Here is a 144179-nt window from a genome sequence, read left to right as displayed (position 1 = left end):
GTGGCGCAGAGGTTAAGTGCGCATGCTCCGCTTTGGCAGCCCAGGGTTCACAGGTTCGGATCCTGGGGCGCACTGATGCACTGCTTGTCAAGCCGTGCTGTGGCGGCGTCCCATATAAAGTAGAGAAAGATGGGCATGGATATTAGCCCAGGGCCAGTCTTCGTCAGCAAAAAGAGGAGGATTGGCAACAGATGTCAGCTTAGGGTTCGTCTTCCTCACAAAAAAAAAAAAAAAAAGATTTGCATCTTTTTCTAACTGCTAACCACTTTTCTAATATCATTTATGTGCAAATAAATATCTATGTGACTGAAGAGCTTATTTTAATGCATTTTCTAACTTACATATACTACGTCTGAAAATATTATTTCTTTTTTGAATAACTCTTTTGAAATAATTCTTAAAGCAAATATCTCCTGAATTCTATTTGGGGACCTAGTACCGATTTTTCAATCATTGGTCACAAAATTAGCATGTTTGCCATGATTTTACATCTAGTTGTTCTCAGATTTTTTTTTTTTTTTTTTACTGCCATTCTCATCATCACACACATTAAAAGTTACAGAACTAATGACTCAAAAAAATGTTGGGCTCATGGCATAGGTCCAAAAAAGGGACCATTTCATTATTTTTCACTACCTTGACTCATTTTGAGATATTTAGAAAGCCAACGTACCTATTTAAAATTCTTACCTGTAAAATAAGAACATTTTCGCAGTTAAGAAGGAAGGTAATAAAGACACACTTTTGAGTATCCAATGATTTTCCAATGTATTTCAATATTCTCAATGCTTACAATATATCACAGCATTGTCTCAACATCCAACTGATACCTCTATTATAAATAGTGGTGTTTACAAATACGAAAATTGAAAGTAGCGTGATCGAACAACTTTTCCAGATTTACACAGTTGTCGGTTGACCCACACTTTGGGTACTGAACGTGGCCCCGTGTGCCGTGCTGTTCCCTCTTCTCCATGCTGCAACGCCACCTAACTTACAGTCTCTGTAATATTTACCATGGCGTCTTCTCTAAAGTGAGTCATAAAGTTGAGTTAGAATTGGCGTAAAAACGTCATGAGTATCTGCTACATGATAGAAACTTCACTTTCCTCACCTTTAACATCTTTGTTGTTTTCAAGATACAACAGACTATTATCACATGAAACTTTGCAAAAACACTAATCCGTTAAACTACAGTTTATATATGACAAACGTCTTTATAGGTAATACAGAAAATTATTGCTTAATATTGCCATAAAATTCTGAAATTATTTTAAGCATAAAAATTAAGCGAATGAGACAATTTCTTACTTTATTTCTATCATTTCTGACAGATGATATTCCACAACACTTAAAATATCTCTTTTATAGCACTTATCACATTGGAAAACAATTCCTTTTGCTTGTCTTCTCTCTTCCAGGGGAAAGGAAAATGTCAGAAGCCAGAAATATATTGATTTTATTTTTTATGTCCAACATTTGGCAGTTTGCATACAGCACAGAAGCCCACTGAGGTATTCAAAGAAAATCCTCAAATGAAGACATCATTAGCTTCCACCAGGAAAAGATTATGACATTATTTCTTTTCATAAATGTATAATGAGAAGTCTTCCCCATTTCTCTTTAAACATGAACAATTTATCTTCTTTCTGCTTATGAAAAAATGATAAAAGAAAACTATTATAACTAAGAGGGCTCCTGAAGTTTTTCCATCTAATCAGCCCTAATTTCAATTTGAGGAAAGAGAAGTCCAATGATTTTAAGAGACCTTTTCAAGTATCAGATCAGTGACACAAAAGGGAAAATCGACTGTGTCTTTGCTCTGTATTTTTTATCTCCTTATAATCTACCAAACTATTTTCTATTTCATGATATGACCTCATCTAAAAAGGTTTATTTATATTTATAATATTAATTTTGTGTCTACTGGCATACTGGACCTTGATGAGGGGTTAAGAATACAAAGGAGATAATAAATTTTAAATTACAGTAAAGGTAATGACTTTTAGTTGGGAGAAGTTTATTCATGCACTGCAGAAACGATATCTTTTTTACAACTATTGCTTCCATAAATAGTATATTAGTCCATCAAAAATATGATAATATACTGTATCAAGTAAATCTATGATGTTTGGTAAATTATTTTCAAATGTTCGTGGTTATGGTCTTCTCATATCACTCGATGATTAACAAGATTGTTTAAATAGCAGTCATATGTCCAGCAGAAGAAAAAGGATAAAATACATTGAATGAGCAATTGAAAAATGTAACATTGTATACACAGAAATTCAAGTTGTAATGATACCTTTTTTTACAAAAATATATATGATCCAATATTATCAGAAAAGTTTTTTCGTAGGGTCACTCTATGTCTTCATATTTATTAATCCCAACCTTTATATTGTCTTTTTTTATTTTGGCTTATTTTCAGAGTCTAGTAGAAATGTTATTTGAATTTCAGAGCAAATATTTTAACTTGGAAAATCATTTAAAATATATTGACATTTATACATTGGAAGAGTAGTTAACATTTTTCCTAGAAAACATTGCATTACCAGAATTGTTTATTAATAACATTTTATTAGGTTTTAATTTAGTGGAAACTGATAGGTATTAAGAACAGGAAATAAAGTAAAACATCTCAAGAGAATATAGATTATATGAAGGGTACTCTATAAAGTCAGAGTTGCAAAGAGCTATTTCTAGAAATAACTAGATAATAAGACCTATCCTTCTGTCTCAAATGGATAAACATTTTCAAATTGTAGTGAAGATTTGTAAAAAGGATGTGCTTGTAACTATTGTAATTATATATGTTAACAGACCCAAAGAGGAGCTAATTTAATTAATTTTCTCCTAATACTACAAACTGTACCTTGATGAAATGAAAGTAATTCTTGCAATGCCCAAAACGTTATATGTAGAAACAGCACAAGCTTCAACTTGATGATTGAATTTAAATCCTATATTTCCATGTTGTAGAAAATTGAGCAAGAAATGCAGTCTTTCTTTTCCTTGGGTCTCACATGTAAAACAAGTGATTAATATTTCCAAACTTGCTTGAGTACTGAGATTATTGAACAATAAACTATATAATGAATGTTTGTCACAGAGGAAGAACTCAACAAATGATATCCATTGTTGAATTAGTAGTAATTTTTAAGTCTAATTTTACAATTATGAGAAAATGTACAAAAAATAATACGCCAGTCACCATGTTATGCCATCCTGAGTTTGAGATGTTCAGTTTTTTGCTCCGTATTTGTTTCAGATGACATTTTTCTTAGAAAATGACAGATACTTTTAGTCACCTCACATTCTTTCTTGATTTCGTGTACTCAGTAGGTGACCATTCTTCTAGGGAGTCATTTATCATTCTGATGTGTATTTTTAAGTTTTATTTTGTATATATCATAAAGAGTTAACCCTATCTTTATTGAGTTAAAACTTTTTTTAAAAAAGTATCTTATTAAACCCACGATCTTTGTAACCACTTTATGGTTAGATTCTTTCTCACAGATATGCATAGATGACACTCACGCATTTGAAGAGTGTGCCTTTGAAGTATATGTCAACACAATCCATGAATAACCATACTGAGGAAGAGGCAGATTGTTTCCTTTCTTTGTTATTAAAAATAATTCAACCATAAAAACATTAGAGCATGTCTTGAGCACATTTGTGAAAATGTGCCCAAATAGAAGCAAATAAATGGGCATAAGGGGACATAGGATTTGGAAATATTTATATTGACTACATATTTTTTGATTACTCTTTCTTCAATGTGATTGTAACAAATTGGTTTTACCTTTTAGCAATTGATATTTCCCACAATCCAAGTCAAAGTATGTTGTAATGACTCCACTTCCTCCCAAAATGGTGAGTTTGAACTCTATTTCAATATTTACTTTTGCATGTTTCTAATTACTGGAGTGTTTGAGCACATTTAAGTATAGGTATTGTATACTTTAGTCTAGATTCCTGGAAATTTCCTTGAGTTTTTCCTCAATTTCAGTTGGGGTGTTTGGCTAACTCACTTTTGTTGTTGTTACATGCCCTCAAGTCAGCTCCAACTCCTGGCGGCCCTATGAAGGAGTGATGTCCACGATGTCCTGTCCTCAACAGCCCTACTCAGCTCCTGTAGACTCATGCCTATGGCTTCCTTTATGCAGTCAATCCATCTCATATTTGGTCTTCCTCTTTTCCTGCTGCCTTCTACTTTTTTCAGCAATTTTATCTTTTCCAAAGAATCCTGCCTTCTCATCATGTTCCCAACATAGGACAGCCTCAGTTTTATCATCTTTGCCTTCAGTGATAGTTCAGGCTTAATTTGCTCTAGGACCCACTTATTTGTCTTTCTGGCAGTCCAGGGTATCCACAGAGCTCTTCTCCCACACCATATTTCAAATAAATCAATTTTTTCCTGTCATCCTTTTTCACTGTCCAGCTGTTGCACCTGTACATAGTAATTGGGAATACGAGGGTGTGGATAATATTGGCTTTAGCCTCTAATGACACTTCCTTACACTTGATCATTTTTCCTAATTCTTTCACTGCTACCCTTCCAAGTCTCAGTCTTCTCTTGGTTTCTTGGCTGCAGTCTCCATTTAAATTGGTGACTGAACCAAGGTAAACAAAATCTTTAACAATTTCAATGTCTTCATTGTCTACGTCAAAGTTGTATAGTTCTCCCTTAGTCAAGATTTTTGTCTTCTTGATGTTCAAATGCAGTCCTGCTTTGGCATTTTCTTCTTTCGTTTACATCGGAAATTGTTTCAAGTCATTGCTGCTTTCTGCCAGTAGGATGGCGTCATCTGCATATCCTAGATTGTTGATGTTTCTTCCACCAATTTTCACTCCTCCTTTATCTGAGTCTAGCCTAGCTTTTTTTTTTTTTTAATTTTATTTATTCATTTATTTTTTCCCCCAAAGCCCCAGTAGATAGTTGTATGTCATAGCTGCACATCCTTCTAGTTGCTGTATGTGGGACGCGGCCTCAGCATGGCCGGAGAAGCGGTGCGTCGGTACGCGCCAGGGATCCGAACCCGGGCCACCAGCAGTGGAGCGCGCGCACTTAACCACTAAGCCACGGGGCCAGCCCTAGCCTAGCTTTTTGTATAATATCTTCTGCCTACAGATTAAATAAATAGGGAGATAAAATGGACCCTTGTCTGACACTTCTGCCTATAGGAAAACATCCTGCCTCTCCATATTCTTCCTGACAGTGTCTTCTTGTCCGTAATATAGGCTACACATCAGGACAATCAAGTGCTAAGGCACCCTCATTTCTTTCAGAGCAGCCCATAGCTTTTCATGATCCACCAGTCAAAGGCTTTACCGTAGTCTATAAAACACAGACTAACCTGAAATTCTTTGAAGCATTGCAGTAGCCAGCAAATAATTACAAGTAGATCTCATGTGCCTCTCCCTTTTCAAAATCCAGCTTGGACATCAGGCATTTCTTGCTCCATATGAGGTAAAAGCCTTTATTGCAGCACCTTGAGCATCATCTTAATGAGTATTAAATTTGGAGTATTAAATATTCTTGGACATATGCATTGCAAGTAAACTTCCTCAATCTGTAGCTTGTCATTTCCATTTTATAAGTAGTATCTTTTGACATATTTAAGTTTTACATTTTAATTTAATCAAATGTATAAACTGCTTACTTTTGTTTTATGCTTTTTTGTTTCCTGTTAATGAAAGCCTTTCCTAGTCTAATGTCTTGAATATATTTACTAACACTTTATTCTAATATATTTGTTTTGCTTTTTTTAATTAACAATTTGAACGCACTTGGATTTTATGCTGATGAAGAGTGAGAGATAAGGAGGCAATTGCAAATTTTATAAAATATAGACTGCCCACTATAGCAGCATTAGTTATCAAATGGTTACATCTTTCCCTACCAATATGTTATCCTACTATGATCACTCCAATAACGGTTAGGGTCTCTTGCAGTTCTGTGTTCTCTTCATTGCTTATCTACAGTTGGACAAATGCTGCACTGTTTTGGTGAGTGTAGCTTTACAAACTTTGACTCTTAGTTTGGTCAAACCCACTCTTTTATCATCTCGCGCTTCTCTCTTTTTTTTTTTTTTTTTTATTTTTTGCTTTTTATCTTTCCAGAAGAAACTTAAATCAACTTCTCAAGATCTACAAAAATCCTTATGAGGTTATGGCTGAAATGTCATTGATTTACCCATGAATCTGAAGAGAGCGCCCCTATGTAGAGTCTTTTATCCATGCCCATGGCATTGATTTGTGGCTTTTTAAATAATTTCATAAAGTTACATTCTTACATTTCATCAATTTCATGCATAATTTATTAAATTTTTGTTGCAAGCCTTAAGTTTTTGTTTCCATTAAAATTTGTATTTTGATTTCTTTACAAAGACTGTTTTCTGTCTGTATATATTCTAAGCAGAAAACTTACTGGATCTATTAATAGTGCTCAGTTTGTTAATGGTAGAAAACTCGGAGAAAGAAAAAGACCAACAAAGCAGAATAATTAAAACAACAAATATTTGTGAAGAAAACAATGAAATAAAAAGTATACAAGCAAATAAAAAATTCAATGACACCCAAAATGAGTTATGGGAAAAGAGCCATGAAAGTTACAAACCTTAGCTAAATCTCCAAGAAAAAAGAGAGAGAGAGAGAGAAGGCAAATTACCAAAGCAAAAATGAAAGAGTAGACATTCCCACCACCCCTCCAGAAATCAAAACAATTATGAGGGACAATTATGCCAGTTTTATGCCAAAAAATAATACCACGTAGATAATGCAAATTGCTGAAATTGACTCAAGAAGAATTAGACAATCTAAACAGGACCGTAGTGAGGAAAGAAATTGAATGAAAAAGAAAAATGATAAATTGCACCTTATTAAAATTACACTATACACTCCTAAGAATCTACCTTAGGCATGTTACATTTGCCCACAGAACCATTTGTATACAAAGCAGCTTTATTCATAATAGTCCAAAATTAGAATAAACTCACATTCCACCTACAAGTGAATGGATAAACAAAATATAATGAAGCAATATAATGGAATTATATTCAGCTATAAAGAGGAATAAACTACTGAATGTTCAATGTGGATGACCCTAAAAATCATCCCTCTAAGTAATAGAAGGTGAATGCAAGAGACTACGTAGTAAATGATTCTATTTAAATGGAATCTCCAGAAAAGGCAAGTTTATAAAGTCATAAAGCGGGTCAGCAGTTGCCTAGTAATGGAGCTGGAAGCAGGAATTACTTCTAAATGGGAATGAAAGACATTTTTGGGGTGAAGGAAATGTTTAAACAAAATTTTTATGGTGATTATACACCGCTATTCATTTACTAAAAATCATTGAATTTTAAATTTACAATGGGGAACGTTACATTCTGTTAAATATAACTCAACCTAGCTGTTTTGAAAAAGCAACAAAACTAACGCTGCTCCTTATTTTCTCCAAGACCTATCCCTCCCTGTCCACTCCCCCTAAAATATATAAAGTCTTAAACATTCAAACTTGAACAAAAGTTTGAATACTAAATGTTTCCGTTACTGATGTAGAATGAGTAAATATTTTTCAGTCATCAGCAAATACAAGATTACTAAAATAGGAAAAAAAACAATTGTAGACATATGATTCTTTGGTTTAAAGGCAATCAGTTTGTCTAGTCACAGATTGACCATTCTCTATGATATTATGAGTTTTTCATTGGAAAGGAAAATTATTAAGGGCCCAAATGTCTTAGAGTTGGAAATCTTATACGTGTCCTTTCATTTGTCTTTTTCTTTTCAGATAAAAATATCTTCAGAAATTCTTGTGTTTTAATTTTGCTGCTAACTTGAAATGTTACCAATATGTAATGATATTCTTTAGGAGATAATAATATGTAATTTTGTGCAGTATTGTCAAATCTGGAAGTTTTAGAAACACATTAATTTATTTCAAATTTAATCATGTGCTTAATTTTATTTTCTATAAAGTATTATTTCAAATAAATAATATTTTAGTATTTAGTTCATGGGGTCTAAACAGTTAATTAAATATATCTGATTCTTCACCTCATATAACCATCTTATCCATCTGTTGACGCTACTTGAAAATTATAAATGATTTATTTGACCAGTGAGAAAATAATAGATATATACATATCATAATTGTCTGAAACTTTGGCTCCACATAGCATCCTATGTGCTTTCACACTCATGTGAAGAGGCCGTCTGGAAATGATAAATGGTGCTCGAAGTCAGAAGGGCAGAATTACCAGCTCTGTACTTAATCGCTACGTGCTGGTAGACTAATCCCTTCACCTCCGTTGCTTCAGGATCAAGTGGAGAGCTTAGACAAAGTGACCTCCTTTTAAAAAGCCAGCAAGCACAACATGTCATCTTAATATGATCTCCTATCAGTTCTTTAAGTCGGTGACAGGAAGGGCCAGTGAAGAGGTTTCTTTTAAAATGAAGATACTGCATTATTGTGAACTCCTAATGTGTTCTCTGCAGGTCCAGCATCCAGCCAAAGAACGTTCTGTAGGACAAATATGCTTTTTAAAAAGCATTTTAAATTTCTTCCTTTTACCCTGGGGTAAATAAGGACTATGGTGTTTTAGAAATTAATCAGAAGAATCCCAGAGTTTTCTAAATGAATTTTTTATATTAGAAAAGGTGTGATTTTCAAAGCAACTTGTATAAAACGTTTTTTTTTTTTTTCCTTCCCCTGGGGAGGGAAAAAAAAGAGAGAAAAGAAGACTTTCCCTAGACCCACAAAACTCGTAATGAAAGAGTGTCCTCATCATCGTTTCAATAGGAGAATCAGCAGGCTGCTGCTCCGCTTCCTGACGGCAAAGAAAACGCTGAGCCAAGAGACCTAGATTGGTGCTTCCTCTGTCTTTTGATTTTATGCATTTTTCCTCTTCCACATTGTAGGATGCTCTCTTTTGTGGTGTATCTCTTTTAACTTCGGGGCTGAGCCAGGGGGAAGTAGGTAAGTCCCCCAAGTTTAATTACTTCTTTTAACTGTTTCACTGATAAATTATGAATTTCTCCAAGGATGCCAGGACCTTCAATTCTCCAAGGTCAGACTGCTGGTTTAGCCCATCCCCGCTTCCTTCTGCCGGCCTCACTTTTTTATGGTCCTCCTTGGAGTGCTGATTCAGCAGAGGAGTCAAGGAGGACATACAGCTATGAGATTCAACCAGGTGTTGGCTCCAGGATATTTTTCAGGTGAGTCAATTATTAATCTCCTGTTGGATGACCTGGTTTTTATATGGCTCTCAGAGCCAAGCCTTCAGTCTTTCCTAACACAGTATGTTGCATGTAGAGAAGCCAAATGGTCCTGAATGTACAAAATTTACCAATTGCTGTATACGAGGAAAAGCTCGGCTTTTTTTGGTATCTATGATTCTTATGTCTAATTCGTGACATTCTTAATGTTGTATTTAATTTTAAATAATTACTATTGTCACTTGATGTCATGAACCACTTGATGCATGTAGATCTTAAAACATAATGAATAATGTCTTGCTTTTACATTTTAGGATTTAAATTCCCTAACTCCTCCACTTCAATACCCCAATTATCAAATGAATTTTGAGTCCGGGCTCTTATTAAATTACCAGCTGGTTTCACATTAAAAGGAAGATTAAATAACATTTTTCCTTATGGTTCACAATTTATTTTACATACAACTTCCCCTACTTCTTCCTTCACATTTTAATTTACACGATCTTTTTCATCAATAGTCACTAGAGCACAGAGCTAAAAAGTACGGATTTCATAGAATCACTGTTTTACCTTGAGCAACTAGTTCAACTTTTCGTGCCTCTATTTCTTCCTGTGCAAAACTATAAGAGGTAATATGAGTGCCTACCTCAGTGGCTGCTATGAAGATTAAATGAGATTGCCCCACTCTAATGCAATATATGGGATGGGGTGACATTATTACGAGGTTCCTGAAAGCACTAGGCAGGATCTGTGCAACCAGCTGCCCATAGACAGCTTGAGCTGAACTCCGAATCTGTCACTGTCCCAGGAAGACTTGCTGCATTCTTGCGGCCATGGTCAAGTCTGGGATAATATATCCCTGGGGAGGACTCTGGGTCCTGTGGCTGCTTTGGAATTCTGGCCACTCAAGTTCCCACTCAATACCTCTGTTTCCCATGCCCTCATCCCCATGTCTCACTTACACACTCTCATTACAAGATAAGAACTTTAGTCTGTTACTTATGACAAAGCAGAGGAAGAGAGAATGGCTTGGGATTTGCAGTGGTGATGGTTTCAAGGTAAAGGTCAAGACCAAGCACGTATCACATCTCACCCACATTGGAGCCATCATGGCGTTTTACTGCGTATGTGTAAAGAGATTAGATAGCCAGACATATTTGTAAGCATTAGACAAAGATTAGCCGTTATTAGTACTACCATTATCATCACTAGCATCTTCATTCTTTCCTGCCAGGATTCCCTGGCACATGGTCACCCCGAATGAGTCACTCTCTCTTCTAAGCTCAATAACACATATTTTATTTTTATCTTATAAAACTTACTTCATTATAAATAGTTACAAAATTATCCATTTCATGCATTTAAGGGTTAGATCCTGGAGGTCAGTGTCCAAGTTATCTCTATAAAACCTTTATATCGTTATACAGCTGGTGACACATTATTACTCAAAAATGCTTAACAAGCAAACGAAATATATCTGTTTTTAATCATTTTGGGAAATGTTGCTATGAAATTAGGTAATAAATTAATAAAATGTGTCAAAATGAAAAATAAAATGAGATCTATTGAATATCATCCTTAAATACACCAACATTCTTAAGAAAAATGAAGAGTTGGGAAATAAAGAGTATGTGTGCCTCGGTGGGAGTGGTGACTGATGAGAGAGAGAAGAATGAGAGAGAAAAGTTATGGGGAAAATGATTCAAAGGTATTGCATATACATAAGATTAAAGCTTAGAACTTGATTTACTTTAGTTCAGGAATTAGATTTCAGCCTTTGCTCCTTTGGCTCATGGATCCAATCCCTCTCAGAGACTAGTGCCAGATTCCTCAACCACAACAATGAGAACAGCAATGGTGGAGAAAGGCAAGTAAAAGAAGCTCAAGATCAGTCAATAAATAGTAATTTGCTTTTTTTTTCCCTCTCCAAACAGTGATAAGAGTCTAGATATTATAATTTAATCCTCTAATCAAATCTTTACTTGTAGTGGTCAAGTCTAAGGAATATTTAGTAAAAATATTGAACACCATGACCTTCATCCCTTAGCTAAATAAATACCTACTTGCAAAAATTCATATTTTGAAAGATGTATTCAGTAAGAATTTGGGCATTTATTGAGAAATAATGATTTTGATCAAGTGTAGAAAAAGACAGCTCTGTCTTCCATTTCAAGGCTTCCTAGGTGGTATAGATCCATAGGCACTTCTCTTTCATCTACAGAATCCCTAAACAGAAAGTCTTTCTATAAAACTGGTCTTAATGAAAGTCAAAGAAATCTCCAAAGAGCTCCATTTTTGCTAGTCAAAAGCGGAAGAAAGAAGTTTATTTTATAATATCCTACTGAGAGCTGAGGGAAAGGAAAAGATCTAAAATTAGAGAAAATATTTGTACAAGTAGATAATTATATATAACCACAAAAATTCCAAGGATTTCAAAAATACATAAACATTTCAAAAGAGGATTCCAGGAAGATGACAGAGTGGGAAGCACCAGGAATCTGTCTCCCACCTACACCACAATTGAACTGGCAGAATCTGTCTCATGTAACTATTTTGAACTCTGGAGTCTGTTGAATGCTTGCAACTTCCAGGAGAAGGCTTGCATGGTAAATTATGATTAATTATAGTCAATTTCAGCTGTTAGCTCAGTAGTGGCTATCCATGGCTTTTCACAGTCAACCTTTACAATACAAGTACTTATGGGCCAGTTTACCCCACTGATGGTTAAAAGAAGAACAATCATCCTGTCCGTTCGTCTAATCCTGTTACATGTGATGAAATACTTGAGCTGAGAGAGTGTGACACAGTGTCTGACTACATCCTGAGAATTCTATGAAATGTGCACTTGAATCAATTGTAAAATTTCCCAGTAATTGATGGACTCATTAACAACCATCACTAAGTCGTTTTCTTTCATTGTAGTATTCTAACACCAGGAATGTAGTTCCAAGAAAATATATCGATTTGATTATAACGATTGATACTGTGCCTGTGGATAGAGTTCTAGGTTGGAAAAAGGTCCCCTTGAGGATTTTAAAGACATAGTTACATTGTATTATAGCTTCCACGATGTTATAGAGAAATCTGCTGACTCTCTGATTACTTTGTATGTGGTCTGGTAACTTGAATCCTTTCTATGTCTGGCAACATTATTTAAAAACAAAAACTTGTCTCTAGAATCCCTGTATTATTCACATCATTATATACAGCATTACATGATAGATTGAATAGATACTAAATTTAAAACAACATATTTATTAAAATATTAGAAAATTATTTTTATTCTATAGCCAAAAATTTAAAAATAATAAAACATTTAATTTCTTAATCAACAGTGAGTTAAAGTAATAATTGGCATGATATGTAAAAGAAAGCAAATATTTCTATTTAGAGTAATTTGCTAAATGCATTGTAGAAATTAACAAGAAATTTAATCACTATGGTAGGAAGACCTAGGGAATTTTTACTGGGATAGTTAGTTTAAATTTTTGTTTGCTTTGTTATCTCAAGGTTTATTTTACAGAGAGACTTACCTTAACAAAGATTTAACATTATATTTAATAAGTTTGATTATAGAACATAATTAGGTTTCTGTTTTTCATATAATATTACTACTTAAGAGAAACTGTGCTCAGCCATTTTATCAAGATAAGAAAGGCATTACCTGAGTTCCTGTAATTACCTGAGTGTTTGTTCTCAGCAAAGTGTTGGAGTAGAAGACTGTATCTGGAAAAAAATAAAACACAAATTCAGGTGTTAGAGCACTTTGACATATTAATTTTGACTATGTATGAAAATACATTCTGAAATTAATATTTATCATTCTTAATGTATAGTCAATTTACATGACCCAAATATCTATTTTCCTCTCAAAATATTTTGCCCTGTGAAGAAGATGGTGCATTATTATGTCAATTAATTTTATATATCCATCAAATGCTATTTTAAGCTTTAAAAAGGATTAACATATGTAAATTCATAAGCCAACTTATTATTACTTCTATTCAAACAACAAATTTGGAGAAAGCAAAAGAGAATAAGTGAGACAGAGTGCTTTGTGTCTCCATTCTTGTTAAATAAAAATATTTGTGTAGTGTTTTAAGCATATTTGCATTTACTGAAGGCCGTATTTTGGTCAGAAAATATTAATTTTCCATAGTCTTATGTATGTTAATTTCCATTCTGTTTCTGAAGCATTTCTCAATGAAGTTTGCTTGAATGACACCAAAAAAGAACTAATCAGAATATTTTATTTTATTTATTTATTTTTTGTGTGAGAAAGATCAGCCCTGAGCTAACATACCTGCCAATCTTCCTCTTTTTGTTGAGGAAGACCGGCTCTGAGCTAACATCTATTGCCAATCCTCCTCCTTTTTTTCCCCAAAGCCCCAGCAGATAGTTGTGTCATAGTTGCACATCCTTCTAGTTGCTGTATGTGGGACACCGCCTCAGCATGGCAGGAGAAGCGTTACGTCAGTGCGGACCTGGGATCCAAACCCGGGCCCCCAGTAGCGCAGCGCGTGCACTTAACCGCTAAGCCACGGGGCCAGCCCCCTAATCAGAATATTTTTAAAAATATATAAGAGTTTTTTTCCAATTAGATTTGACTAAAAGGACAAGACAATTTAATAAAATTGTGCAGAGCGTTTCCTCCTGACAGATCTCATATAACAAGACAGTGCTTAGAAAAGTGACTGTCACATAAGAGACAACCCATAAATACAGGCTCATTCCTTATTCTTTTCTTTACTCATAAAGAACACATTGGAAATATTTCTCCCAAAGTGGCGTAATTATTATGGAGATTTGTAAATTTTACCTACCTCAATACAGTGAATAGGGCTAGTGTTTGGATTAATATTTGCCTGAAAAATGGCAGTTGACGGGAAAATAACTATCATTACATTGAAAAGTGGTCCATCCTAAATAGCATGTATAGCTATCAAGACGTTTTGCTTCCCTCCAAAATATAACTCTATTTAACTATATTTTAATGTAGATTTTCAAAAATATAATTTAACTACAAAAATATATATATATGCACAAAATGAACTGCAAGCTTTGCCATGAGGCTTCCTCAGGCTATTTTAAATTGCATAACACCGCATCATCAATGGGCTCAGTCCCAGACAGCAGGAAGACAGTAGGGCACATTCTTGAAGCTATAATAAATAACAGGTTCCCAATGTTGGTATCAAAATTGGTGTCAAGTTTAAAAACAGCAAGGAATAGAAATGTAGCATGCAAGTTTTCCCCCTCTTTTCTTTTAGAAGGTTAGAAATTGGATTGGCTTCATAATCTTCCACAAAATACATTTCGTGCAAATGGAATATATTCTAATATTCTATTTAGCTTAGCACAGTTACCCACAATATTAAGAGAGAGAGTTTGATCTCTTCTTAAGAATGTTGGCTTCCTCAAAAGATTCTAATCAAATTTCCACTTCTTATATGACATATGGGGACCTGAGTTTGTCATAAATTTTACAAATATGGTATCCTTATTTAGTATGATGCTCTTTCCTCTATTCCTGAGTGTATTTGTCTTTTTATAAAAATGACTTGGAAATAAATTCCTGAGATCATTAAATGCAACTGATACCGGTAAACTAAAGGAAAGTGCTTTGTTTCTTTGACCCTCTTACAACATACAAATCCCACTGATATTTAAGAACTTGCTTTTCAATATAAGCTAGAAATTCATCCCAGGATGTATATCAAAGTTGTATATTCACTATTAACACTTACAAAGGAATTTTAAAATAGTGGTAACTCTCCTCAACCCTAAAATTCTCAATGTTTTAGGGAAAATGTTAGACATTAAGAAAATGCCCATTTTATAATGTGCTGGCCACTGGAATTTACAGGTTATAACTCAAATGGCATCTCTGTACATTGTCTTGCTCATCTGTGAAATGGGCTGGATATACAAGGCAACATAGAAATATATAATTATTGTGTCAGACCCATCTAGTTCCAAAGGAATTTTGTCACAAATTGTGGTGATCATCATAAACAATATTAATGAAAGGAACCAGGGAAGAGACACTCTAACTTGTTCTCAAGTCTAACAGGGGAATAGGAGACCTTTAGTTTTTGGGTCTTCAGTAAACCTCTAACGCGGCACGTTGGCATTTGGAACAGAGAGTTCAAATACAGCTTTGCGAGCACCACATCTGGCGTGTGTGCGCGTGTGATTCCCACTGTCAGTTCCACGGTGACATCGAGGCCACATCCATCCCTTTATGTCTGAGGCATAAGTGTTTGATCAGGCATCCTTTGCTTTCCCCTTTCACAGAGGAGAAACCTAGGGCCGTTAATTGAGGTGAAGTGACATCTAGTCATTTGAGTTTCTCAGATGTGGCATCACGTGTTCTGTAGGGCAGAGTGGAAATTGAGCTGAAGCGGAGGTGCTGTGGCTGACTGACAGGGAAGGGAGTAAATTAAGGGGAAGCAGGAATTCAATACTTGTGAGATATGAATAAGGCCAAAAAAATATCGTAGTCATAATCTGGAGCCAGAATTCATTCAGCAAGAATTTTAATGAAATAATTTTAAAAGAGAAGATTAGAGTAACACCATCCAAAAATACATTTTCAAAGGAAATGGCTATAATTCAAATGTACAAAGAAAAGAGAAGGAGAAAAGTTAAATGAGGGCATTTCTCTATGTTTGCCTTTCTGTAAAAGTAGATTTTATAACTCATGAATATACGAGGTTTCTAGTATCTCACAGTATTTCATAAACTAGGCTAAATTCTAGTACCAATTCAAATGTTTTAAATGTTTATAACTTACTTTCAGTCATGTTCTTTTCATGTGGTTTCAAGTATTTTTATATGTGTATATTCCTGACTATCTGCATGTATTTCTACAATAATTCAGTTGTATTATTATAATTAACATTGTGTCTTATGATGAATTATTAAAAGCGAGCACTTGGAAGACACAGAGGACTTTATCCTGCTAAGGGCAGAGAACTGAAGATAAGTTCTATGAGACAGGAGAATCCAGGACCTGGCCGTCAGTGACAAGAAATGAGATGGCTTAAGATCCTAGAAGGAAGTGCATTTTAGAGGTAAAGGACATGGGAAGGCCACCGCCAAAATTGGCAAATGACAAGATAATTTGCAAACATTATTAGTAAGGTCTACGGAATAACAATTGGCGGCCATAGTGCCTGGCCATAGTCTCTTTGAAATGTTCCAGGAGAAAACTACTGTAATTTGTGTACTCTATAGTTTGCTTTGCCCTTGGCCTTTCAAGATCCAGCATGAAAACTATTCACCAAAGACCACGTTAGCAGATCTGCTGGCATTATAGAACAGACATGCCACACGTGTATTTGCATGAAGAGCCCAGGAAGGAATTTCCTATGGCAAGAAAGATGTAACTCATCTTAAATCAGTGGATCAGTATCAGAGAACCACTGGTTTTGATCAGAGTAGAATGAAAGTATGATATTAGTGTACAGCTCTCACCGCACTGCTCAGCAAGGGAATCTGTCAGAGCTCTGAGAAGAGAAAATGGAGAAAAAGCAAGCTGTTTTCATATTTTTATATACATATACAAGGCATTGAGAGCACAAAGAAATACTGATTTGTTGCCTAAGCCACAGAGTGGACAGCAAGAGCAGATGAGGGATACCTGTGTCCACCTGCGGATTCTCTAGAAATACGTTGGAATATGAAATGGAGAGTAAGGACATAGTGCATTCAATTGACAGTCTTGCAGGAGCCAAAGCCACACTGAATCAAACAATTAGCTAAAAGTGTCTCAATATAAAGCAGAAAAATCAATGTAAAACAGTATATATTAGAATTTCACAGTAAGGTTAAGAGAGAGACACTAAGAGAAGGGAGGGGGGCACGCACTATAGCTAGGAGCAACGGGTTCACATGTATATATTTGGAGAAGACTGAGATGGTGATTAAGATGCTGAAATATTTCTGGAACTATGATAATGAGAGACAAAACAAAAATAATCTGATATTTCCCTTTTGCTGTAGATTATTTTACCTCCTGCCTAGTGCATACTGTGAGCCAATAAATTATGCTTAAACCAATTTAGCCCACAGAAGGCTGTTTACTTGATCAACATTTTATTTTGTACTTTCACTTATGATCTTTGTAAGGAAATTACAAAATGGGCACTCAGACCCAGGATACCCAGCCTTCAGACACACAAGGGTCAATTTCTAATGGTTGATGGCAACGGAGGTTCTGTTTATAAGGAGGAGGACTGATATTTTTAAATCACAACTGAGGCACAGAATTCAAATCAGATAAGCAAAAAAGAAATATTTTGCTTAGGATCAAAATTTGGCCCAGAGTTCTTTGAAACTCTCCTAATTATAATCAGGAACAGTCCTTAATAGGATGTGAGGTTAAGAGCTTAAAAGTGACGTCAATTTTAAGAGGAACACAAAGATTGTATTCTAAGCAGAGGTTGACATAACTAGAAAATTACCCATTCAGTAGATGTTCTAGTTACCTGTTTCAGATGGTAATTAAAACATAAACTAAAATATAAATGGTATAATCTTAAAGAAATATTACCCATGCACCAAATGGTAGTTTACTTTTATATTTATCTGTTTATTATTGGTAAATTTTTGTTATTTGATTATTACAAATACACAGAGGATCCAAAGTTAGTAGTTCTTTTTTAATGAAATGAGCACATCTGTTTAACTACCATGAAGGTCAAATACAGAAAAAGAAAAATTACTTAATAATTTCCATTATGCTCTTCTCTTCGTTATAGCACTTAAGTTAAACAGTATTCTTTTTTTTTTTTTTAAAGATTTATTTATTTATTTTCACCCCAAAGCCCCAGTAGATAGTTGTATGTCATAGTTGCACAGCTTTCTAGTTGCCGTACGTGGGACGCGGCCCCAGCGTAGCCTGAGAAGCGGTGCGTCGGTGTGCGCCCGGGATCCGAACCCGGGCTGCCAGCATCAGAGAGCACGCACTTAACCGCTAAGCCACAGGGCCGGCCTAAACAGTATTCTAACTTCCATTCCATAGGTTAGTTTTACCTTTTCAGAAATTTATATAAATGGAATCGTGTAGTATGTATGCTTTTGTGTCTGGCTTCTTTCCTTCAAAATTTTGCTACTTGAATTCTTCCATGTTTTTTCAATTAACAAAACTAATTGTCTGTTGCTGACAAAACAAATGATCTCCCATATGTAGTGGCTTAAATCAACCATGCTCACCTTTATATCTCATAGCTTCTGTGGAGGTGGATGGGCAGAGCATCTCCTCTCTGTTCTACTCAGGATCAGCCAATTTGGGCTTGAAGCCTGAGGGCTGGGATCAAATGGAAACTTACTAAATCACATGTCTGACGCCTGGGATGGAAAGAGTCAAATAGCTGGCAGCTGGCATGGCTGATCTTGGGCATCACTTTCTATCTCTATTTCAGAGATTGGCAGAGTGGATTGAAAAAAATATATGATCCAACTATATCCTGTCTAGAAGAAACTCCCTTCAAATACAATAACATACGTAGACTGAAAGTAAAAGAATGGAAAAAGATATACCATGCGAACATCAATTTAAAAAAAGCTACAAAACTGGAGTGGCTATATTAATATCAGATAAAGTAGACTCAGAGCAAGAAAAATTACTAGAGACAAAGAGGAACGTTGAATAATGACAAAAAGATCAATCCAACACATATAATAATCCTTAATGTATACACATCAAACAGTAGCGTCATAATAGATGAAGCAAAGACTGTTAGGGCTAAAATAAGGAATAGACAAGTCCACAATTATGGATTTGGGGAATTTCTACAACCCCTTCTCAAAATCAAAAAGAATATAGAACACCTGAATGACACAGTCAGCCAAAAGGCTCCAATTAATATATATAGAATCCTTTATCTAACAAGAGCATAATACACATTTTTTTCAAGAGCCCATAGATCATTCAACCTTATAGACCATACCCTGGGCCAATAAACACACTTAAGAAAATTTAAAAGAATTGAAATAATGCAGAACATTCTCTAACCGTAATGGGATCAAACTAGGGATCAATAACAGAAAAACAACAGGAATATCTCTAAACACTTGAATATTAAAAAACAAACTAAACAATCCATGGATGAAATGAAATCTAAAGTAAAATAAATATATATACATAGAACTGAATGAAAATGAAAACACAATATATCAAAATATACAGATGCAGTTACATGTCAGTGAAAACGGCAAAACCAGTAGATTGTGACAACTAAGTTTGTGTATTGTAACAACTAGATAAGAAACTTATACAAATGGATATTCTAAAACAAAAAAATGAGAGAGATAGTTATAACACTAAATACTTAGAATAAAACTATAGACCTGTTAAAAATGAAAACATAGAAGAAATTCTTTGGTTTTAGAACCAGGCAAAGAGTTATTAGACTTGACATCGAAAGTGTGATCTGTAAATGAAAAAATGATAAACTGAAACTCATTAAATTAAAAAAATACTCCCCTGTTAAGAGGATGAAAAGAAACTACAGACTAGGAGTAATACTTGGCTAACCACGTATCGGGCAAAGATGTATTATCTAGAATATATGAAGAACTCTTGAAACTCAAGCATAAAAATCCAATTAGAAATGAGCAAAAGATATGAAAAGACATTTCATTAGGAGAATGTACAGATGGCAAATAAACACAGGAAGAGATGTTCAGCATTGTTAGTCCTTAGGGGAATGCAAAATAAAAGCACAATGAGGTATCATGCCTATTGGAATAGCTAAAATTAAAAAAAAAATAGTGTCAATATCAAACGCTGGAGAAGATGTGAAGAAACTGCATCACGTTGCCGCTGGGACTATGAAATGGTACAGTCATTCTGGAATGTATAAGGCAGTCTCTTAGAAAATTAAACCTTCACTTACCGCATGATAAAGCAATTTAATTTTTGAATATTTATCCCACAGAAATGAAATCTGACATAACAAAAAACTTATTTTTGTAAACATTTAATATTAAATAGTTAATGTTAATTAATATTTATTATATAATAATTATGGTAAAAAGCAATTATTTTTAATAACTCCAAACTGGAAACAACTCAGATATCCTTCAACTGTAGAATGCTTGAATAAACTGAGGTATATCCACACCATGTAATACTACTCAGTGAAAAAAAAAATGGACTATTGACACACTCAAGAACTTACATAGATCTCAAGGGCATTATACTAAATGAAAAAAGCCAAGCTCAAAAAGTTACATTCTGGTGATTCCACTTATGTAACTTTCTTAAAATGGCAAAAGGAGAGATGGAGATCATATTAGTGGTTGCCAGGGAGGGAAGTGGGAGGAAGGTAACTGGCTGTAAAGTGAGGTCATGTGAAACTGGTGAAATCTGAATCAGACTGGTGGGTTGTATCCAATGTCATGTTCCTGGCTGTGACATTGCACTCTAGTTAGCAAGACGTCACAATTGGGGGAATCTGGGTGAACAGTATAGAGGATCTCCCTGTATTCTCTCTTGCAACTTCAGGGGAATCTATAAATACACTAAAATTAAGAGATTTAAAAAAATAGAACGATGACAACATACTGAGCAGGACACGTCAAGGTGATGCAATTGAGTGTGAACACAGAAGAAATGTCATTAACAAAAAACATTTAGTCTATGAATAAGGAAAGTAATGTTATCAGAACCAACCAGTAGAAATATTGTTTTTAACCTGAATCGTGATGACAATTCTGATCAAATTTAAGATCCTTCAAAAATTATAAATTAAGGCTTAAATTTGAAAAAAAAAGCACACACGAAGTTATTTGAATTCAGAGAAAATTGCATATGAACTTAATTATACATTTATGCATTTATTTTCCATTGAGGTTTCCCTAATGTCCTTGATATATCAGTATATTTTTTCTAAATTTTGGAAAGCAATTCCAATATTGAGAGACATTCATTTGAGAGGACAGGGAATGTTAAAACCTAACGGCAACCTGATTTATACATTTTTGGAAGTTTGTTTATTGGCTTTTAGAAAATTTCTCATATGTGATTACTCTACCATAGTTAAGAACAAAAACTTGTTTCATGAGTATTGAAAAACATATACAGTGTATATTATTATTATAATAGTTGGCCGTAATAGCTATTGTATTTTTAGACTGCAATTTAAAATGGTGTGAATGATGTTTGTATTTTCACAAGTGTGCAAATAAAAATTAATGTTGATGTTTTTATTTTAACAAGTGTATTATAATTATCCTATCTGTCAGATAAAATCTGCTACCCTAGCATATTTAAAGATTCATTTAGATAATAGGACTGACTGAAGTAATTCCTGCACATTCCACACAAGTATGTTTGTTCTTTCAAAATGTATGATCTTGGTGAAGCCCCCTGAATTAACACTTGTTCCTCTTCCAATTTCCATATGGTATTTGTGTGAATGTTCTATTATTATCTGTCTTTTGTCTGTTCTAGCAAGTGCAGAGCAATTCATTGCATTTCCAATAGAATCTTCACTCTATATAGATCTATATAACTCTATAATATTTACCACACACACACTGCGACTTGATATCTTTCTATTGCAGTTGTGATGTATTAATGCATAAAATAAAGTTGGAGGGTTTCTGAATCTGACTGATATAGAATTCTGTTGTTCTTTTAAAGATCAGTTGCTTGTACAGCTGTACAGAACTGGGCACACAGGTTCTTAGTTTGTAAAAAGGAACAACCACGAATCCATAGCAGATATAATAGAGATGACGTATTGCAATAAAAACTCTATAATTTGACAAGAGGGTGTTACCAAAAGAAGCTTAAATTCATGTTCCTTTTTCTCATCTCTGTATTTCTTATGCTACTTTAAGCTCTACATACATACATACATACATACATACAGTAGATGAATCCTTAAGATTTTTCTAGGCATAAAACACAATTTATAATTACAAATGGTATCAGTTCTTATGGAATATTTTAAATTATTTCTGATCTTCAAGAGGGCAATGATGTTATCAAATTTCTATTATTACTTCAATGTTCAAGTAGAGGATCAAGCCATTTCCATGAAATACAGTAGATGCAGTAAATTAGCAGCTGATATTTTAAGACTTGACTGCTCAAGGTTTCAAGAAATCCATCTTATTTAAAAAAATCACATGTTGAATGTTAAAATTTGGAAAGCATAAAATATTCAGTTAATGACTATGGATTAGATGGTTTAATTTTTATTTTGTAGTAAACATACTATAAAATATCCATATTTAATGAATAATGTCATAACAAACTTCACGGGCATGATAATTTTCCTGAAGGTATTAAACAAGGCATATTAAAATAGCTTTGAATTAAGATTGAGGCATTTTTACAAAAATGTTGTTTATAAACCTTAGTGAGAGTCAGTGAACCCATCAATATCAACCATATAGTTGAAATGTATGAATCGAAAATCAACAAATTCATAATTATAGCATCAACTATAAATATCCTATACTTTAGATCAATGCTACTGTAGATCATGCCCTTTGAATACTCTTTGATATTGTTTTCCACAAATTAGAAATACGTGCTGAAAATGTGTTATAATAAAACCCAATAAAATAATTGGGTGTTAGTGTTGACAAAATATGAAGCACTTCCACACAAGAAGTGAGTATACTTTCACCTTCATGTCAAGTAATGCATTTTTTGCAGGCAAGTTGTCAAAAAATGTGCAGCCAAATTTTCATATCAATTTTGCATCTGAGTTTTTATAGCAATAGCAATTCCCATAGCAAAGTGTAATAAACAGTAATAGTCTAAGGATGACAGAGATGAAATATTCTGCCTTGTAATTGCTCAAAATGCAAAAATTACCTTTAATATAATTTGGGATTTCACTCTCTACCCTTACCATTCACCCTTCCTGAAGTAAATCCCAAACATTCTGATGGATATTTCCAGATTAGAATGCACTAAGGCAGTTATACATTCAAATCGAGTCTGCTTGCCCTTTTGCTGGGAAGGTGAGACTATTTAATAAAAAGGGAAGTAAACATTCAAAGAACAGTCTAGAAAATCAAAGTATTTAATCCATCACACCATTTCCTGGATATTATTACAACAAAATAAATCCATCTTCTATCAAATATTCTCTTTGGGAAAAAAAATGAATATACTCTCCATTTAATTTAAGTGAAATCAAAAGTGTAATCATATAATTTAGGATGTGCTTTGCCACAGGCACTCTAGTTATGAATTCAAGTGTTGGTTAATGAGATCTTTTTAGGCCAACTCTGCCAAATGTGACATTGTGCATTATACTTGCTGAACACATGCTAGCAAATTATAAGAAGAACAAAAAGTAGAGGATGCAGGTGCCTGGCTCTGTGAGGAGTCCCAGCTGGCTTTGCCCTTTGTAGAACATCTACATGACATAATACCCCCATTTATTTAGGCAGAGAGTTGCAGCTACAGGATTTTTGATAATGTAAACTGAATGTACGTGCCTGCCAAATGTGGATATGTTCTCATGGCTATTTTACTTGAAATGTTTTAGGATAAGGAAAAGAAAAAGATTTGTTATACTCTGCCTTTAGGGAAGAGAACCTACAGTAGTCACCAAGGGATTAACTTTACTGTCCCAAATATGCTACCTGAAATACCATCTGAAACTCCATTTCCAAAGTACGTGGCAAGAATTACAAACTATGTCAGACACTGACAGTAAAGATGAGGAGAGAAAATCATAAGTAGATTTGTCTGAATCCAAATGTAACATAAGCTTCATACTTTTATATATATGCATGTATGTATAATTATTATATTATATTTATTATAAAACTATTATGCACAGAGTTGACAGAGCATTAGTACTTCAAAAAAATCACTTGAGTTCATAAAGACAAATTCACTTAATGACTTTAATTTATAAATAACCAACACGCCTAATCTGATTTCTAAAAAAGTAAAATTCAATTGGTGTACAGATAACCCCTCCCCCCCTTTTTTTTTGTACCCAGAACTCGACCCTCCAGCTTTCTTCAAGTGTTTCACTGCGCTGGCATTACCCCTTCTGAAAATAATAAAATAAGATTGGCTGGAACAACATCTTTCTTTCTCTAGTAAAACTCGTTGTTATCTGTCACAGTATCTCTGGGGATAACTGGGAGAAAGACATGGGGCTGGTAAGAACCTTATACATCTCCTCATCATTTCTCTCTTAGTTTCCTTGTTCCTCTGAATTGTGTATCTGTTATCTGTTATGCTCTCAAGCACTGCTGAAAAATACTTCAGATATCTGCATAGCTGAAAGAACCACCTAAACAATTAGATGCGTGAAGCTCATAATTACTGAATCAAAAGACAATGACAGGGCCGGAAGCACCACGGTCCAGGTATTAACATTGGATATCAGACCTGTCTATTTCTAAAATTCCTGTGCCATTCTGCCTTTAAACTTTTAATTTACTGTCATTTTCCCTGTGTAGCTGCCTCTCCCTCTCCTCCTCACCACCTCATCGCTCATCATCAGGCTGCCCTTAGAAACACCAAAGGTTCTCTTAATTGTTTTACATGGTAATTTCCTCCCCCCTGCCCCTCCCACACACACACCTCTAGTCCAACCAAGCATCTCCAGTACTTAAGCAGAACAACTAATAATCTGACGTGGTCAAACGAGAAAATTTACTCCCAAAACATTTTTGCTGATAGGCTCCTTTTCCATCTGAGCTACAGGTAAGATCTTGACTCGTGTACAGGGCCTGTCAAAGTAATGAGAAGAAACGTGGGGGAAAAAAATTGAATAAGTAGAAAAAGGAAGCAAAGAAAATTGACTAGATAACTGAAATTAACCTGTTCCATAAAATTTTAGAGTTTTCACATTTCTCCTGGTCCCACTTTAATGCCCTCTCTTATCCTCTCAAAGTGTGTACAAATTCCGTCATCCTCCATCTTTCCCGCTATTATCCTTCAGAATCCTCCACTAAATTACATTTAATTATTAATCTTGGCTCAAAATTTGGCAGATTTGCTTTGCTCAATATTTTACAGAATATTTCTCTCCTCTTCTCATGTGCTCATAGGCAACGTCAATAATCTAGAGATTTAAAATCTCTGTTCCTCTGTCTGTTCTGCTTGGCAGTAATTTTTGGATGTCAGGAATGAATCTACAACACTGGAGAATTGCGGCATTCTTTATCATCAAGGGGGATGTTTCAAATCAACTTAAGTTATCTCTTGATTCATAAATATTTACAGAGTGTCTACTATGAGCCATTTTCACTTTGAAGTTCTCCAGATGAAAGAGTGAACAAAACACACAAAATCTGTACCCTCATGGAAGTTACACTCCAAAGCACAGAAAGATAAAAGGTAATAAGTACAATAAATATTTTGTTAAAAGATATGTTCTAGAGATAAAAACTAAGACAGGTACAGAAAAGGTGTGGGAGGTGCAATTATAAACAGTGTGACCAAGCAGGGTCTATGAGTTAGTGATATTTGAAAAAAGACCTGGAGGAGGGGGTGGGAAGCATAGCAACAGAGAGACCAGCAAGCACAAAGGTCTATTTTTAGCAAGAGCTGGGAGATCAATGCAGCGGGAGTGAAAGGAGTCAGAGAGCTGAGGGAGGGCAGATTATGTGGAGACTCTTAAGATCTGATAATACTTTGGCTTTAACTGTAAGGGAGATGAGAGGCCATCTGAAAGTATCTGAGCTGAAGAGTGTCTTGGTCTTTAATAAGATCATTCTGATGACTCGACTGAGGGCAAGGGCAGAAGTAGGGAGACAAGAAAGGAGATTATTTAAATTACCCAAGCAAAGATAACGGTGATGCTTCCCAGAGAGGCAGCAAAGAACATATATAAATGGTCGTGGAATCAGATTCTGTGTATATTTTGAAGTTAGAGTCAGCAGGATTTATTGATCAATGATGTGTGGGTTGTAGAGAGAGGAACTCAAGGGCTATTCTAAAAATGTGTGTGTGTGTGTGTGTGCACCCACGTGTGCTTGAGCAAATGTAAAAATGTGGATGCCATTTACTGAAACGGGGAAACTGACTGATGAGCAGATTTGGAGGTGAGTGGAGGAAATATCAGAACCACAGCGCTGGGAGGCGGAGTCAAGATGGCGGCGTAGGCAGACTCTGAACTCACCTCCTCCCGTGGACACAGCCAATTTACAACTACTCGTGGAAAAATTACCCCTGAGACAGAACTGAAAACTGGATGAGAGGAACTCCTGCAACAACGGACAATCCTAACTGGGGTGGAAGAGGCAGAGACTCCCTTCCGGAGAGGAAAAACGCCGCCTTCACAAGCCGCCAGCGTCACGGCCGCCGGGAGCAGCTCACAGGTACGCAGCCTCCCTGGAGGCGCGGGGTCCTGAGCCGGGGAGCGCCCCCGCTGTGGGCATTTTGTGGACCCAGCACAATCGACACCAGTGGCATAATATCTGACCTTGCCTGCTACTAAAGCATTGGGGAGCACCCCCAGAAAACCCGGTTCACAAAGAAACTAAAACTGGCTATTAAAGGGCCCGCGCACAAACTCACCCGTGCCAGAAAGCATCCTAAAATCACCAGAAAGAAAGGTGCACACTGCTTTGGTGACAAGAGACTCACCTAATAGGCCCTGAGTGCATCTCGGTGAGGGGTGAGACCTCTCCAGGGACTGGGACATTGGCGGCGGCCATTGTTGTGGCCTGGTGTGAACGTGCTGACACAGACACCATTGGAGTTCTCCCTGAGGCCTGCTAGCCCAGGGTCTGCTCCACCCGCTAGAGCACCGATTTAATCCAGCTCAGCCAAGGCAGGCAGCCCACCCTAGAGACTGGCCCCACCTAACAACAAGCCCTCAGGCAACGTGTGGGCCTGCATAGATTGGTGACTGGATTTTCTGCAGCCTGGCAACTGAGCTGACTTGAGCGGGGCAGGGTGTGCACAAGGAGCGGGTGGAGAGTGTGGGGTGGTGGCGGAGTGTGTGGGGCTCCCGCAGTGGAGAGACTGGGTCCGCTTGGGGAGGTCGGGGCGCTCACACGGGGCAAGACTGTGTTGACTGTGTGTGTGGACCTCTGGGCGGCAGGGCTTGTCAGCTGCAGAAGACTTGTGTTTCTCAAAGACCCACATAGGAGGTTTGCCCCACCTTCCAAAGCCTGAAACAATTGGGTGCTCCTGTGCCTGAGGCCAGCCCCACCCAGCTGCAATCCTCAGAGAGCTGACAAGAGACCTAATAGGCTAGAGGTTTACAGCAATTCTAAGGCCCTGAGCCTAACAACCTGCCACACTGGGGGCCTACTCACTTAAAAGAAATACTGCAACACAAATGTGGTATTAGAACTTACAGCCAACTGTGCTGGGGCTCCCCACACCTGATAAAGAGACTGAAGGGCCCACAACAACTACAAGCAGCTGAGCATTACAACAGCTGGCCAGGAGCATAACTCAGCCTCCCTGGGCACCTATAGGGAGAGCTAACAGGCCACAATAGAAGGACACACGTAGCCCACATAGGGGCCACCCTGGAACATTGAGAACTGAGGGAAGCACACTGGAAGCCTCCTAAGCCATCACTTACATAAGGTCACCTATCCAAGAGCAGGAGACGTAGCTGACCTACCTAATACGTAGACACAAGCACAGGGAAAGAGGCAAAATGAGGAGGCAAAAGAATACATTCCAAGTAAGGGAACAGGACAAAACCCCAGAAAAGGAACTAAGTGAAACAGAAATGAGCAACCTACCTGACAGAGAGTTCAAACTAAGAGTGTTAAGGATGCTCACTGATCTGGGGAGAAGAATAGATGAACTCAGTGAGAATGTCAACAAAGAAATGGAAGATATAAAAAGAACCAATCAGAAATGAAGAATACAATACTGGAAATGAAAAACTCATTAGAGGGACTCAAAAGCAGAGTAGAGGATACAGAAGAACGGATCAGTGAGCTGGAAGAAAGACTAGAAGAAATTACCCAAGGTGAACAGGTAAAAGAGAAAAGAATTAAAAAGAGTGAGGACAGTCTAAGGGACCTCTGGGACAACATCAAGCGCACTAACATCCGTGTTATAGGTGTCCCGGAAGGAGAAGAGCGAGACAAGGGGGCAGAGAATCTATTTCAAGAAATAATAGATGAAAACTTCCCTAACCTAAGGAAGGAAACAGACATCCAGGTACAGGAGGCACAGAGAGCCCCAAACAAGATAAACCCAAAGAGGCCCACACCAAGACACATCATAATCAAAATGTCCAGAATTAAAGATAAAGAGAGAATCCTAAAAGCCGCAAGAGAATGTCAAGTTACATACAAAGGAAACACCATAAGGCTATCAGCTGACTTCTCAGCAGAAACCTTACAGGCTAGAAGAGAATGGCACGATATATTTAAAGTGCTAAAAGGAAAAAACTTACAGCCAAGAATACTCTACCCAGCAAGGTTATCGTTCAAAATGGAAGGAGAGATCAAAATTTTCCCAGATAAGCAAAAATTAAAGGAGTTTGTCACCAAGAAACCAGTGTTACAAGAAATGTTAAAGGGACTGATTTAAGGGGAAAAGAGAAGACCACAAATAGGAAAAATTATCTATTTCCACGATTAGAACGTAATGGATACAAATTCACAAAAAAGAGGTTAGATATGATATCAAAAACATAAAAGGAGGGAGGAGGGTAGTTAAAGAGTACAGCTTTCAGACAGAGGTCAAACTAAAGTGACCATCAATTCTGCATAGAAGAAGTAAGGAACAGAGAAGGACTACTTAAACACTGAGGAAAAAAAAATAAAAAAGTTAAAAAATGGCAGTAAGTACATACTTATCAATAGCTACTTTAAACGTCAATGGACTAAATGCCCCAATTAAAAGGCATAGGGTGGCTGACTGGATAAAAAAACAAGACCCATATATATGCTGCATACAAGAGACACACTTCAGACCTAAAGACACTCACAAACTGAAAGTGAAGGGATGGAAAAAGATACTCCACGCAAATGGCAATGAAAAGAAAGCTGGGGTAGCAGTACTCATATCAGACAAAATAGACTTTAAAACAAAAACTGTAAAAAGAGACAAAGAAGGGCATTACATAATGATCAAGGGAACAATCCAACAAGAGGATATAACACTTGTAAATATCTACGCACCCAATGTAGGTGCACCTAAATATATAAAGCAATTATTAACAGACATAAAAACAGAAATAGACAGTAACACAATAATAGTAGGGGACTTTAACACTCCACTTACACCAACAGATAGATCATCCAAACAGAAGATCAATAAGGAAACATTGGCCTTAAACGACACCTTAGAACAGATGGACCTAGTAGATATATACAGAGCATTCCATCCAAAAACCGAAGAATACACGTTCTTTTCAAATGCACATGGAACATTCTCCAAGATTGATCACATATTAGGCCACAAAACAAGTCTCCATAAATTTAAGAAGATTGAAATAATACCAAGCATCTTTTCTGACCACAACAGTATGAAACTAGAAATCAACTATAGGAAGAAAATCAGAAAAGCCACAAATACATGGAGATTAAACAAAATGCTACTGAACAACGACTGGGTTAACGAAGAAATCAAAGAAGAAATCAAAAAATACCTGGAGACAAATGAAAATGAAAATACGACATGCCAGAATTTATGGGATACAGCAAAAGCGGTTCTAAGAGGGAAGTTTATAGCGATACAGGCCTATCTCAACAAACAAGAAAAATCTCAAATAAACAATCTAACAATGCACCTAAAGGAACTGGAAAAAGAAGAACAAACAAAGCCCAAAATCAGTAGAAGAAGGGAAATAATAAAAATCAGAGCAGAAATAAATGAAATAGAGACCAAAAAAACAATAGGAAAATTAATAAAACCAAGAGCTGGTTCTTTGAAAAGATCAACAAAATAGACAAACCTTTAGCTAGACTCACCAAGAAAAAAAGAGAGAAGGCACAAATAAGTAAAATCAGAAATGAAAGAGGAGAGGTTACAACAGACACCTCAGAAATACAAAAGATTATAAGAGAATACTATGAAAAACTATATGCCAACCAATTCGACAATCTGGAAGAAATGGATAAATTCTTAGAATCATACAACCTTCCAAAACTGGATCAAGAAGAAGTGGAGAATTTGAATAGACCAATCACCAGTAAGGAGATCGAAACAGTAATCAAAAACCTCCCCAAAAATAAAAGTCCAGGACCAGACGGCTTCCCTGGGAATTCTACCAAACATTCAAAGAAGACTTAATACCTATCCTTCTCAAACTCTTCCAAAAATTGAGGAGGGGGAAGCTCCTAACTCATTCTACGAAGCTGACATTACCCTGATACCAAAACCAGACAAGGACAACACAAAAAAGAAAATTACAGGCCAATATCACTGATGAACATCGATGCAAAAATCCTCAACAAAATACTAGCAAATCGCATACAACAATACGTTAAAAGATTATACACCATGATCAAGTGGGATTTATTCCAGGGATGCAGGGATGGTTTAACATTCGCAAATCAATCAACGTAATACACCACATTAATAAAATGAAGAACAAAAATCACATGATCATCTCAATAGATGCAGAGAAAGCAGTTGACAAGATCCAGCATCCATTTATGATAAAACTCTGAATAAAATGGGTATAGAAGGAAAGTACCTCAACATAATAAAGACCATATATGAGAAACCCACAGCTAATATCATCCTCAATGGTGAAAAACTGAAAGCTATCCCTCTAAGAACAGGAACCAGACAAGGATGCCCACTGTCACCACTCCTATTTAACATAGTATTGGAAGTCCTAGCCAGAGCAATCAGGCAAGAGAAAGAAATAAAAGGGATCCAAATTGGAAAGGAAGAAGTGAAACTGTCACTATTTGCAGATGACTTGATTTTATATATAGAAAACCCTAAAGAATCCACCAGAAAACTTTTAGAAGTAATAAACGAATATGGTAAAGTTGCAGGATACAAAATCAACATACAAAAATCAGTCGCATTTCTGTACACTAACAACGAAGTAGCAGAAAGAGAAATTAAGAATACCATCCCATTTACAATTGCAACAAAAAGAATAAAATACCTAGGAATAAATTTAACCAAAGAGGTGAAAGATCTGTACACCGAAAACTATAAAACATTTCTGAAAGAAATTGAAGAAGACACAAAGAAATGGAAAGATATTCCGTGCTCTTGGATTGGAAGAATTAACATAGTTAAGATGTCCATACTTCCTAAAGCCATCTATAGATTCAATGCAATCCCTATCAAAGTTCCAACAACATTTTTCACAGAAATAGAACAAAGAATCCTAAAATTCATATGGAACAACAAAAGACCCGAATAGCTAAAGGAATCCAGAGAAAACAGCACAAAGCCGGCGGTATCACACTCCCTGATATCAAAATATACTACAAAGCTATAGTAACCAAAACAGCATGGTACTGGCACAAAAACAGACACACAGATCAATGGAATAGAATCGAAAGCCCAGAAATAAACCCACACATCTATGGACAGCTAATCTTTGACAAAGGAGCCAAGAACATACAATGGGGAAAAGAAAGTCTCTTCAACAAATGGTGTTGGGAAAACTGGATAGTCATATGCAAAAATGAAAGTAGATCCTTACCTTACACCATACACAAAAATTAACTCCAAATGGATTAAAGACTTGAATGTAAGACCTGAAACTGTGAAAGTTCTAGAAGAAAACATAGGCAGTACGCTCTTCGACATCGGTCTTAGCAACATCTTTTCTAACACCACATCTGACCGGGCAAGAGAAACAATAGAAAAAATAAACAAATGGGACTACATCAAACTAAAAAGCTTCTGCACAGCAAAGGAAACCATCAACAAAACGAAAAGACAACCTAACAATTGGGAGAAGATATTTGCAAACCATACATCTGATAAGGGCTTAATCTCCAAAATATATAAAGAACTCATGCATCTCAACAACAAAAACTACCAACCCAATTAAAAATGGGCAAAAGACCTGAACAGACATTTCTCCAAAGAAGATATACAGATGGCCAACAGACACATGAAAAGATGTTCAAAATCACTAACTATCAGGGAAATGCAAATCAAAACTACAATGAGATATCACCTCACGCCCGTCAGAATGGCTATAATTAACAAGACAGGAAACAACATGTGTTGGAGAGGATGTGGAGAGAAGGGAACTCTCATACACTGCTGGTGGGAGTGCAAACTGGTGCAGCCACTATGGAAAACAGTATGGAGATTCCTCAAACTCAACGATAGAACTACCATATGATCCAGCTATTCCACTGTTGGGTATTTATCCAAAGAACTTGAAAACACCAATTTGCAAAGGTACATGCACCCCTGTGTTCATTGCAGCCTTATTCACAATAGCCAAGACTTGGAAGCAACCTAAGTGCCCATCAAGGGACGAATGGATAAAGAAGCTGTGGTATATATACACAATGGAATACTACTCAGCCATAAGAAACGACGAAATCCAGCCATTTGTGACAACATGGATGGACATTGAGGGTATAATGCAAAGTGAAATAAGTCAGAGGGAGAAGGCCAAATACCGTATGATTTCCTTCATTAAGTAGTAGATAATAACAACAATAAACAAACACATAGGGACAGAGATTGGATTGGTGGTTACCAGAGGGGAAGGGGGGAGGGTGGAGGGTGAAAGGGATAATTGGGTACATGTGTGTGGTGATGGGTTGTAATTAGTATTTTGGTGGTGAACATGATGTAGTCCATGCAGAAATAGAAGTACAATGATGTACACCTGAAATTTTTGCAATGTTATAAACCAATGTTACTGCAATAAATGTAATTTGGAGCTTTAACAATGCTGTCAATAAAAAAAAAAAAAAAAAAAAAGAACCACAGTGCTGGACATGTTCAATATGAGATGCCTGTTATGTATCCAAGTGCGGATATTGACTAGGAAGTTGGATACTTGAGTCTGGAGCACAGGGATGAATTCTAGACTTAAGACATAGATGCTCATTTAAAGCCAGCAGATTAAATGGGAGTAACCAAGGGAGCAAATATAAATTAAAAAAAAACATGCTCTGAGGTTCCTGGGGTATTCCAGCTCTTATTAGAGATAACGGAATACTAGCAATTGGGGCAACTTGATACTTGCAGTGCTTTCTTAGCCATTGCAACTACTAAGGAAACTAGTCCATCAAAAACACCAGCATAGGTAAAAGTTTCCTGTAAAATTCTCATGTCTCCCAAATCTTTTACATTATCCTTATGTCCTCAATCCCACTCATATCAACTTTATTGTCTATTGATGATATAAACTGGTCATGTACTCAGAGAATTGTGTTATTTCATCTGCGTTTACAAAAATTTGTCCTCTACATAATAACTTTCCAAAGTTCTTGACAGGTGTAACTGTTTAGAACACATCCACATGTCCTAATGGAAAAAAATTAGCAATAACATTTTTAAGAATTCTAAAATTATAAGGATTTTCTAAATAAAAAAAGAGATGGAGATAGTACAAAGAGATCATTGATATATTTTAGTAAATGCATATTAAACAGTAACAATGAACTTCCTTAAGTAAAAAAATGAGAATACAATATTTTATTATACAAATTTTAATTATTCAAAATAATTTATAGGATCATTTTGATACAAATTTAATAAAATATTGTTAGTTGATTTTAGATGATTGATCTCTAGAGAGTTACGTAGTTGATTAATACGCTTCTCTTTTATTTTTTGTATTAAAAACTCAAAACGAGCAAATATTATCTTCATACTAAAAGTACTTTTTACAGCTTTTTAAAAGGAACATGGTTCTTAAAATAGATATTCTGCAATTAAACATTGAGCATGTCTGTTTGCCAGACATTGTTCGTCTAGCACTGGAGTTGGAAATTAGCTCTCCTTTCTGCCATGTAGAAGCTCACGTCCTAAACAGGGAGACAAGGAACAGCAGCAGTGTCCGAGGCACTCATGGTAGTAGCCGCACACGGAGACCTCAGCGGAAGCCACGGGAGGGTTTGCCCCGATCTCCTCTTGCACAGCTCTTAGCTCCTCCACCCTGGTCTCCAGCCACACTCGCCTTCTTTCGCGTGGCCAGCCGAGCCATATTGTCACAGCTCACGCTTTTCCAGTCGCTTCCCTTTCTCAAATGCCCTTCGGCCGCTGCCTCTTTAGTCTAGCTGATGTTTCCACCTTCACATCTCCACCCAGAATCAATGCTGCTTTATTAAATCAATGAAACTCATTTAAATGCCACTGCATTCCCCAGAGCTTCCCTGCTCACCCTATGCCTCATTAGAAAAAAAAAATTATAAATAAAATATATTTTATATATACTACATATTTATATATAAATATATATTTATACTTTATATACGTATATAAAATACGTATATAATTTTTTAATGAAGCATAGAGTGAGCAGGGGTGCCTCTGAGGAATGTAGTGCCATTTAAATGAGATTCATTTTAGTAGTAGAGCCATTTTTTTCTATTTTTAAGCTAAATTATTTTAATCATGAAATGTAGTCTGCTGAATAGACTATCCTATTTATTTTGTCTTTCTAAAAGTGAAAGAATATGCATATTTCAAACAACAAAAAAGTACACCTTTAAATGAAGAAGCCTTTATAAATAATGTTTTTTAAAATTTTAATTCAAAATAAAATTATCCAAAAGTTATATCAAGCATTTACTTTGGAGTTCTTCCTAAGTTATTTCTCCAGATACATGTTGAATACTCTCAGCACAAGTGCATTTAAAGCAGTGAAATAAAGTTATGCTTTACTCAGTTGTGTCCTTTAAAACAAGAGAATCTTAACTGTAATAGGGAGAGAAGGGAGAGTTCATCCAACCCACAGCACCTATGCAGTACTGATTTTGGAGTGTTTAATAGAAGACTTTACTAAAAAACAAAAAGATTGGAATTCTTTGGGTATACTCTCTACTCAGGTGCAGTTGTTACTATTAGCGTAGACTTTCAGGTTGAAAGCTTGTACCCTTGCTGGACTTTTTTTCTCTCTCTCTGTCTTTATCTTCAACAATTTTCTTTTCATTTTATTGTCTATTTTTCTTTGTCTTGTTACTTTCTACTCCCTGCATCTAATGCCTTTGCTTATGCCATCATTTCCATTTTCCAGAATATTCTAGCCTTCTGCCCAATCTCCCACCCCCAATATTGCTCTTGTGCAATCCATCCTGCACATGTCATACAGCTCGTTGATCAGTGATGACCTCGCAATGGAAGCCACATTTTGGTGTGGTCCCTCCCAGCATCGACTCTAGTTTGGCTTTGTCTAACGGGTAGGATGTGGTGGATGTTATACTATGTGACTCACAAGGCTAGGTAGTATGAATCCTTACAGTTTCCAACTTAACGGCTTGGAACACCAGCTCCGGGAGCAACCAACCACCGTAGTAATGGATTGACTACCTCGAACTGCCCTGCTGTGAGAAAGCACACGTTTCCAAAAGAGATACATAGTAGGCTCCCCCACTCCCCAGTCATCTCAGCCAACGAGGCACAAATAAGAATAAAAGCCTCCTTTGGATGTCCAGACCAGTCAAGCCTTCCGATGACTCCAGCCCCAGACGCCGTCTAATGGCAATTCCGTGAGAGATATCGAATCAGAACCACTCACTCGAGCCTGTTCCACCCCTCGAGCTGTGAAAGAGAAATACACGTTGTTTAAGCCTCTAAGTTCTAGGGTGGTTTGTTACACAGCAATGGATAACTGAAAGAATGTTCAGTTTCAATCAAAGTATGACAGTTATTCTCTGTTTATACCTCTATCATTCCATGTAATTCTATAATTACATTACAACGTAATTACATGTTCTTATCGCCCTTCCACAGGGACAGTATATATACTATATAATATATAATACATATGTAATATATAATACATGCCAGTGCCAGTCATTTAGTAATTGTCACAAAACTGAAAATGCATCTCAATTTAAAATAATCTAGTTCAGATTAATACTACCTTAATTTCAGTACTCTATAGAAGCGTCCTATAATGTACATCCTGCTCCCCGCTTTGTATTATTATTGTTACACAAATTATACCCTTATGTGTTAGAAGCTGTTAACACAGTTTCATAATTATTAATAAGCAGTTAATAGAACATGAAGTCACAAACAAAAATACTTTTGTATTGTCTTCCGTAATCGCTCTGCAGTCCCTACACTTTATTCTTCACGTGGATTTAAGTTACCCTCTAGTGTCCTTTCATTTCAGGCTGAAGGACTCCCTTCGGTTTTCTTGTGAGACAAGTCGGCCTTACCCGCTAATGGAAATAGGTAAGACGTGCTGCAGTACCGTCTCTGTCTGCTTGAGAATGATCCCTGTCTGATTTTTGTATATTTTCTGTATCTGCTGATGTTCTCTCTTGAGAATAAAAAATTTTATATGCCTTTGGTATGATAAGATCACTTCAGGTATGAAGTATAAAATGAAAAGTCAGTCTCTTCTACTCCTGCTTCCAATAATTATAAAGTGCTGGCCAGAGATTGCATAGTTGAGAAGCATACTGTAGTCCTAGTTCTTTAAGTTAATTGTTCAGTGAGGCATTTGTTCACTTATGTTCTCACTCAATTCTTTGTTGATTCACCCATTCTCTAGGTTTTCCTTGGAACCCTTCTCAATGCATGGCTGATACTACAAAAATTATTAAAAGAACCAGATAGAAATTCTGGAGCTATAAAAGACAATAAATGAAATAAAATTCCATTAGAGACACTCAATAAAAATTTGAGCACGCAGAAGGGAAAAAATCAGTGAAACTAAAGATAATGCAACCGAAATTATTCAGTGAGTAGAAGAGAGAGGAAAAAAAGCCAACTAAAAAATGTTATTGAGATAAACTAAATAAGATATAAAGCAAGAAGATATTTTCCTTGCTATCTTCTAAAAGGTTTACTCTTTATTTTCCCATTTAGATTTGCAATCCACCTGTAGTTGGTTTGTAAGGCTTGAGGTAGGTGTCGAGATTTATTTTTTTGTCCATATGTGTAACCAATAGAACTAGTACCATTTGTAAAAATGGCTACATATTCTCCCCTCTACTGTGTTGTCATGACATCATGAGAGACATTTCTTTACCCACTCTTCAGTTTCATTGGGCTATTTTTTTAAACTGTGTCAATATTACATTGTATTAAATTGTATAGCTTTATAATAAATTATTATCTGATAGAGAAAGTTCTATATCATTTCCTTTTTCAAGATTGTCTGTTTTTACAATTTTCAGCTCTTTTATATGTCTACATATATTTTTCAACCATTTTATTATGTGCCTTCCAAAAAAACAAGGTAGGATTTTGATTGGGGAGAGTACACACACACACACATATATATATATATTATTTTATTTCTCCAATGTTGTATATCATTGTAATATTTATTTATAGTGTTTTATACTTTTATTTATTTGTTTTTGTTTATTGCTAGGTTGTTTATATTTTTAAATGGGAGAGTCATAATTTAAATTTCTATTTCTTTTTTTATGTAGACATTTATTTTTATATTGATTTGTATTTAGAAGTATGAGTAAATAAACTTACAAATTATTATATATGTAATTTTATTTTTACTTAAAAAATTATGCCATCTTCTAAAAATGACAATTCTATGTGCTTTCACAAATCTTTGTATGGTTAGTTATATTTTTTTCTTACTGTATTTTGTTAGGACATCTATAATATGACTAGAAGCCACAATCGTCACAATCTTTCCTTCTTCCCTATTGACATAAAGTTGCTACATTTATGTTATCTTTTTAATGTCTGTAGGATCTGTATTAATGTTACTGTTTTTATTCCTGAAATTTGCATCTTGAGTACAATTTTTTTTTCAGATTTCATGTAGATTATTCATATGGAAGTTACTTATCCTGTTAAAATATTTTATATATTTGTTGATTTCTTGTGGGTTTCTTTTTGGTTTGTTTTATTTAGTTATCTAGTTGCTTAGTTAGTTGATTTGTTAGTTTGCTACATCTTTCATTTACTGAGAATGTGTGTGTGTCCATTGTAGAAAGGTGGTATGCCATTGTGGTTAGGTATAAAGTCTTGAAATACACAATCTGATTTTGGAACCCGGCCCTAGCTGATATTAGGTGTTCCATCTTGAGCAAGCTACTCATGTTTCCTATGTCTCTATATCTTCATCAGTGAAAGGGGAGAAATAATGAAATGTCTAATAGAGTTGTATTCCATAAGTTATTTTGTGTAAGTTCTTATATCAGTGCCTAGTACATAATAAGCATTCAATGGGCAAGAATTATTAGTATTGCTATTGTTATAATGATCTCTCCAGGGCATGTGAAATGCTTTTAGTAAAATAACACCTCTCCCCATTTAGTTTGAGACATCATGCCACTCACACTGTCAGGCAGTGTGGACTGGATGTGAGGTACCCACTGAAGTTCCAGGGGTCAATCCTGATTGATCTAAATTATTCTCTGAATTCTGTATTCTTGGCCACTCTAAGAAGTTTAGGGGAGGGCAAGTGAGACCATGAGTCAGTAAGACATAACGCAGCTTCTCAAAGCAAAACCAGTGCTTTTCCCCACTAGACATGAATCTGTGATGATGTTACAAAGTATATCTGTTGCAACCATTTTGCCACTAAACACAGATTAGGAATGAAATCACACACACGGGTAAGTGAAGAGACAATTGACAGGAGAAGAACTTACTTTTCTTCATTATGCACTGTGAGGCCCAGTGCCCCTGTGCTAAACACCTTCCTACCCTTGAAATTTTCTTTTAACCTAAGTTAATAAATTATCCTTCTGCTTAGTGGTTTTAGGTAAGTCTTTGTCACTTTTATTCAAAAGAGTCGTAATCGTAACTGTAACATCCATCGCTGTGATTGACCGTTTTATCAGAAGCAGGTAGTATCAGAGAGAAATCCTCCCGAATGAATGAGAGGGTGGAGGGAAAATAGACTGGGCACTAAAAACCACACTGCAGCAACCGTGGTCGTCACTCTCGCAAACTTCAGCTGCGGAATTTGCCCCCACACTCTTCCAACACAGCCAATCCCAAGAGAGTTTGAAAAGAAAATAGGTTTGAATGCATGGTTTCTATTTCTCCAAACGTCATTGATTTATCCTTCCAATTTCAGGCGGTGAAGATAGACTAGTTTTTTAATAACTGCAATATTTTGTTACCTGTATAAGAAAATGGGATAAGAATATCAACCTAAAAGGTTGTCATCAGGATTAAAGGATGCATTAAATGCTTATTAAAATGCTTTTCAAAAGTAAGTGCAAAATAAATTTTAATTATTACTTCTAATAGTACTACTGTTACTAGTGATTTTTATTATTTATTTATATTGACAGAACTTGACACTTTTTATACATATAGTTTGAATTTTATATTCCATAGATTTATTGTTTCAAAAAAGTCGGAAGTTATGATTGAAAAGCCAGAGTAATAGAATAAAAAGCATCGTAGCTGATGGTGTCTTCCTAGCTCTGCTGTTAGTGCTGAGTAACTTCACAAAGGCATCTCTTCCCTTCTGGGTGTCAGTTCCCTCATCTGAGAAAGGAAGTTTTCAGTTTAGATAGCTGTATGGAGCTGTCAAGAATAAAGGTAACTTTCTGTTTTGTTTTGATTTTTTAAGGACAGGGTTTTTATCATTATTCAATGATGTGGAAATACTGGTGGGGGGAAAGAACTAGAAAAGTTTCAGAACCACAGTGATTGAATAAATTTGGTATTGTGAATTCTGAATTCACTCTAGGGATCGATACAACTCCAAGTTTGGATCTCATCCTGAAGTTCCTAGAATTATTGAGGTTGATTTGGGATGAGGCCTTGTTTTGGGCGAGTATTCCCTACCTGTGCTAAAACTCCACACTGTGAGTGCAGAGTGGCCTGGCTGAGTTATCACTGAGATGTTGTTATTCCACGGCTGGAAGATGAGTTTGGGGCCTTCCATAAATTTGAATTATTCCCACTTTGACTGTCTAATTGGAGTTTTGATGCAGCTGCTGTTCCTATTTGTTATTACACCCAGTAATTAATTATAAATGATGTTAAAACATTCAGGCATTCTGATTGCTAATTTGGCTAAATATTACCTGTCTTATAAATCTAAGTAATAGGTGTCATGTGGACTCAAATGGGTTCTAAAACAGATGGTTACACTAAAACATACATCGATGCAGTGTAGGAAAAGAGCAGGAAAGAAAATGAGCATTGTACTAAAATGCTCACCTTTCTCTTTAGTAGTAGCAAATGAATTGAGTAGTTGTTTTAGATTTGCTCTTTTACTGGGCCATCAATTACACTGCTCTCAATTAATACCTTTCACTTTTTATAAAATCAGCACAAACTAAAGTTAAAAATAGCTTATTCTTTTTTTGAAACCATAAGAAGACAATAATTAAACTATAAAAAAATCCACATTTGAATAAAATAGAATATAGATCCCAAGCACATATCAAGAAGATCGATTACTGAATATATTGCAGTGAAATTTGGATTAATTTGAGGGAGCATTCTGACTATGGATACACCTCTGTCCGGGTCTCTGGCACCAGGCCCTGTTTGAAGAGGTGACTGAAAGGCTTCTGAAGAACCCAACTAGTTATGTATCTTTATTCACCAAACAAGACAACTGGGTATGGAAGGAGGCCAAGGTAAAACAGCAAATATATCTAAAGGCCATTTACAAAACACGTAGCATCCAGTAAGAAACTGTTGAAGGAGGGAAAACATAGATACATCATCATGATCATTAGTTTATCTTTTCACAAACCCCTGAGGATCACTCATCTTTCTACTGTCTCCATACTTTGCCTTTTCCAGAATGTCATATAGTTGGAATCACATGGTATGTAGCCTTTTCAGATTGGCTTCTTTCAATTAGTAACATGCATTTAAGGTTCATCCATGTCTTTTCATGGCTTGATAGCTCATTTCTTTTTAGCACTGAATAATGGTCCATTGTCTGGATGAACCATAGTTTATTTATCCATTCACCTACTGAAGGACATCTTGCTTACTTCTAAGTTTTACAATTATGGATAAAGCTGCTATAAACGTCTGTGGGGAAGTTTCTGTGTAGACATAAGTTTTCAACTCCTTTGGATAATACCAAGGAGCACAATTGCAGGACTGTATGGTAAAAATATGTTTAGTTTTGTAAGAAACTACCAAACTGTCTTCCAAAGTGGCTGTACAGTTTGGCACCCCCACAGCAATGAATGAGAGTTCCTGTTGCTCCACAGCCTCACCAGCATTTAGCTTGGACAGTGTTCTGGATTTGGGCCATTCTAATAGATGTGAAGTGGTTTCTCATTGTTGTTTTGATTTGCATTTCCATGATAACATATGACATGGAACATCTTTTTATATGCTTATGTTGCCATCTGAATATCTTCTTTGGTGTGATGTCTGTTATAGTGTTTATTCCATTTTTTTAATTGGGCTATTTGTTTCATTATTGTTGAATTTTAAGGGTTCTTGTATACTTTGAATAACAGTCCTTTATCCGATATGTCTTTTACAAATATTTTCTCCCAGTCTGTGGCTTGTCTTTTATTCTCTTGACAGTATCTTTTGCAGAGCAGAAATTTTTTATTTTAATGGAGTCCAGCTTATCCATTATTTCTTTCATGGATCATGACTTTGGCGTTATATCTAAAAAGACATTGTCAAACTCAAGGTCATCAAGATTTTCTCCTATATTATCGTCTAGGTGTTTTATAGTTTTTATTTTACATTTAGGTCTGTGATCCATGGCTGTTTACTTTTTATGGTATCTGGTTGCTTGCATCTTTTGTTTTATATGTTATAATTTATGAGCATTTAATATATAATTACTTTTGGCATCTCTAATAAATATTTTAATTCTTGTTGAGGTGTGAAGGTGATATAACTGGATGTTTGTGTTTTTTGATCTTCAGTCCAGGTGTCTTTGTGTGTTTATTGATTTGTGATTATGAATTCATAGTATATGCAATAATGATATGAGAATATTAAGGTCCTAAACTATGCATGATTTCTTCCAAACACCCCCACTTGAACTTGGCCTGGAGTCAGGGTGCACTCCCAACCTGGACAACTTCTGCTCTCTTTTAGAGGCTTACCATAAGGTGAAGGTCTCAGTTTCAGATTCCCCAAGTTGTGGTTGGTTGGTTCAAAGAAATTTGATCCCATCACTCTGTGGACATCTGCCCTTGAATAAACTCAGGTTATTCAACTTTTAGATTTTAGCTCACTGTGTCAGTTCTTTTTTTTTTTCTCCTCTCTGAAGTTTCCTCAATTTATTCCCAGATCAAGATGTATGAACACGTATGTTTGTGATACTATTTGTTGCATAGACGAGGGTCTTTGAGAGTGTCTAGTCTGACAAAAATGCCAAAAATGGAAGTCTGGAAGATGCTGTCATGATGAAACTCTAAAATGCCATCAATAATTAGACTGGTTAATCTGTTATCAAGAAGTCATATGATAAAATTGTATACAGTTGAAAAAATGAATGCTATTATACAACATATTTTATAAATGCCATACATACTATTTTTGTTAATGTAAGATGCCCATGATGTACGTGTATTCAAATGCAAACATGCTCATACATAAGTGTGTATATGGGTGTGATTTTTAAAGAAAGCTGAAAACATTCATCAGATAATTTGTCATATTATCTCAATTGTGCAAATAAAAGTATATTCTCTCATTTAATTTAAAACAATATTTTGAGTGCCTACTCTGTATTAGTATAGAAAAGTTAACAAAGCTGGCAAAATCAAGCTTATTGATTGATTTTGCACTGAATAGTATTCAGTGCAAATATTGACATTAAATCAACATTAAATATAACGACATTAAATTGACGCTAAATATAAACTAATAAAAACTTATGATGTTTATAAGTATTATGGAGAAAAACAAAACATTATAATCGGAATAGGATGTATGGGATATGGTTTTAAAGTAAATATTAATATGATATTTTTAGGCATTCAAAATAAGTTATTTGAAATACTCTCTTACTATAAAGAAATCATTTAATCACACATTCTTCTCTTGGTGCTTGGAATTTTCTTAAACTCTATTTTATCATTCTGGCATTGCATTAAATTTGTTTTAACAGAATTTTAAGAGTATTGATAAATTTCCTGGTTGATATATAAATTTAGATCCAGAGTACGTTTTTTTTTTCACATTTTCATAGACTACTAAAGAGATGGAAATCACAGTCCTTACTCACTGTATATGGAATATATTAAGGAAATCTCATTTTTAATTAGTATTGAAATCTTAAAATTAATATTTAATTTTGTTTCATTTTCTCGATATCTATCTATTCACATAATAGTGGATATTGGGGAAAGTTCTAAATATTTTAATTCTAGATTGTACAGGCTTACAAATCATTTATTAAGAGTTGGAGGCTTGCTCAACTTATATTTTCCCTTTCTTTCCTTAAAAAAAAATCAAGTATTCATCTCACAGACTAATTTGACTCCAGGTATAAAATGGCAATTTTGGGAGCCGAAAGAGAGATCATGATTAATACAAAGTCAATTAAAGAAATTCCATCCTCCTGCCGGTAGGTGGTGTATGAAGGTTCACACATCTCAATTTTGGCCAAGGAGAGGAGAGTACGCCTGCACTTTAGATTCTAGAATTTTTTCCTTATGCTTTCAGCTTCTACGTCAGCACATGAGACTTTTTTCCCCTAATAACTTCATCCTGGAGACCCATATCACTGCCTTTTGTATGGAATTTGGGCTTAGGAATTAATACCTGGAAACATGCAGCCATCTTGTATCTGAGGACAAGCACCCACAAAATGCAATGCAGAGCTAAAGGGCAGAATAAAGGAATCACAAAGAAGCAGAAAGGGAATTGTGCAGTAATATACCTGGTCTCTCATTTTCCTGGACATGTTTTCATACGCGATGATAGATTTTCCTTACGCCATATTCCGTTTTCAGAAAGGGTTCTGTAACTTGCAGGTGGAAGCCTTCTAACCGATACAATTTGATTATATTTTCTCACCAAGAAATACTACATTTCCTTTATAGAAAAACACAATAAAATATTATTTCATCCTGCCTCCTCTAAGAGTGAAATTTAACAAAATGTTATAAGTATTCTTGAATTCGCTCAGAGATATTTGTCTCTTTATCAGTGTAATTACAATTAAATTAAAATAAAATAAGAGAAAAGGTAAGATATATTCCCTTGGTTGCTAAAACTTACCTATAAAATTTCTGTTTACCTGGAATCATCCCAAAATGTTTTCTTTGCTGTTGTTTTTTTTTTGTCTTTCATTTTTCATATGGCTGCCACAGAGCAATCGCAAGAATTTTCTGACTTTATCTTCTTCCTGGGAACAGTGTTTAGTGGAAGGGTCATGTGCTGGTCAAAGGAAAAGTTACTTTAGTTATAGTCTTTAAAAGCTGCCACTATCGTTGAAAGCTTCTCTGGTAGAGTTTAAATGGCCTCAGAACACCCAGTGATTCTACAGTACAAAAGAGAAAAGGTACTTCAAATATTGTGTGTGCTGTGGTATATTTGGTGAGAAATATTTCAGATATTAAACTAGTTTCATTCTTCTTGTAACATGAGATTTTCATTTTTTAAAGCAGTAAGTATTTGAACATTTGTAAAAAATGTTGTATCTTTGAGGTTCCAAAAGTGGTTAATTCTTTATTCAGAAAAAAAAAAGTATAATTATCATCTGGGAATCCATTCCCTGTCATATCTTACTGTTTAAATACAGTGAAAAGTCAATAATGTAGAAAAACAAAGCACAGTGAGGAAAAATAGTTTTACAGAGCACCCTCTTCATCAAGAAATGAAAAGCAATCTGAACTATGGTGTGTAGAATATGACTTACGTTGTGAATTCAGGGGAAATTTGCAATGTTTCATTAACTTTATTGAAGATCCTCTTTAAGAAAACTGAAAGCTTGTGGGAAAATACTTTTCTTGTTCAATTTAAACAGCTTATACTCAGAAACTTTATTTTGCCTTGTAGAATTCATTTCTCTCTGTAGAAGAGATTCTAGCATGGACCATTTTACCGCACAAATGTACTAATGTGGTCAGAGCATGCCTCCATAAGAAAGTGACATGTGAGCAAAAACCTGAAGAAGATGAGGGAGTTCATTTTGGGAATATTTGAAGAAGAACGTTCAAAGTCCTAGGAACACTAGGAACTATATGACAGCTCAAGTGTACTCCAGTAGCAGGAGGCTGCTTGAGTATAGAAGTAACAGAAAGGAGGCCAGCTTTGCTGGAATAGAGGACCAGGAAGGAGAATTATCTGGCTTGTTCTCATTATTCGGATTTGAGTAGTGTCCTCTTGCTACTGTCTACATCCTTTAAGATGTAAAGAATCTGCATTTGTATGCATAGTAAATATCCCATGTTATCCTTCTACTGGGATTCTTTTGCACTACATCAGTAAGGTGGGTAAATTCCTGCTTATGTCAGGCCTGACCAGCATAAAATGTACTCAACCTTTTGTATAGTATTTTCATGGAACTTTAAGTTGACTATTTCTGATTTAAATTAGCCTGAACACTTTTTGTGTGTTTAAGCAAAATTTGTGTGTGGGTGGTGTTGTGCGTTTTTTTGGCTGTAAAGAATTTGTCGATTTTTTCATTTTATTTTAGGTCTTCTTCTGATATTAATTTCAAGGAGCTTCTTACAAAGAAGAAATATCATTTGATATTTGTTGTAAATATTTTCCCAGATTTTGATTTTTACTTTCTCTTTGTTTATGGTTTTGTGTGTGTACTGAAAGCATTTTTCTTCTAATTTCTGTTAGACAAACTGGCAACACATTAGTGTTCTGTGACAATTAGAAAAGGCTTTGCTAAAACATATTTTTTTTCTGTTCTTTCACTTTTTAATTTTCTGTTAAAATGTCTGATTCGTTTGTAGTTGTTCTTGTTTTATGGTGTGAAGTAAGAATCGATATTTATTTTTATCAAAATTCTTACCCAGTTGTACTACCATCATATATTGAAGACGTACATTTTCCCCTTTAATTTGACATTTCACCTCAATCATATGTTGAATTGAAGGTTTGCTTCTATTTATGGACTCTATTCTGTTCCATATGTCTGCTAAACTGCTAAAACTATTCTAATTATTGAGCCTTTATAACCCTTTGTGGTATCTAATAAAATGCCTACAAATTTAGGTTCTCGTTTTAAGTTTATTTTCTAATAAGCTGAAAATTATTCTCAAATATTTTCTATTATATAGCCCATGTTGTCTTCACTGCTCATCTTCTCTCTCCAAATTTTTACCTGCCACATCTTCCCATCGTATGTCATCACTAAACCATTGAACTGTTCATGGGAAAGTTTAGCAAATGACTGAGTCCAGACAAGTTTCAAAGTCTCAATTTATTAATAGGCATTAACACTGTCTGTTGTTTCTGTTTTCTCCTGTATCTTAAGAGATTTCTGTGAAATTTTGTTTAATGTTGTTCCTCAAGTATACGGACCATATTTTTTCTATCATATTTGCTGGACTATTCTTTCTTTACTTATATCTTAAATATTTACATTCTTCTGGTTCTATTCTTATTCTTTTTCTTTCATTACTTAACACATTCTTTTTGTTTGACAGCATTCTAAATCATGACATGAGTTATTCAAATATATAGTTTTCAAGCCACTTTTGCCTTGAAAAAATTCATACGTATTTACATTCTTATTCCTACAATATTTCTAGTGGATCATTGAACATCTCCATTCATATGTTTTTCTGGAAAATGCCAACTTAATAGGTTTAAAGGAAATGTACCATATGTTGCCCACATCAATATTTCTGCTCCTCAACTTTTTTTGATTAACAGTTGCTAGTCCATTTCCTTGGGCCACAGAAATTTCAGACATCTTTTGACCACTGTATTTACTTCAGTCAACTCTTTCTATCATTGCAGAAAAAAACATTGACTTCTAACTTTCCTGTAGGGTTAGAAGGGATCTGTTAATGGTTCTCTCTAACCTTCTCCTCATATGGAATGATCATATGAATGATAATTTGATCACATAGATAGACGAGATTCTCCTATTTTAATCATGAACAAAATCATTTAATTAAGTACAAAATTGAAGTGCAAAATTTAGAGGTTTTCATTTTTTGTGCAAATATTTATCACATATACAGTAAATCATTTTACTATGTGTTATAATAAGAAACATAAATAAAACATGGCAAATCACCTCTAAGATAATAATTCATTTATACTTAACTACTAATATTAGTTATAACACAGGCACATATAAAGTTAAATAACATTTTTTCTGAGATTTGGAGGATGGCTTATGTATAGTTTATCAATAAGATAAGACGCTGGGAATATATTCTTACAAAATAGATGTATAGTAACTATGGTCTTGCTTTCTTTTTTTTTTATTAACAAGGAATCAAGGAGTGCATTATCACAGAGGGTTGACTTATCAAAGCAAACCAATATGACTCACAGATCTTACACATCACCAATCTTTACTAAGGATTAGCAAAGGATAAAAAATAAGTCAGACAGAGACACATCAGTTTCTCTAGAGGACCCTTGTATCCATCAGCCTTAGCTTCCTAATATTCTCCCAGGAACCGCCACCCCTGCAATGTGGCACATCATCCAGTCCTAAGTGCGTGTCAGTCATCTAGGACTATAAACGTCTCCAGTGAATTAATGTGTACTCAAATTCAACGAGAAGAGCTTGTATGTGATAGCACTTGCTGATTTTGTGATTTCCTCTTTCTAGTCTAAAATAATTTACTTAGACCACATGATTTATGTGCCCTTTTCAAATGTGTCCTCATTAGCCTTCTCATTTGACTTTTTGTGGCTACTCTTACACCATCAAAATATGTTGACCTAATTATTGAGGACCTTCTAAGACGTGTAAATGTTTGCTTACTTTTTCTATAAAATGTAGAGATTTTTAATATACATTACATATTATGTATATATTTATATTAAATGCTTTTCATCACATTTTCCTGATAAAGTAATTCAAATCAAACTTCTAAATTAAATATTTATTTCCAACATTCTAATGTTATTTTGGTTTGAATCTGTACATTTTCTCTAGCAATTAGCTGATGCACTTCTTAACTTAGCTTTCAGTCACAATTCAATGCATTCCTTTTCTTTACATTAATAAACCTTTCTTCCTTTCAATATTTCATTCTCACACTATTACAGTGAAACACTATTGCTTGAAAAATGCTTCTTTCTCTTTCTGTTATACAGCTAATGCCAAATCTTATATTGGAAGCACTTACTTCTATATCTCCTAAGTCCTACGTCATGATTAATAAATGAATATATATCTATATATATAGCCTATTATGATTTAATTATGAGGCCAGAGCTGAGATTCTCAGTGCCAAGCTTCTAAATTTAGACTTTGAAATTACCAAAAACTTATACATACTTCAGGAGACAGCATCTACCTTTGAGTTTTAAGTCTCATCATAAGCTCTTAGGATTTCCTCTTCTTAGTAGTTAATTGGCAGCTTCAGAGGAGGAAATGTATTTTCAACTCCTTTCTATTTCTTAAGTAAACGTAAATGACAAAAATGGTGGGAGTATTATGCTTCTTAACTTACTTAGTTTGTCTTGAAATCACTGTTAGGCTATGAATGAAGTATATGATGGCTATGAGCACAAACTCCAACTCTGAACCCCAGCTTTCACTCTTTCTGGAAAATAGCTGATTATAACCTTAGAGGTCTACATTTTTTCTTTATTTATTTTTACTCATGGTAAGAACACTTAACATGAGATCTGCCATCTTCACAAATTTTGAAGTGCACAGTACAGTATTGTTAGTTATAGTCACCATGTTGCACAGAAGATCTCTAGAACTTACTCAGTCCACATAATGGAAACTTTATACCTGTTAAACAGCAGCTTCCCATTTTCCCCTTCCTCCAGCCACTGGAGACCACCATTTTATTTTCTAGACACTTTTTTGCTGGTGTTTAAAAAGTATTTTGATGAACTCCTTCACCCAGGATATTGAGAGCTGAAAAATACATCGCCCTTACCTTGACTATAAAAAAGCCAGATAAACTACAAAATAACAACTTTTATTGAACCCGTTAGAGCACTGAGGTTGCAATGTAACCAATTAGCTGGTGATATAAAGAAAGACCGTCCACTCCAAGGAGCAATGGGACATGAACACTGGGGCAGACATCTGTGGCAGAGCAATGAAGGAGCAGCTGTCAAACACCAATCACAAAACCCCACCAGAACCTTCTCCCTAATAGAGCAAAACGCTTAAGCAACTGGGCTCCCCCAGAGGATAATCCTGTCATCCCCACAGGTGAAGACCCATTATGACCGGGAGAAAAAAAAAAAAGAAAAACACCCCCTACCACTGGAGGAGAAGATGAGAGGATGCTGAGTCCATACTGATCCTATACTGACGGTATTATAGTGCTCCCACCACTAGTAGATGGGCAGTGCATGGTCTCCCACACAAGATTCACCAAATGTATAAGACATAGCTTGGCTGTCATGGGGAGAAAGGGTAGGATAACCAAGAAAGCTGCATCACAGAGAAACAGGGACATATAAGCCCATGTAATATTGACATTAGACTACAACCATAAGACAAACTTGCTTTTCCCACCAGGTTTGCAAATACTGGGCAGTGAGCAATTGCAGTTTGTCACGAGGGGAATAAAAGAGTAGAAAGAAACCACATCTGGGTACCGGTACACAGGGAAGTCAGGAGAAGAAGTAGAGAACAATATCTTTTTCACATCAGTCTCTATTCCAGGTGTAAGATAAAACTAGAGGAATTTGAAACCAAGGTTTGCTGAGGTAACCATAGCAACAACAAACCCAAACACAGCCTAACTGATGCCTATATTGATTCAAACTCCCTCACCAGCCAAACAGAAGAAAAGGCACACCCATTCCACTCTCCACCTCAGTCATCACTGTTCTATACACAGTGCTCAGCATTCAATCAGAAATTATGAGTCACATAAAAATCAAGATATTAAAAAATCCCACTATCAAGAGTCAAAATAATCCACAGAACCAGATTATTGTATTGCTGCGTAACAAATTACCAGAAACTTGGCGGATTAAAACAACACACAGAGATAACCCAGTTGTTAGGACTACCAAACAAAGAGTTTAAAATACTTCAACTAATATGTTACAACCTCTTATTAGGAAAGAGGCAAATGTGTATGAAGAGATGAGAACACCCAGGAGATAGATGTAAAGTATAAAAAGAAAGTCAAATGCAAATACAAAGTCAGAATGAAAAATGCCTTGGACAGGCACATCAGCACCCAACAGTACCAAGAGTAATTCCTCAATGAAGAGCAAGAAATGTGAAACAGAGGGAAAAAAAAGAGTCAAAAAAACAACAACAAACAGAGCATCCATGAATTCTGGGACAATAAGAAATAATATGCGTAACTGGACCAAAATGAAAAGAGAAAGAAAAAGAGTGAAAAAGAAATATATGAAGAGTAAACAATTCTTCAAAATCAATTAATAATATCAAACAACAAATTCAAGAAACTCAGAGAAGTCCAAGAAAAATAAATATTCATTTAAAAAAAAAAACACACACAAGTATAGCCAAGACATGGAAGCAACCCAAGTGTCCCTTGACTGATGAGTGGATAAAGATGTGGTATAAAAATACACTGGAATATTACTCAGCTATAAAAAAGACAAAATTGTCCCATTTGCAACAACATGAATGGACCTGGAGGGTATTATGTTAAATGAAAAGAAAGAGAAAGACAAACACTGCATGATTTCACTCCTAGGTGGAAGATAAACCAACACATGGACAGAGAGAACTGTTGGGTGGTTACTAGGGGGAAAGGGCCTGGGGGGTGCACCCAAAGGGTGAAGGGATGGATTTATATGCAGACTGACATTCAAAAATGTACAACAGGAATTTCACAATAAAGAAAAAAAAAACACACAGGGACAAACATAATTAAATGGCTGAAAACCAAGGAAAAAGAGAAAATCTCATAGGTAAGCAGAGAGAAAAGACACAGTAGAATTCTCATCAGGAAGTAAGCAAGCCGGAAAACAATGAAGTGATGGTTTAAAGTACTGGGGAGTGAGATGATGGCAAGATAGAATTCTAGACCCAGTGAGAATGTCTTTTGAAAATGAAGAATAAAGACTTTTTTCCAGACAAATTAGTGTTAGTACTATTACAAATTTTAAAGGAAATCTTATTACCAAAGAATATCACAGCAGATAGAAATTCAGATCTACATAAAGAAATTAAAAGATTGAGAAATGGTTAAAATGAAAGCAAATTTAAAAAAGCAGTATTCTTATTTTTTTCTTAGTTTTTAGTCTCTGAAAGATAATTGACTATCTGAAGGAGTAACAATGTGTGGAGGCTTTATAGTATATAGAGAAGGAAAATAGCACAAGGGATCAGAGGAAAAAATTGGAAGCATACTGCTATAAGATTTGCCCTAAACGTAAATCCTTGAAGGTTAAGTGTCATAAATTAAACATGTATGTTATAAAGCCTAGGGCAACCATGGTGTTTTAATAGATATAATCACAAGCCAATAAAATAGATAATGAGAATAATTAAAAAAATTTTAATTATTTCAAACAAAGGAGAAAGAAATAAAGAACAGATTGAATAAATCGAAAACAACCGGAAAGATGGTAGATATATGTAGTTACCAACCATATCGGTAACTACATTAAAACTAAATGGTCTAAACATATCCATTACAAGATACAAGATATAGATTGTTAGAATGGATGGAAAAAAAGACTCAATTTTATGCTCTACAATAAATCAATTTTATATCTTAAGACATAAATATGTTAAAAACAGCAGACTGAAAATGATTTACCATACATACACTATTCTAAAGAAAACTGCACTGTCTGTATTAATGTCAGACAAGGCAGGTTTCAGAACAAGTAATATTACCAGGGACGTAGACATTCTGTAACACTAAAGAGGTCAATTTACCAGGAAGACAAAACAAAGTAAATGTATACCTGAGTAACCACAGAGCTTCAATATACCTGAAATAAAAATGGATAAAACAGAAAGGAGAAATCGACACTTTCACATTTATAATTGGTGACTTCGGCCTTCCTCCTCCAGTAAATCATAGAACAAGTAGACAGAAAATCAGTTAACACTATCAACCAACTTGAACTTTGGATCTTTCAAAATCATTGAGCACAAAACAAAACTCTTGCTCCTCCTACCATCTTCCCGATGTATTTAATGGCAACGCTATTCACTATTCAGTGGTGAGTAATGGTGCTATTCACCATTTGATCAGGCCAAAACCCTAGGAGTTAGAGTTTATTGTTTCTTTTCACACACATTCTACAACCAACCAATCAGTAAGTACCGCCTGCTCTACTTTTAAAACACACCCCAAATCTGGCAACATTCCAACTCTGGTACCACCACTAGCCTGCTCTCTTGCATTGATTAATGCAATAACCTCCCAGCTGACATTGCTGCTTCCTTACCATAGGCTGTTCACAAAACAGCAGACAAAGTGATCTGCGTAAACACAAATCAGATAATTTAACGTTTCTGCTGGAACTCTCCAAGTGCTGCCTGAGGTCCATGTGATCTGGATTCTAAATCTCCAGATCCTACTGCTCTACCACTTGTTTTCCTGTTCAAGCTGTCGAAACTTTGCTGTTTTCTTCAACAAACCACCTTTATTTTTTTCTTTATTAGGCATCCACAGCTAAGATTTCCTCTGATTTGAATATTCTATCCATCAATTTTTGTAGGTCTCTGACCCTTTCACCCCTACCCTGTCACTCTTTATCATGTATCCTGATATGTTTCCTTCATGGCACTCTTATTAGCATCTAAAATTGTAGTATTTTTCAATTGTCCATGTATTGAGTTTCAGTCTCCCTCATTGCCATATAAGACACATGACTCTACCTAGAACAATGTCAGTTTTCTTCAAGAACATCCTCAGACCTGCAGCAAACAGAGAAAGGATTTCATAAATGTTATTGCAAGAATTGATTGCAAAATACATGAAAGTGGATATTTTCCAATGTTTCTCTATTGTTGTTGTAAGTTTCAAAAATAAAATGAGATATAATGAATCATAAAAATACTAAAATCACTTTTACTATTAAAAGTTCTTAAATTTAATAGCATTTTTTCTTTAAAAAACTATGAGCTTTACACGATAAAATAAATGAAATGCATCCTTTTATTAAAAATGAGGGTATGTAACTCATTATTTCCATTTTATTACCTTGACTATCGTGGAGTTCAAATTACATATTCTCATTTGCAATAATTATCTTTAGCCTGGGTTTTCAAAATGACTGTGGAGTTCTTATCTTATTTCTGTTTTTTAATAACACTATGGAATTGGTATTTTTTATTAAAAAGCCTCCCATAGTGTCTTTGTAACTATGGAGTACACTTAATATTTCTGTCACATAGATAGATGCTTTTATACACTTAATATCCAATAGGTCAGAAGATTTGACTTACAAAGAGTGTCTAGGGAAATGTTCCAAGAAACCTAAAGTCACACAATGTCAGAAATGTATATGGCAGCCTAGGAAAAACTCACCACTGTTACAATGCATGGATGCCTACAAATATTGTGTTGTTATCAACGCAATGATGCTGCACGCCAATGCAACAAATGTTGCATAGTTGTCATTGATAGCTTTCAAGATCGATTAAAAACAAAAACAGAATAAAATGCAAAGTCTTCTCTCAAATATTCTTCCATCTCCAAAATTTAACTTGGTTGTCATTGCCTGAAGCAGAAGAGCAATTTAGATGTCTAAAATTGCAGCACAACTGTTTGAAAAATTCAGTCAGCTTTTCTTTTCATTCCTGCAAAAGAAATAAAAAGTAAATTATTTTTGACAAACACTACCTTACATATCCTTTGACCTAATCTGATCTCAAAGAAACGTACATATAACCATAGAGGAATACAAAGTAGGTCAAATACACAGTTGTCGTGAATTTGCACAAATGCCTCTAGCTACACTGTGATCTAATTTTTAATCCAACAGAAAAATCTTATTCCTTCTCCAGTTGCTTCTCAAATGGTTCCTCAGAGGCCTTGACATTTCTGAGCAATAATTTTACAATCAAGATCATATTGTTTGAATTTTTTTTCTTATTTTTCTGTTTTAATTTTTTTCATTATAAGATACTTATCAACATTGGTATATTTGTTTTATAGTACTATGTAACAATCACAAACTTAGTGGCTTAAAACAACACACATTTATTATCTTAGAGGTCCCGTAGGTCAGATGACTGGCCATGACTCAGCTGCATCCGTTATGCAAGATCTCACAGGCTTTAAGCAAGCTCTAGGCCCCTCTGAGTCCCTTCTGCAGCTTGAGGCTCTCTTCCAAGCTCACAGAGGTGCTGGCAGAATTCAGTTCTTGCAGTTGTAGGACCAGGTACTCCTTTTCTTGCTGGCAGTCAGCTGGAGTATTTTCCACAGCTCCTACAGGCCACCTCCAGTTCCTTGCCATGTGGCTCCCAAGTATGATAGTCATGGTAGTAGCATTCCATCGCCTTTATCATAGAATGTAGTTTAATCAAGCAAGAGTTGTCCCACCACTTGTGTGAGAAAACTCCATCTAATAAGTGGATTGACTGCCCCATCATCTTTGCCATACTCCAGTGGTTAAAAGCACAAGGGTGTGACTTATTGGGGATCACCACAGTGTAGACACACTGTAATTGGGTTGATATTTATGTGCTGAAATTACTTATTTATTGTTTCCCTTAAACAGGGAATAAACGTGAGTGATAAATGGGGTAGTAGTGTCAAAATTTTTTCTTTGGGTAGTTCAAACTCTAAACCTGTTTCTTCTGATATTTTCTGTCTCCTTTTTACATTTATTCATTTTTTCCAAATTTTAATTTTCCAAATAAAATGTCATTTTTGCATATCTGCATTTATTTGTTCAGAAATTTTTATTGCTATGTGCTTATTATGTACAAGAAAATATTCTAGAAGCTTGAGAGAGAATGGTGAACAGGATGTATAGAGCCCTGATACTCAGTTTATATTCTAGTGAGGGGTATGGATACTAAACATATTTAAATAAATGTGTTCTCATATTAGGTAGTGGGAAGTCTGTTTAGAAATATAAAATATGACAAAGTGATCCTGAATGTGGGGGTACATTATTTTAGAAAAGAGAGTAAGGAAAAGGCTCCTTGAACAGGTGGTATTGGAGTGGAGACCTGAATGATATACTAAACCATAATATAAGCTGCTGCAAGAGTGTCCTCAGATTAGGAAAGATCAATGCAAGGATCCTAAGGCAGAAAATGTTTTGTCCTATTACAAGAAGTGCCAAGATGGCTTCCATGGATAAAGCTGGAAAAAGGATGTGGCCACTGAGCAGAGTGATGGGTGTGAGCCAGATAATGTGGGACTTCATGGACTATGGTCAGGTAATTTAACCTTTGTGATTGCAAATAGAAGCCTTTGAAAATTTTTGAGAAAAGGAGTAAAATGACATGATTTGTGTAATTAAAATGTTATTCTTGCTTTTATATGACAATTTTAATCATCAGGAGCAAGACTGGTAACAAGCAAAATAGGAGGCCTATCTTAGCTGGAGACACAGAGGTTTATATTCAAAGGAAGTTAGAAACGAAACTTAGAATATATTTTGAAGATAAGCATGGCAGGAATTAATGATATTTTGAGTGTTGAGTTGGACAGCAAGAGAGAAATCTCTGAGTATTTTTGGACTAAAAAACCAAATGAGTAGTAATAACATTTGCTGCTGTGAGGAAGACTATAGGATATGCAGGTTTGGGAATATTCTTTTAAAAATCTGTTTACTTCTATTAAGCTACAGATGTCGATCAACATTTGAGTTGAGATGTAAAATAGGCAGTGGATCATCAGAATCTAGAACTCAGAGGAGAAAGACAAGCTGTAGATGCATACATGGAAAAATATCCGAATATAGATAGATGTAAATAAAGAGAAAGATTTGGGAAGAAAATCAGAAAGAAGACTGGAAATTGCAGTCAGAGAGGCAGAGTGGAAATTCAAAATGTGTCATGTTTACGAGGCCAAGAAATGAAAATGTGTTAAGAAGGAGAGAATCATCTCCTTGAGTCATTTTTCGTGTGGGATGGACTGAATCCTAGGGGAATTTTAGAAATTTGTGGGAGCATTTTTTATTCTTATATTATTTTTGAAGTGCTAGGGTGTTAGGTAGTTACACATCTTTCATTGTATCAGGCATTTAGTTTGGTTAAAAACATATTAATAATTATATGGGCCTATAACCTAACTCCATTTTATGGTTAAACACAGTTTTTTTCACAGTTATATAAACAACTGCCAGAAATCCAACAAGATTGAAAAAGAAGAAAAATTGCACAAAAATCTGTTGTTTTATCTCTGGGTCTTAGTAACCAATGCCATAGCTATAGAAAAAAGATTTCCCTCAATACCATTTCACAAAATAAAAACAGGAAATCCAGATTTTACTTGGAAACCTTTATTAACTTGCGGTATGAGGTAATGTATTTCCATTGAAAAAATGAGAAAGAATAGATTTTCCTTGAAGTTTTGTTCTTTACAGGCTTATTTTGGATATACTGTAAAAAGCAAAAGTGTCTCACCAGGTTCTATGGCTAGGAAGCAAAGCTGAACATTTTCTCCTTTCCTTGGTTCACATTAGAAGTTCAATTATTTACTTACTGTTACATGGATAATCAGTTCAAAAATTTATGTTTCTTGATTTATCATCCAATAAACTTTACTCTTCCACTAATTATAAGTGATTTGGACCAATATTTATTAGATGACTTCCTTCAATAAAATTATTTTATGCAAGTGCCTATTTTGAAGCTGACAGAATGATCAGAATTATTGTATTTCTATTATGATGTCAAAGTCAGAATGATTTATTCTAACTGTTTCTGGTTTTAAAACAATTTAATGTAAATCAAATTTAAAATACATGAAAGCATAAATTCTAGACATAAAACTGAGTTCAACCTTTATACTTGAGGATTGGTTTAAGAACTAGTCTCTCTAAGACTCTTTGATAATTAACTCCCAGAGCTTACAGCAAACCCCTCATTAGTGAAGAGACGATTGGAAACAAAACAAGAACAGCACTGTGTGTAAACATTAACAAAATGCAAACTAAATATGATCAGCCCGCTGTTGCCTTCACTGCACCTGTTGGCACCAGAAGCCTGTAGCTCCTGCTGTTACTGCACAAACATATTGTGGGTCAGAGTTGAAGCTTGCTTTAGGATCAGCAGCTGCTAGGGCTCACTTCAAATGAAAGCTACAGACGGAAGAGGAAAGGCAAGGAGAGAATAGTGTAAACTAACAAAAAAGTAAATGGAAAGGGAACCCAAAAAAGTTATGGAAAGGTAAATAGTGAAAACATGTCAGGCAGCACTCAGATGCAAGAAAGCAAGGAGAATTAAAGAACAAATATGTGAGACCCAGGACTCAAGTAAACCTGGCAGATACTTTTTATAAACTCACATTACTGAAATGCATAACATATTTTTTAAAACCACTGGCATAACATATTTTTTAAAACTGATTGTGTTTACTCTGAAAAATTTTTTTGAAAATGGAATGGGCTGGATTAAAATAGTCCCCTAGAACCTAGGGGTGAAGGACACAGCAGAAAGCAAATCTTAAACTAATATAAAAAGAAATTGAAAGTAGGCAATCCAGAATAAGATTAGTCTATCAATAGTTGTCTCTGTTGGGGAATTAAATTATAAATGACTTTTTGTGGATGCTGTACGATCTTCTCAAGTAGAGTTAAAATGAGAATTGAGGAGCTATATGTATGTGAGTGTGTGTGAATGTGTGTGCATCTGCATATGTTTCAAAATTCTGCATATTCATATACTAACTACTACTGAGGCGTATTTTGTGTGTGTGTGTGTGAGGAAGATCAGCCCTGAGCTAACATCCATGCTAATCCTCCTCTTTTTGCTGAGGAAGACCGGCTCTGAGCTAACATCTATTGCCAATCCTCCTCCCTTTTTTCCCCCAAAGCCCCAGTAGATAGTTGTATGTCATAGTTGCACATCCTTCTAGTTGCTGTATGTGGGACGCGGCCTCAGCACGGCCGGAGAAGTGGTGCGTTGGTGCACGCCGGGGATCCGAACCCGGGCCGCCAGCATCGGAGCGCGCGCACCTAACCGCTAAACCACAGGGCCGGCCCCTGAGGCGTATTTTGAGTCAAATCAGTGACTGGGAGAGGTAGCTGTCTAGTAGTGGGAGGGACAATGAAAAAAGCAGGAAAGGGGAAGGAGGAGAAAATAAGGGAAAACAAGAAAGAAAAAATGAAACAAATGATTGGGGGGGTGTAAAAAGGGGAACAAAAGGGAAGAAATGAGAGGGAGAAAAGAGAGAAAGTAGACGCTTACCGAGCCCAAGGGACCGCTGACTCGCAAGTGAGTCCTTTTGCCCAGAGCTGCTCACGCCAATAGGATGAGACTGCACTCGGAATAGCAGAGCAGAAACTTTATGTGTTGATCAATGAATGGAGCAGGCAGAGTTCATGCTCTAAAACACTTTCTTCCTGAAGGGAAGGTGAGCTGGGTTCTTATGGGATGTGAAGTGGGAGGGGTCTCCCCATCATCCCTCTGGATGTGAGGATTTGGGGCAGGAGCAGATCTTCCCTTCTTGCACAAGGCAGGTTTTGTTCAGGTTTCCTTTTGCACATGGCACCCCATTGCCATCTTGGACTTTTCTGGTTTGGACCAGCTCTGTGGTTTGGCCATCTGGGATTGTTCTGCCTTGATTCCTATAAGCAAGCACAACTTAAAAACAAAGCATTAGACATGGAAAATGTTTTAGGGACTTCCCTGGGTGACAGAAGGAGTGGGAAGAGTGGGAGAAGGTGGAAGATAATGGGTAGGAGGTAGTTAGTGGAAAGAGCCAAGTAGAAGATGGAAGAGGAGGCAAGAGGGGAAAGGAAAAAGGATCCTTAGTAGGCAAATTTCTTTGTCCCTGGATCTCCACCTGGAGAAGGAGGAAGCAAAGAAGCATGAACAATTGCTCACTGTGGCGTGAAAAGGGGACTGCAACATCTCAGCAACAGCATCGCTATGACTGTCAGCCAAATGGGCCTCCGATGAAATGGTAGGACACATGGGTACAGAGTCAACAAGATGTGCAATAAACTGGCATTGAGAATGAAGCATTGCTTCTTAAGAGTCTGACTATTTTGCTACTGAAAGGGTGGTCCAAGGACCAACAGGATGGAGATCACCTAGCAGTTTGTTTAAATATTTGAAATTTCATGCGCCACTCCAGACCCATTTAATCAGCATCTGCATTTTAACAAGATCTCCAGTTGATTTGTATGCACAGTGAAGTGTGAGAAATATTGCACTATTCTCCATGGATCCCTGGAGGAACATTAACATTGCTTTACATTCAAATAAATGAAGAGCCAGCCACAGGCGTGCAATAAAAGCAACCTGATATCTAAGTCAAGTGACATTCCAGGGAAGATGATAATTCTTGAGAATCCCCTAAAAAATGAAGGCATCACATACTATACATACTCACAGGATTATATCTCCTGGGGAAATAAATGCTTGTTTTTGGAAGTGGTAGTGAGAATCTACCGTTAAGGGTACTGATCACATTCCTTTTTTTCTTATATATACTATAATCTTAATTTGGCTTTATTAACAAACTACTTTTTCAACAGATATTCCTTTGTTACCAAGAAAATGTTTTCAAGAGAGTTGAATAAATGTTAGAATATCTGTCTGTCACTAAGGATGAAAGTATAGCCCTATTGACCTTGTAAGTGGAATGGGTTATTATCTTATTCATATGATGATCTTATGTGAGGGAAACTGCCATAGAGTATATTATTGTAATTAATTTACATACCAGAAGCTAAGACCTATCATCAAATCACACAATGGTCATTTTTATATCTATAATATTAAATAAAATTAATAAGTCCAAATGTTCACTTTGCTAAACAATTCACGTAGGTGTAAATTCAAGAACTCTTGAATTCATGGAAGTTATCTACCCATAGATCAGAATAACTGAATTATTTGATAATACTCTTTCATTCTCCCAATTGAAAGGGAGCAGAATGTGTCACCCCAGAGTATGCCTCTTTGGCGTCAAGATTGTTTTGAGCTGATTATTTTTAAAAAAATAGCAGACACTGGAGAATCAGACACTGAAAACCAAGCAGAAGTTGCCCTTTTGTAAGAGATATTAAGATCTATAAGGGAAATCTCCATCTGTAAGGATGTCTCCCTCTCTATTCCGGGAAGAGGAAGACCACTACATTTCTAGATGATCTTACCATGGAGAAAAAAACAATTTAAATCTTTGTGACAACCATGCCCTTCTTGACTGAGCTTTTCCTGGCCACCTCCCTTAGCTGGCCCCCCCTCCACCCTCTCCACTCCCACCCTCTCCCCCAACACCTTCTTTTGTCTTTAGCATGTTGACCCAAATATCCCATAACCATTCTATAGATAAGAGAGAGAAAGCGAGTTTACTTGAGCCAGAGTGAGGATTATAATCTGGGAAGGCCTTAGAAAGTGTTCCGGAGGAGCATGGTTTTTGGTGCAGTCTTATATCTTTTTAGAACACAGAACATACATTAAACACACCCAAGATACATTTTCATCAAAGCTTCAAAGTGGTATTTAGTTGCAAATTTGCAGGTCAGCACGATCCTGATGTCCAGAAAGGGACTAACTGGGTGTTACCAATAGAGTGTAGGGGGGAAAGTATGCATTCTTATCCTATGAGGGTGCATTCTTTACTTTAATGGTTAAAGCAGATGTACAGTGTATGTTTGATAGGCCATAAATGAGGCTTTTTAGTTCAAGCCAAATCAGTTTTGAATCTGAATAGTTACCCCTGTGGGGGATCAGAATTGACCACCTCAAAATATGTCTCTTTACCTTGATTATTTTCAAGAACAAAAGACTCTGAAAGAAACTTTGACTGCCCCCCCAAACTAACTGCCTAAAAGAAATTTAAGATGGAAGGCATGTCCCCAGGACAGGCCATCACCGTAGATAACTCTGGGTATGGATAGACTGGGCTCCATTTCTAAAGGTATCTCCCTCTCTGTACCAGGAACAAGGGGGATGACCTTAGCTCTGGAAACGCTTATCAATGTGGAAGGCAAGGACTTAAATCTGCATAATAACCTTACTCTTGTTTACTGTGCTTTTCTGGTAATCTCCTGTAGCTGACTACCCCCACCCCCCAACATCTTCCTTTGTCTTTACCTGAAGATGGCATTTAAGATGAGAAACTCTGCCATTTTGGAAAGTTATCCAGTTTTTCCTGGGTCTCTCCTATGTATACATGTTATAAAGCTTTGTTTGATTTTCTCCTGTTATTCTGTCTCATGTCATTTTAATTCATAGCCCAGCCAGAAGGACCCAGGGTAGAGGATATGTCTTCCTCTCCCACACTCCATATACCTCAATATGTAAAAATCTCTTGTCAAGCATGAGATGATATTTGAGGTAGTGGCTTGGGCCATTTCAGGGAGTCACTGAGTTTTGCTGGGTACCTCCCATGTATATAGGAGGTATACATGTTATTAAACTTCTGTATTTTTTTCTCATGTTAATCTGTCTTTTATTACAGGGAGATCTCAGCCAAGAGCCTAGAAGGGTAGAGGTAAAATTATTTTTCATCCCCTCCAAAATACAGACACATTTAAATTCCACTTGATGCCAGTTTCTACTTCATTTATGTATTTTTTTAGCTAGACAAGTAGGTAAGTGGGTTATAGTTGAAGGATCATCGAGAGTATTTCTGTTTTTTTAAAGCAACTCACAAGAATTAGAAATAAATACCAGTTGTTTTTTTTTTTATAATAAAGATTTATATCTCCATGATTTGAGAAATGGTATTGGAGGTCATATTTTTAGGTATCCATCTGGATTTAAAATATTAATTATCACTTAACAGTAAGAGTGGGAAAGGAAAATTTCATTCTCAGGTAACAATTCTCACCTGCTGACTGGAGACTGAATATTTTATGTCATGCTATGCAATGAAATCAGACATGGAAAATTATTAGCTGACAGAAATTTTTACACTATTACTAATCTCTTTCCCTAATTCTTTTCATTTGTTTTGCAGTTTAAAATGTAGTAGTTTTTAATAAACACAGATATTTTTTCAATTATTCTGCCATATACTATAGCTAGTTCTTATCTAAAACTAATTCATTTCTATTGCTATCCCCATTTTGCTTCTAGATGCTAATGTAATTTCACATAATTTTCATAGCTTTATTTATCAGAGTCAAATAAAGATAAATAAAGTTGTCTGTAATACATACACTGTCTCCAAATTATATATTCTGTGGTAAAGATTTAAAGAAATCTCTATTAGCATGGAATAAACAAGAGATAAGCAGTAAATTTAGATATTTAGAAAGAAAATACGTTAAGTAGAAATAAATTTCAAATGTATATGAATATATGTATATGAACATATATGAATATATTAGACTATGTTAAGTGACTCTGTAATATGGGTTATATGTATATAACGTACATATACTACTTGCTTTGAGAGCGAGGTACCATGTGATCAAGCATCTCTAATGCAGTGATAGAAGTTGTATTAGGTTGGGTTGTTTATGGGAATCTGCTTGAATTGTTAACTTAGACTTTAGTCACTAAAACCATGTTTCAGCAATCCACTCAGAAAAACAAATCAGATCATATTCTAACTTATCAAGGATAATATTGAATAGCTGAATGTAGACAGGAATATGCATTTGAGGTGCTCTTCTGACTTTCGCAATTTCCCATCGTATGGTCCCTGAACCAAACCTCTGCCTCTGTTTTCTCTCTTTCTGCTTTTGACTGGACATTGTTTCTTAACTCGAACCTCCTCTCTTGATTCCTGTGTAGTGCAGTTTCCTTGTTCTGCCTGAAATGTATCTCAAAAATTAACGTTGGAGTTCAATCATAGCAAAGCTTTTCTCACTTTTCCCAGCTGCAAGGGCATGCTGAACTTGATCTTGTTTTGTTCACAGTGAAATAAAAGCTTTAAAAACATTGTTTATTGTTGTATCCTTCATTTGAAATAACCTTATTTTATTAATATGTACATATATTTCTTGTACAAAATTTTAAAATACAGAGAAATAAAATGCAATTGTTCTCATTTATATTTGAGTATGTAACATTGACTGTTTAGTTTTGTGGTGGAAATAAACAAAGACATCCAAATGAGAATAGAGGCTATTTATTCAGTGCTTGCTACAGCCCCCTGTTATGGACTGAATGTTTGCATCCCCCAAATTCATATGTTGAAACCTAATCCAATGTGATGGTGTTTGGAGGTGGGTGATTAGGTCATGAGGGTGGAATTCTCATGAATGGGATCAATGCCCTTATAAAATAGGTTCAGGGAGCTAGCTCCCTCTCTTTCCACCATGTGAGGACACAACTAGAAGCCTGCAGCCCAAACGAGGCTCCTCACCACAACCTGACCAAAAGAGGGTCCTCACCACACCGACCAAAAGAGGGTCCTCACCACACCCTGACCAAAAGAGGCTCCTCACCACAACCTGACCAAAAGAGGCTCCTCACCACACCCTGACCAAAAGAGGGTCCTCACCACAACCCGACCAAAAGAGGGTCCTCACCACAACCCGACCATGCTGGCATCCTGATCTTGCACTTCCAACCTCCAGAACTGTGAGAAATAAATGTCTGTTGTTTATAAGCCACCCAGTCTAAGGTACTTTGTGATAGCAACCCAAAATGACTAAGTAATTAGCCTCGCTTGCATTTGGCAGAGGCTCAAAGGCAGGCGGGGAATTGGAAAGCTTTACAGTCAAAGAAAAGGAAGACAAGGTATGCTCTGATTTGAAGGTCGTCGGGATGAGGAAGCTAACTAGAAGCAGAGCTTCTTGTGTGATTGGTTTGGGAAGAATCTTTGACTTTCCCCAGTTTGTCCTGAGGTGAAAGGAGGGACAAAATGTAGGGCAGCTGGTGGTCATTGATCAAGTCCTGACAGTTTTAGGCTTATTGATGCAAGGGATGTGGTTTGGTTTCCCAGGCTGGTTGCTGCAGAGATTATGAGTCAGAACTCTGTTGCCATATAGAGTCTAACCATTGTCCATTTGTCTATCATCTCTCAGTCCTCCCATTGGTCAATTTCTCGCTTGCTTGATATTGACCAATTCAGAGAAGACTAGAAATCTAGATTTTCACCTCTCAGGATTTGTTCAATTATTTCCATAATTAATCATATTGTGGGATCTTATTTACGTATTTGCATTATCATGTATCAAATGAGAAGAAAGTGGCTGCATGGAAGCATTTAAGGCTTTAGATAGAATATAATGGACCAGCCTAATGACCACTATGACAAAACCAAAAACAATTAATAGTCCAAACAAAATGTTTCAGAATTGGAAACCCCAATTGCCCAACTCAGATCAAGAGACAAATCCCATAGATCAGGAGGATCAACCCTAAGGAGCCAAGCAGCTTTTTTCCTTAAGGCAATGTATAGCCTATTTTACCTTACCTATTTTATTTATCTAAGACAGCATGAAATATTAGCCATGGCACAGATGTCACCAAGACCAGCAAACAAGAAATCTAAAGCAATGCATTGTCCATCACTAATCATGCTGTGTTGAGACCGATCTGTATTCCATCTAGGGCAGAGTTCATTGACGGTGTCATTAATATCACTAATAATGGTAGGGCATGGTATCATTAATATGTGATCATTTCTTTATGGTTTTTTACATTTGTATGATTTTACCCGAGGTAGAAGTCTATAGTCTAAAACAGCTTAAATTAGTGATAGCATAGCCTGCTTAAAAACCTCCAGTTTTAGTTTCGACATATGATCCATCAATAAATAATATTAGGTAGGGTCTCAATTGTCACTGCCAATAAATATGAGAGAGATATAAAGAAGTTCCATAACTGAGGTAAAACAATTCTGAGTTTCTCCTTCTAGCAGAGGCAGAAGAGTGGGAGGATTCAGGGATTTGCAGAGATGAGAGGGAGACATGAACAAATTCTCAAAAGAGGTGAATTGGCCGACTGGAAAGTATTGTGTGTTCTCAGTCAGTAGTAATGGGTGTACTGGGTAAAGAACCGTGAGCTCAAGCAGGGAGGCTAGAATTAGTTCAGCAGAAGCACCAACACGTTTTGCAGCAGCAGCTATTGCCATCAGATAAGGGGTATGAGCCACTGTAACCAGTTAATCAGGAGGCTATGGCAAGCAATTGTTTTTTGAAATCTCTCATGGAGATGAACGTAAACCCTAACGGCTTGTCCAGGTTGCTAATGCATAAATAGACAAAAAGGCTTTTTGTAATTACGGATGTCTAGAGAAGAAGGCTGTTGAAGATCCTCCTTCAGGTTACAGAAGGCCTTTACGTTTGGGGTCCCCTTGCACAAGGTCTCTTACTAAGGACTTGATTCATAAAGAGGGATTGCTATCTCAGAATGCTTTGGCACCCACTGTCTGCAACATCCAGTTAAACAGAGAAATCCTCTCACTTATCATTTTGTAAGGCCAAGGGTACATTTTCATCAACTTTAGTATCAAGAGAAACTATATTCCTCTTGTCAGATATGGCATGCCCTAAATAATGGATTGTGTTTGGGCAAAATTGTAATTTCTCCTTGAAACTTTATGTTCCTTTTCTGCTAAGGTTGAACTCAAGTAGATTGAATCTTTTGTATAGTATTCCCTGTTTTATGAACAAAGTAGGAGGTCATTTATTTATTGTATATTCAGTCTCTCAGATTACATTTTACGATGATACTGTATACATATACACTTTAACAAAAATGCAAAAAGTGTATACACTTATAAACATTTTTCCCAATAATATGATAGGAATTTCTTTCAAAATCCTCTATGTTAGTATAAGCTATCTTTCATAAAATCTGCATGAGACTCCTTTGGATAGATATACTAAAATGTGTCTGTTTGGACATTTGGACTCTCTTTAACATTTGCTAAATTTATTTAACATAAGTAAATTTAAAGAAATTTGCCATATACTCTCTGTTAATCTATATATTAAATTATTATGCATATCTCCACACTTTCCCAATACTGGATATTATCTTTTCAAAGAAGTATGGCTTTAAAAAGTTTTGGCACAGTCTTTTCAAAATATCCAAAAGCTAACTGCCAATGACTATGTTTCAGGACTGTGAGAAACATCTTTGATTACAGATCCATTTCAGAAAATTAATTAGAGAAAGAGAATACAAGAAATCTTCTGAAATTAAAAATTTTGGCCCAATTTTTTACTTTCTTACTTTGTTCAATAATGATTCTGATGATTGTATTTGTAAGATAAGGAACAGTGAGAAGATTTTCAAAAACTCATATTGCAGTTTAGATGTATTTCATTTGGAAGAAAAGCAAATTTTCAAAATAAATCTTGAAGAAATATTTTCCATATTAAAGTACTGACAGCAATGATCATATAAAACTGATATCTCATTTGTTCTCCCATTATTTCCTGTATAAACCTTTAATCACTAATCCTAGGTAACCATTCACTGTTTTGTCATCTTCATTGGACAATGTCACAACCTGCTCATTTCCATATGTTCCGGAGCTTGCTCAAAAATAGATCATAGAGTAGCAGCCAATAAATGTTTATTGGCTGACTCAATAGATGCATAACTGAGGAAACACAGAAATTCTTTTCTTTAGGACCCCAGAATGTGTTTTTGCTTTTCACACACTACCTAAAATAAATCACTAATGCTAATTTTATTTGATTTCTTTTTGGTGAGGAAGATTGGCCCTGAGCTAACATCTGTGCCAACCTTCCTCTATTTTGTATGTGGGACACCACCATAGCCTGTCTTAATGAGTGGTGTGTAGGTCCACGCCTGGGATCTGAACCTGCAAACCCCAGGCTGCCAAAGCAGAGCATGTGAACTTAACCACTACGTCACCAGGCTGGCTCCTAACCCTAATTTTATAAATAGCTTTATTCTTTTTTTTTTTAAACCTAGTCGTTGATCCCTTTCAGCAACAAATTTTATTCCTTCATTTTGATCTTCTAAACGTGTCTACTGTTCTCTCAGACAAGATAATAATCAAAACTGGGATAAAAAAGAATTAAAGAGGAAAAGGAAAAGGCATCAATACATTATTAACTGGGTCATCAATTTTTGCTTACAGGAAATTTGCTACACACTTTTGAAAATGTTATGAAGATTTATTAACTCCTTCACCTCCCTCAAAATGAGTATTGAAATTTTAAACTAAATTGGATTTCATATGTTTTGTAGCTGCGAATTTATTTTGATGAAGCCATGAGTTTGAGATGACAAAATTAATTTTTCTTTCCAAATTGTTTGTTTAACTTTGTATCAATATTAAGGCATTCGTATTTGGAAAGTTGTGCAACGTTCTGAATTTTCTAGCACATTCATTCATAAATAAGAAACAGAGGGAGAAGGTCAAATACCATATGATTTCCCTCATTAAGTAGTAGATAATAACAACAACAAACAAACACATAGAGACAGAGATTGGATTGGTGGTTACCAGAGGGGAAGGGGGGAGGGAGGAGGGCGAAAGGGATAATTTGGCACAAGTGTGTGGTGATGGGTTGTAATTAGTATTTGGGTGGTGAACATGATGTAATCTATGCAGAAATAGAAGTATAATGATGTACACCTGAAATTTATACAATGTTATAAACCAATGTTACTGCAGTAAACAAAAAATTAAAAAAAAAAAGAAACGGATATTGAGGAAAGATTAAAGTGTAACCTCTCTCTTCACACTTCCCCCCCAACCCAGCTCTGCTCCTGCACCTGGCAGACAGGAAGTAAGAACTGTTACAATGTCACCTGGCCTCACTGTCTACCCCCTGGAGGGTCAAACTGACTAGTTAACATTTATTAAGTAGTCCCTGAATGTAATTTGATAATAAACTGCTCAGGAGTTAACGGTTAACAGCAGCTCTATAGTTTAGTTCCATTATTGCATAAAAGCTCTGAACTTACGTGACTGAATATAAAAATACCTTTAAAGGTATAAACACACCTGCCTTTGATTCAAATCAATAGGAACAAAAACTTTTTGTTTAATTTTTCATGCTTTGTTTTCTTCTCTCTTTGAAAGAAGGTATAACTAAATTGTGAATTGCAATTTAAATAAATTAGCTGTGTACCTGTAACAATAATTCTCTTCATAGCTCTAGGGGAACTTCTCCCATTCTATCTATCTATGCAAAAAGAAATTTAATACTAGCTATTTCATTGATTTTACAGGGCATACAGTAGAGCTCTTGCTAATGGTCCATTAAGAGGCATCATCAATGTTTAACCTCATTTAAAAACATCTGGACTTTCAGACAACTTTCACACACGACATTGAAGATTTTCACTAATCTTTCATTTCTAAAATACTGTTGTTTTTTCAAGAGCGTCTGTTTCAAGAAAGAAAGTGGAATGGACTTCTCATGAAAACATTTTATACTGTTTATGCTCAAACTTTCCAATGGAGCACCTATTTTTTTTTTGAAATCTATGAACTCTGTGATATAAAAGATACATGAGGAAGGGATGGATGTGGCTTTGCCAGGTCTGACGTAACAGATACTTAAGAATATAAGGTGACAGGTAAAAATTGGACATTTGCAGACATTACCATTATTTCCCACTTCACTAAAAGATAGCGTTGCTAGTTTCTGACATGCTAACTTGTGATGACAAGAATTGGTTTTGAAATGATTTAGTACTTGGTGTAAAAGCATTCAACTGAATGGTTAATGCGTTGAGCAGGCACAGGATGGCTAAACCTCAATGCTCTTTAACAACACATTGCTGGAGCTATGTTTCTATGTGACACAATCAATACATGTAGCTTTGTTAGGTAATGCTAAACCTTACTGACAAGTTTACAATGGCAAGACCAGGTCATAGGCTTGAGAATCACCTCCCCCCGGACCCCCTGCCAACCAATCCAATCAGAGAGGTGCAACGCTGCAGCATGACCAGAGAATGGACTTTAGAAAGTTTGTTTTAATCAATAAGCACTCTTACTCAATACCTCTTATGTCTCTTCTCTGCTTCTCTGTTTCCCAATGCACTCAAAGCAGAGTAAGAGTTTATGAGACAGGAAAGCTGTCTCCATATAAATAATATACCAAAACTTTTATGATCCATTTTATGCCACAACTTAAATATTCACTAAAAGAGGGCAATGCTTCATCTTGATGGCAGGATAGTTTAACTTTTTTATCTACATTTTTATTGATTTCCTTCTACAAAATACAAAAAGAATGAGGCTAAGATGTTCATATGCATTTGATAACAAGAGAGAAATATTCTTGCTTTTGTGAATTCAGTGAGAAGTAATGGAGATGTGCCTTTAAAGTAAAAATCCACTTTAGAAAATAATTTCAAATCTTTATAGTCCCCAAATCATCTCATTTTATTACACTAAACAGTCAATTTTCTAACTCAGAAGATTATAGTTAACATGGAAAAATATGAAAGCAAAATAAAATGTGATCAACTGACTTGAAAAATGACTTTTTCTTGGCTTCAGTATAGTTGGCCATTAGTACCTGTTACTCAGCTTTTCCCAAAATCTCAGTTGGTGTGATTTGTTATCATCTGGTATATTTTATAACTGGACCTCAGGAGCAGGTCTTGCCCTCTCATAATTCACCATTGCTTTAGAGTCAGTCCTGCCCCCCATCTTCACCAAGACCATATGCCCAGCTATGCTTTTTGCCTTCTCTCATTCTCTAGACAAAGTAAATATTTCCTCTTATTTTTATTTATACTTTTGTGTTTTATTGTTTTCATCTATTTATATATTCTTTAAAAATGCTTTTTATGATATTTTTACATCAAACTTCAGGATGCTGCACTAAACGACAAAATGAATAGGAGGAAAATATCTAGGGAAATATTTACTTTTCTTACCATGAGAAGCATAGTAGAGTCACTTGGGAATACATTTCTAAGGAATCTAGGGTGCTGATGTAGGGAGGCAAGGCTGGCTTGTGTAGACTATAACAAACTTAGCCTTATATTTCTTTAAAAAGTGATTTTTGAAGAAAATAGAATAGCTAAATTTTTGAATGACTACTGGTTTATAATGTGATGAAAATACAAATACTCCAGAGAGGGTATGTTGATTTGAAGATATTTTTCTTATAATGTCTGCAAAGTACTTGCATGGGAATAGTCTAGGATGTATCTTAAAAATATGCCCATTGACCTTCTACATCAAAGCATCTTTGTGTATGAGTCCTGAGTTTCTACATTAAAAAGTTAGGCTTGAGGAATGTTTATTTAAAACAACAACAACAAATGTGTTGTTCACTATTCATGGACAAGTGAAATAAAAACTGCTCTGAAAGATGGAATATTAAAAATATTCACTTAGATAACTCAAAACTTGGACCTCAATCAGAGTAGTAAAACATCTTGTGACACACAATTTGGAATGGCCAAATAAATTTAATTATTTTATATTTTTACCTAAATTTAACTTTAATACTGGCTATCAACATTTAATTGAAAACTACTTCCACAAAGATATTTGTGCAGTGGGAAGCTGTGGTTAGTAGAATAGTTAACATATTTGGTTATGCTCAAAATTTCAGGGAAAATAGATTTGAAATACATCAAACTATTTTTTTTCCTAACTGAATACTTTGCTAGTCAGCTACTATTTGCAAACGAAATGGTAAAACTTACAGGAGTTTGGAAAATTACAAAGAGATCTGTTTTAAGAGCACTGGAATTAACCAGTCCCTGGAATCCAAGGAAAAAAATCTGAAGGGATTACATACCAATTTAAGTAATAAAGGTATATCTAGAAAGTTAATTTTTATTTCTTTCAAAATGAAGAGAGCTCTTGAAAAATATTCTAAATCTATGTATTTCTGTATCAGATATTATAACTTAAAATTTGGAAGGCTTTTTCCCCGGACACAGCGTTGTGCATATAGTATACCTTGAAATGCGGTGTAAACGCGTAGCAGCTGATAACCCACACTAAAGAATAAATCATGACAAAACTGTTCTGTAGACACTTCCTATTGGAGAATCCCTATATTATCACGTGTAATATCCTTAGATACAAAGATAAATGTTATTAGTGGATGTATATTTGACCAGTTTTTCAACTTGCCAGAGCTCTAGGGGCATTTATTGTGGATGATATATTATAGTTATGAATTAATTAGTGTTCTTAATGCCAAGAAAAAAAGAGATGGTGTTAACACATGCAATGTATAAAACGGTAACTATATGATAAATGGTCTTTCATATTTTTATTAAATTAAATATATTCATGACAAAAGCCAACCCTGCAATATTGACTGAATAATTTAATCTTGTCCTATTATAGAGTGGGCTGCAAAATAATGAATTGCTCAAGCTGAGTAAGATATTGAATACATTCAGACTCAAGAGAGTTGTGGATTTAAAACAGACTCCTGCTGCCTCATTCCTCAGAGCTGACGGATATTAGAGCATTCGTAATAAACCTGCCATTAGGTGTACTCATCGTTTCCTTTTTCATTTCACTGACAAGAAAATATCCATTTTTGGCTGAAATATTATCTTTCAAGAGGACTAATTTATGAGGACCAAAATAACTCATCCCAAAAGGTCTACTCAGACTTTATCAGAAATTATTAAAACTTTTATGACATTTATTAAATCCTGTTAACTAACATAATGATGATGAGTAAACGGTAAACAACTCAAGCTAGATTGTCAAAGGGCTGACAAAAGTGAGTGCACTTAAATGATTATAAATATCAAGACAAGAGTAGGGTTTAAAACATCGTTTTGTTTATTCAAGCTAGTGATTCAATGTCATCTATTAGCAATCCTATACGGGAGCTAAGCCTTTCTATTATTTTCTTCAAATAGAGAAAACACAATCTTAAATCATTTGTGGCAGGAATAAGACATAAAACATGAGCATTAGGCGGAGAATGAAAACAAACATTATCTCTACAATTTCCACTGTTTTGTATACCTCCTTAAACCTCCCAGAGTATCACAAACATATGCAAGCCAAGTTGAAAACAGGTGGAGAGTATGTGGATCTTCTAGCTGTTCATTCTACCTCCTTTACGAGAATTGTTTTCTCTCTTAGTTAAATAAGAGAGGAAAAATAAACTGATAAAGGAACAATCCAGTGAGATGGTCCTTGCAAAGGAGAAAACTGTGATTATACTATGTTTATACCTTTTCAAGTTTACTTGAAAAACAATGCTTTATTGTATTTTTTGTAATTTTTTTATTGTAGTAACATTGGTTAACCATATTATCTAAATTTCTGGTGTACATCATTATATTTCGATTTCTGTATAGATTACATTATGTTCACCACTCAAAGGCTAACTACAATCCTTCACCACACACACGTGCTTAATCATCCCTTTTGCTCTCCTCCTTCCTCTCTTCCCCTCTGGTAACCACCAAACCAATCTCTGTCTCTACGCGATTGTGAAAAACAATGCTTTAGAGCCTATTATTAGTCAACCAGTGGGCTAGCAGAAAAGGAAACAAAGATACTAAAGACATACTGAAAACCCTGGCAAAACCCACACTTCACTTTCTCCCTCCCTCCCTCCCTTTCCCTCCTTTCCCTCCTTCCTTCCTTCCCTCCCTCCCTCCTTCCTTCCTTCCTTCCTTTCTTCCTTCTTTCCTTCCCTCCCTCCCTCCCTCCTTCCTTCCTTCCTTCCTTTCTTCCTTCCTTCCTTCCATCCTTCCTTCCGTCCTTCCTTCCTTCCTCCTTCCCTCCCTCCCTCCCTGTCTCTTTTCTTTTCCCCTAATATTTGTTGAATGCCTACTATGTGCCACAAACTATTCTGGATCCCTGTAATACATAGATTTTTTATCAAGACTTAAGAAGACTCCTGACTTCGGGTAATACATATTCCAATGATGGCAGAAACAAATGGACAAAAGAGATACATTTGAGTTGTGACATTGCTTATTACGAATTTTTTTTATAATCCAAAGGTTGTTTTATTTTTAAGTCTTTAGCATCTCTAACTATTTTCTTTAGTTCAAAATGGAAGTAAATTTTAGTGAAACTTCATTTTCTGACAGAAAAATTGTATATAATCTCTTTAATTTTTCACATAGAATTTCTAAATATAAAATTATCATGTTAAAGTTCAAAAAAGCTTCTTTAAAAGTTAAGTATTTTTTCTGCTTGATTTTTTAAAATTTTCATACAATAAAATTCACTCTTTATATTGTTGAGTTTTAAAGGTTTTAACAAAATCATGGAATTATATATCTGCCACCACTGTACCATATAGAGCTGTTCTATCACCCTAAAAATGTTCCCTTCATAGTCTCTTCCTTCCTCCACCTGCTGGGATCAGCATTACTGATCTGTTTTATGTCTCTATAGTTTTGCCTTTTACAGATGGTTATATAAGTGAAACTATGCAGTATGTCACATTTTGGTTGTGGCTTTTTTCACTTAGCAATGTGCATTTAGGATTCTTCCATATTGTTGTGTGAATCAGTAGCTCACTTTTCAATACTGAAAAGAGTTTCAAGTATCCGTTGATGCCCAGAGTTTGTTCATCCATTCACTGTTGATGGATATCTGGGCCATGTCCAGATTGCTGATTATAAGTAGAGTTGTAATAAACACTTCATACAGGCTTTGTGGGAAAATATGTTTTCAGTACATTTGGGAGATACCTAGAAGTGAGATTGCTGAGTTATTCTCAAGTATATCTTTAACTTTGTGAGAAACTGCCAAATTGTATTCTAACATTTCCGTAGCACTTGCCTTCCTACCAGTAATGTATGAGTTGCAGGTGCTCTATAATATTGTTAGCCCTTTGTATTATCAGATCTTTTTAGCCATTCTAATTAGTGTCTACTGATATCTCATTGTGGTTTTAATTTGCATTTAGCTAATATTTAATGATGCTGTGCACTGTTTCATATGTTTGTATGATCTCTGTGTATCTTTTTTTACTGAAGTGTCTGTTTACAGTTGGTGATTGGCTTTTGCATATTGACTTTGTATCCTACTTGTCCATTCTCTCAACTATTGAGAGAGGGCTGTTGAAATTTCTAAGTGTAAATTATGTATTTGTCTAGATCTCCTTTCAGATATACCAGTTTTTGCCTTATGAATTTTGAGCTTTGTTTTTAGGTGCATACACATTCAGTGTTGTATGCCTTCTTGGAAAATGAGCCCTCTATTATTATATAATATTGTTTTATCCCTGATAATACTCCTGGTTCTGAAGTCTAATTACTCTGAAATTTATATAGATACTCTGATTTTCTTTTAGTTAGTGTTTGCATGATATATCTTCCTCTATCTTTGATCTTTCATCTTGTGATTATATTACTAATGTGAGTTTCTTAGAGACAGAAATACAATTGGTTTTTACAGTTTATACAACTGACAATCTCTTCTATTAGTGTCTGGAGAACAACTACCTTTACTGTGATTATTAACATGGCTGGAATACACTTTCTCATTTTGCCTGCTGTTGTCTATTTGTTCGTTTTGATCTTTGTTTTGTTTCTGCTTTCTCTTTGGTTAACTGAATAGTTTTGATGATTCAAACTTATCTCCTCTATTGTCTATTATTTATATTATTTTAAAACATTTTTGTTATTCCCCTATGGTTTATAATATATATTGTTAATTATTTTGACTCTACATCTAAATTATATCATACTACTTCACATGTACCATATGGACATTACAAGAGTATAGTTTCAATTTCTCCCTTCCATCCTTTGTGTTACCATGTCATATAGTTTACTACTACTTATGCTATACACATAATACATTGTTCTATTTTTTTTATTCAGACAGTCAGTTATACTTTAAAGCAATTAAAGTAAGAAAAAAATGAATTTTATTTTACTTTCATATTTTCCATTTCCAACAATCTTCATGGTTTCTGCCAATCCATCATTCTCACTCATAATGATATTCCTTCTGAATATCTGAAGATATTTCTTCGATATTTCTTGTAAACTAGGTCTTCTAAGAATGAATTCCCTCTTTTTTATGTTAGTCTAAGAAAGTTATTATTTCTCCTTCAATTTGAATGGCATTGTCACTGTGTATAGAATTCTGCATTGGCAGTTGTTTGTTTGTTTCTCCCAACTGATGTGGTTTTCCACAAAGGTCCTTAGGTGACAGATTTTGTTGCTCTTCTCCCTGAAGATTAAATATTTTGTCCCATAGGGGAGATAGAGTAGCTGGGTTTGGGCAGAGTTTCAACAATGCCTCTTATTTTCCTCCCCTTCCATAGCACCATGAAAAAAACCTTTTTCAGGATTCTCCTCCATCTTTGCTGTGAGAACCTGGCGTGGTTTGTGTGGGAAAAAACCCTGCAAGAACACTGCACTACCCACCCTCCCACCTGCCCCCAGGAGCTTTACTGTCTTATGCTGTCCCACACCCACACTTCAGCAATTCATTCATCGTGTTTAGCTGTATCTTTTTACTGGATTATACGGCATTTGGCAGCTGGGCTCGTTTCGTGACTCTGTGACCCATGCAGTAACCAGAGCCTCTTATTTAGATGGGCCCAGGCTTGATTTAATTCTCTGCAGTTGCTGTTTTGAAATTCTTAATACTTTGCAAACAACGGTCTCTGCATTTTCATTTTGCGCTGTGCCTGGCAATTTATGAAGCTTGATCTGTCTGGCCTCAAATATTTGGGTCCTTTTAGTCAACATGGGTGCCCATATCTCCCCAGATTTCAGGTCACTTGACTGGCTTGCACTCTCAATTCCCTGACAAGTTAAGAAAAATTGTTAATTTGCTGTTTGTCTAGATTTTTTCTTTTTGTACGGTGGGAGGAAAGCTCTTTCTAGCTTTCTACATTTCTGAGTTGAAACTGTAAGTCCAAATATTCTTAATCTCCTATGACACTTTGAATATCACTTTGACTTTTAATACATGTCAAGCTACTTAAGTCGTTTTGATTCATTTTATTCATCAGATATCTGTCAAACACATATTTGAAGAAATCATTTTAATAAAATAAAACATTTTATTTTATTACAGTAACCAAATTCTAATTCACAAAATAAAGTATCCCTCAGTGAAAATAAAATATTCCTTATCAATCATTTTGATCTGTCATTTAAAAACATGTCTCATTGATAGAGGCACTTCTTTTTGGCTTTTGAAAGATAGATGCTGTCTCAGTCAGCTGCTACAAGAAAATGCCATCAACTGGGTGGCTTAACAATAGACATGTATTTCTCACAGTTCTGGAGGCTGGGAAATCCTAGATCAAGGTGTTGAATATTCAGTTCTTGGTGAGGGCCCTCTTCCTGGCTTATGGTTAGCCGCTGTGTCCTCATAGGACCGTTTCTTTGTGTGCATATGAGGAGACAGAAAGAGAGAATGGGAGAGTAAGAGAGAACTCTGATCTCTTGCTCTTCTTATAAGGGCACTAATCCCATCATGTGGTGCCCCACCCTTCATGACCTCATCTAAACCTAATTACTTCCCAAAAGCACCACCTCCTAATACCATTACATTGGGGGTTAGGTCTTCAGCATACGAATTTTGTGGGAACATAAACATTCAGTCCATAACAGTGCATTCCTGTATATGTTTACACACATTCAAGTTTACTAAAGAACCCAGGGCACTGACTTTAACTAAAAGAGTAAGTCAGCTGTTGTGAGTGGCCTCAGGACACAGGCAGAGCCAACTCTAATGAGCAAAGTTACATAACAATGTACTCCTCAAGAGAATCAAGGACTAAACTACATAAAAAACTAATAAAACTTTATCTATAAATTATTTATATTGGTGAACAATGAATGCATGTAAATTGCTACCTCTAAATGCTATTACAAATACTGCTCTAACCAATGGTTTTATTAGCAACATGATAAATGTTTTAACTCTCTTTAGTTCTGTAATTCTCTTTGTGTTACTTTCAGCAGTTCAGAACCTGTTTAGAAGTCAGAAGTTGCTTATCTACTCATGCATCATGATTGAGAGCTAACCTGATTCTGATAATTTTTATCTTTGTTGTTTCTCCTAATAGAATCATTTCATTTGGTCAAAAATATTATTAAGGGTGTTCTTACTACAGCAAAAAATATATATATTAGTTAAACCAACAAATCAGATTACATGGGAATGGGCTGGAGAATTATCAAATATGTATTCACAGCTATTAAGTGTGCTTAAGTGCATAGAATCTCGAGTTGATATGGTACCCTTGTTTCCAACTGTCCTTCTATGTTGTTTTCCAGTGAGGCATAAAAAGATCTATTTTTTATGCATCTATTAAAAAATCATCCAGTGAAATGAAAAGGTAACTGCCCTATCATTTGTACATATGGATTATATGTACACTCAATATAACTAATTTTTAGATTTTAGGTTAAGTATGACATAAACTCAGAAAAATACACAAATCATAATGAATTTTCACAAACTGTACACTCGTCTGTCATGGAAACTCATGTCAAGACACAGAGAATGAATAACATCACCAAATTTCCCTTCTATTCCCTGCATCTCAAAGATGACCACTCTCTAAAGTTCATACAGCAAAAATTAGTTTTGTTAATTTTGAACTTTATACAAATGGAACCCTATACCATGTGCTACACTGAGAAATGTAATAAGATTTTAAAATAGTCTAAATTTTATTGTTTTATGATAGAGTAAAAAGTGTCTTATTCATTCACTTCTTAAAAGTTATCCTGAAATGACCAGATCAAGAAACGTCACTGCAAATTTATCCTTGAAATAATTGGAAGAGAAGCACAGCAAAAAGTGGAAACATCCTAAATTTCCATCAAAAGTAGCATGGAAAAATAAATGGTGATTTCTTTTTTTATACAAAGAAACGCAGTACAGCTATGAAAATGAACAAATCACTTTAACACGCTTCAACACGAAAGAATCATGCAAATATAATGTTGAATGAAAAAAGCCAAATACAAAAATTTGGGTATATGATAAGATTTTACATACATATGGCTCACAAAAAGACAAAAGTATCCAATACTGATAGAAGACAGATAACGGTAATCATGGTGGTAAATCCTAGAAGGAGGCAAGCGGGAGGATCTGGGATGTTGTTAAAGGTCTATTTCTCAATCTGCCTGGTGCTTTTGTGAATGTTTTTATGAAAAATCCACTGAGATATACATTCATAATTTATTCAATTTTCTGTATCTATGCTACAATTCAATACAAGGGATTTGTTTTAAAAAATGAAAAACACAAGAGTAAAATTTTTTAAAAAGTGAACTTGTATATAGACTATAAGGAATCAAGATGAGAATGTGAAAGTGAGCTAATTAAAATGAAAATGAACAAATGTTTAATATAATAATGAGTTTATATATCATTGAAGTAAAAGGTCAAACGTAGAACTAAAAAAACATTCAAATGAAACCATCCAGATATAAAACAAGATTTGAAACCACTAATTGAAGCTTTATCTCATTCCACAAAAAGCAACCACAGAAGGATAAATGCTGATTCAGACCCTCGTTCAGCTTCTATTTGTCAAATACAAAGGAAAAATTAAACTTTAGAAATAGACAAAAATTTCAAGTCTTACATAAATGGGACCATATGTTCTGGTTTGCCTGGGTCAGTACCAGGCATGCTGTTATCCTGGCGTAATATTCATACCATCTCCTTGCATTCTCAGCAGTGTTCTAATTTACATGATGGATTATATAGTTACCCTTACCTATGACATGTCACAATCTACTTTCAGGTATTTCCAAAGTGACTTCTACTTCTATAGGGGATTAAGAGTGCACATGAGTTGATGCTCTGTCTCTAAGCATTTTCAGAGAAATATACTACATGCGTGATTTCACAAATGGGAACAACAGTTTGATTTCAGCTAATCTACTCTTGAACTCATTTCGCTCTTCCATCTGGCTACAACTCTGAGTTAGCTCATGAAGTAAGCTTACCACCTCTGCCTTCCAAAAGGCCAGGGACCCTGGGTGTGTCTGCTTCATAATGCCTGCATTCTGTGCTGTGTCTCTCCTTATAAAGAACATGCATCACCCAAGGAGAAAGCAGAATTGAATTCCCACGACTAGCACTTGCTACCTTTTCTTTCTTCTAGGAATTTTACGTTTAGTGACCCGTATAGCAGAGACTGGAAATGTGGGTGTGAGGAAAAAACAAAGCAAATTTTTGAGTCTTGTTTTGGAATTAAGATCTTCTGTAATTGGAACTGATATCCCTAGAGAGTAGAGATGAGGAAAGAGATTGAAGATCTTGATATCAGAAGAATCTGATAGAGGGAATGATAAAATAGCTGCAGCTTCACAAGCAAAATGTTAGAATTGAAACACTTGGATCCAGAGTTGGGAGAGTGGTAGGTGAAATACTCAACCCTTTGCCTCAGTCTGCTTGGCCTCTATTTTCAGCTGTATTACTTATGAACAGTGGATTTTGGGATAGTCACGGATTATGTCTGCTCCTTAGTGTCCTCATTTATAAAATGGGGATGGAAATAATAGAATCAACCTCCTAGGATTGTTGTGAGTTAATGTATGTAATGCACTTTGAACAAATGCTTCATACTATATGTGCTACATAAACACTGACAATCTTAGGGCTATGTCTGCGACTGACTTAAGAAAAATGAGAATACAGATTTCTAAATTAGAAAATATAGAGTAATTTTGAAACCAGAGATTTTTAAGGTAACCTACTTTTGAATCCAATAAAGATCATGTCACTGCCCCAGGTAAGTTCTGAACCAATGAGAAACATATCAAAGTGTGAGCAAATGGACATTAAAATATCACCTTCATTAAGAAAGAAAATTGACATTGGAGGTTCTGGCAGAAGTGTTACTACTAAGCTGACTGCAAGGACGAGGACCTTCAAAAATACAAAGTCTGTGCAAGTTGGGTGTCCCAACTTCTCCACCAGAATAATACATTCTGCTTCTCATAGAAGGACTAACTTGGTGTGTTGTGTCACGGTGGAGTTGGGGGAGGGAGTGGAAATGCCAGGAAATCAAGAGAAAGTTTAATGCTAGCAGAGATCCTGCCACAAGGAATGAAACATCATTTAACCCTAGGACAATGCTAAGTGTTGATGTCATTGACTACTGGAAAGCTATTGAGCAGGGTAGGCTGCATAATCTAAAACATAATCTAAAACGGCAGTCAAAGAAGACCCTTCTTAGCTAAGTTCTTCTCCATAAGTGTACTTTCTTGATATCCATAAAATTTTTCCCTTCTGACCTTCCACCACTCCTATGTTTCTGTCAATAGTTCCTTAAGAAAATATTCTCATTTTACCCTACATTTGCTAGGGCATCAATCCTAGTAAATGTCTGTCTTTACTGACTTAAACTCAGCCTTTATTCTTTTATTTACTCCTACTTTCATTTGCTTGATTTATACTTCTGGCATGTTACCTCTAATACTTATTCCAAGACGATCTACGAATGCTTATACGTCACAGCATTTGGAACAAGGGAAGTTGATGGAAAACAAATGGATAGATGATGATATACTGTTATAAATCAAGATTATGTTGGGTGGCACCAGGCCATATCAGGAAAGAAGAGGATATTCCATTAAATAAAAAATTGTAGAACTCTATATGCTAGGAATAAGCATACTCCAGGGGTGAAATTATGACTAAGATATGGGTCTGACTCATAAAGCTTGCATGTGTTTCAAAAAGGCTTTGAGACTAACTTATCTGCCTGTTTTAGCCAGCTTATATGTTTTAATTATGTGTAATATCATTTTTATTATGAATTTGTTTCAATGAAAAGAGTTGGCCTGGTTAGTAACAAGAATTATGAATTAAGAAGGAATTTGTACTAACTTGTTCCATTAATGCACATCATAACCCAGTATGTGCATTTTCACCCTTGGCATAATTATAGCTGAAATCAGATGTTAATGATTCTTCTCTCAATTGCTCTCAACCTCCAAATTTGTCTTCTACTCAGGAAGAGAAAATCTTAAACCATTATTTCATTAATAGATAAAATAGCACTTTTAATTCAAGAGATTTCTAATAAGCAACATGATATCAGAGGGATATCAATTTTTCTTTTAAGGCAACTATTTAGTAGAAATCCTTAGGGAAAAAGGTACAAATGAAAGAATGTTTACTGAAAATAGAATAATATTGCATGATAAAATTAAGTGTGCAGAGTGCTATCACCAATAGTAAGAAAGGGGAAAGCAGACAATGGAGCATCAATTAGCAGTGAGTGCCACAATGTCCACCAGTGTGACTGCACGTTGCCTATGAATGTAATTACTGCACAAATACACAATACCATTTTAGTACAATTAAAATGTCAAGTTCATAGGATTGCTTGAGTGTTGAACCAGAAGGAATATGTTTAAAGCTCAGCAGAGCAGAATATTTTGATTCAGTAATATTATTATTATTTTATGAATAAAATGAACCTGGAGAGGATGCTCCCCATTTGGGTGGATGCATTGCAGAGAGAAAAGGGAGGAGTAAGGGATCAACTGGGAGGTCTAGCCACTCGACGAGGTTAATTAACACTTCCAAAGCTTAAGGTAATATTTAATGTAATTGAAAAGTTATATAAAATGCTCTTAAAAATAATTTAGAAGTAGAAGAGCAGTATTACTAAGCTAGGAACGTGGCACGGTATCAACGGTGGAAAGCTCAGTTGTATTTCAAACAGTCTGAGGTGTGTTAAGTGTCTAGATGGATTTAATGTAGCCTCACAATTTTCTGAAAAAAAATACAGCACTCGTTCATGTGCAATAAATGAACATATCATGTGGATGCATGAGTACCCAAACAGAAGCAATTCAACGACTGGAGTGCAAGTCTGGCCAGCTTGGTCTTGGAGAATAGAGAACATTTTGGATAAATATCAAGCTTCCTAATTCACTAACACTGTATCTCAAGTCACTAGATGCTCACAAAGTATTTAGAGTTTTCAGAAACATGGACAGTGCTCAAAGGCAGAACAAGAAATCAAAACCACCCTTCATAATATCCCTTTCTTTTTAAAGACAAAGTTATTAAAAATAAAAAGTGTATGCAACCAGGTGGAGAATGTAGACTCATGTTCTTAGGTCAGAACAGAATAGAATCAATCTTAGGTTTTTGTCCCTGATGTAATCCCCAAAATGAGTTAAATCCTTAGATAAATAAATAAACATAAGAAAATTAGAGGGTAGGAATGTTGGTTAGAGAGAGACTTATTTTGGCCTTTCAATTTTTTAATTGCATTCTGGTTATATAAATCTACAAATTAGATATTCAAGTAAGATTTCCTGATAAAGACTATTAGACTTAACAAACACTTTTCAGAATAAAATGCAAAATGTAAATTTTTAGTTTAATTATACTCCTTGAATCACATCAGACATAGTAAGACAATTTAGATTTTGAGTATTTCTCTTATATTTTGAAATTTTCAACTGTTAAAATTTAGATGTAACTCTGTTAAATGGTAAATACCTATTACCTATGTTTAATGCCCCCAAAAGGACGTACCTCTCCTTAATAAATCTAATGTTACCTAAATTGTCATCTGAATTAATGAAATCTGCAAGGGCTTGTTGAATTAACATGGTTTCATGAATATTATAGTTTAACAGGGAAGATAGATTTGTATTCTAGAATTTTATACACAAATGCACACAATTAGCACTTAAAGTATATAGTATGAAAGGGTATTGAATGGGAGCATGACAAAAATCATATAAAAGATTTGGGCAATTAATATGGTTATATTCTGCAGGATACATAGTATCTTGAGATCCTGGAGGAAAAGGAAACAAATTATGAACTTGGTAAATTACAAGCTGGTGCCAGGATGTCATAGAAACTATGTTGGGAGACACTCCTCTGGGGGAGCCTTGCACGCCTCCATGTCTTTACTGGGCATGACAATAACGCCAGGATGTGACGGATCTCTCTTCGTTTAGGCCATTTCCCAAAGCTGTGTTTTCAGTGAGCAACCTTGAATGATGAGCTGACCTTTCTCCCCAAACAAAGCAGATTTCAGTATTTTAGAGGCTCCTAAAAAGGCTCATGTGTTACTCTTCTAATGTAAGCCTTTGCAGGATTCCATCTCAGCCTACCTGTATTGCCCAGGTGGTAACTGGGATACAGGGAAATATTGTGGCCACCCTGATCCTTTGGCAACTGTTTTGCTGTGAGTAATAAAGTCTTTGATCTCTAACCTAGGAGTCTTGTGTCTTCTCCCCGCATCCACTAATCTATTGTAATCTTATTTGTTAGCGTGATGTACGGTAAGATCTTGGACCTTTCACGGTTCTTGACAACTAGAAGTGGCTGTAAAACGGTATATATCACTTCAGCGAATTGTGCAGGAATGATCAATTAGTGATATGTTGAGTAAGAGATAGAGGCGATCTGTCAACATTTAAGAATGGAAAATCAGGGATGATAGAAGCTGTTATGCCGGGAGGGAGACTGTCTGAAAAATTAGCAGTTTTAGAGGTATACATAGTTATTGCTTCAGAATACACAGATTCTTAATTTCAATCATTTCCGGTAATGAAAATTCTGTATTGGTAAACATAAACAAGCAGTGAAAGGCTCAAAATTGTGAAAATTATATAAAATTCTGTCATGAAAAGCATGTGATGAGAACCCCTCTCTGTTCTAGTTCATCTACCTGAACAACCCCCGTCTGAGGGTATATCTATTATTTTCCTTGTCACTTATTAAGAGATGTTGAAATGTAAGATGGACTGGTATTTTTTTTTTCTATGACTGAGTAGTGATTTTTCATTTGTATTTTCCCCCTCTGGCTATAGTTTAATTTATCAATATATAAAAAATGTATTGTCTGCATTGTATTAAATTGATTTAATTTAACTGATACAAAAATCCCTTGATAATTGCTAAGTAATGAAGTGCAATTCTGGATATCAGAACAGTCCTCCATTTGTTCTCCTGGGTGTAGCAAGAAAATCAACTGTTAAGTGGCTTTCACAGTCTCTACCTGAAGAGGGAAATTTTGAGGTAATTTATGTGCTTTAGAGAGTAGTTATCGTTCCACGTGCTGTAAGTTTGAATCTTGATTAAAGCCAGCAGGGGATTGATGTTACTAATGACCAGTTAATTAGGGGCTTCAAACAGTCCTTAAAGGAGATTTGGAGTATGTGATATCATTAGGCTGAAATGTAATTTCCTAACTTTATCCTTATTAAATTGGTCTAGTCTTTTCTTCCATCCTTTGGTATGTGCGGTTTTAATTAACACTCAGCATATATTTCAGGACACTGAACAAGGCTGAAAAATGCAATATAATCTAGCCGGCTGCAGGAAGTGGAGCTACTGAAAATTGCGCTTATATGTCTTTGTCAATTACCTTGGATTTACTTTAAAACTAGAATGACTGACTAAAATTCTAAAATTAGTAATTATAACTAGTAATGTTATAGGATAGACGATGATTGGCCTAATCAGTATTTTCTATCCCAAATTTCATGTACAAAAGTACAGAATTTCCATACAGGCTAATCATGTCTCACCCACATCATAATAAGTCTCTTCTCTGGTCTTTCAATAATAATCACCTTGTGCACATAACAAAGTTTCTTCGCTGGTGGAGGTTCGCAGGTGAGTGTAATTCGTAATCCTACAAAAACAAGTGCTATGACTATCACATTAAAGTCAGTAGCTTAAAACCTCAAAAATGCAGAGAGTAAGGAAGATCCTGGATGTGTGCATACCAGATCTTCTGAAATAAGAGCCATGCATTTTCATTGGTGTATCAACTCAATACTCACACAGAAATTGATAAAATGTAGTGAGAAGAAACATAAGGTATTATTAACATTACCTCTCAATACATTTGGCTTTGGTATTTTTCTTCTCATGATTTACATGACTTGAGGTTAAAGAGAGAGAAAAAGAGAGGAGATGCTTGTGATTTGAACATAGTATTCCAAAAGGTCTAAACATGTCCTATAGGAGTGATATAGTTAAAAAGAATCGTGAACAATATTATGCTGGCTTTAAGGATCCATAAATACCAAAACAATCCTGTTTTTTGAAGGATAATTAATTTGTGTTGTTGACTGCATTAAATATATTCTTTCAGAGGCTCTGTCAAAAATATAATAATAGCATATAATTAAGGCAGCCCAAAGGAAGACATGAAATATAGATTAGTTCGTGTTATTCCTTAAATTTTAATTTCAAGCAAAGTCCCCAAAACAGTATCCTAACTCAATGAGAGTTTTGTGAGCTTCGGGAAATGTGAAATATTCTCATACAAACGTTCTTGAAAGTTTACTTCTGAGAGAATGCTGATCTGCTCTTATCCAAACTCTGCTGGGGGCTGAGCAGGAAAAGAGTTATATTAAATTGGGGAATGAATTAAAATGAACCCTTAATGTTCAGTAGATATTTTCTCTGGCTGGTAAATGCTTTTGCTCTTTTCTCTTACTTAAACTCCCTGTAGCCTTTGTTCCCTTTGGCTTTTAGGCTCCTTGGTGATGGAAGAGTTGGACGTACAAGTCAGTTTTTACATGGAATATGGACTGAAAATATGCTCCCACATTGAAATAACACTATGATAATTCATAAGTAATATAAAATAATAAAACAGGTTTGATGCTCAAAATTATTGCACTCTTTCAGGTGCTTCAAGATGCAGGCACCAAGATGTGATAAGATGTGCAAGAGATATTTTTGTGGTGACCATGTGGGAGGGAAAAAGAAGAAAAAGAGAAGAGGATGGGAGATATTGAGGGAGGGTGTCAGATGCAACGGCATCCTGAACGCTGTGAAGGAGGGCAGGAAAGAAGGGAAGCGGCTTTCTTGGAACTGCAGCAGCACTGTGCTAATGGAGCTCCGGTCAATCCAATGCAGTGTGCTCAAGCCTAACTTGCGCATCAGAGAAATCCCTTATACTGCAGGAGGGAGCCGGCCTTGGATCCCGACTGCCTTGAGTCATTGGCTGAGAGTAGCCTGTAGGCAGCAGAGTGTTGGTTCTAACATGATGGTGGGCTCAGAGCAAGATATCCGGGGCTGTCTCTCAATGATGCTCCATAAAGCAGGAGATCTGAGTGGTGCATTTTTCTGGTGACCACTCTCTGCCCCCTTCCTCTTGCACCACATGTATCTGTTTCTCCACACAGGTTCAGGAAGCAGTCCCTATAAGGTAAGGGTCTTAGAAGAGGGAGGTTAGAGGGACATATTACAGTCACTATCACTGAAGTTGACCTTCGGGCTAAAACTGGTACTCATCCCCTCCCTCCTCCACTATTTATTCATAATTTTCCTTTACCTTCAGCTATTAGTGGAACTAATTGTCTGAACTTTCAACAATTCATCTCTGCATGTGTTACTACATGTGTCCTTTCATGGTTATGATAGGGAAAGGCAGCACCAGGAGGCCCCAAGTTGCTCATCTCAGTTCTAGATGCATTCTCCTTTGCATGTATGCCGTAAAACCAGCCCCACCTGCTCCTTCTAATCAGGGTCAGTAACTACTGCCAACATGGGGCCTCCTTACTCACCTCATGGTCCCTGTATGTGAGAAGTCCAAAGTTCCCTGGCAATAGCTTTAACTTGTAATTCAATGCAGTCCTTGGTATGTTTCCCAGCAAGAATGTGTCTCTTTGGGGGATGGGAACTTCAACTCTGCAGAGCCCAGAGATGCAGGTATGGGAAACACAAAATTCCTCAGTGGGACATTGGGAGTGGAGAGTGATCCTCTCGTGTCCCCCCTCGGTTCCAGAAACCATGTTTCTTCCTACTGAGCAAAAAGCACCATATAGAAATCTCTTATTTATTACAAATATGGCACCCCAAAGAACAGAGCCCCATCTATTCAGAGTATTATCTCTGAACTGGCCGTTTAAGTATGTCTTTAGAAGTCCACTCCAGCATTCGGGGAGGCCAACTACTTCTATAGTCATTATCTGGGCTTCATCTGGTTTTTGCAGAGGTCAGATTGATGGACTGAACAGAGATATGATGGTGACCACCACCTCTGCATTCTATAAGTTTTAATGGTGACACTAATTTCCACTCTCCCACCTAGGATGTAATAATTGGTTTTCATTTACTATCTTGACTTGGGTGCAATTTCAAAGCTTCCTTACACTGATGGGTCTTACCCACAGGACAGGAAACCACAATGAAGTTATTGCAATTGCTAAATATATCAGTTCCAAAGATATACTTGGGTACTAGAGAAATGACTACTGAGTAGCTCCGTAGACACATGGAACTACTGTGAGCCACATTCTAGTCAGACCTCCACCTGATCCCCTTAGGACCCACTTTAAAGGGGGTACCACGTTGACACTTTGGGTCTCCATGAATCCATGTCAGTGCTTTATTTTGGAGGCCACATTTCCTCATTTTCTCCTCAAGTAAATGAAAGACCATTTTAAAAAACAAATTGTAATATGTTTAAACTTATTTATTCTACCTATATAAAATTAGCATCACAGAAAATGTCACCTTCTCTTATGTCAAGACTACTTATAATCCATGTTTCAAACTAATAAGATCAACTCTATTTTAAAACTCTTTGACTGTTTTAAAGCAGCCGTGTACTCAAATTTGGTCCTGTCAGTAACCATGGCAACTACAGACCTCAAAGGCTACCTCTGTGGAAAGTCCAGCTGTTAGAACTTGGCAGCACTCCACTGTCAGTCTCTCCGGCTCACACCTGCTGAGGTGAGAAAGAGGCATCAAACGTGGCCTCCAGTGGTGAGAAGATTGGAGGCACTGGCTGTATTCTTGTAGATATGGAGACCCAGTAACTTTGTTTTGAGACATAAGCCTAGCATTGAGCAGATTATTTTTATTTTATGCTAAATGGATAGACCCAAACATAAATTACATATAAGGAAAGAGTAATGGAAATGGGAAATTTCTAAGAATGAAAAGGAGAAAATTAATGAAACAATTTCCTTTCCTAGTTCAATAAAATGCATTTAATAATTTTCTGAACGTCTCCAAAAGTTATACATTCATGGTAATACATTTTTCTATAATGAAATTTTAAGTCAATTTTAATGAGATTAAATTTACAAACATAAATTCACCCATTTTTGAGTGTGAAACTTGACGAGTTGTGGCAAATGAAGGATAACAACCACCACGATTGAGATATAAAACATTTCTACGACTCTAAAATAATTTCCTTCTGCCCCTTACAGTCGCTCCCCCACCCCCAGGCTCCGGCAACTAATGACTTGGTTTCTGTATCTACAGTTTTGCCTTTTCTAGAATGTCTTATACGTGATGTGACTTCTTTCACAAACCAAAATACTTTTAAGATTAATCCATGTTGTTTCATTCACCAGTAGTTCATTCCATTTTACTGCTCAGTACATACTTCTTTAATTCCATATGCTCCAATTTGTTTATCCCTTCATAAATTGGTGGGTATTTGGGCTATTTCTAGTTTTGGCTAGTCTGAATAAAGCTGTTATAAACATTCATTTACAGATCCCTGAATGGACATATTTTACATTTCTCTTGGGTGAATGTCTAAGAATATTCAAAATGACTGTACCATTGCATTCCCACCAACAATATGTGAGAGTTCCAGTTGCTCTGCATACTTTTAAGCATTTGGTATTGTCAAAATTTTTGTTTGTTTGTTTGAATTTAGCTATACTAGTAGCAGTGTGATGGTATCTTATGGTGATTTTAATATGAATTTTCCTAATGAATAGTGATGGAAAACATCTTTCTATGTGCTTGTTTGTTATCCAAATAATTTCTTTGATAATGCATCTGTTCAAATATTTTAATGAATTATTTTTTTATTTCTTTATATATTATTGGTACAAATATTTTATCAGATGTGTGTTTACAAACATTTTCTCCTAGTCTATGGTTTGTCTTTTTATTTTATTTTCAATGTCTTTCAAAGAACAGGAGTTTTCATTCTGATGAAGGTCAATTACTCAATTTTTGGGGGCTCTTGTTTTTATATATGACCTATAAAATCTTTGTCTATCATAAGATCACAAAGATTTTCTCTTTGTTTTCTTATAGAATGTTTATTGCATTAGGTTTTGCTTTTGCTCTATGATCCATTTCAAGTTGATTTTTGTATGATATGAGATATAGATGAAACTTTATTTGCATATGAAAGTCTATTTTGTCTAGTATATTTTGTTGAAATACGTCTTCAACATTGAAGTACCGTTCTTGAAAACAAATTAATCCCATTTATGTGGGTCTATTTTTGTGTTCTGTCTATTTTCTATTTATCTATAAGACGATCATTATCCAAATACCACACTATAGTGATTGCTGTACTTCATTCTAGTCTTGGAACTAACTAGTGCAAAGCCTCCATATATATATTTTTTCAAAATTGTTTTGGTTATTTAGGTCCTTTGCATTTCCACAAAAATTGTAAAATCTGCTTGAAAATTTCTAAAAACAATTTTGATTTGGATGTCATTGAATCTATGATCATTTCAGGACAATCGATGTCTTAAGAATATTAAGTCTCAATTCTTAAACATAGTAAATCTCTCAATTAATTTAGGGTTTCTTGAATTTATTCATTGATTTTTTTGTATATTTTGAGTACATAGATTTGACATATTTTGTAGATTTATCCCTAAGTATTCCACGTTTTTGATAAGATTGTAAATGGTACTCTTTTGTAAATTTCAATTGTCAATCGTTCGTTACTAATATATAGCAATACAAAGGTGTTATATGGATGTTATGTCTTGAAATAGTGCTAAACTCACGTACCAGCTATATTAGCCTTGTTGTAGATTATTGGCTATTTTCTACCTAGATCAATGTCTTCTGTAATTAAGGACAGGTGTTACTTTTTTCTTTTTCAATATGTACGCCTTTTGTTTATTTTTTTTTAACTCCCCTGCCATGTTCCACTGGCTCTTTCCTCCAGTATGGTGTTGATAGAAGTGATGAGGGATGATATCTTCAGTTTGTTATTCATTTTATGAGAAAAATATTCAAACTTTCACAATTAAATGTAATATTAGCTGCAGGTCCTTCTGTGTGGATATGTTTTATCAGATTGAGGAATTCCCTCTCTGGTTTGCTGACATGTGTTTTTAAAACTATAAATTGGATATTCATCCTCATCTCAGTTTTTATCTGTATTATGTATGCTAACTCTTCCCAAATTGCTTTGACCTGCTTTGTCTTACCCTCTGCGTTCTGTGACTAACCTAAGCCTTTTCTCTTCTTACATTTTCTTATGTTTTAAATTATTAATGTAAGGTTATTTTTGAACTTGCTTTATTTCTTCAGGTTTGTAACTTCCCTTTTTGTGTCATCCTGTATTCTTAATAAAATTTTTTTAATCTCTCAATTTTTTGAGTCCATGTTGTTCCAGAGCTTAAAGCATTTACGGAAAATTTCCTCTTCTTTTGTTTGTTTCAGGGTAGTGAATTAAAATGTATAATTATCTCTTTTACTCATTATCTCTATTATTCTGATGGTAAAATTACAGCTATCTATTTGGTGATGCATTAAAAAACTGTACCTGAAAAACAAAAGTGGATATTTAGAAATATTTGGATATTTGCAACGAGAGAGATTGAATAAACATCAGACAAGACTGGAAATGAAAATGCCAGAATAGCAATGCTTTTTTACACTCACCTGAATCCCCATTTTTATGGCATTTCTTTTCATGTTTTTTATGTAAATTGTATTTTTCTTTTCCATATATTTTTCTATACCATTTTTACATACTCAAATGGGTACAAAATCAAAGAAATTATGCATTTCCTTCTTTTTTAGTGTTTCTTTAGCACACAAAGAACTTAATTTTTCTCGTTAATCTTGCTCTTCTCTGCTCATAAAAACTGTTTTTATATGAAGAAAATCTGTCTTAATGAATAGAATATATTCTTAAAACAATTGCTATACTACTCTTTTGTAAAGAGAAAAATGTAATGTATCCTTCCAGTCCTAACTAATCTTTAAACACCACTAAATCTCCACCACAGTCAAGCTTACCAGATTTAATTTGTATAAAGTATAATGAAAACAATTTGGAAGACTTTGGGGGCCACTTACTTTTATTTTCTAAATTAATTTTCTCCTAACCAGAGCAGCGTAAAGAGAAAAGTGAAATATACAATAAAAACAAGACTGATTTTTAAACATATCTTCATCAAACCTTAAAATTGTTCTCTGGAGTCCTTTTTAGGATTTCAAAGTATGGTTTTACGGCAGGAACTTTCTTTTCATCAAAATTTTAATTTAAAAAGTTCAGTCAACTACCAACAGACAAATAAACAAGTAAGCCTGAAGGGAAAGTCTACATAATTACAAGTGCTCAGAGTCTGAGATAGTTCTACACATTGGCACTCAGTTCTCTGGAATATTTTTCCCACCTGCTTACTCAAATAAATGTCCATATTATGTGATTTTTCCCTGTGCCCCTTTCACACTCAATCATCAGTCTTTTGTTTAGAAACATCTTCCTCTTGATGCGACGTTCCTCTTAAACTCAACATTCTGTCAGCATAGGCAAGAGTAATTTCAAGATATTAAATCATTTTATAAGCCTTTTTCCCAAGAATCTCATTGCTTTTGTAGTAGTTATTTTTATTTTAAATATGATCATTTGAAAACCTTTCATTTGTTTCTGCTTTATCCCTGTGTTCTCTCTTTTCTTTTTCCTTTCTTTAATTGCAAATTCCATCTCATGTATATTACAAAATGTAGGTCAAGATTATGGTTATGCAAATTAAGGAATATTAAAATCACATTAGCATATCTTGTTTCTTCTATGCATCCTTTCTATAAACCTCCCCTCTATCTGGAAAATGAATGACATAGATTTTTGCTTTTCCTCATTGTGACTTTTCTGTTTGGGGTGAGAAACCCAGTCTGAACAAGTGCTTATTTCTAGGGAATTGGATCTCAAAATATAGCTTCATTAAGTAGTAATTAAAAGTTTTAAAATAGGATTTTAAATAGATACAGTAGGTAAAATTTGTGATATCTTGATAATAGAGTGGATAATGTTTTCTTGTTATGTCCACCAGAGACTATCTTGATATTTATAACTTGGACCTCATTTTATCCTCTTATTCCGTTGTATGTAGCACCATTATAATTGATTACCTGTGGGTCAGTAACCCATTATGGAACATTTATTTCCTGCCTATCTCAATTGTGGGGCTACAGTGGAGATTAAAATAGTTATTTATCATAGAATTAAAATGTGATTATAAACATAATGACGAACATATTTGCTTTAACTATTGATAGCTTTTTTTTAGTTCAAGATCGCTGAAAATTCATACTAAATACCACAACTCCTATTGTATCAGTTGTAAGAACCAATAAATTGATTCAACAGTAAGAAAATATTGGTTCATTATTGGAGGGTGTTTAAGTGATTTTTAACCAAAACTGTAAATGTTGCTATGTTTCTTCAGAATGAAGCAAAAGGAGATGATAGTTTCATACATAAAATAATTACATCTACAGGTTTATTAGGTTTCTCCATTAGACCTTGGACTTTGGAAAGACAGTCCATAATATTTATGTTTTTGAACCTATTTAGTTAAGCTTAATACTAAGTTCTTTGTTTTGTATCACATTGGACAGTCTAACCCAATGTGTTCATTCAGAAACATATTTATCTTCTTGGTTTCTTCCTCATCGGAATATTGAGACTAATCTATGCATGATCTTGTTATACCTTGTTCTGAATACTTAAACTGATACATTAAAATATTGCTAACTTTATTAAACATCTTAAAGATTTCAGCCTGATGAGTATATGACAGAACATTGGTTATCATTATTTTAGAAATATATATCTTCATCACTTGCATTAACTGTATCTTCTTTCACTCAAAATTGATGTGGAGGGAAGATAGGAATAGTGGCTAATGATGCTGAACATCTTTTCATGTGTTTATTTGCCATCTGTGTATCCTCTTTGGTGAAATGTCTCATGTCTCTTGCTCATTTTCTAATTTGTTTGCTTTTCTTACTGTTGAATTTGAGAATTATTCATATTTCCTAGATACTGGTCCTTTGTTGGCTATGTGGATTCAAATATTTTCTCCTGTTCTGTAGCTTGTATTTTCATCTTCTTAGAAAGGTCTTTGCTGAGCATTTAAAGAAAAATTTACTGATGTCCAATATATCGTTTCTTTTATGAATTGTGCTTTTGGTGTCAAGTCTAAGAACTCTTTGCCTAGCCCTAGATTCCAAGATTTTCTCCTATATTTTTCTAAAAGTTTTATAGTTTATAATTTTATATTTAAATCCATGATCCATCTGTGCTAATTTCTGTATAAGACATATGGCTTAGCTTGAAGTTTATTATTTTGGCTATGGATATCCAATTGCTCCAGTACTATTTGTTGAAAAGCCTATCTTTCCTCCATTAAATTGCTTTTGCAACTTTGTCAAAAATCAATTGAGCATATTTTTGTGGTTCTGTTTCTGAGTTCTCTATTCTGCTGCATTGATCTATGTGTCTATCCCCTCTGGAAATTCTTTTGATTACTCTGGCTATATAATAAGGCTGGAAATCAAGTAGACTGATGCCTCCACATAATTCTTTTTCTTCAAAATTGTTTTAGCTGCTTGGGTTACTTTGCTACTACGTATAAATTTTAGAATAATCTTGTATATCTTTATAAACAATCTTGCTGGGATAACTACTTTTTTACTAAACTTTTTGTTTTACAATATTCTTAGGTTTACAGAAAAATTGTAAAGAGAGTACGGAGAGTTCCTATACACCTCACACCCAATTTTCCTTATTATTAACATCTTACAGTAGTATAGTACATTTGTCAGAGTTAATGAACCAATATTGATATATTGCAATCACCTGAGGTTCGTGCTCTATTCAGATTCCCTTAGTTATTTTTTACCTATTGTATTTTTTGGTTGTTGTTCCAGAATCTCATCCAAGACACAATATTACTCATGTCATGTCTCCTTAGGCCCCTCTTGCTTTGACAGTTTTACAGAATTATCTTGTTTTTGATGAACTTGACAGTTTTGAGGAGAACTGGTGAAGTATTCCGTAGGATGCCCCCGGATGGGATTTGCCCTATGATTTTCTGGTGATCACACTGTGGATATGAGTTTGGGGAGAAAGACCACAGAGGTCAAGTGCGCTTTTCATCACGGCATATCAAAAGTGCACACTATCAACATGCATCTTCACGGGTGCCGTTACCCTGATTCGCCTGGCTGAGGCGGTGTTCGTCTGGGATCTCTTCTGGAAAGCTGCTCTTCTCTCCCCTGCGCATACTGTGTTCTTGTCAAGGAAGTCGCTAGGCACAGCTCGTGGTTAAGGAGCGGGGTATGTTGAGTTATGCTCCACCTGCTTGCTGGTGGAGTATCCACATAAATTATTTGGAATCCTTCCGCACAGATTTTTCTCTGCCTCCCCCATTTATTTATTCGTTCAATCATTTTTTTATGTCAGCTGAACTCGTGGATACTTATGACACACTTTAAGTGGTAATTCAAAACTACTTGATTTTGTGTCTCATATTGTTCCAGCTTTGGTCATTGAAAATCGTATCAGTTAGACCCCAGGTCTTTCTGAGCCAACCTCACCTTTGTTTTACTCATTTGATTTAATTTTTGTTTTTTTTTTTTCTGTTTTGAGCACGTCTTTACAATCTGCCACTGCTTCATGTTGCATACTTGCTGCTCTACTGCTATAATCAGCCACTTCTCCAGCGACCCTGGAGCCTGGTTCCTTTATTAAATTATGGTATTATAAATTGATTAGTGTTTTTAATTAGTAAAACACCACTAATCATTACATTTCCAAATGCAGCACAACAGTCATTGCTCAATGGGCCTCAGCAGTTAGGAAGGAGGCAAGAAGGATATCATAGTAGAAAAAAGTGCATTAGAAAAATACATTATATTTATTGAAATTAAGCACTCTGCTTCTTTTATTCTTGAATTTTAAGCTATTGATTTTAGGCATTTCCAAGGAAATAGCTCACACTTTATATACATCATAAAAAATGTTAGGCTGTCCATCTCACCTGGATACTTGTGATCTCTGTATTTTACACAGTGTAAGAAAACCATGACGCCCATCTTGTAGTGGATATGATGTGTAATTGAGCTTCATTATCAACTTCCTTTTATTCGGTCCAGAGATACGTGTGAAAATAACTTTGTGTCAACAATATAACGCCACCAAATTCAAAAGGTCATATCACCACATTTATATTTTATATTAATACATATTTTGGAAAATGAATTACCGTTTAATGTCAATTCAGAGCATCTTTTGTCTCCCAAAAAGTTTTCTCATGATAGTGATCCATTTTCTTTAAAAATTTCAATTTCATATGATTTAATTTAACTAAATCACAGAAGTAAGGTTTTGGTTATGGAAAGTCATTCTTTAGAATTCTTGTCTTAACAGAATTTAGTCTGAAATCCCAGAATTCAATTTTAGTACAATATTCATATATGATTTCATTGCACTATAATTCCACTTTAATCATAAGATTATTTATTAAAGTACTAGCTCCTACATAGTAAAATATATTTGATAGGAAAATTCAAAATAAATGATATTAAAATAAATAATGATACTCATTATCAAACATGAACTAATGTAGTGCCACAGGGTACACATGATCTAGAGTATAGTTTGCATGATTATATCTCAATGAATTCTATCATCAAGAAATAATATGTTCTTAAAGTTACAATCAAATACGTGGTAAACTAAAATATGATTAATTTACCTCTTTATGTACAGGAACATTCTTCAAGTATGAGATGGGTTTAGTTTATTTTAATATTTGTTGAGCAGCTACTATGTTGCAGAAATTGTACATGACCATGACAAAAGGATATAAATGTGATATGACAACTTCTCCGCGGAGCTTATAAGGTTAGAAGGCAAGACAACATTGTTTGCTATCAAGTGTTAAGTTCAATGATGGCAAAAATTGATAGGAGCATATTTTGTTAAATTAGGCTTAAGTAACTTAATTTTCTCAACAAGATTAACTAGATAATCTTAATATCAAACCAGGCACTATGCTATTTTTTAAATCAGCCTCCAAGTTGTTGGTTAGTGCTGTCCATTAATACACCCTCAATACATTTTAATGATCTGCTTGTACAACGTGAAAATTTTCCTTTTCTTCTAATCCCTTCAAGATTTTTATCATCTTGAAATTTTAATTTAGGAGTAGCAGCATATCATGGTGTTTAAGGCCGTGGTTTTAGATATCAGACAGATCACCATTTTATTCCCAATGCCAGAAATACAAGCTATCATGACCCTGATTAATTTATTTAACCCTAGATTTGGTTTTCATATCTGAAAAATGGGGAGAAAACATAAGGAAGGGTAGTTAGGCCAAATAATTTATTCTGAACATCGTAATTATTTCAGGATTAAACGACAGGCTCTGACAATGGGCCCATTTATTGCAAGTAATGGACAAAGAAGCCCATATTTTTTCCTTCTCCTACATTGATTGACCAAACGACAGAATAGCATTATGTAATAGTCAAAGAAAAAGGTATAATTTTCTATTTTTAGATGCTTATTGTTAAGCCAGAGAGTTTATAGGACACGTGATGCAATACTATTAGAGAATCTAGACTACATTTCAGAGTATGTAGGTCTATTCACAAGTATTTCTTTCTGCTGAACCTATATCAGTATAATATTTTAATTATTTTTGGAATATCTGTATTAATCATCTCCATGAAAATCATATACTGAGCTTCCCAGTCATTGCTATGTAATTAAGTTTAAATTCTGCAAAATCATTCTTGCCAGATTTAGAACTCACATTTCTTTTTTAGTGTAATAAAGATACAGCAGTGGGTTCTTTGTTCCAGTTTTTTGACACTGTGTCAACCAATATTTCACAATTTACTAAGACCTAAATTTGCCAGGCAGACCTCTTTGCGTTTGACTTGAACTTAAAGTGAACCTGCAGCTTCCTGAGAGCACCAAGACATGGTTCAATATGTATACATTTGCGTATTGATAGACAAAGAAGGGGCTGAGCTATGGATTCCTTCACTTTTATTGTTTGAAGTCATATTCACAATTCAAGCCAAACAGTTTCTTTTCAAAGTTAATGCACTCAAGCGGATGCCAGAAAAAAGAATGCTCTGAAAGCTGTCATAAATCTTATGATAGTCTATAAGATTTTTTGGCAATGTGTGCATCCAAATAAAGGGTTTTAGTTTTATGTTAAAGGCATTGTTTATAGGTTGATAAATGGCAAGTGTACCGAAACCCATTTTTGTGTCACTCTTATGCAAAATTAGCGTTTAGCAAAGTAGTAGATGATTGTTTTGTCACAAAGTTTTAAATAAGAAACAGAATTTATGCTTGTAGGCTTCTTTTCCCCTTAGGAATAGGGTGGGAATCTCTCTTTTTAGTTTTCGAAAGGGAAGTATACCACCACTCATGTGATAGAGATTCAATAAATATACGGTGATTGGATGATGGACTGACTGAATGAATAAAGGAATGATGATTAACTGTTTACCTCAAGGGTATGATCCAAACATGATCTGGCTACCAATGTTCAGATATTAAACCTGTCATTAGAGTGCTGAATGTCAATGGACGAGGGATTTCTTTTCCAGTATAAAAGGAGTTCAGAGTTCACATTTTACAGGAAGTTCTGAAGGAGAATTTAACTCTGGATCACAGGTGAATTTCATTCCCATCTCTCATTGTAAGCCCTACTCTTGTTTTTCATTTTCTGACTAAATCTGACCCATCACTGAATATGCTCTCAGGGTGTCCATGGTCCTAACCACCTTTCTCAGTCCATGCAGCCACCTCCTGAGGAACTAGCCCTGTTTCATTTCACTCACATCATCTCCTAAAGCTGCATGTGAGAGTGAGAATTTCTACCATTTAAAATATTTGTCACTCTCCCACTTACACCTTTTTATGGTTATAGACACTAACTGTATCACTTTAAATTTTGCTAGATTCTCTAGACCACATCCTCAGAAAGTTTAATGTAATCCCAACAACAGTTAACCAAGGAAAGATGTGAAGTTCTTTGTAAGGGAGTGACTAAAACAAAAGATGATGGAATTTTTATTGGCAAGTGAAGATATCGAATGCATGAAACCAGTAAAAATAAGATAGCACCAAAGGCAAATGAGTCTTGGTATAGTCCAAGTATTATAACTGTTGGAGGTATAGCAGTGGGAGACAGAGTAGGATATGTGAAACTGAAATTATGGAGGCATTGCAGTTATAGGCAACAAATAGTTCTAGTAAATGACAATGAGAATTAGTGGCTGAAATAGTACATACTATATTATACTATACTATAAAATGAGATAATTAGAAGAGAAATTTGAGGATCTGAGAGGCTAGGTTATTGCAAAGGTCATGAATGAGGATACTGATATCATAAAGAATTGTGACATTAAAAGTGTTATTCATTAAATGAAAGTTATCAGAAATAAAGAGGAGTGATGTAGGAAGCAGTAGGAGGGAGAGAGAACTGAAGAGTTTATTGATTGGCAGTTTCATCTGCGAATCAGATGTCAAGGTGGAATTAAGAGTGCAAGGATTTCATTTGGGGTTGGTTCCTGTCATACTGTGATTTAAGTCTGACCTCACATGCTGGAAAGAAGGGAGGAATTTTGTGTGGGAACATCATGGATCACAATGTAAGGAAAATTCAGCAAAGACATAGGGAAGTCGTTAAGCCAAAGTCACCCATTAAAGGAGCAGGCCCATCTACCAAGGATGGGTCTCCTTTAGTCCATTGACTAGGACACTCAGATATTGGCTGGAAGCAGCCCTGCAGGAAGGCTAGCATTGAAAATGCAGCAATTGATTTCAGAGGGCAGTAGCTGAGGCCTTTGGTCAGTCACATTCCTGATATTTGGAAGTCTTTGAGGCACATTCTCATGGCCCCAACAGATGACTCATTATTGCCTACAGACCGACCTCACCACAGGAGTTTAGGAAACAGCTTTCTTGCTTTATTGCTGAGTGAACACTCAACAGAGACATGTTAGTCCCAACTACGGAACCATTGCTGCCAGTGATCTTGGAGCTGATTCCCATTCTCTCCTTCCTCCACTATCCCTTCAAAGTTCTCCTTGCCCTTGGCTATCAGCTCAGCACATGGTGGTATGAGCAAACCTTCATTCTTGAGGCATCTGAGCTCTTGATGACCTTGCTATTTTCAGCCTCGTGTTGCTCTGTGGGACTGTTCACTCCCGCAGGGGCATGGGAGTACGAGCTATCACCCAAATGGAAGACCCAGGTTCTGTTTATCCCTTCCTGCTCCTGTTCTTTGAAAGCAACCTACCTCCAGCTGCAGGTCAGTGTCAATTGCCCCAGCCGGTGTGGTAAATCTTTTTTTTTTGCTTGCTGGTCTCTGGGCACAAGGAGTCAAAACTATCCTGGCAGCAGTTGTAATCTCTAGTTCAATGGGACCCTTAGAGGGAACACTAGCAAGAGTGTGCCCCTTTTGGGAGCAGGACCTCAAACCCTGCAGAGCCGCTTGTGCAGGAGCTTCCCTGGAAATGTGTCCATTTCCAGGGACCAAATCTGGATGATTGCCATTCACCGCGCTGGTGAATAATGCCTACCAGGAAGATGAATGCTGACAACCCAACTGTTAGCCATTGGCCCAAATTGTATCTGTCTCTATATTGGATCATTTTTCATGATACTTTCTAAAACAAAGTTATTTAAAATAATTATGACTAGTAACTATAGTAACTATCTTTTGAAGAATGATTTTCTTATCTGTGTATTTTACCTTGAGGAGAACTCAAGCAAATCTCTTTCCTTTAATTTTCTGAAGCTCATGTACACCACGCTGAAATGCTCTGCAAAGTAACATAAGCTGGCCAATTCAAGTCATAATACACCAACAAGAAAAATTCACAAAATTGGGAGTTTGCTTACTATATCCTGTGGAATAATTTTTTGTAAATTGCTTTCAGGATATTAATGTTTTCTTACCAAGTACAGGTGATAAATACTCACTTCATTGAAATAAGTCTGTTTAATGAAATAAGACCATTTAATACTTATCTTTTCAACTGGCTCATTAGTAGACTAGGTACAGCTAAGGAAAGAATCTGTAAACTTGAAGATCAGACTATAGAAATTACCTAAACTGAATTATGAAGAGAAAAAAGAGTGAAAAAAATGGAACGTAGCATCTAAGACCTTTAGAACAACAACAAACAGATACACAATATTGGAATCTCAGAAGGAGAAGAAATGTAAAACAGATCAGAAGAAGCACACGAACAAATAATGACGGAGAAGTTTCTAAGTTAGTGACATATACCAAACCACAGATATAAGAGTCTCAGATAATAGAAAAAAAATTCCCCAATACACCCCATCTCCTCCCACTAAAACAAAAACAAAAACAAAACGCACACACATGCATGCATCTGGGAATATTCAATTCAAACTGCTCAAACTAAAGAGAAAATCAAAACCAAAGACAGAAAAAAATAATAAAAAAGAAAAAGAGACTTACTACCTACAGTAGAATGAGGATGAGAATAAAAAACTTCTCATCAAAAACATGCAAGCAAGAAGACATGCATACAGAAAGAATGATGACCAATTTAAAGGGCTGAAAGAAAATAATAGCTGTCAATCCAAACCTATGCTCAGAGAAAATATTCCCCAAACAATGAATCAGAAATCGACTTTCTCAGATAAACAAATATGTGGAAATTCATTGTTAACAGACTTCTCTTAAAATATGTGTCAAAGGAAGTTCTTCAGGCAGAAGCAATATCATATTAGTCAGAAATTTGGATTTACACCAAGAAATGAATGAAGACCATTGGAAAATGAGAAAACGAAAATAAAATAAATTTTCTTTCTAGTTAAAGCTCTAAGAGGTAAGTGACTAAAGTATAGTAGTAACAATGTATTCTGAGTTTATAACATACATAAAAATAAAATATATGAGAACAACAGAACAAAGGATAGGAAAGAGACATTGGGAACAAACTCTATTAAGGTTTTTAATACTTTACCTCAAATGAAATAATAGTACTTGAAGATAAACTAACTTTAATTAAAAATGTATACTGTAAACCATGGGCTAACACTAAAACTTTTGAATATAAGTAATGAGTCAAAAAGCCAGATGTAACAGAATGAAGAAATGCCAAGAATGTTAGAGCATCTGAGAATGTGCCATACTTGTATACTAACAAGTTAGCCAGCCTCAGTTTTAGAGATGTTAGTAGGAGACATGAGGCTCTTTGGCCAGAGACAGAGGGCAATTTATCACTCGCATATTTTTTTTTTTTTGTGAGGAAGATCAGCCCTGAGCTAACATCCATGCTAATCCTCCTCTTTTTGCTGAGGAAGACCGGCTCTGAGCTAACATCTATTGCCAATCCTCCTCCTTTTTTTCCCTTTTTCTCCCCAAAGCCCCAGTAGATAGTTGTATGTCATAGTTGCACATCCTTCTAGTTGCTGTATGTGGGATGTGGCCTCAGCATGGCCAGAGAAGCGGTGCATTGGTGCGCGCCCGGATCCGAACCGGGCCACCAGTATCGGAGTGCACGCGCACTTAACTGCTAAGCCACGGGGCGGCACCAATCATTCGCATAATTTATAACACATATAGACTGGTTGGCTTTTTTCTCACAGTTCTGGAAGCTGGGATGTCCAAGATCAAGGCACTGGCAGACCAGGTGTCTGGTGAGGATCCTCTTCCTTGTTCATAGACATTCACCTTCTTGCTATATCTTCACATGGCAGAGAGAGAGAGACAGCTCTCTGGTGTCTCTTCTTATAAGGACATTAATCCCATCATAAGAGATCTGCCTTATGACCTAATTACCTCCAAAAGGTCCCATCTCCAAATACCTTCACATTGGGGATTAGGGTTTCAATGCATGGATTTTGGGAGGAGACAAGCATTCAATCCATAGCACAGATCCTTCCAGCCCCATTTTACACAGGGCATGAGTCAAGTGTCATTTAACTCTTGCTCACACAGTGGGCTGTGCTGAGAAGAAGAACCCCAATCTGTTAGGAGAGGGCTGTCATAAAAATTCCCCAAGCTTTGTGTATTATTATTTTAATAATTCTAACTTCTCCCCATTGTTTTTCAGCCATTTTTTAGTTATATATATATATATACATCTTCAATGACAATTTAAATTATACTTATTTAATAACTATATGACGAAGTTCTCTCTGTTCAAGTAACTGCAGTGGTTTCTGTCTTTTCCCAGGACCCTGACTGAAATATCATATTTTAATTAGTGCCATTTTTTTGTTCTTGCTGTGCACGCAAAATTACGTATCTTTGATTAATGGCAACTTAAGTTTTATGAAACAGAGTACTTAGCATAGTAATATTAATTCTATTTTGCACAGTCAATTACTCACACGAAGACTAAGTATTTTTTTAAATGATATTGGGACAAATTTATTCATAATTATTTTGGCAAGGATATAGTTATATAGCTATTCAAATAGTAAAACAGAAAAAGGGTAAAGAGGATATATTTGAATTTTAAATTGAAAAGTAGTTTTCAATGTGTGAATTTTTGAATATTTTTTCTTGAGAAAAGCCAGACATAAATCATGGCACAAGTTTTTTTAATTAAAGTAGGCCACAAAAGGAAAAAAAAATAAAAAATACCTTTAAAGTTATATGAATTATTTGTTAAATATTTTAGTATTTTTTTAATTTAAAGACCAATCTTTCAATAATTTCACTAGTAATCATACTTCTGTTTGATATAATTACTTTAACAATAAGAAAAACTGTCAAATTACAGAGGAAATGATTTACGTAGAGTACTTTATATCCACTGAAGAATTTTATTTCATGAATAATAAAATTAGCAATAGATAACTGTCCTCTGTGATATAAATATTCCTCAATATTAGTTTGTGTTAATTTCAGTATGAAATTAGTTTTTAGAAAGTGCACATTTCTAGAAGCAGGCACATAGGCCATCTCTGCCATATAAGTTCTAAATATAAATTTAAATTTTACTTGGTAGAATAAAAAATATTCTCTTGTAATGGATAACACAGACACAAAAATAGGCTTTTCTTAATGGAACATAACATTGAAAATGAGCATATCTTAAGAAAGGTGAACTTTTGTTAATATTATTATGCATTTTTAAGTTACAAATTTACCTTGAATTACTTGTTAATAAATAGATTATTCATTCAAAATTAAAATACCAGTCATTATTTCATAAAGCAAATTACTTTTTTCTTCTTAGAGTGGCAGACTCTGATACAAATAATTTAAAATTTCATTTAGGTTATATTTTTTTCAACATTATGCTTTGCCTTGTCTTGCCAAACAATTCAAACACTGTAATGAAAGGTATGGTATTATCCCAATTACGCCCAAACAGTAATTATTGAAACTGACACAAAATAGTTGATTTGTAGGTGGCTGTTTCTTTAATGCAGCTTGTTAATGGAACTGAATTCTGTTCAGGAATGTTGTTTAATGTCACACCACTTTATATTATGCTAAATTATTGTCAAGCATAAAACAGGAAACAGCTTCTATGGAGTCTTAAATTAATCAAAACTATGCTGCAAAATTTTTGATTTGTGAATCAATACAAATTGGAGAAAATAAAATTTAAAGTAACTCAATATAATGTAAGGGCATCTGTATATTTTGGCAAGTAAGTTGATGGATTACAATACACAAGAAATTAAAATACGTAAATCTGAAAACGTCTTCATCTTACAAAGCACTTTAAATATTTGAAAATAAAAGTAAATAGCTTATTTTGCTTAGTTTTTCTCTGAAAGTATTCTCAAATCTAATGTATTTAACAGAACATTGTTGATTCATCTCTTTGCATATTCTTTTTTTTTTTTTTTTGTGAGGAAGATCAGCCCTGAGCTAACATCTGCCAATCCTCCTCTTTTTGCTGAGGAAGACTGGCTCTGGGCTAACATCCATGCCCATCTTCCTCCACTCTCTGTGGGATGCCGGCACAGCATGGCTTGCCAAGCGGTGCATCAGTGCATGCCCGGGATCCGAACCGGTGAACCCTGGGCTGCTGCAGCGGAGCATGTGCACTTAACCGGTTGTGCTACCGGGCCGGCCTCCATGCATATTCTCTTTTAAATGGATACTTATTTTATTTTTATACTTAACAAAAACAATAACTATACATTAGAGACAATGTGAAAAATAAATACCTGTCTGACAAAGAACATATGTATACATTTTTATATTTCACTATTGAATTGAGATTAAACCATGATACAGTTTTGAAGTATGCTTTATACTTAACAATATAACATGCATATTGTTAATTGAATATTATTTTATAGTAATTTGAAATTGATAAATTTTATATTATCTTACAGATGAGCTACAATACGTGTGCCCAAATTCATTTCACTAAACGCTCAGGTTCCATTGTTCAAAATTAGTGATTATGCACTGGAAATTTCCAAATATTATATTTATTTATATTTATCTTTTATAGATTAAGAATAAATACTTGAGGATTTTTGGTTTGTATTTTTTCCCTCAGGATGGATAAAAAGGTGATATACTCTCCCAGTTTTTCTATACTTAAAAATGAACATCATTACACATGTGTTATAACATGAACATTAATTGGTATTGATATTTTGTATCTCAAACTTCATTTTAATCTCTATGTTTGTTCTCTCAATGTCTTGATATTAATTGGTTAAAAGAGGGATAACCGAGGTCATTTTTGTTTTTCTTCCATTAGAAATACACTTTATTTTTCGTGAATATTTATTAGAAATATTATGTATTTGAAAAATGCTTATTTGTAAATATATGAATATTTATTGGAAATGTTCAAAAACCTTGAACATTATTCACTGTGGGTTATTTTTCACCATTGCTTAGGTCAATGATTTTTTTTTTCTATCATACCTTGGATTCATGCTTATATTCTCTTTCGTTCAGTCTTTTCTTTAGAAAGACCATTTTTTTCCTACAATGGATTTCATGTTTAGGTCTTGCATGTCACTTCCCTTCCACTTTAAAATCTATGATTTTAATACTTGTAATTTTCTCAAAGCTATCTTCCACATCATTAATTCAATTACTTGAAGGTTTGTTTGTTTTTGTTAAAGTAAAATATATACAGAAAATTTTCCATACCATAAGCATACAGCTCACTGGTTCATCATAAATTGAACAAATCTGTGTAACCTTAATCTCAATAAATAAATAGAAAATTACAATGACCACGAAATGCCCCATTCTACACACCTGAGTCACCACTCCATTCATTCTCCTCGAAGGTAACAGTAACCCAAATGACTGACGGCATAGATTGGCTCAGCCTCGTGTATTAGTTTTCTATTGCTGTCATAATAAATTAACACAGACTTAGTGGCTTAAAACAGCACAAATGTATTATCTTACACTTCTGTAGATCATAAGACTGAAACAAGTTACACTGGACTAAAAACACAGTGTTGTCAGGGCTGTGCTCCTTCCTGGAAGCTCTAGGAGACCATCTGTTTCCTTGACTTTTTCAGAATCTAGAAGCTGCCCTCAGTCCTTGGTTGTCATGGCTCTTGTATCAGTTGGGGTTCTCCAGAGAAAGAGGACCAGCAGGAGATATATATTTATATATATACCTCTGACAGAACACTGGCTGAACATAAGCTGCTATGAGGCAAGTGCAACACCTAGGAAGCTAGATGTTAAAACAAATCTCACTCATTCCTGGTGGTCTGGAAGACTGTGCATGTCCAAGGCTGCATCCTTCAAGAAGAGACCCAAAAGTGAACCTCCAAGCTACCAGTCCCAGGCTGAATGCAGGATAAAAATAGAAAACTCTGAACTGTGAATGCAGTTCCCAAACCACACACTTATCCGATGTTAACGAGTGAAAATTGAACTGGCTACAGGGCTTAATCAACACTTGACCTATCATCAGTGGCTTGTGTTGACCCAAGGATGATGTTTAAGAAGCCAGAATAAAAGAAAAAAATAAGGAAAAACATCTGAGTAAAGATATTAGAAAGTACAAAATGTAAGGGGAATAGATTTTACAGCCAAATTACTAAACAAATAATAAAATGGCCAACAAACAAAAACAAGCCCTAAAACTGGAGAAAGTGAAACGGAGGATTTTACGGGGAAAATTTGAGGGTTGCAGCAAGCAGCAAAGCCTGGCAATCCCCGCCCCTGTTAAGTGGCTGAACTCTGTTTGGATCAGCTTGTGGGACAATACACATCCCAGGGTGTTGTTGAAACAGTAGGTCAGTCAGCTGGCAGTCAGAGGAGGCTGACAGCTGTGTGTGATGCCAATAGACTCAGACAACTCAGAAGCTTATGGGGAAGATCAGAGAGAAGACACTCAGACAGTGCATCTGAGGACACCGTCACCCTGGAGGTCATGGAGACTGTGCACATCCGTGTGCTGTGTCCTCTGAGGGAAGAACGTCTGGTTCTCTAGTCCCTTTCTGAATAAGGGGCAAACACATCAACTCCCTGACAGAGAAAGCCATCTCGAGGCCACACACAGATCTAATGTTAGGGGGAAACCTCACCGGTTCAGAGGGCTTAAGCACAATCAGTGGCTGATACCTAGATTGTCCTAACCAGGGGTGACCCAAGAGTGTAATTTGAACAATGACATCAGATGCTGCACTGAACCAGTCCAGCCAATCACTAAAACAAACAGAATCTTTCAATTCAAAGACAAAAACAGTTTGAAAGTTAAGTGATGGGGAAAAAAAAAAAGGATATGCTACGTAAACAGAATCCACAATAGAGCTGGAATAGCTGTGCTAATGCCAGCTACACAGGCTCCAAAACGAAAGCTGTGGCTGCAGATGGAGGGACACTTTCCAACTCCGCCTCAGAAGCTTTCTCTCTGGCCTCTCTCACATGCCTTTCTTCTGGCATTCCATATTTTCTTCCTAGTTTTCATGTTTGGACTGTTTTCCTTCATCCCATGGCAATAATTTCCAATTCCATTTATTAGGAGATCTGTTTATAGTACATTTAAACACTTTCTCAAGTTAGACTCTTGGAAAGACTGTCTAGCAAATTTGATGCTATCAGAAAGCTTAAGATTCTTCTCTGAGTTGTAGACCCAATTCTTGCAAAACTATAGTTGAAATATTAGCAAAGATTTAGCATTACTCTAAAACAATAGGATATCTTTTTTTTTTAATTTTTTGTTTATTGCAGTAACATTGGTTTATGACATTGTAAAAATTTCAGGTGTACATCATTGTACTTCTATTTCTGCATAGATTACATCATGTTCGCCACCAAAATACTAATTACAACCCATCACCACACACATGTACCGAATTATCCCTTTCACCCTCCTCCCTCCCCCCTCCCCCTCTGGTATCTTTTAAAGCTTCAAAATAAAATTTATTCTATAAACCTCTTTGAGAACTACTCTGTGCCAGGCAACACTTTAAGTATGGCAAAACAGTGATGGAAACATGATGACGCTGATACACACGTTGCAGGAGAGCTCTGGGCCACAAAGTTCTTGGAGCAGTTTGATAAAGACAAGGATGCAGAGATATATTATAGCACTTCCTTCTCCGGTGTCTGATGCCAGGGGAAGATTGGACAAAGAAAAATACCGTGGGGCAGAGTGTGATAAATGCTAGAATTATGCATCAACTGATGCTCATATGTTCCCTCAAATCCAGTGTTTTATTTTTCCTAAGCAAATTGCAAACAAGGGTCTTTCATATTTACATACTCCGTAAGAAATAGCAAGAATATAGGTATCATTTCAGTTTATAGATAATGATCAACTCAACTAAATAGCATCTGTTGCTCTGTGAAAATCTTTGACTGTATAAAGAGCATAATATTTTAAAAATGATATTGGCTCAATGTAGTTTAATATTTCAAGTTGTTAGAACATTATATTAAAATATGATCATTACAACCAAAAGTGGTAGAAATGACTTTCCGAAAAAAAATTTTTCTTAAATGATTAAAGAAATAAAGACTCAAACATAGGTTTGTACTGCTCCTCTTTCAAGTCATAATGGAAAGAAATATATTACATCATTCGAGTAAAAGGGAAAGATAATTTTCAACCAAAAATGAAGAAGAGGGTCAGCATTATTTTCTGTGCTGATGAAATAATCTTGCAATTTTGTTTGAAAGTATTGCTCAATCAGTAAAGATCCTTCACCCTAAAATGATTGATTATCTATAATATGGCAGTTTCTAAATAATTGGTGCTAAACCTATATAAAGGAACACTAGATATTCAGTTGACATTTTCAAAGATTATTTTATTCCAAGTAGGATGTAAATATTTAAGTACCTACTATATCTGTAAATAATATTATTTTTAATTATTCATGAAGATGTTTTTCATGTTAATGGAAATAGTTAACCTTGACCAAATTCTTTCTCCTTCCTGAAATCTTCAACTTACATCCCCCTCTTGGAAACACATTTTATTTTTAAATAACACTCACTAGTAGTACTTATTTTTTTGTCACGCATTTAGCTTGTCTCGCTAAGTTTATGATTACTGTTTTAGATTGTAAACTTCATCAGCTATGTATTTTTAGATCCTTCCATAGTAGTTGATGCAAATGATTGTCTACAAGCTTATGTCTACATTATCTGCACTAAAGCCAGGGCTGATGTACAGCTGGGAACAAGTTGTGACAGCCAAAATCCATCCAGGTGAGTGGCATTTATTTTGATTTTTTTTTTTGCTGAATCAAAATTGTTACTAAATATTTTATATCACCTTTACATAAAACTACATGTTTGTTTCCATCTCAGAGATACCACTATATTTCAGAGAAGAGAAATGATATATTATCTATGCGGAATTGTCCCTATAATCATATATCTATGTAATTAGGTATTAGATTATATATTATTAGATTAGATTAGATATATTAGATTATACCTAATTACATAGATATGTGATATATCTACCTATCTCACTCCTTTATACTCGATTTACTTCTGTATATTTCTATAGCTATCCCTGTCACTTTTTCTTGCACAAAAAGCCACCACAATAGTGGTATGAGCTAGGGAGCAAGTCCTTTAACATATGGAAAACCACCTAGTATGCTTATTTTTTTCCTCCTCCTTCTTTTTCTTTTCTTTTTTTTACTTTAAGAAAGTTTAGTGCCAGGTCCATACAGAACTCAGAACAAAATGATAAAAGTATTTTATATTTCTGTCATAGTATAGTATTTGTGTTCCTAAAAAAGAAAATCTCCTATTCTACAACATTTCATAAAAGAATAAAAGGCAGATAGTAAAAATAGGATTGAGACAAACCATTCAAACACCTGCAACTTGGCTAATAGAATACAAAATCAATAATGATTCTAGTTAAACTAGTAACAGGTTTTTTTAAGACATTTAAAATACCTAATAATAAATACATCTCAGGTAAAATGTGGTATAACCTTCAATCAAAGTGACTTTCATGATGAAAATAGGTATTTGGAAGATTTGAGGTTACTGAAGGCTAGAAATTAAGTAAAAATTTGCAGACAGAGAAACAGTTGTTGACTTTGCATGAATTGTAGAAGATTGACGATAGATGGCTCTGCCTCACGGTCTTTTCTTTGCCTCGTTTTGCAAAGGTTTGGGAGATCTTTGAATTAACATGTCCAAATTGCAGCATCTGGCCAAACTGAGGAATGAGCTATATACTCATTATTGGATTCTTCACAACTTTCTGCAGTCAGCCATGATAGTGCCCTCTGCATTTGGCTGCTGTTATTTGGTGGTAATAACTATTAACATGTTGAGGAAACTTGCACACATATATACGTTTTAAAATATCTGTGTGGAGAGAGAAGTCAAGATGGCGGCGTAGGCAGACTCTGAAGTCACCTCCTTCCGCGGACACAGCCAATTTACAACTACTCGTGGAAAAATTACCGTGGAGAGAGAACTGAAAACTGGATAAGAGGAACTCCTGCAGCAAAGGACAATCCTAACTGAGGTGGAAGAGGCAGAAACTCCCTTCTGGAGAGAAAAAACGCCGCCTTCACAAACCGCAGCTTCACGGCGGCCAGGGAGCAGCTCACAGGTACGCAGCCTCCCTGGAGGAGCGGGGCCCTGAGCCAGGGAGCGGCCCCTGCTGTGGGCATTTTGTGGACCCAGCACAATCCAGACGAGTGGCAGAATATCTGTCTATGCCTGCTACTAAAGCATTGGGGAGCACCCCCAGAGAAGCTGGTTCACAAAGAAACTAAAACGGGCTCTTAAAGGGCCCACGCGCAAACTCACCCATTTCAGAAAGCAACCTAAAATCACCAGAAAGAAAGGTGCACAGCGCTTTGGTGAAAAGAAACTTACCTGATCGGCTCTGAGTGCATCGCAGTGAGAGGTGCGACCTCTCCAGGGACTGGGACATTGGCAGCGGCCATTGTTGGGGACTGGTGTGGGCATGCTGACACAGACGCCATTGGAGTTCTCCCTCAGGCCTGCTAGCCCAGAGTCTGCCCCACCTGCTAGAGCACCGATTTAATCCAGCTCAGCCAGGGCAGGCAGCCCACCCTAGAGACTGGCCCCACCCAACAATAAACCCTCAGGCAACTTGTGGGCCAGAATAGATTGGTGACTGGATTCTCTGCAGCCTGGCAGCTAAGCCCACTTCTGTGGGGCAGGGCATGCATAAGGATCTGGTGGAGAGTGTGGGGCAGTGGTGGAGTGTGAGGGGTTCCCACCGTGGAGAGACCGGGTCTACTTCAGGAGGTTGGGGCACGCACATGGGGCAATGGGTGGCAGGGTTGTGTGTGTGGACCTGTGGGTGGCAGGGCTCCTCAGCTGCAGAAGACTTGTGCTTCTCAAAGACCCACATAGTGAGTTTGCCCCACCTTCCAAAGCCTGAAACAGTTGGTTGCTCTCGTGCCTGAGGCCAGCCCCACCCAGCTGCAATCCTCAGAGAGCTGACAAGAGACCTAAAGGCTGGAGGCTTATAGCAATTGTAAGCCCCTGAGACTAAAAACCTGCCATGCTGGGGACCTACTCACTTAAAAGAAATACTGAAACATAAATGTGGTGTTAGAACTTGCAGCCAACTGTGCTGGGGCTCCCCACACCCAATAAAGAGACTGAAGGGCCTACAACAACTACAAGCAGCTGAGAATTACAATAGCTGGCCAAGAGCAGAACTCAGCCTCCCCGGGCGCCTACAGGGAGAGCAAACAAGCCACAACAGAAGGATACAAGTAGCACACATAGGAGGCACCCCTGGGACATTGAGAACTGAGGGAAGCACACTGCAGGCCTCCTAAGGCATTACTTATATAAGGTCACCTACCCAAGAGCAGGAGACGTATCTGACCTACCTAATACGTAGACACAAGGACAGGGAAAGAGGCAAAATGAGGAGCCAAAGGAATATATTCCAAGTAAGGAAACAGGACAAAAACCCAGAAAAGGAACTAAGTGAAACAGAAATGAGCCACCTACCTGACAGAGAGTTCAAACAAAGAGTGTTAAGGATGCTCACTGATCTGGGGAGAAGAATAGATGAACACAGTGAGAATGTCAAAAAAGAAATGGAAGATATAAAAAAGAGCCAATCAGAAATGAAGAATACAATACTGGAAATGAAAAATTCACTAGAGAGACTCAAAAGCAGGGTAGAGGATACAGAAGAATGGATCTGCGAGCTGGATGAAAGACTAGAAGAAATTACCCAAGCTGAACAGGTGTCCCGGGAGAAGAAGAGCGAGACAAAGGGGCTGAGAATCTATTTCAAGAAATAATAGATGAAAACTTCCCTAACCTAAGGAGGGAAACAGACATCCAGGTACAGAAAGCACACAGAGCACCAAACAAGATAAACCCAAAGAGGCCCACACCAAGACACATCATAATCAAAATGTCCAGAATTAAAGATAAAGAGAGAATACTAAAACCTGCAAGAGAAACACAAGTTACGTACAAAGGAAACCCCATAAGGCTATCAGCTGATTTCTCAGCAGAAAGCTTACAGGGTAGAAGAGAGTGACACGATATTTTTAAAGTGCTAAAAGGAAAAAACTTACAGCCAAGAATACTCTACCCGGCAAGATTATCATTCAAAATGGAAGGAGAGATCAAAAGTTTCCCAGACAAGCAAAAATTAAAGGAGTTTGTCACCAAGAAACCAGTGCTACAAGAAATGCTAAAGGGACTGATTTAAGGGGAAAAAAGAAGACCACAAACAGGAAAAATTATCTATTTCCATGATAAGAGGGTAATGGATACAAATGCACAAAAAAGAGGTTAGATATGATATCAAAAACATAAAAGGAGGGAAGAGGGGAGTTAAAGAGTAGAGCTTTCAGACAGAGGTCAAACTAAAGAGACATCAATTCTGTATAGAAGGAGAAAGGATCAGAGAAGGACTATTAAAACACTGAGACAAAAAAAAGTTAAAAAAAATAGCAGTAAGTACATACTTATCAACAGCTACTTTAAACATCAATGGACTAAATGCTCCAATTAAAAGACATAGGGTGGCTGATTGGATAAAACAACAAAACCTATATATATGCTACATACAAGAGACACATTTCAGACCTAAAGACACTCACAAACTGAAAGTGAAGGATGGAAAAAGATACTCTCGGCAAATGGCAATGAAAAGAAAGCTGGGGTAGCAATACTCATATCAGACGAAATAAACTAAAACAAAAACTGTAAAAAGAGACAAAGGCACTACATAATGATCAAGGGAACAATCCAACAAGAGGATATAACACTGGTAAATATCTATGGATGCAATGTAGGAGCACCTAAATATATAAAGCAATTATTAACAGACATAAAAAGAGAAATAGACAGTAACACAATAATAGTAGGGGACTGCAACACTCCACCTACACCAACGGATAGATCATCCAAACAAAAGATCAATAAAGAAACATTGGCCTTAAATGACACACTAGAAAAGATGGACCTAGTAGATATATACAGAGCATGCCACCCAAAAACCGAAGAATACCCGTTCTTTTCAAATGCACATGGAACATTCTCCAGGATTGATCACACATTAGGCCACAAAACAAGTCTCCATAAATTTACGAAGATTTAAATAATACCAAGCATCTTTTCTGACCACAGCGGTATGAAACTAGAAATCAACTATAGGAAGAAAATCAAAAAAGCCACTAATATGTGGAGATTAAACAAAATGCTACTGAACAACGACTGGGTCAATGAAGAAATCAAAGGAGAAGTCAAAAAATACCTGGAGACAAATGAAAATGAAAATACAACATGCCAGAATTTATGGGATAGTGCAAAAGCGGTTCTAAGAAGGAAGTTTATAGCAATACAGGGCTATCTCAACAAACAAGAAAAATCTCAAATAAACAATCTAACCATGCACCTAAAGTAACTGGAAAAAGAAGAACAAACAAAGCCCAAAATCAGTAGAAGAAGGGAAATAATAAAAATCAGAGCAGAAATAAATGGAATAGAGACTAAAAAACAAATAGAAAAAATTAATAAAACCAAGAGCTGGTTCTTTGAAAAGATCAACAAAATTGACAAACCTTTAGCTAGACTCACCAAGAAAAAAAGAGAGAAGGCTCAAATAAGTAAAATCAGAAATGAAAGAGGAGAAATTACAACAGACACCTCAGAAATACAAAAGATTATAAGAGAATACTATGAAAAGCTATATGCCAACAAATTCGACAATCTGGAAGAAATGGATAAATTCTTAGAATCATACAACCTTCCAAAACTGGATCAAGAAGAAATGGAGAATTTGAATAGACCAATCACCAGTAAGGAAATTGAAACAGTAATCAAAAACCTTCCCAAAAATAAAAGTCCAGGACCAGACAGCTTCCCTGGTGAGTTCTACCAAACATTCAAAGAAGACTTAATACCTATCCTTCTCAAACTCTTCCAAAAAATTGAGGAGGGGGGAAGCTCCCTAACTCATTCTACGAAGCCGACATTACCCTGATACCAAAACCAGACAAGGACAACACCAAAAAAGAAAATTACAGGCCAATAGTACTGATGAACATCGATGCAAAAATCCTCAACAAAATACTAGCAAATCACATACAACAATACGTTAAAAAGATTATACAGCATGATGAAGTGGGATTTATTCTAGGTATGCAGGGATGGTTCAACATTTGCAAATCAATCAACGTGACACACCACATTAATAAAATGAAGAATAAAAATCACATGATCATCTCAATAGATGCAGAGAAAGAATTTGACAAGATACAGCATCCATTTATGATAAAAACTCTGAATAAAATGGGTATAGTAGGAAAGTACCTCAACATAATAAAGGCCATATATGAGAAACCCACAGCTAATATCGTCCTCAATGGTGAAAAACTGAAAGCTATCCCTCTAAGAACAGGAACCAGACAAGGATGCCCACTCTGACCACTCCTATTTAACATAGTACTGGAAGTCCTAGCCAGAGCAATCAGGCAAGAAAAAGAAACAAAAGGGATCCAAATTGGAAAGGAAGAAGTGAAACTCTCACTATCTGCAGATGACATGATTTTATATATAGAAAACCCTAAAGAATCATCCAAAAAACTTTTAGAAGTAATAAATGAATATGGTAAAGTTTCAGGATACAAAATCAACATACAAAAATCAGTTGCATTTCTATACACTAACAACGAAGTAGCAGAAAGAGAAATTAAGAATACAATCCCATTTACAATTGCAACAAAAAGAATAAAATACCTAGGAATAAACTTAACCAAAGAGGTGAAAGATCTGTACACTGAAAACTATAAAACACTGCTGAAAGAAATCAAAGAAGACACAAAGAAATGGAAATATATTCCGTTCTTTTGGATTGGAAGAATTAATATAGTTAAGATGTCCATACTTCCTAAAGCAATCTATAGATTCAATGCAATCAAAGTTCCAACAACATTTTTCACAGAAATAGAGCAAAGAATTGTAAAATTTATACAGAACAACAGAAGACCCCGAATAGCTAAAGGAATCCTGAGAAAAAAGAACAAAGCTGGAGGTATCACACTCCCTCATTTCAAAATATACTGCAAAGCTATAGTAACCAAAACAGCATGGTACTGGCACAAAAACAGACACACAGATCAATGGAATAAAATTGAAAGCCCAGAAATAAACCCACACATCTATGGACAGCTAATCTTCAACAAAGGAGCCAAGAACATACAATGGAGAAAAGAAAGTCTCTTCAACAAATGGTGTTGGGAAAACTGGACAGCCACTTGCAAAAAAATGATAGTAGACCCCTACCTTACACCATACACAGAAATTAACTCCAAATGGATTAAAGACTTGAATGTAAGACCTAAAACTGTGAAACTTCTAGAAGAAAACATAGGCAGTATCCTCTTCGACATCGGTCTTAGCAACATATTTTCAAGCACCAGGTCTGACCAGGCAAGAGAAACAATAGAAAAAATAAACAAATGGGACTACATCAAACTAAAATCTTCTGCACAGCAAAGGAAACCATCAACAAAATGAAAAGACAACCTAACAATTGGGAGAAGATATTTGCAAACCATACATCTGATAAGTGGTTCATCTCCAAAATATACAAAGAACTCATACATCTCAACAACAAAAAACTAACAACTCAATTAAAAAATGGGCAAAAGACCTGAACAGACATTCCTCAAAGAAGATATACAGATGGCCAACAGGCACATCAAAAGATGTTCAACATCATTAACTATCAGAGAAATGCAAATCAAAACTACAATGAGATATCACCTCACGCCCGTCAGAATGGCTATAATTAACAAGACAGGAAACAACATGTGTTGGAGAGGATGTGGAGAGAAGGGAACTCTCATACACTGCTGGTGGGAGTGAAAACTGGTGCAGACACTGTGGAAAACACTTTGGAGATTCCTAAAAAATTAAGGATAGAACTACCATATGATCCATCTATTCCACTGCTGGGTATTTATCCAAAGAACTTGAAAACACCAATGTGTAAACATACATGCACTCCTGTGTTCATTGCAGCATTATTCACAATAGCCAAGACTTGGAAGGAAGCAACCTAAGTGTCCATCAAGGAATGAATGGATAAAGAAGCTGTGGTATATATACACAATGGAATACTACTCAGCCATAAGAAACGATGAAATCCAGCCATTTGTGACAACATGGATGGACATTGAGGGTATTATGCAAAGTGAAATAAGTCAGAGGTAGAAGGTCATATACCGTGTGATCTCCTTCATTAAGTAGTAGATAATAACAACAAACAAACACATAGAGATTGGATTGGTGGTTACCAGAGGGGAAGGGGAGAGGGAGGAGCACGAAAGCGATAATTCTACACATGTGTGTGGTGATGGGTTGTAATTAGTATGTGGGTGGTGAACATGATGTAATCTATGCAGAAATAGAAGTATAATGATGTACACCTGAAATTTATACAATGTTATAAACCAATGTTACTGCAAGAAACAAAAAATAAAAAAAAATCAGTATGTGAGCTAAAAACGTCCTTTTTCATTGAGATCATGAACTGAAAGATGGAAACAAAGGAAGAAGGAAGGAAGGAAGGAAGGAAGCGAGGAAGAAAGGGACACTTTTCTTTTTATAGCATAGAGCTAAGTTTTGCAGAAAACCTGAATGAGCATGAAAGTAGACTTAGCCCCATAACCCTTAGAAAGGAACACAGTCCTGCTAACACCTTGATTTGCTCTTGTTAAACCCAACGCCAAAGCAGAGAACCAGCCTCATTCATTGTGCCTAGACTTCTGACTTACAGAACGGTGAGATAAGAGAGGTTTTTTCCATCCACTAAGTTTCTGATAATTTGTTGCATCATCAATAGAAAACAAATACACTCACCTTCCAAAGCCAAAGCTATGATCAGAAATGCCTTATCAGCAACTCTGGCAATCACTTGACTCTGCAGTATTCTTATCAGAGATATTTGCTAGGGTGTTCTGGGACTTGTGATATAGAAGGACTCCATTGTCTCTGCTCTAGTGCGGTTTTTAATAGTTCTAGTTCTAGTTTTTAATGTTTAGACTTCAGGATTTTTCTCTTTTGACCCAAATGTGATGGGATCAGGATTGAGTGTCTGAATCATTACAATTATATTTTGCCTCAAGCTTTGACCTATAACAGTCATAGATTGAATTAGAGTGTATTTTCCAATTATAAGGTCAGTTAGATTTTAGAGCAATCTGTTATCACAAAGACATGAGATGGTCAGTCTTAGTTAAGAAAAGAACTAAGAGCCTTTTCAGAGAAGGGAGTTTTCAGAGAAAAATAAACAATGAAGGAGCTATGTAGCAAACAGGAAATACCATGGAACCAGAGAGAGAGGGCAACCATGCTAGTACTCATAGATACATCATTATTAGTGCCTTGGACCCCCTATTGTATTTTGTACCATTAGGTTCCTTGAGATTTCATTTCTTAAATATTTTGTTTCTCTTTCCTTAATTGTTTTTCTATCTGGACTACTGCCATGATCGCTAAACCATTTTTCCTCCTTTTATTCTTGGTCTTCTGAAGTCTTCCTTCTAAATGTGTACTAGGCTTGTACTATAAACATGTAAAATAGATCATACAGCTTCACTGCTTCAAACACACGAATGGATTTTCAATAAATTTTGGATAAGATGCAAAATGTCACTATGACCTACAAAATCCTTGGTGATCTTGACACTTTCGTCTTTTCTCACCACTTAATATGCTCCGGCCACACTTCTTTCTGTCTTTCAAGCGGCAAGGCTCATTTACTTCTCATGGCTGTTCTGCTTGCTTTTCCCATTATCCAAAATGTACTTTCCCCAGGTTACCACATTACTGCTTTTTTTAAGATAGACTTTATTTTATAGAGCAGTTTTAAGTTTACAACAAAATTGAGAGGAAGGTACAGATTTCCCATATACTCTCTGCCCCGACACGTGCATAGACTTCCCCCTTATCAACATCACTCCAGTCGTGTGGATGTCCAGTTGTTCCAGCGCCATTTGTTGAAGAGACTGTCTTTGCTCCATTGAATTGCCTTTGCTCCTTTGTCAAAGATCAGTTGATTTTATTTATGGGAGTCTATTTCTGGGCTCTGTTCCACTGATCTATTTGTCTGATCTTTCATCAATACACATTGTCTTGATTACTGGAGCTTTATAGTAAGTCTTGAAGTCAGGCAGTGCCAGTCCTCCAACTTTGTTCTTCTCCTTCCATAATGTGTTGGCTATTCTGGGTCTTTTCCCTCTCCATACAAACTTTAGAATCTGTTCTTCAATATCCACAAAATAACTTGCTATGATTTTGACTGGTATTGCATTGAGTCTACATTACTACTTTTTAAAGTTCATTTTCTCAATTCAAATATTGTCTTCTCAGAAAGGCTTTTCTCTCTCACCTTCTCTAAAGTTACCCCCCTTCAACCCAAGTTACTCTCTGCCTCATTATCCTCTGTGATTTTCTCCATAATACTGACCTCTCTAAAACTGCCTACTAGTTAACTAGTTTATTATTTGTCTCTTTTCTAGCTAGGCTAGATGCTCTATAAAAATAGTGATTTTTCCTATTTAACACTGGTATTCCCAAGCTTTTTGTTTTTTAGTAAGGAAGACCAGCCCTGAGCTAACATTTGATGCCAATCCTCCTCTTTTTGCTGAGGAAGATTGGCCCTGGGCTAACGTCTGTGCCCATCTTCCTACTTTATATGGGATGCCACCACAGCATGGCTTGAGAAGCAGTGCATCGGTCCCTGCCTGGGATCCGAACCTGCGAACCCTCAGGCCTCCAACGCAGAGCGCGTGCACTTAACTGCTACGCCACAGGGCTGGCCCCTGGTATTCCCAAGTTTTGACACATAGTAGGTACATGATAAAAATGTGTGAATTAATAATCAAAAATCTCTGATTTAATCATATTCATGCAAATTGTAATTTTATATCAATGTTTATCTGAACTGTATGACTATTGAGATTTTTTAAAAGAACCCATGTGAAACTATTAACATTCTAATACTTTCAAAAATAAAAAAGGGAGTTAATAAATTATTAACCAGTAGCAACTGGTTTATTGTACAATTTTGCAACATCTCAGGATCCAGTGTATACACAAGGGTCCAGGAATACCAAGAATATATATAAGACATGCAAACCAAACCATCACTCAACAACTCTGCTTTCTTTTGTTACATTACCTAGACATCAAAATGATCTGCAAGCAAATCTCCACTAAGAGTTGACTTAGGGAAAACACCAAGAATGAAAAAAGCTGAAATAAAAAGTGAAAATAACAGAGGATAAGTATTATTGTGTTGCCATGTACATTTTGACCTAAGTATATTCATTTTGCAATTAGTAAAGAATAAATGACAAACTATTTATGAGTCAGACTGATCTCTTGGCTTCATATTTAATTACTCAGATCAGTTCAACTGTTAGTGGAAGAATGGATATGCTATTTCGTTAAAATATCGCTATGAAAATGGCATCAATCCTATTGATTAGCACATAATAGAATATGTGTATAGTTATTAGTGATGTTCTATTATACACATATAGATAATATAATAGACCAAAGATAGAAATTCAGAGATGTATAATTATAGACACATAAAGTGGATTTCATTATGTCTATATCAATTATTCCAGCTGCAAAATAAATACTTTCAACTCTTGAATGTTTGCATAATCTTGGTTTAAAAAGTAGTGTATTTGTCACAGTTATTTTCGATTGCCAAATACTTGGAAAAAATTTTGAGTTTTTCTCTATAAACTACAGACTAGAAAAATGTCTCCTGAATTGTCCCTCAGAAGATGTTTTGTAATATATGAATGCTGTCACTTAAAATATGCACATGGAGTCACTAGTAACTTGGAAAAGAAGTAGAGGGCATAGTTTTAAGAGTGGTGAGCCATGTTTCTTCGACTATTCAAGAATAAGCATTATTCCAAAATGTGTAATTTGACTGAATGTTACAATTTTGTCCTTTGTCCTTATGTTCTGCCTATTACTTTTCCTTATACACATAAAGTTTTCTCCATATCATACGGAAGTTAAGAATCCATGTGTAAGATTTCTACTTTGTGATCTATAATTTTATTTTTTGATTATTTTCCAAGTTATTAAAACACTAAGAATTTTGTAAATAGCACCTTTATTCATAGAATTGCTCAGGCAAAAATCCTCTCAATGACTATTACTCTCACATCGACATCTTAATCCTCCAAGATTGTATTTATTACTTCCAAAACATATTCCAAACCTTCCCATTTCTAGCTCCTTTACAAGTCCAGTGGAAATTACCATCTTTTGTCCTGCTTGACACTCAGGCTTCAGTTCAAAAGTCATCCCCCTCAAAAGGCGTTTTCTGACCATGGTAACTGCATGCTAGTCATAGTCATTTTTCATCTAGCTATCCTACTTTATTTACTTCATATTTTATTTACTATTTTATTTATTTATATACTATTTTATGTGCTTCATAACATTGATCAGTATTTTAAATTATCATTCTATTATTGCCTTGATGCTTTATTACCTGTCTTCACGGCTAAAATGTAAGCTACTAGCACCAGCAACTTTGTTTTCCTTACAATATCTAGAACACTGCTTGACATACTGTTAAAGGTGAATAATTATGTGTTTGCTGATTTACTGTCTGAGCACAGGAAAGAATTAAAATGAATGTGTTTAGATAATTTTCTTATATTGAAACATTCCTTATAAAATTATACTTTCTATAGATAAAATTATAAAATATATGAAGTTTTCTTTCAAACTTCAGCCTGCATTTAGGTGTGCTTTATGCCATGATTCCTCTAAAACTAGAACCTTATCCTATCAAAAAAGTCTTTATAAATATATTCCGCCAGAATAATAGGAATTGTGATCTTTCTTGTTATAAAATCAATGATGTGAATGATTTAAACATTGTTCAAATTATACGCAAAAGTAACTCATTCTATTTTCTGGGGGATTGCATCAGTAAGGGTCTATGCAAGAAAATAGAGGCTATTCTCAGATATCAAACAGAGGGAGACTTAATGCAAGGAATTTTTTTTTTTTTTAAAGGAAGAATGAGCTGTTCCTCCAAAACGAGGAAGTTGCCACCAGCTCAGAATAGAAGCCTAAATTTCCTGTTGAGGGTGGGGATATCACCACTAGGGCTGGTACACCCAGTGCACAGTATGGGCAGGGCTGAAGTGGTCTGGAGAAGTGCGGGGACTGCAGGAGATGCTGGAAACCCTAAGAGAGTGCTGTGTTAGTCCTGGGACTGAAATAAGACTCTGAGCCACAGATGCTAAACTGTACCTGGAGGCATTCTTCCAGAAGGCAGAAGCAGAGTTGCTTTTGCTTCCTGCCTCCTGTGACTTTGAATCACCTGACAGTGCCTCCTATTGGAAGAAACTAACCAGAAACTAGCCAACAAGGGAGACTGAGAGACACATTTGCAAGGACCCTTTCTTCAAAACAAACATAGGACATAAGAGGGCAGATCTGGGCCCTAAGGCGAATGACCAGCATGAGGTGGTCAAATATATTCTAGATATTTGGGAAATGGAGTCATTGCTAATAGTAGTAATCACAGTGTCATTCTGAATCAAATTCTCAAGTATGTCTCCACTTGGAAAGCTGTGTATATGTAATGTTTTCATTATATATGAGGGTAAAAGGGATCAGGTTTCACAATGGATGCTGAGAGCTTATGTGAACTTCTCCAACATCTCCAGGTATTATTATAATAAATGTGGGAGGTAGATCTAGAAAAAAGGATGGATGGAAGACATAAATGTAGGCTTTTAAAGTCTTTAATTCCAGAATGGGAAGAGAGTTGAGTTTAAGAGTCATTTCAGTAAATATCTTCAAGAATATTGCATTATTTAACTTTCAGATTGAATTAAAATAAATGGCATCCTTATACTCTACTATATCTTCTTCCAAATAAGATATGCTTAAAATGGTTTAGACCATAATAAAGAATAACCTTATTTCACATCTTGATCATTTCTTTCACCATATCAAGCAATCAACCTGAGTTTCAAAGTTCACAGCAGAAACTCTTCTGATAAAAGATTCAGTGAAAACTACAAATACCATATTTTTATTTTGGTTTCACTAAATTATTCAGTCCACTTCTTTGACAAATTTTCTAGGATTTTGACTGATTTGGTGTAAAACATTGACATTGAAAACTGGAAAAATACTAGGGTGAATTAAACTTTAATTATCAGCAAAATTATCATATTTATAATTATTTTGGTCATTCTAAGTTGCAATATATTAATGTTATGGATTTTGTTTAAATGCCATTTTTTTATAGTTATACATATTATTCAAACTTTAAATTCTATTTTGGAAATTTGTCCAAACATAACAGACCTTTGAGTAGAGTCCTAGAAGTACTAATAATTGTTAATATTCATTAAGCACTAGCTCTTTTCCAAACAATCTCTAAATGTATTTTGTATAAATTAAATACACATTAATCCTTACAACAACCCTATGATTTGGGAAAGATTATAATCACTCACATTTTACTGATAAGAAAACTGGTACAGAAAGGTGAAATAATTTGTCTAAGATCATATAAGCTGAAGAACTGGGATTTGAATTCATGAATTCTAACTCAAAAACCCAAGTTCTTTGACAGTATGTTTTCTGTGTTTCTGGAGAAATTAAACATGACTAGCACTTTCTGTCCATATGGCCACAATAAAAAAAAAAAAATGTTTTCTGTTGAAACTAAAGACCGAAATTTATCAAGAAAAAGCAAACAGAACAATTTTTCAGGAGTAATTGCATTAGAAAAAACTAATATTATAATAAAGACACGGATTATGAAAAAAATCCATAATGGTTTTTTATGTTTTTGGTGAGGGAGATCAGCCCTGAGCTAACATCCGTGCTAATCCTCCTCTTTTTGCTGAGGAAGACCGGCTCTGAACTAACATCTATTGTCAATCCTCCTCCTTTTTTTTTTTCTTCCCCAAGGCCCCAGTAGATAGTTGTAAGTCATAGTTGCACATCCTTCTAGTTACTCTATGCGGGGTGCGGCCTCAGCATGGCCGGAGAAGCAGTGCATAGGTGCGCACCCGGGATCCGAAACCCCTGGCCGCCAGCAGTGGAGCTCACACACTTAACCTCTAAGCCACGGGGCCGGCCCTCCATAATGGTTTATTTGCAATCATTAGTAAGATAAATATTTTTGGTAACAATCTTTCAGTTTTTTATAGTGAAAGAATTCTATACAGGCAACCATGTAGACCAATGTTGCTTAAGGATAAAGAAATTTGAATTCATACTCTTGGTGAACCAATTGATCTTATTGCCAAAAAATAGTAATTTACTTTTAGTTTACATTCCAATAATATATAAGTAAATTTTTAGTAGTGACATTCAGTGTACAAAGCTTGCTTCTTTGGTATAAGATAAAATAAATAATGAAAATCTTGTCAGAGAGAGTATAAAGACATTTGAAATGAAAGAACACAAGAAACAATAAAATATTATTCAAATTATTATATAAATTAATTTAAACCAGGGAAGTTGTTGAATAGTCTGTTTTTCATAATATTATCCTTGATCTGGAAAAGTAGCCCTCTTGTCAAGTATTGAGGATGTGTTCACACTCACTGCATATTTTTTGAACAAAAAGTGAGGTATAACTTAAGACAAATGAAATTCTGCAGAACCTTAAAATCTCAGGAGAAACATTGCCTGACTTAAAAAAAGAGGGTCTTGTAAGAAAAAAGTCAATGACAATCAGATTCAATTTTCTGTGTTCAGATAAATGGCAGCTTTTTTGTTTCTACTGTTGTTTATTTGTTTTGTTTCCCTTTTCCTCTAAGAATTCATACAGAAAATGGGAGCAAAGTTAGCAAAGGGTAGATTCTTTCTCTCGATTTGCCAAAAATATATAAGAGGATGTCTCAGAGTAATAATGAAGCAAACACAACCAAACCAAACCTCTGACTGTGAAGACACTGCTGTCTCAATCTATGGAAGAAGAAAGACAGAACATACCAGCCAAAAGACAGCAGGGGACAATAAAACTCCATTCAGAGAGTTCCACTAGAGAGAACGTTCTAGACCTGAAAACAGAAAAGCTATTTGCCTTCCCCTATTTTTCCATATATTCTGCATATCTAAAATCTATTAATTTATTTTTTGGTCATTAAAACTCTACCACTCTTTCTAAAACTTTATGGTATGTACAACTGAAGACTCCAGGACTCTCTTCTTTGACTTCCCCCCCTCTCCACCCCAGGAAATGCATACATGAGTAAACATTCAATGATAATTGATATGTGATAGTCCCTTAATTTGTGAAACGTGAGCATGTCCAACAGACATGAAATACAGATGCAATTTGTTTACTACAGATGATAGATGGAAATGGCCATTATTTCTTCCTTTGTCCACTTATTCATCCAATGGATATTTGTTGAGAGATTACTTTTTGCCATGTTGTGGGCACTAGGGCTATGGTGATGAACCTGATCACCGTGAGTCCTCTTTATGAAGCTTATATAGAGATATTGGGAGACAGGAGGCAGAAAATTGAAATAGAGTGGGTACTTTAGATCTGTCTTGTTAGGAAAAAATTTATCTAAATGTATGATATTTTTGAAATCTGAGTGGAATAGAAACAAGCACCATTCCACGGTTAAGGCAAAAGTGCATTTCAGGAAGAAAGATTCATTTCCATGTTATGATCAGTCTCAGTTGAACGTTAGTGCGAAGAGTAAAGGACAAATTGGAATAGCTTGAGAAGTGAAATAAAATTAAGAAAACAGAATCTATATTGGTGATAAATATATATTTTCAAGAACTCTAGCTATGAATATGAGCATAAAATGGGCCTGTAGCTGAAGGAAAATGTGGAGTATAGTGGATACTTTTAAAAGAAAAGACATCCATGTATAAGACATTTATTTTTAAAGAAAAGAACCATAGATACAAGGCACAAGAAAAATTAACAATGCAGAGGAGGTAATGGAAAAATCAATGCCCCATGAGAACGAGAGAAAAGATACAATCCAAAAAGTCATATGCCACATAGCAGCAATAATGTGGCGAGGGAATTTACAGAATGTGGTAATCGAGTGGATTGAGGGAAGAAGGAAGATGGACATGTACATGCTGTGTCGGGGAGGAAGACAAATCCTGTACCTCTGGGTCCTTCTGGCTGGGGTATGAATTAAATTGACATGAGACAGAATAACAGGAGAAAATCAAAGAAAGCCTTATAACATGTATACATGGGAGAGACTCAGGAAAACTGAGCAACTCGTCAAAATGGCAGGGGCTCTCATCTTAAATACCATCTTCAGCTAAAGACAAAGGAGGGTGTTGGGGGTGGGAGGCGTCAGTTATGGGAGATTACCAGAAAAGCACAGTAAACAAGAGTAAGGTCATTATGCAGATTTAAGTCCTTGCCTTCCACACTGATAAGAGTTTCTAAAGATAAAGTCATCCCCCCTTCTTCCTGGTACAGAGAGGGAGATACCTTTACAGATGCAGATTCCCCTTACAAATGTAAATGTCTCTTACAAAGGGTAAATTCTACTTTACAGAGCCTCTCCTATGTCTGCATTTTTTTAAGTAATAATCCTCATTAGCCCAAAATAATCCTCATGCCAAAGAGACACGTTTTGGGGTGGCCAATTCTGATCCCCCACAGCCGTAACCAACATGAATAATTTTATTCTTATTAAATGTAATGATGGTGATGATACTAATCAAAATAGTAAACAATGTAGTAATGGCAGGAGTAAAACAATGATAGTAAAAACGAGCTTAGTTCTGGCTATATTGATTAGAAAGTATCACAGAACAATCAACCAGACATGTTCAAAATATATTTTGAAATTTAGATAATTTTGGAAATTAGCAGAGAAGTGAGAGTGGAAATCACACATTCCAACTTCAAAAAAAATTATTTTCATTTGGTATCAAACACCAAAGGTTAAAAATACTCACTAGGCTATGATACAGCTATAGTTATGAATACTCCCCTTTTCCTGTGATGAGATAAGCATCTCCAGTTGACAGCTATATATGCAGATATTGACTTTATGGCCATAATGTTCCTCTCAGCTTGACTAAACTTTTGACAGGTTTATGCATACCTTTATTTCTCAGACTTTCCTTTTTGATCATTTACATTAGAAAACTTGCAATTGTAAATTCTTTCTTTGCTTTTTGAGATGTAAATCTTCTCCCAGTTTCACAACCAAGGAATGGCTGTCTCAGGACCTCAGAGTCACCCTTTTGCAAAGTCTTCATCAACAAAGATAAGGCCCCTACCTCCAAGTCTACAGGAGGGCAGAGGCCTAGCTTGGCAAGGATCAATTAGCAAACACAGAAGGCCTAATCACATTGCCCAACCTCCCTGCTAACTCCCTTCAGTATTTTTGTACTAGCTCACTCATCTCTTAAAAAGCTTCTTATCTTTTGTTTCAGTGAAGTTAAAGTCAATCTGTCTCCTCTATTGTAAAAGTCTTGAATAAAGTCTTTCTTGTCTAACTCCACTCAGTGCAATTCTTTAACTAAAATATATATTAGTTATATACATACATTAGTAATATGTCTGTATATATGTATGTGTGTGTGTGTATATATATCTGTATATCTATATATATATCTATATATCTATATATATAGATACATATCACGTAATGACAGGATGCCAGGAAGCAACATAATGGACATATACTGGCAATGATTGTCAAGATAGCTGGTCTATACAGCTGTCATTCATCAATGTGTGTTCAGAATAAGTTATACAAGTTTCTTAAACTTCTGGTTCCTAACACAAAAGTCAAACTTGTCACTTAACTTTTTCTTAACATGGCCTACAGCATATAAGCATAGGATGTTCTGTTCTGTTCGCTATTTTGAATGTGATTCATTTCCAAATACAGAATTCACTTTTCCAGGCTTAACTGCATAATTGACTTCATTTTTTATTGTTATAAAATACAGTCATTCTCCTAAATATATCATACTTCATATCTGGCTACAAATTTTTAAAAGCATAATTCAATGCTTATGGAGTTTCTCAGTTAGAAAATTAATTTTTAATTCAACCTTTATTTAAATAGAGATTTAGACTTTAACATTTATTTTGTTTTATATCAAGTAGATGTTTGTAGCCCTGCAATTTATAACTGTTGATGAAATATAACAATTAAGTATGTAGATATCTAGGTTAAGGTAAAACAAACAATTCAATTTTTATTGGTAAGCTTGCCCAAATTGAGAAAATATTATGTCATTAAAAGCCCAAAAGATTTCAATCTTGAGAAAAAATCTGTAGAAAAATTGTCATACAGACACTCATATACCCAGGTGTACACGCATACACACCCACACACACACATTTGCAAACATCATATTGGGGGTAAAAAGTAAATTAAAAATCTGCCATAATTATGACATCTTTCCAACAAGAAGATTATGTTTTAGCTGGGGAATATAACTTTTGAGAGAAATGATTTGTTTTCTTTTCGAAGGTCACTTGTTTCAGGGTGGCAGACAATGTAAGCAGAAACTTTTTTCTGCATTGAAACTTCACAATTCAAATGAATAATTTAGGTAAATAAGTTCAATTGTTATACCAGTGCATTCTAATAATCTAGGAAATACCTAGTGTACGAATATTACAGGAACTAATTCTATAATTATTAACATGGTAATTATTTGCTAGAATATTTCAATAAATGGTTTACATCTACTAATTTTAACAAACTTACAAATAGAATACAAAGATAAGATAAAGGAATTTCTTTTAGTAACTTTTATAGGATTTATAGATGAAGTGCCTTGTTTTTCAATAAGCATATTATCAAACTAATATAAATTTTTCAGCCCTTTTATTTGAAGAAATATTCAGTTCTTATGTTAAGAAAAATAAAACAGAGTACAATGTTTTCAGCCTTGATATTTGAATGCAGATTTTTAATCAATAGCTTAATAGTAACCTCTTCAGCTCTTACTCCCTAAGTGGGAGCTAGCATTTAATCTAATCAGTATAGAACGTTTAGATCCATGGAGTCAGACTCATTCCATTTATTGGAAACCAGGACACGGAACTAGAACAAGGGACACGTTCATCACTCAAAACTATTCCTCCGTAGAGACTGAAATTTTACAAATGAGGTACACTTTTTGTGATAATATTTAAGGTTAAATAAATAAAAATTTTAAACTAGAGTGAATTTTGTCTATCAAATATACCTGACTTGTCACGAGAACATTTCTATTCAAATGATATGAAATATTAATAAAATTCCTTCTGTAATGCAAATGAAATGCAAAAAGAGATAAAATTTTAGGGGCATAATTTCTAAACACACAAGATTTAGGTTCTGACACATTTTTTGAATTGTGAGCTAGTGTTAGTTTAAGGAAACACTGAAAGTAATATTTGTTAAGATGGACAAAGTTTTTGATATTTCTATATAATTAAACATAGATATGTCAACAACATTTTTTATATGAAGTTTAGTCTGTTCCATAGAAGTAAGTTACATGAAACCAACACTCAAATATTTGAACTTATTTGAAATTACTTTATGGTTCTGGAAATGTTGGACTCTCTTAACTCGCTGATTTTTCTCTTGGCTTTTAGAAATAATAAAGGAAGAGTAGACTTCCTATTTTGGAAATACTAAGTGCTAGCAGAGCAAGCATGCATTTTTAAGCATTGATAATTTGGATAATTTTTATGGATGGATCCTTACGTGCTTTATTTAGTTATAAGGTCTTGATAGGAAATGGAGTAAAATATAGTATGTTACTGGTATCTTAAACTCATTGTTTATTAGTTTCATGTAACTTTACCATAAATGGAAGATATTAACCGATTTTAAACCAGCTAGTATACCATTGTATGGGAGAGGGGAGTAATGTGAAGTGACACCATCACTTATGTGTCAGACCCCTTCTTGCGATTCGCCCTTAGTCTCTCTCACTGCTCCTTCCTGCACACTTGTGTGTTTCTGGTGCACGTGAACACCCTCCTGTCATGTTCTTGGCCCATCCAGTAGAAGTATATCTAGGTTTCCGCTGTCCATTAACCCCCAGGGGATTTTACTTTACTGTATTGAAAAACTTTTACAACAAATCCAACTTAATATCTAAAGTGATATGGCAGTTTTCTGCTTACATTGATGCAGTGCTTCTGAGAAGTATTCACTTATTTCTAGGACTATCCTCTTAGATCCAGAGCCATATAAATAAAAGTTAATTCCACAGCAGCATCTGTGCATCACAGGATGCACATATAAGATTTATAGGGCAATATATTTATAGGACATTATGTTACTAGACTTTACATATTCATATAGTACCATGTTTGCATTACAGGTGATAGGAAGTAGTAGACAGTGCTGTCTCTGGTATTTATTAGTTTCATGTAGTTAGAGAGTCTAAAATGATTTATATTTTTATTCAGATATTTGTTTTTGTTACATAACAATTTTCTATTTTATCTAAGTACAATTTTCAATATACATTCTACTATTTTTCAAGACAATAAAGATGTAAAAAAAAAATTTTAGGGACTACTTGCAAGCAGTAGATTTAAGTAACATGCTTATGCTCTTAAACGGGAACAAAAATGCAGTAAAAAGAAATCGTGGGTGTCAGTTGCTGCTCTCTATTGCAGTCTTACCTGTGATTCACTCTTCCTTTTCTTCTTTGTGTCTGTCCTTTTTTTCATTTATCTCTCTTGGTCTTTTATTCAACGTCAACAATCCTATCCTCTTGGCATTTGTCCTGAGTCCCTTTTGGACTGCTAACTGATTTTTTAAAGTACAGCACCCTCTGCCATGTTGAAAAGTGCCTCGACCTCTCTCTCTCGAGGACCAATAATCTACACCATCATCTGTCTTCATGCAAAAAGTACTTCTGGCTCTTTGGGGGAATATTCTGGATTCTATTTCTCTTTCTTCAGTCTCTTTTGAAAGTAGTTTTTCAGGTGTTTGGACTAGTTTTTGTTAGAAGTTTATTTTTTAAGCATATTTCAAAAAGTAAGCAGAACAAATGTGAGGCTGATGATGCTGAATTTTAATGGTCATTTAAAAAAATGATTATGGGGGCCAGCCTGGTGGCACAAGCGCTTAGGTGCACAGGCTCTGCTTTGGCAGCCCGGGGTTCGTGGGTTCAGATCCCTGGCATGCGCTGACGCACCCCATGTCAAGCCATGCTGTGGCGGCATTCCATATAAAGTAGAAGAAGATGGGCATGGATGTTAGCTCAGGGCCAGTCTTCCTCAGCAAAAAAAAAAGAGGAAGATTGGCATCGGATGTTAGCTCAGGGCTGATCTTCCCTGAAAAAAAAAAAAAAGATTATAGAGAAACTCCTGGCCTGATCTAGAAGAGAAGATATGTGGGTTTGAATCTGGCTTTACCACTTTTGCTGACTTTTGGTCTGAGGTTTCCAACCCATTAAAAGATGGGACTACGTGAACTCTAATGTGACTTAGAGGAAAAAAATAATTCTGATGATTGAATTCCTAAAAGTATACAAGTAATTAATAAAAGAGTTTCAAAAAGAAAAACAAACAAAACAAGAAATAGTATACCACCTTCAGGGTGTGCTCAACACAGGGGTCTCTATTCTGATACTGTAACACTCCGACTCAGTATCTGTGACTTGATTGTTTATTTCTACCTAGAGATCTTTTGATTTTGTTTTCCGAAGCCATGTATCTCCCAAAGGTAGAGTTCAATTGTATCTTATTATCATCAGTGATTTTCTGACTCACATCCAGACTGGTAATTACCATTGTTCCCTGCACAGCATCCGCATAAAGAAAATATTTCCTATCGCTATTGCTGAATATACTGCTCTTTAACTGGCCCTTTGGGAAGGGAGAGATTGGTAAGTTTTTTTTGTTGTTGTTCCTTAACTTATAACAGTAAATCTAAATCACAAGCTAAAATAGCTTTCACTGAAAGTTTTATAATGTTAAAGGATTCTAGGCATTTATTTGGATTAGTTCCAAGGCAGATAGTCTAATTTTTATTTACCCACCACTATTTATTTTATAATTAAAATAGTCTACTGAAAAGAGTATAAAATATAAATATTTACATGCAAGAAAAATGTTATGAATACCAATTATTTTACTTTAATTAACTTTTTAACTGAATAAATGTTAATTGTTTCAATTTTTCATGTTTAATCCCTTTTGTATTAAAAGTTCAAAAGATACTTATTAATAATAATTTTGTATTTGAGACTGGGATTTAGATAAGAAAATAAACAACTACAGTTCTCTGAACCAAAGCTTGCAGCTAATAGAGGATTCAGACAGGCAGAAGTAGTTTTAGTATCAAGAGATAAGTGTGGTTAATAGAGATAAACAAAGAGTGCACCAGGAGCAGTAAGTATCAGAAATTAATTACAGATTGCAAAGTACATAACAACTACTGTGACTCTTGAAAGGAGGCATGGGAATTAATCAGGCAGAAAGTGCTGATTAAGTTATAGTGGGGTCATCTCTAACATCTGCTCCAAACCTGGAAGTGGTAACAAATATTTGTAATTACACCGGGTCTATGTAGAAACAATGGAGAGTCTGTAGTACACCAAAGCTAGGAGGAGTCACTGAAAGATGGAAAAAGGCAGGATCAGCTTGAAGAAAACCATGACTCACAAATACATGCAGGGCAACACTGCTGGCGCAAGTGAAAGACACATGTGAGTGGTCAGAGCCGGGAATTGCGGATGCCAGCCAAGGTGACTCAGGGTCAAAGGCTACAATTAGATCAGGAAATTAATCCTCTAAAAGCCTGCACAAAATCTACCAATTCGGAACAGGCAGCAGCCAGCAAGGGTGTTTGCTCCAGGGAGGTGCGGAGGGTGTAGAGGCTTGGTTTGGAGAAACAGGGCTGCACCCCTGGTTCTTGGTAATAAGGGGAAGAATAAAAGCACCCAACCCGAGGAAATTAGCTCCTGGTGTACAGAACACACCCTTCTGCTGCCCATCTCTGACTAGACATATGACTCTCACCTGCACACCACCCTCACTTGAGGCTAGGAAGTTTCAGAACATCAAAGATCCGGGGACACGACTGCTATTGTCATATGTCATTTTTTTCTCAATCAAATTAAGCATCTGGGATTAATAGACAATGCTTAGTATGTATTGTTTTTAAACAAGGTTGATATTTATGCTTGTAACATAAATTTTTGTTACAAAATTTCTGCTTATCTGTAACAAAAAAGTACATCATATAACATATGAAATTCCTGTGATAAGGGCTTCTCAGTTCAAAAATCTTCTTTCCTCCTTTAACACCTCAGGAAAAACCAGGCTTCAGGATCTGAAATAAAGTAAAAGATATGTGAATGGATGTCATCAGAGGCCCCAAATTTTTGCCTGAAGAAACCAGTAAAAGGAATAGAAAAATAACATGTTCCTTTGTTACTTATACCATTAATATCAAGTCTAAACAGGTGCTACAAAAGAGAAGAAAATATCAGATGAATTAGGGGAAAAAGAAGGCAGCAATCCAGAACTGACTTACCTTCCTTCCTACAGCTATTACTCTTAGAACTCCACATTTTTCCTCTTACTGCCTCCCAGGGGCAGCATAACATATTGATTAATGACATGGATCTGGAGTCTGACATATTTTGATGTAAAATTTCACATCTTTTATTCCCTAGCTGAGGGACTTTAGTTGACTCACCTATTCTTAATTTCACCAACTCTGAAATGAGAGTAATAATACCTAGTTTGCCAATCTGTCATGACATCGACATAAGGTAATGAATTTAAAGCACAATGCCTTCCATGTCATTGGTACACAATAAATGATACACACTGCCATCACTAGTATCCATTCTTTATTAACAATTTTTTTCTTTTTTTTTTTTTTAATTTCAGTTCTCTTTGCAGTTAACTTTTTTCTTTTCTTTTTTTTCTTTTGTGAGGAAGATCAGCCCTGAGCTAACATCCATGCCAATCCTCCTCTTTTTGCTGAGGAATACCGGCCCTGAGCTAACATCTATTGCCAATCCTCCTCCTTTTTTCCCCTTTGCTCCCCAAAGCCCCGGTAGATAGTTGTATGTCATAGTTGCATATCCTTCTAGTTGCTGTATGTGGGACGCCGCCTCAGCATGGCCTGACAAGCGGTGCATTGGTGCGCGCCTGGGATCCAAACCCGGGCCGCCAGCAGCGGAGCGCAAGCACTTAACCGCTAAACTATGGGGCCGGCTCCTATTAACAATTTTTGAAGACCAGCCTTTTAGAGATTGTCTACATCCATGCTTTTAAATTTATTTTTAAGTAGATAGAGGTGATAGAATATAAACTGTTTTAATAATTTAATGTGCACCTAGGACTTAAAATGATCACCTCTCTGCTGATACTTTTAAATATTAGAGATATATATTCTCTCCCTCTCTTTCTTTGAATACATATATTACTTAAGATTCTCTCCTATGCTAATTTCACCCTAAAGCCCCTCAATCCTTTGACCTTTGGTAAGCTTTGCAATCTGTTCACAATTTCCCTCTGTCTTTCCATGGCAACTCCAGACTTTATTGTAGTATCACATTCTCAAGACAATCTATCCTGACTTCTTCTCAAACTGAGTTCTGAAACCCCTCTATCACCACAACCATTAATAGCAAAGTACTTATCAAATGTTATTGCATGAATAAATTTATTTCCAGATATCTCCTATTAATCAGATAGTTCCTGAAATTGATAACTTTAGACAGTAGAATGATATTACTAAAATATATCTTCTGATCTGTTTTTGCAATTTTTAGTTATCTTTCTAGTCTTCAATTTGTATACCCTTGACTCCATTAAAAATAGACCATAAATTTTAAGATCATTACCTCTGAGAAAAGAGAAAACAAAAGAATTCAGGGAAAATAAAGATTACAGTGTAGGTTTTTAGCTGAAAAGTAGGTTTGAAAGTCAGAATTCCAGAACTCCCATGTGTAAAGGGCTTCAAAATCATCATTCCTGCAATTACTATAAGAAAAAAACAGATGAACTGAAAATCAATGACTTTTCTTGGATCCATCAGAGAACTGAGTTTACAGGGCAACCGCCAAAATCTGCAAAGAGAGGCACACTCAGAGTCACAGCCAAGATCTGCTTACCTCGAACAGAAGATTTTGGAGCCATAAATGGTAGAAACACTTTAGTGGTAATTGTGATGAATTGCTAGAGGCTGTGTGGACTGGATTGAGAGTCTGAAACTCCTGGGGCCACAGTCTTCAAGGGGTCTCTGCACATTCATTAGCTTTACCTCCAGGAGTTTCAACATGTTCTTACAGTGAAGATCCAAGAAAGAACTCCTCCTGGCTATGGAGAGGGGATGAAAGAATAATCATTGTGAAATATACACAGTCTTCTTCTTAGAAAGCCTATTTCACAGGGGAGAATACATTACGAGAGTATGATTCCAGTGACTGAGAGGTATTCCTCTCACTCCAGACCCCTCTAATTTTCCTATTTCACGTACAGGTGGGGGGCATAGTCAACAGGAGTAAGGGATTCAAGTAAGTAGGGTGGGAATTCTACATATAGAGAAGAAAAGAGGGGCAAAGAAAAAAGAGCCACACCAATAAAGAAATACAATGTAAAGATCACATTCCCAAGATACAGGCCCACTACAAGGCTAGAATTTATTTAGGAAATTGTAGAATGGTCCCATTTCCCCACACCTTACCTCCACACCAAAAGGTCTTCAGTAGATTAAAGCTGAAAGACTTGTAAGACTTTCTCTGAGGTGGATTATTTAGAGAAGTTCTGAAGTCAAGAGAGAAGATTAAAACAATGACACTGAATGAATGTGAAGTTCTGGAATTTATAGCCAAAGCAAACATTAAAAACAGTGTAACCCTTGTTGAGAGATCAAGGGATTTTGGAGATGATAAATGAAAAAGATGTGACCACAAGAGGCAGTAACACACAACAGGTTTTATTGGGCCTCACCTGGACATGGTTGCATGAGAGGAGAAGCCTCTCACAGCATGAAACTATTCCATATGAGACAACTATGGCAAGGGTGCCATCCCCTATAAGGGGAGGAGGACAAGGGACCTCCTGGAGAAGAGACGGATCAAAGAAGGGGCTTATTTGTCAAGGCAATGTTGCTCAGTAGTATGGTGGGGAGTATCTGTGTCTGAAGGGCCACAGCAGCTTACGGTCTTATACCCACAAGGCTCTGTCTTATCAATAGTCACCAGATGCTAGGTGAGGTTCTGGGGGCTATGCAAAGCAGGCAGGCACTAAGTGGCTAAAATATCTAGCTGTTCTGGCTATTTTTACAATAATTGGATATTGTGATGGTTAGTTTTATGTATCAACTTAACTGGGCTAAGTGGTGCCCAGAGAGATGATAAAACATTATTTCTGGGTGTGCCTGTGAGAATGTTTCTGGAAGAGATTGGAATTTGAATTGGTGACCTGAGTAAAGCCCATGGCCCTCCCCAGTGTGGGTGGGCAACATCCAATTCTATCCCCTAAATAGAATAAAAAGGTGTGGGAAGAATGAATCCACTCTCTCTCTGCTTGAGCTGAGGCATTCATCTTCTCCTGTACTCAGACATTGATGCTCCTAGCTCTGGAGCTTTCAAACTCAGACCGGGACTTATATCATCAGCTCCCAGATTCTCACGCATCTCAGCCTCCCTAGCTATGTGACCCAATTCCTATAATAAATCTCTCTCTCTCTCTCTCTCTTTCTCTGTCTGTCTGTCTCTCTCTATAAATACATATATATAAACATACATACATATACCTACACACATATTGTATATATTTATTCATATATGTAGCCTATTGTTTCTGTTTCTCTGGAGAACCTAATACAGATATGTAAAAAATTGAGTATGGCACTAGTTGGCTTTTGACCTAATGGGTCTCTGCCTACAGTGAAGAAATAAACAACCAATGTAACGAAACACCAATGCATAGAGACCATCTTTGGCTCATCAAGCCAGATTAATATAAACACTCATGCTAAAGGCTTATTTAACTCAGTTCTTGTGACCCAATATGAAATGTCAAACCGTCAACAAAAATATTGCAAGACACGCCAAAAGGAAAGAAAAAACACAGTTTGAAGAGAGAAAGCAATCACCAGAACTAACACAGATACAGCAAAGATTTTGGAATCATCAGACATGAAATTTAAAATAACTATGAATAACATGTTAAGGACTCTCATGGAAAAATTATACAACATGGAAGCAGAGATGGGTAATGAAAGCAGATAGATGGAATTTATCAGAAAGGAAAGCAAAAGGAAATAATAGAATTTGAAAAAATAGTAACAGAAGATAATTGCTTTGACAAATTTCTCAGTGGACTTGACAAAGCCAAGAAAACAATCAATGAACTTGAATGTAGGTTCATGGAAGTTCCCAAACTAAAGTCAAAAAGGGAAAAAAAGAAAAGGATAAAAAACAAGCAGACGAGAACATCCAGAAATGGTAGGACAATATTAAAAAGTATAGCATATACAAAATCGAATTATAGAAGAAGGAAAATAAAATAGAGCAGAACAAATATGTGAAATATTAATGGTTGAGAACTTTCTGAAACTAATTTCAAAGATCATACCACACAACCAAGAAATTCAAAGATTAGCAACCAGGATAAATACTAAATACAGAGCAAAACAAAGCAAGCAAACAAACAAAGATATACCTAGGCAAACATATTCAAGCTGCAGAAAACCAAAGACAAAGAGAGAATCTTGAAAGAAGCAAGGGGGGAGGCTGGTGAAACACTTCACTTATTATCTATAGAGGACAAGGCTAAGAATTACACTAGACTTAGCCCCAGAAATTATGGAAGCAAGAAAGAAGTAGAATGAAATATTTAAAAGTTGAAAGAAAAAAAAAAACAGCATTCTAGAATTATATACCCAGCAACATAATTCTTAAAAAGTGAGGAGAACTAATGGCTATTAGGGAAATAGAAACTTAGAATTAATTACCAATGCAATTGCTCTGCAAAAATGTTTAAACAAGTGCCTTAAGCAAAAGGAAAATGACATAGTTCATTATCTTGGATCTACACAAAGAAATAAAGAACACTGACAAGGAATAAAATCAATCTGTCATATTATTAAATGATCTAAAAGATAACTGCTCATTTAAAGCAATAGTAGTCATAAGATATTGGGTGATTCTATCACATGGATAAGTGAAACAAATGACAGCCATGTCACAAGGAGTAAGAGAGGCAATAGAACACTGTATTATATGATATCTCTACTACTGGTAATGCAAACTCAGGTTATTTGCAGGTACACTTAGATTGCTTAAAAATGTATATTGTAAGATCCAGGGCAACCAATAGTTTTTTTAAGCAAAGTGTACTTAATACACTAAAAGAGGAAATAAAATGGGATCACATATAATGCTCAGTTAACTCAGAGAAGGCAGAGAAGGAAAGGCATAAAGAAACAAAGAAAAAATACAACAAATAGAAGAGAGTTGGAAACAGGACAGATATGAATCTATATATATCAGTCAATCAAATTACAAATGATATTTTACCAGTTGGTAAATTTATTGCATTATTTCAGCATTAATAATATAATGTATTAGTGATTTATGTATGCCCGCTAAGTGTTTTATAGTCAGAAATGCCTTTCCCATACCAAGGCTATTAAAATTATCTCTAGCATTCTACTAGTTGTTTCACAATTACATTTATTCCATTTCCTCCATTTGATATTTTATCACACATGATTCTAAATTTATTTTTTCACCACCTTTATTAAATGCTCCATTTTCCACAAAAATATTTCTTTTAAAATGTTATGCTTCATACACCTGAAATTTATACAATGTTATAAACCCATGTTACCACAATAAACCAAAAAAATTTAAAAATAAATAAAATGTTATGCTTCAGAAAGAATATATATGCAAAAAAACCTTTGTCATTGGTTATTATTATGAGATTTTCCTGTAGCAATATTTATATATGGATTAATATTACAAATGTTTAGACAACGTATTATTGATTAAGATTACTGGTTTTCTTTTTCTATGATTTTATTTTATTAAAGAAATGCATGGATGTGATAAAAGCAGCATGGTAAAAACTTAAAGTAAAATTGCAAGAGGGATGGGTAAAAATAAAATTTCAGACTTTGAGAGGGTCTGCCAATGTTTTTTCCCAGTGGGAAGAAAAATAAGAATTGAATAGGAGATCTACCATAAGCTGTAGTAATACTCTCTGCTGTAGTCTGACAACCAATTATATAGTAAGGGGTCAAAAATGGTTGGTAATTGCTGAGAGTGTGATATTGCCCATTTTGGTTGTTACTGTTTACAGCAGCAGCAGCAGCGTTATAGTCATTATCATTTTATAGCATTTACTATCTGCCAGACACTATTCTAAGCACTTTTTCCACTTCAAAATTAAGATATTGCATAATCTCCAATTATAGATGAGAAACTTATGTACAAAAAGGTTAATGAATTTTCCCCAAGTCACATAGCAAATAAGTGGCACGGCAGGAACTCATATCCAGGCGTTCTAGATGTAGTCTCATGCCCCAAATCAAAGTTGAGCAAACTTTTTATTTAAAAGGCCAGATAATAAATGTTTCCTCTTTCTGCGTCTTGTTTTGGGCTACTTGAACATTTTTATATTTCATTTTGCGTCATCTATTATGATTTAAATTCTATTTTTTGCATAATATTTTAGTAGATGTTCTATGGTTTACAGTATAGTATAAATACTTAACACAGTCTACAAAAATATGGATATTTTACCATTTCAAGTGGAACTACCATTTAGTTTTTATAATCTTCCTTTCATGTAAATCATTGTATTTAATATACCTCTTCCTGCTATATAAACCCTGTCAGTGAATGTTATAATTTTTGCATTCAACCATCAAAAATAATTTCAAACCTCAAAAAGAGAATAGTTAACATAATACACTAGGTATTTGTTTCATCCTTGATATTCCAAGTTATCTTATCTTGTAATTTCTTCCTGTATGAAGAATTTCTTTTAGATTCTTCTAGAGCAGGTCTCCTAGTGATAAAGGATCTTAGTTTTCCTTCAATTGAAAATTTCTTTATAGAATGGCCCTATTTTAGTTGTATATAGAATTCAGAGTTGACAGCTTTTTTCTTTCAATATTTCAAAAATGTTGTGCCTTTTCCATCTGGCCTGGAAAAAAGGTTGTCCCCTTTTTATCTGAATGAGAAATCCACAGTTATTGGAATCTTTGTTCTTGTACTTGAATTACTTTTCCTCTGAAAATTGTTCATCATTTCTTTCAGACTCCTCTAAAGACTTGTGTTTACTTTTCAGAAATCTGAATCTGATGTATCTGGGTGTGGATTCATTTGGGTTTATCCCCTTTGAGGGTCACTGAGCTTCTTGAATCTCTAGATTTATGTCTCTTGATAAATTTGGAAAGTTTACAGTCATTTTTTTAAAATAATTTTTCAACCCCACAGTCACTTTCCACTCCTTCTGGGACTCTGATGATATGCAGGCTATATGGTTTTTTTATTGTCCCATAGATTCCTGAAGATTTTTGTCTTTGACTTTTTTTCTCTGTTGTTCAGATTTGATGAAAATCTATAGCTCTATCCTAAATTCACTGATTCTTTCCTCTCTCATGTGCATTTTGCTATTGAGCCCACCAGGCGAAGTTTCCATTTGCGAGATCTGAAATTTCCGTGTAGTTCTTCTTTACATATTTTCTTGCTTTACAAAGATTTTTAATCTTCCATTCGTTTCAAGAGTGTGGATGATTGCTTGTCATAGCTTTTTTATGACAGCTGCTTTAAAGATCTTGCCAAATACTTGCAACATCTTTGTCTTCTTGGTGTTGACTTCTATTGGTTGTCGTTTATCATTAGACGTTAGATTTTCCTGATTCTTATTATGCCAATATTTTTTTATTTGAAATCTAGGCATTTTAATAATGATGTTATGAGACAGAAGTTCTTGTTTAAATTTTCTATTTTAGTGGTCAGTCAATCCATTTACTTTCAGAGCGCATATCACTTTGGGCTGTGATTTGAATGTTGATATAATTTCTTTAGTCTTTGCACTGATATTCTAGAGGGTACAGCTTGTATGACACACAGGCCAATCTGAAGCCTTGGCAGCATTCTACAATTTACTTCAATTATCAAAGCTTTTGCTGTGTTGATTCTGGATAGTTTCAACCATAGGCCAAATTAGGGTGAGCTCAGTACTTCACTTACAGATTTAAAGGCCCACTTTATCCAGTTCCCTCCTCTCCATGATCCTCTCCCAACTTTCTAGTTAGGAGAGGGAGAGGTGAAGATCACTTGGTTTTAGCCTAGGCTGGGGACACTGAAAGGAGGTCCACTTCACAGACTTCTCTGCAGCCACAGACAGATGGAAACTGGGGATGGAACTGTCTCTCTTAGTGCTTACTAAGTTAGGGAAGGGAGGACTGGCAGTGCTCCACTCTAGGTTCTCTGTGACTGCAGCACTGATGGGGGGACACAACCTTCACTTTCAATCACTAAGCAGGTATGGGAGCTCTGTTACCCAGGAAGGATACATGAGGTAAAACAAAACAAAACAGGGAATTCACCACTGGTTCATACCTTGGATCCTGAGGTTCTTAGCCAATCTGGCTTTTTTCTTCACCTTTCAGAATGTCTTGGTGGTTGTTTCATGAGTTTTGTCTAGAGTTTTTAGGTGTAGTTTACAGAAGAGAGTAGAATGGAGTGTTTTCTCCCTTTTCCCATAATAGAAGTCATTTCTGACATACTAAAAATTGTTACAACTTAGTAATTTTTACCACTTCATTGACAATGCATGAACTTTAAGACATGTCAACTTCGTTTATCACCCTCCAAATTTTCCTTCCAACGTCTTCATTTATTTTCGTTCTGTTGCTATGTAAAATTTTTAATGAATTCTTATTACATTTACACATAATGTTTATTTAGATTTCCTCACAATTGTATATTTTTTATTGATGTCCTAATAGTTTATAAAGTTGTGAAATTTTGGTTGTACATTATTGGTTGTCAATCACCATATACATGTCTCCCTTCACTTCTTGTGCCCACCCCCCACCCCCTTTGCCCCTGGTAACCACAATACAGTTTTCTCTGTCCATGTGTTGGTTTATATTCCACATATGAGTGAGATCATATGGTGTTTGTCTTTCTCTTTCTGGCTTATTTCACTTAACATAATACCCTCCAGGACCATCCATGTTGTTGCAAATGGGATGATTTTGTCTTTTGTTATGGCTGAGTAGTATTCCATGGTATATATATACTACATCTTCTTGATCCAATCGTCAGTTGAGGGACACCTGGCTGCTTCCACTTCTTGGCTATAGTGAATAATGCTGCAATTAACATAGGGGTGCATAAGCCTCTTCAGATTGTTGACTTCAGGTTCGTTGGACAGATTCCGAGTAGTGGGATAGCTGGATCATAGGATATTTCTATTTTTAATTTTTGAGGAATCTCCATACCATTTTCCATAGAGGCTGCACCAGTTTGCATTCCCACCAGCTATGTATGAGGGTTCCCGTTTCTCCACATACTCCCCAACACTTGTTTTTTGTCTTGGTAATTATAGCCATTCTAACGGGCGTGAGGTGATATTTTAGTGTTGTTTTGATTTGCATTTCCCTGATGATTAGTGATGTTGAACATCATTTCATGTGCCTATTGGCCATCTGTATATGTTCTTTGGAGAAGTGTCTGTTCATTTCCTCTTCCCATTTTTTTGATCGGGTTGTTTGTTTTTTTGTTGTTCAGTTGTGTGAGTTCTTTATATATTATGGAGATTAACCCCTCATCAGATATATGTTTTGCAAATAATATCTCCCAGCTGGTGGGTTGTCTATTCATTTTGATCCTGGTTTCATTTGTCTTGTAGCAGCTCTTTAATCTGATAAAGTCCCACTTACTTATTTTTTCTTTAGTTTCCCTGGTCTGAGTAGGCACGGCATCCGAAAAGATTCCTTTAAAACCAATGTCAAATAGTGTGTTGCCTATATTTTCTTCTAAGAGTTTTATAGTTTCAGGTCTCACCTTCAGGCCTTTGATTCATTTTGAGTAAATTTTTGTGAATGGCGATAGCAGATGGTCCACTTTCATTCTTTTGCATGTGGCTGTCCAGTTTTCCCAACACCATTTATTGAAGAGACTTTCCTTTCTCCATTGTATGTTCTTAGCTCCTTTGTTGAAACTTAGCTGTCCCTATATGTGTGGTTTTATTTCTGGGCTTTCAATTCTGTTCCATTGATCTGTGTGTCTGTTTTTGTACCAGTACCACGCTGTTTTGATTACTATTGCTTTGTAGTATGTTTTGAAGTCAGGGATTGTGATGACTCCAGCTTTGTTCTTTTTTCGTAGGATTGCTTTGACTATTCAGGGTCTTTTCTTACCCCATATGAATTTTAGTATCCTTTTTTCTATTTCCGTGAAGAATGTCATTGGGATTCTGATTGGGATTGTGTTGAATCTGTAGATTGCTTTAGGTAATACAGACATTTTAACTAAGTTTATTCTTCCAATGCATGTGCATGGGATATCTTTCCATTTCTTTATGTCATCAATTTCTTTCAATAATGTCTTGTAGTTTTCATTGTATAGGTCTTTCACGTCCTTGGTAAGATTTATTCCTAGATATTTTATTCTTTTTGATGCAATTGTAAGTGTTATTGTCTTTTTGAGCTCTCTTTCTGTTAGTTCAAATTGCATGATTTTCACTGTTGCTTAAGCATCTCTTTTATATTCCTCTTACTATGACCTTGCTAGTGAGAAATACTCTTTGTATTTGTTTCTTTGAATATTAATTTATTACGCCTTCATTTTTGGAAGATAGGTTTGCTGCATTTTAGGTTGGCAAGGATTTACTTTTGAGCACCTTGAAGATGTCATTCCATTGTCTTATAGCTTCTACAATTTTGGTGTAATTTTAGCTTTCATTGTATTGTCACTCATTTCAAGACAATGTGTCACTTTTTCCCCTGATTCTTCTCAGTTTTTTTCTTTGTCACTTGTTTTGAGAAGACTTAGTAGAAAGTGCCTATGTAAAATTTTCTTTATATTTATACTGATGAAGCCTATAACACTTGAATCTGAGAGTTAAAGTCTTTCATTACTTTTTAGAAAATTTCAGTAACTAAGTCTTTAAATAATTTTCCCTGTTCTCTTTCTCTTTTTTTTCCTAAGACTCTAGTACATGTTTGTTACACCTTGACTCTTTCCACATTGTTCTATGTTTTTTCTCTCCCTCTCTATTCTTTACTCTTGACAAATACTATTAATCTGTTTTTGAGTTTACTAACTTTCTTTTCAGCTATGTCGAATATACTGTTAAACCCATTTATTGAGTTTTTAATTTCACTTATTGTACTTTCTAGTTTGAGTACTTCCATTTGACATATATTCCTAAATCTGAGTAAATGTTAGTGAAATGTTAGACAGCATATTGAAATAAACCTGAAATGTTAGACACTGTTCTCTATTTTTCTGAACATATTTATCACAATATCTAATAATTAGTAGCCAGTATGTCCAATGACTGTGTCTATGGTCTGCTTTTTTTTTTAATTAATCTTTAGTCATCTCATCTTGTCATCTAATGTTACTGGTAATTTTATTTGATCGTGTGTTAGGCTCTGCATATGAAAGCAAGTAGACACAATTTAGGCTCTGAAAATGTTGTCCTCCTATAGAACAGAATTTTTTTTTTTTTTTTTTTTTTTTTGCTTCCTTCAGGGATTTGGCTAGTTACAGATCACTGTAATCCAATCATGGATTGAGCTGATTTAAGGTTGGTTTGCAAATTGTGAAGGCTGGTCTGTTTCTGACTTTCTAGTTAAATATCACTGCTTGTATGTAACTGTGAGTAGCTTCCGTTTTATAAGGCCACATATGTTCTGTTGGAAGAGTGTGGTTTCAGCTTATGCACAAAATTAATATAGCATTCTCTGCAAGTTTTGAATT

Source organism: Ceratotherium simum, chromosome 14 (assembly GCF_057802395.1).
Source record: "Ceratotherium simum simum isolate JZ-2026a chromosome 14, ASM5780239v1, whole genome shotgun sequence".
Taxonomy (NCBI): Eukaryota; Metazoa; Chordata; class Mammalia; order Perissodactyla; family Rhinocerotidae; genus Ceratotherium; species Ceratotherium simum.
This window is presented reverse-complemented; position numbering follows the sequence as displayed.